Raw genomic sequence first — 144,179 nt, forward strand, 5'->3', positions numbered from 1 at the left:
GAAAGAAATCCGAGCCTTGCTCTGGCGTTCTGATGCTGCATCTTTGTAAACAGTGTGGCAAGGGGCTTTGCAAGATTTATAGGAAACGGCATTGGCAGAGAAAACGTTAGCTCCTGCTCCGGCCCCATAAAGCTATGCTATTGGCTTTGTAAAGCTCTCCAAAAAATGAGATGGAAAACAAACTGAAATCAACACCATTCAGTTCACTGCTAGCCAGGGGCCTCTAAAGTTTATCAACGGGGGTTCACCTGCTTCCCAAAAGAAAAGAGTTTTGTCCCTGAAATAAAAGGCTTGTAAAATCTCTCCCCTACAAGATGGTAGTGACATGAGGATTTTCAAATCAGGGCAAAATGATAGGAAAGAAATGGTCATTTTCTGCATGTCAGAAGGTGAATTTGATACCAATGCCTGTTAGGCAGAGACAGCCACACAAGTAAGCATATGCAAGGAAGCTCTTCACATATGGCTTGGGTTACCTAGAACCAAGTCATTAATTGGGGGTGGCCAGGCTAATTATGAGATTGGAAAGGGAAGAAATGCGTAGGAGCAACATTCCTTGCGAGTAGGGTTTTGTGTAACAGAATATAAAGTCTTTATTGCAGACTTTATGACAGGGAAGGGAATGATTAATTATCAAACAACATCTCCCCCATCCTGAAATAAAAATTTCCAAATGTCTATCTCACAGGTCTTGCTCCTAGAGCCGCCTTTCTCTTCAGCCCAACATGAAACAGTTTGCAGGTTAACGTGCCCATTAAGCCTCCGCCAGGCCAGGCCCTCCTCAGCATTCCCTGCTGTAGGAGTTGTAAATAAGGAGCTGTGCATGGGATTTTGCTGAATAAAAGAGAGTATGTACTTCTAAAGTCACAACCAGCCTTCCCCTCTCCCCATCAACCTCTTTAATTTAAAGTTGATGGCTTGTTTCTTCACCCTGTCAAGTTTCAAATACGTTTCCTTTTCCTCTAACCGTGATAGGGAAATGTCAAGTTCTCTGCAGAGGAGGAAGAAGTGCTTCAATCATGCATCTGAATGTACTTGCACAAAAGAGCCCCAGTGCTGATTTGCCAAACTGCTTTGAGGGGTAAACTTTGGCCCTCACCACCCTGAAGACCAAAGCAGGCACACATAAATGCCACGACAGCTCCTGGCATGGCCCTGGTCGGGCCACACATTCATGCCGAGAGTGTGGAATTTCACTGTCACATAAAACCACAGCTGGGTCAAGAGGCAGATACACTAATCGAGGAACAGAGCAGGAGCTTTCAATGTCTCCTCTCCAGCTTCAAAGATAGGGGAGATGAAGCAGTCCTTCTGGCAGGCTTCAATGGAATGAAATGTCCAAGCAAAGTAACTTCAGTCCACCAGTGAATCTGCCGGCAGATCCACAAAGCGATAAATAATAAACAAATATGTACTGAATACCTATTCTGTGCAAGGCACTAAGATAAGAACTTGTTAGGAGCATAGAGAAATGGAGCAGAGTTCTGCTCTCAATGGGGGTGAAAGCCCAGACACTGCTGATTAGCCATACATGACAGCATATGGATGTCCCGTGAGTGACAGTTGTCTCTCCAATAGCCAATACCCCTTCTCCCGGCTAAGAGAACGTTGATTTTGTTCAAGCACCAAGTGGCTATGCGTTTTCCTAAGGGGCTGAGCTGCTTCACAGCTCTAGGGGATGAATTTATTTATTTTTAATTATTATTTTTTAAGACAGTCTCGCTCTGTCACTCAGGCTGGAGTGCAATGATGCCATCTCGGCTCACTGCAATCTTCACCTCCCAGATTCAAGCAATTATCGTGCCTCAGCCTCCTGAGTAGCTGGGATTATAGGCGTGTGCCACCACATCTAGCTAATTTTTGTATTTTTAGTAAAGACGGGGTTTTGCCATGTTGGCTATGCTGGTCTCAAACTCTGACCTCAAGTGATCTGCCTGCCTGGGCCTCCCAAAGTGCTGGGATTACCAGGCGTGAGCCATCACACCCGGCCAGGGATGAATCTTGATTGCTCAAAACCAATGGTTCTTTTTTTTTTTTTTTTTTTTTTTTTTGAGACAGAGTCTTGCTCTGTCGCCCAGGCTGGAGTACAGTGGAGCGATCTCGGCTCACTGCAAGCTCCGCCTCCAGTTCTAAATTCTGCCTGCACATTATAATCACCTGGAGGGTAGTTTAAAACTTCCATAACTGGGCCCCATCTCTAGACTCTGATTTAGTGGGTCAGACATGAAATCCAAAATCCAATCGTTTTCAAACTTCTCTCGGTGATTGTAATGTACTGCTAATTCTGGGAATCAATGGTCTAAGTCAGCATTTCATTCCCTTCTCAGTGATTGGCTTAGGGTCGGTCATGTGATTCAGTTCAGGTCAAAGATATGTGGAGGTGTCGGGAGACTTCCAGGAACATTTTCTATAGGTTTAAAAAGACGAAAGGAAGGTGTATGTGCTGTTTCCTTTTCCAAGCTTTGGATGCTGTTTTTAAAGGAGGAAGGTTTGAACAGGTGCAAGCAATGTGTGATGGTGAAAGAAAAAGTCAACAAGGGCTAATACCCAGAGGAAGGCAGAAGAGAAAGATGGAAGGAAATGGGTCCATGATGACACTGCTGGACCAATGAAGTAACTAGAACTGCAACCTCCCTGCCTCTAGACCAGTGGACTTAAAACTTGGTCGCATACTGTAAACACCTGGAGTGTTTTTTAAAATATGGATGCATGGATCTCACCCCTAGAGGATCTCATTTCATTGGTAAGTGATGAGGTGTGATCATCAGGTTTTAAAAATACTCCCAGGTGGTTATGTTGTGCAGCCGAGTTTGAGAACCACCGCTCTAGATGTCTTGTTGAGTGAGACAATAAATTTCCCATTGTGTAAGCCAGTGGTTCATAAAGTGTGTTCCCCCTGACCAACAGCATTAGCCTTACCTAGGAACTTGTTCGAAATACAAATTTTTGGGCTTTACCCCTGTGGGGACTAATCAGAAAATTGGGGAGTTGGGAGCAGCAATTTGTGGTTTCACAAGCCCTCCTCGTATTTTAATGCATGCTACAGCTTAAAAACTACTGGTTGATACTTGGCTTCTTGTGTTCTGTTACTTGCAGTCCAAAGCATCCTAACTGATACAGAAACTCGGAGGGAAAAAGAATGACCTCAGCTGACAGGATTTGGATGGATGAGGTGGAAGGGAGCAAAGCATGCAAACCTCTCATATAGAATAGAATTTTTACAGTATATGTAGGAAGTGAGAGGAGTGGAGGGGGGCAGTGGGATGCCAATCTAGTGGCAGCAGAAGAAGTTTCTAAAGAGTTGAGAAAACTAAATCTAAAAACACAGATTAGAGCTATATTCATTAGGACCTTGAGTGAGAGGTTAAAGATATTAATAATACATTATCCTGTAAGTAATGGCAAGCCACTAAAGCATTTGGAAGAGAACAGTTTTAAGGGGGAAAAGAGCAAAAGTGATATTTTAGATGATTAAACTGGATGTGTAAATTGGGTAGATTGAGGGGAAAGGAGAAGGAAGGTGCAAGGAGACAAATTTGGAGACTGCACATACATTCTGGTATCCTTCCTCAGCATCTGAAATATTCTCTGTGATGCTAAGGAATAGGAAGCTTCATCAAGTAGACACTGGGCTAACCCTGCTTGGAAGTGGGACTCAGAAAAGCTGCTTCAACCTCCACTCTCCCAGGTGCCTGAGGTTCCACCCAGTGTCTCTTCACTGGAGTGTTAGTTTCCAGCAATGCAAAGCCTCATCAATTCCCTTATGGTGATGAGGACGAGGTAAGTCATTCTCTAGGAAATAAAGAGAGGAGGAATCAGGTTCATGGTCCAGGGAGATCCTGCCTGCTCTGAGTGCTGTTTCCCAAGCTGAACCAGAAATAACTACAATAGTGTAGAATTCTCTGCCTGCTCACAGGTTGTGATTTTTGTGCTGGCAGTCACACAGCCTGAAGTGCCAGGCATCACAAAACAAAACTTACAGCTTTTCTCTTGGCTGATATCACATCAGTGATATGAAATCTCTCCCACTGCCATCATTAGAACCAGCTGGCTGGTTGTCACTCTCAAGAATGGCTTAAAATCATCCCGGTTTTGAGAAATTCCATTTACCAGGAAGACTTCCATGTTGGATGCAAAATTAAAATCATGTAAGATGACATATGTTTGAAATACACTTCAGATAAAGATTTGTCTTTTGAGTTACATTTTCCTCAATATTTTATCATAAAAATTGTCAAACAGAAAAGTTGAAAGAATTGTACAGTGAACAAGAACATTTTCCTATATTGCTTTACCATATATCTGTCCAACTACCCAGCTCTATCCACGCTGTAGTCCATTTAATTTATTTGATATATTCAAAGTTGCAAACATCAGTATACTTCACTCCTAAACACATCAATATGCATATTTAAACTAGAGTTCAATATTGTTCCTTTTTTAGGTTAAATTTACACTGAATAAAATGTGCAAATCTTAACTGTACCATTCTATGAGTTTCCAGTCACCTTAGGCTTATATTTATATTTTAATAAAACTCACATTAATTAATTGGCATTTCCTAAGTGTGTGTCTCGCCGCAGTGTTTTTATCAGCTGTGTAACAAGAAATAAGCAGACACAGTGGGACGTGTTAAAAACATCTTATCGTTTTCACATAATAAAACATGGATAGTTTTTCATCTGATGTTCATGAGATAATAAATATTGTCTGGTGTTAGAAGCCAATAGCAATTAAAACGTTAATTGAAAATGTCCTCCCATCCTTCTTGTAATGTCTGGAAAGGTTTAACTGGTGGGTTTCTTGAAATAACAGGATGACCTGTTTAAAAAAGAAAAACTTTATTTGCAAATAGCCTCTGTGTGAATCAGGGTTTTCTTACGATTGTATAACCTAAACCAAACACATCAGGTGCTGAGGCTGATGTGAGACACCAGCTGCCACCATAACCCCTGATTTCCAGTGTTTTGTTTATAAAGAAAGCCTCTTTACACACACTGATTGACTAATCGGTTACCAGGATAAATGTAAACTTTCAAAAGAGAACATTTAAAATAAATGCTTGCCTACCGGTGCTTTAGATAAAATAAGACTTCACTAGAAAAAAAATTCCATGGTTAAAAAAAAAAGTTTGAAAACCACTGAATCTTATCCATCTCCCTCAGCCTATTGGTGAGAAAACTGAAGCATGAGGACGAGAACTCTTGGCTCTTTTGGTTCTAGTCCCTTTCCACTATATACTATAGTGATTAAATTAATCAGTAAGGATTTATTGTACATAATTATGTGCCCAGCAGTGTGTTTGATTCTATGGGATTTAGAAAAGTAGGCTAAAATATGGTGCCCGTCTCATTCCAGACAACTAGCCCCAGAGATGAGTTTCTGATCCTGATGAAGAAGAGAGATATGGGTAAAACAATGCAGGGATGGCATGAGTTCTAAACTGCACAGATTACAGAAGCATGACTTGACTCCAGAGGAGGAGGGAACTGGAATCGCTGGGTAAATTAAGTTTGTGTAAGGAAAGGAGAGGTTGGGAACAGCACTCAATAGGGCAGTCTAGGATGTGTTTTGTGTACAAAGATGTATAGATTCACTTGTACAACACATATTCTACAGTGCCTTTGGGAGTTGTCTAAGCCGATTGCTCATTTCATTTACTGTGGGAAAACTCTAAGTCCTCCACATTTCCATTGACCTGATCTCCAGACCTTGGGATTTGCCTTCTAGTTTGAAGTAATGCCAACTCTAAATAAAGTCAAACCTACAGGGGTCCCATTATCGCTAATCTAGAAAGGATTGGAGATTCTTTCTTTCCTTTCTTCCTTCCTTCCTTCTTTCCTTTCACTTGCAATGGAGAGCATGAGGATAGGAACAAGATAAAAGCAACACGGTATTTTCTAAAAACAAACAAACAAAAAAAAAAAAAAACTTGCAGCAAAATGGTAAGAAATGAAACCACTACCAAGATCATGTCCAATCCAGACTGAGGAGGGCAGCAGGGGGATTCAATTAACTTTGCGCAAAAGTCCTCCATCAAGCCTTCTGCCTTCTGAAGTGATAAGCATTACCCATGTTACAAAGATTATTTAATTTTCTAAGATCTTGGTCTTTGGCATTGTTCAGATCTGGTTCCACTAATACTGGAAGCTCTAAGCCTCCTGGTTCACTGCTTTGAAAATCTAAAACATATGACAAAGAAATTCTAGTGAACTCAACAAGAAATCTTGCTTATTCAAAATTACCAATCAATTCAAATGTCCTGCTGTATAAGTGGAGTGCCACATGTTCAAAGCCTGTAAAATTTAGATGTTGTTTACCCAAGCAGCTTGCTAGGATGGCAGGCCAGGCATGAAAAATGTCGGCACTCATTCCTGTAACTGTACACTGCTCTCACTCCCAACCTGGAACCGGCTATTGATATTCAATAGTACCCCCAGGGCCCCAGGAAAGTTCTTAAATAACCCTGCTTGTTGTAAGCACTCAGAGCTACCTTTTGGAGACCATTGCCTGTAGCTGTGCAGCCTCAAGAATACTAACTAGGTCGTTCACAAAACACAAATGCTCTCAAATAATCTGAGCATTCCCAAAAGTCATCCTGCTGTCCTGAACTTTTACTTTTTTGGGTCAGAAAGTCAGGCTATGCCTGCACATGTCTGCCCTCTAAAAAGCACCATGCTTATACTACATTTCTTACATCTACATGCCAAACCAAGTCATTGCCTGATTTTTTATTTCTGCATCTTCTAAATGTCTCTGAGCAATATTCACCCAAACTCAACATCCTGCAGAGGCAAATATCTAAGTAAATATTATCGTGGGATAATGTATTCATGAAGAGCAAGGGGAGTCTTTTATTGTTGAGAATGGGTAGGTTCATGGGAAATTTACTACCTTTTCTTCCACAATCAAGGAAGACTTAGTAAGGAAGTTAGGTACACAAAAAGAAAATGTGTTTCAATTTGGGGCAAAATGAATCTTAATTCTACATAAGAAAGTAACCATCTTGCAGTGAGCCAAGATCACGCCACTGCACTCCAGCCCGGCGACACAGCGAGACTCCATCTCAAAAAAAAAAAAAAAGAAAAAAAAGAAAGTAACCATCAGAGTCAGAGTCAGATATCACTCCTTGGTGGCTTCACCATACAGGGACATCTCAAAGGTCTCCTAGCAGCAAGCAAGGAGTTCCAGGATGGTAGGAAGGTGACTACATGTGAGGTCATAGTTTAGCCAAATTTCTTCAGCACTAAGTTTATTCTTTGCCAGTTCAGAGGAGCCTCCTCCTAATACCACTTTTGGGGCCAATGGATCCTGTTGTACATGCTGCTGAAAGGAAGTGAGAAACTAAAGGCATCAGAATGCAATATAGTTCCTTATGAGTTCTAGAGAGGAGCCTGGGTCCCTAGAATCTGCCTGGCCTGACAAATTGAATTAACCAGCTTCCTGGAAGCAGCAAGTGACCCATTCCATTAAGCAGGTAGACATTTTATTGTCATCTTTGACTGATGAGCTATTCATGGAATTCCTCTTCTCTTTGAGATTTCACTCACTTAAATTCCTATTATGCATCATGTATGCAGCCCACATGAAGATAACCTGGCTTGATTCTCCTTGATGGAGCAAGCTAATGCCTCCTGAAATTGATTATATTGGTGTTACGACTTTAAGTGAGGGTTGAGCTTAGGATATCGATCTCAGTTTGCAAAGTGTTTCTTTAATCACTTGATTGGTTATTCTTTGAGGTATTTAAACTGGCTTCCTGCCCCTAGGCTGAATATCCAGATCCCAGGTTCATTTCTAAGATGATTAGGGCCAGAGGTAGTTAAATTAGTAGTCCAAGGGCTACAGACCCAATTCTCAAAAATAGATCAAGATGCTCTGTAGACATTGTGAGGGGAAAGTGAAAGAGGATGAGAAAGAGAACAGACATTTTTGGGCAAATAGCCCTTCATCCACAACAGATGAGATGCCTCTTTCCAAAACACTCAGGAGGCATCCTGCCAACAGAGTGTTCAATAGTAAACAGCCACTCCATCAACAAGGAATTAGAGCAGCTTCAGGAGGAGGCAGATCCACAGACAAGGGTATATCCAGAAAGCCCAGGCTTACAGCGGGGAGCCCCCTAGGCCAGGTCCAAGAATCTGATATGGGACTGGTCCCTGCAGATGGGTCAGGAGAGCAGCACCAGAAAAACCACATCTTTTGGGCCCACAGACCTCTTCATAAGTCATTCCCAACCACCTGAGGAGCAGCACGCTGGCCAGCTCTGATGGAGTTCACAAGTTCACTCCACTGACAAAGCCTGAACCTCTGAGTCCAGCCCACAGTCATGTTTCACTCAGGCTTTCAAGGAGCTGGTGTTCATTGAACATTTCCACAGCTGAGAAAGGTCCCAAGTCCTCAGAGCTGTTGTTGTTGTTTGTGTGTTTAATCTCTCAGGGACTCCAAGAAGAGTAATGTTACAAAGAACTCCAGCTCCAGAGGCAGGAGAAACCTGAGTTCTAATCCCAACTTTGCCACTTATTAGCTGTTTTACCTTGAACAAGTTGCCTCACCTTTTAAAATATCAATTCCTCATCTGCAAAATAGTGCCTACCTTGTGGCCATTGTAAACTTTTGAGCAGTAGATTCGATAATGCTGGCAAAGCCCATGCATGGGACAGTGCTTGTCACACAGTAAGAGCTCAGGGCACCATGGTTATTATTGTCCCCTGTAGCCACACAGTTTTCTCAGCACCGAAGTCACACACAGAAACACACACACATACATACACTCAGTCTCCCTCCACTGTCCTCTAACCTCTGTTCTCTGAAAAGTACAAATTCTGGCCAAGCACGGTGGCTCACACATGTAGTCCCAGCACTTTGGGAGGCCGAGGCAGGTGGATCACCTAAGGTCAGAGGTTTGAGACCAGCCTGGCCAACAGGGAAAAACCAGTCTCTACAAAAATACAAAAATTAGTCAGGCATGGTGGTGGGTGCCTATAGTCCCAGCTACTCCAAATGCTGAGGCAGAAGAATTGCTTGAACCCAGGAGGCGGAGGTTGCAGTGAGCTAAGTTCGTGCCACTGCTCTCCAGCCTGGGCGACAGAATGAGACTCCATCGCACGCACACACAGACACACACACACACACACACAAAGTACAAACTCTTGCAATATAAGATATTTTAAACCTAGGAAGGCTCAAAAATATTTAATGAGTGCTCTCTATATGCAACGTACTGAGCTAGACACCATGTCAGGCGCTTTAAAGGTGGATGCAAATTTGTGTTAAAGAATTGGGAAATGGAGGTAGATAGAAAACTTAAGTCACAAAGGCCTCTCTTTTTCTTTTTCAAACAGTTCCTGAAATTCTATCTTCTTTATAGAAATTTTGTTAAATAAGAAGGGGAGGGAGTGCTGTTGGAAATCTTCCATGAGCCATTTCCTTAGTGGAGATACCCAGACTAAGGCATTAGGCCATATGATGAGTGAGGACAGGAGTGAAAATAGTACCTGAAGCTCCCAACAAAAATGTAGGAACACTGATGGTTATTTGTGATTTAACTGTGCATTGACAAATCTTAATATCACTCTGCCTAATACCTAACCTAGCCTTATATATGGCATCAGAATTTCCCTCTTTGAAGGCATCACTATCGAGTTCTGGCTTTTTCTGGGGATATGTCATCTCTAGGACCCAGCTGAAGGCCAAGTAGACAGAAAGGAGAATAAACCCACAAGGTATTTACACCCTTCCCTTAATCCCAAAGCAATATATATGAATATTATACCTATAAAAACAGACTTTCATATACACCACACAAATATATCATGCCCTTACTCTTGGCAAGCACCCAACGAGCCCCAGCTGCAGACTTAAGTGAAATCTCTTAGCAGCCACTTGTGGTGGCCATGAAATATGATCAGGCTGGAGTCATATTTCTGATACCTGTTCAACTTTGAAAACAAAGTCTGGAGAAACAGCTGAATTTATCCTCAGGTTGCCCATTCAAAAAGTGGGGAAAGCTCAAGGATTTTCTCTGTTGGCAGAGATTTGTAAACTGGTTCAACCAAAGTTAAACTGGGGAGAATATATGTCTCATGGAAGGCAATAAGGGAACTTTAAACACATGACAACCGTGCTTAAGTTGGTGCAGACATTCTACAGAAAAGGACAAGCCAGCCTCTGCCAAGCCCTGAGACTCCTGAAATGATTAGGGGAGCACAGAAAATTCAGCCCAACTGTGGACAGGGTGAATTTCCACAAATCTATAACTCCATCTGCTTACTCTGCTCCACGAAGGCACTGCACTGTTTTCAATTCCAATTCAATGTGTATGTGTTTAGTCACTAATGTGTGTCTAAGGATGGCATTTGTTTGAAATGTCAGAAGTGGTGAGGGGAGGGCAGGGAAAGACTCCAGAGAAGTGTAAGTCATAACTCCCGCCTCTACTATCTGTAGATAGCAAAATGTACACACCTATACCCACACACCCACAACACACACACACACACACCCAACATACACACACAAAGAGAGGAATCAGAATGGATTAGACAAATCTCCATGGAGAACAGTGATATGGTTTTGCTGTGTCCCCACCCAAATCTCATCTTGAAGTGTAGTTCCCATAATCCCCATGTGTCATGGGAGAGCCCTAGTGGGAGGTAATTGAATCATGGGGGCGGTTACCTCCATGCTCTTCTTGTGGTCGTGAGTGAGTTCTCACAAGATCTGACAGTTTTATAAAGGGCTTTTCCCCAACTTCGCTCTGCACTTCTTGCTGCCACCATGAGAAGAAGGACGTGTTTGCTTCCCTCTTTCACCATGATTGTAAGTTTCCTGAGGCCTCCCTAGCCATGCTGAACTGTGAGTCAGTTAAACCTCTTTCTTTTATAAACTACTTAGTCTTGGGTATGTCCTTATTAGCAGCATGAGAACGCACTAACACAAATGGGGATGTGAACTTGGACTTAGTGTTCATTCATTCATTTACTCGTTCACCAAATAGTCACACCCTATGTACCACAATGTTCCAGGCACTGGAAATGTGGTAAGCAAAACAAGGCACAGTACTTGTTCTCATGGTGCTTTCTAAGAGATGACCAGACTTCCATCACATCTCTTTGTAGAGCCAATAGTGGCAGTTTCCACATCCTTGCTTTCACCCTTCTTGTAGTCCATCCAGTTAGTCATCCATTTCCATTGTTCCTGGTGCTTCTCCAAGAATCTTCCTAAAGGCTCCCATTTATTGATGGCTTATCATGTGTGAGACACTGCTAGAAACTTTACATGCATTCTTGCATTGAATCCTTGAACCAATTGTTGTTGTTGTAGTTGTTGTTGTTTGTTTTTTGTTTTTTTCAGACGGAGTCTTACTCTATCACTCGTTTGGAGTGCAGCGGCGCAATCTCGGCTCACTGCAACCTCTGCCTCCCAGGTTCAAGCGATTCTCCTGCCTCAGCCTCCCGGGTAGATGGGACTACAGGCACGTGCTACCATGCCCAGCTAATTTTTGTATTTTTAGTAGAGATGGGGTTTCACCGTGTTGGCCAGGATGGTCTCGATCTCTTGACCTCATGATCTGCCCACCTCGGTCTCCCGAAGTGCTGGGATTACAGGCATGAGCCACCACGCCTGGTCTGAACCAATGTTATATAGTCAATGTGCTTATCCTCACTTTCAGCTTAGGGTTCAGGCCCAGAGAGGTTTAAATTTGACCCAAGTCACACAGTTTAGAAGAATTCAGATGCAAGCCTCTCAGATTCTAAAGCAACCTACTCTATGAAGTATTCCTTAAAGATCTAGTTGTACAGCTTAAGGACCTCATGGAACAAATATGTTGTTATCACCTTCCTCAGAATAAAGCGGAAATGGTGCAGGTGGATATAAGGTTTTAAAAGCTTCGTTTTAACCACAATGTGATACTACCTTACTCCTGCAAGAATGGCCACAATCAAAGCATCAAAAGACCGTAGATGTTGCCATGGATGCAGCGAACAGGGAACACTTCTACACTGCTGGTGGGAATGTAAACTAGTACAGCCACTATGGAAAACAGTGTGGGGATTCCTTAAAGAACTAAAAATAGAACTACCATTTGATCCAGCAATCCCACTGCTAGGTATCTACCCAGAGGAAAAGAAGTCATTATTCGAAAAAGATACTTGCACATGCTGTTTATAGCAGCACAATTCACAATTGCAAAATCATGGAACCAATCCAAATGCCCATCAATCAATAAAAGGATAAAGAAACTGTGATATATATATATATATATATATATATATATATATATATATATATATAATGGAATACTACTCAGCCATAAAAAGGAATGAATTAACAGCACTTCCAGTGACCTAGATGAGATTAGAGACTATTATTCTAAGTGAAGTAACTCAGGAATGGAAAACTAAACACCATATGTTCTCACTGATATGTGGGAGCTAAGCTATGAGGATACAAAGGCAAAAGAATGATACAATGGGGCAAGGGATAAAAGGCTACAGATATAGTGCAGTATATACTGCTCAGGTGATGGGTGCACCAGGATCTCATAAATCACCACTAAAGAACTTACTCATGTAACCAAATACCACCTGTACCCCAATAACTAATGGAAAAATAAAATAAAAAAGCTTCCTTTTGTGGCTGTCAAAAAGTAGTTAACCCAGCCAAATGAAAATTATACCTTTATTTCTCCTTGGCCAATAAATGAACAACAAATATTTGTTCTTAACACCAAAACTTTAAACAAATAAATTCTTGATTTAACCTTATATCATCTTTTCACTTGTGCTCTGAAACATCAACTTCCTCCTTCCCAAGTCTCCCTGAAAAGGCTGATTTCCAGGTCCTCTTTCTCTTCCTTTCTACTAAATGTTCAACCTCAAGGGCCATCTTCAATAGCATTTGGCAGGCAATGTTCCTGTGAGCCTCAGAAACCCTCCTGCAGAATTGCTGCTCAACCTTCACTCCTCAAGGTGATCCCGCAAAGGAGGGGAGACCTGCCACAGTGCCCTGACATTTTCCATGACTTCTTTTAAGGAACAGCTGGGCCGTAATAGAAGGTTACTCAGGGATACCCATAGGCTTGACAGGACCCCGTATTTTAAACAGGATGGCTACTAAATCCATCCAACTCTGGAATGTTACTACTCTCTCAGGAACCCAAGAGAAGTTTCTGATGCTGATCTATAAATCTCCCTGGCCTAAAATACCCAAAATTAGTTTCTGCGCTATGGGAACATAAAAATGATATGGCTTTTTTCTTTGACATGTCAGTTAATAAAGAGTGGGAGGTGGGGCCCGGATGCTGCCTGCCAGGTTTCTGAAGGGTCTATTCATTAAAAATGGGAAGCACTTTAATTACCTGTTTGGTTTTTTGTTATATGTGTTATTTTTTTTTTTTAAACAGGTCCTATGGACACTCAGGAAATTATATCATTAATTATGCCTGTCAGGACGCTATGTGGCCTAAAGTAAATGAAAATGTCTTACTTAGTGTTTCTTTTTTCTTTTGTTTCATTTTTAGTTTTTAAAATGTTTTAAAAATATTGTTTTTATGTTTCCACAGACTCTCCTATTACACTGTAAGTACTAAATTAACAAAGAGAGTGGATTTATTATTATTATTATTATTATTTTGGTCATGGATAATTCAACAAAATGACTGTGAAATCTGTGTGTTTGACTTTGAAACTTGTTGTTGGTTTGCTTAACAGAAAATTTACTTTCCCAAAGTACATGTTACTTAACCTAATATTAGTGCTAATTGGCATTCCTAACATACAGTAGTGATAATAGAAGAGAGAAGATGACACAGGAGCCTAAATGGTATAGGGAGAGAGCCACTGGGCTGGGATCACAGATCCCTGAAGGCAGCCCCCACTTAATTGGGGAGACAGGATAATACCTATGGAGTGCCAATCCCCTGATGCTAAGACCCACTGGTTTTTGCAGCCAGGAAAAATTGGTGAGATAACACAGTTTGGTCAGGTCTAAACTGGTAATCAGTGAGTGGGTAATCCTCCCTGGCCAATGCAGAGAACAACATCTTGGCTTTGGGTTATATCCTGCCTAATTGTCCCAGATCTTAGCTCCCATTTGGGCCCTTTGGATTGGGAAGTTAAGGGTATGATTCTCTTGCCTTTGGGAGATAAACCCTATAATACACTTAGAAGAGAGCCTCCATCATGCCCGCAACGGAGGAAGCCCCCAGGGAAGCAGCCATGCAGGTTCTTAGACAACTCAAAGAGGGGATAATCTGACCTCTGATGAGCTAGGGGAGAAGAAAATCTTAGCCAATATGTCCTAAAGCCACCATGGCCCTTCTAAATGCTCTTCAAGCCTCTCACCTCCTCCATGACTCAGTGGGTAGCATCCATGGTCACTGCCGTGCTTACTGGAGGGCTCGGCAGGGCAAAGATTTACAAATATCCCCATCTGTGAGGCTGTTCACGAATAAAGAGGGTGCCCCCTAACACAGTAATGGCTTCAAAGAATGGATGAGACCCTGAAGTACTCTGCAGGTGGGAGTATAAATTAATGCAACCTTCCTGGAACCCTACTTGGCATAATGTATAAAAATGTTCACTCATGCTAAATCAGAAATCTTCCTGCCAGGAATCTACCTTAAGGAAATAATCAGAGATGGGAACACAGATTTATATTCAGGAATGTTTATCCCCACATTATCATAACAAAAAAATAAAGGAAACAAACTAAACATTGACAATAGGAGATTGGTTGAATAGATTCTGAGACAGCTGCATCGTGGAATTGGAAAGGGCTGTTAAAAGTCATGTTTCGAAAAATATTTAATGGCATGAAAAAATATCCATGTTAATAGTGCCTGAGTTATTGGTGTATCATGATTTTTATATAGTCCTGTGTTTTTTCAAGTTTTCCACAATTAGCAAGAATGATTTATATTCAGAGGAAAAAATACATTATTGTAGAACAAAAAGAAAGAAAAAATGCTGTGCCTAATCTTCAACCAAGCAATGATTTGGGCTCCATACTGATCTCAAGGACAGACGGGGGACACTTTTGTATTTGAATGGAAGGTGATCATTCATTCACTTTGGAGAGCTCCACTGACACTGATTGGTGCAGTGTTCTAGCCTCTCTTGCACGCAGACAGTCTCTTCTAGAGGAACCCAGGGAGGCATGCTCTAGATAGTGAACTTTAGATAGTGAATCCTATAGTGAACTCTAGATAAACACTACAACCAAAGTTTGCGCAGAAACCAGTGCCAAGCTGATAAGGTAGCCAAGCTCAGAAGGGCTGGTTTTCCTCTTGAGCTCTTTAAGGGGTGTCTAGCAAAGGTCCCACTAATATTGATGGTGGCCTTAGACTGAAAGGGCAGGACACTAGTCATTAAAACAGAGTCAACTGTCCCACAGCACTTGCCGCCAGTGTAATTGGTGTCTTGCTTTCCCATGCCCTTATTCCAGGAAAACATTATTTGATTGGGTTTGGGGTTTTTGTAAACTTCAGTGACCCTTTTAATGAAGGTCTATAACCTCCATCCCTTTTGTAAGCTCAATATGTATTTGTCAGAGGCCATTTTTTCCCTGCCACCCTCTGGGTTTACATTAGGACTATGTCAGTCACATCACGGGGTGCATGTGGAAGAAGATAAAACTTCCCAAACATAAAAAAGCTCCATCTTTAGCCAAATCCCAGGCACACTTTGCCAAACATTTTCCCCTGAAATTTTCAAGGCCACGTGTTTGAGTGGGAAATTTAATCCACATGTTTCTGATTCATATGTACACTTAATGCATCAAAATATCATCTCTTTGAAGTCCAAATGGCCTTTTTATAGACGTCTTTCTTAGGAATGGAAAGTTGTGCTTGGCCAAGAACTAACAAATTCGAACCCTCCGAAGTCCAAGTTCCTTTCAAAGTTCCCAACTCAGGAGATTGAACAGGCTTTGAAATACACACTACATCTCTCCAGCCACTCCATTGTGACTGTAAATCTTGGGATACTTCATTCCACCATGCCTTTTCGATCTTGATCACCTGTTTCATGGAAGTGTCCAATGAAAGTCAAGTGGTTAAGAGCTACCTGCCAGGGAATTACCACAACATTGCTGTGAGGAAGAGTGGATAGAAAAAGCACTACCCCCAACCCCCTCCACAAACCTGAGAAGGAACTTAAGTGATTGGCCAAGAGTGACAGAGTGATTGGGGGCAGAGTCAGCAGTTCAGCCTCAACTGCAGACAAAGGGTAGGATTCCAGGCTTTCCCTGGGAACCCTCACAGTAAAAGCTCAGAATTAGAAGATTTGGATTCAGAACTTCCACAATTCTATTCCCAAATGTTACATTGCAGACACTGTTCCAAACATCATGCTGAACGGATGGGATTGTAAGCCCATAGAGCCTCTTCAAATCTACTATCTGAAGATTTGAAACATAAATCAAGCTGTCAAAACTAGAAATTGGGGAAGAAAATTAGAAAAGATGGGAGAGAATTACCATCTCATGCAATGTTTCCATTAAGTTAAGTTCCATTTAGTTAAGTCCAGTTCCACCAGATGGGCTTCAAATCACTAATAGTTGGTCGATTGTCTGAGTTAAGTAGAGAGGATCTCCTCTTTGCCTCTGACCTCCTCTCCAGATAGTAGGTGCCCTGAAAGCAGGTCTCCGTCTAATTCATTGTCATACCCTCCACTGTGCGTGAGAGATGGTGGTGGTCAATAAACTTTTATTGAATAAATTGAGTGTGGCTATCTAAATAAAATTTAATGGACTCTCCTATTGTTCTTTCGAACATCTCTTTACCTCTTTTCGCTCACTTGTACTTCCAAAATTTGACTGAAGAAAAACTTTCAGCATCATCTCCCCAGTGTACCAGCCATTAGGCAATATTTAGTAAAAAATAAATCAAATCTGTATCTTAAGCAATTTGCTTGCCTTCTATCATTAATCATTTCAAGTGGGCGGGTGAATGGTCATTTGCAAATGGGCATAAAACACAGGGAATGTGGGCTGAAAATTCCGTTAAACTTGCCTTCTTAAGATAATAACTGAAAATGTTTATCAACTCAAAGATAATGCATCTAAAAATATCCAGTCATGTCTACATTAGGGAGTAAGGAAAATGATGGCTTATTATATTTACCCTTTTTAGGCTTTCTAATGAACTTCAGCAGTCAAAACCATAATGGTCTACACTCGAGCATATAAAATCAACACAGATTTCAAATTGTTTTTAGCCCTGTCAATCCCCAGGGTTAACATAAAATAAATAAGATGCTCCTTACCTTTCAGCTTTCTTGGCTGAATCTACATCTGTGAGTTTTCAGTAAGGCGAAAACTGAAATAAGCTAGCTAGGCCACCATTTCTTTTTCAAATAGTGTATATTGCTATAACTACCATATGTTTTAGAAAACCCAGTTATGTACTACTTCTGTTATCCAGATGGGAAAAGCAAAACAGGTGGACTATTACATAATATGCCAACAAGCTGAATTTAGAATTTGAAGGTCAGCATCTCCTGCCCATGGCTTAAACCTCTGAGTAGTATCATATCCCAAAAGCTCTTCCTTCCTTTTCGTCTCATGGGACTATGAGGGACCTTGGGCCTGATCTGTTTTTGTGGCTTTTCAAAAAATTCTTAGCTGTCAATTCTTTGTATCCTTTAAAATCTTATGCAAATGCCCAATATGTAAAATCCACATAACTGGGGGGACTCTGGTTGAAGATCAATAGTGGGGTGGTGGGAGCCCTCTGTCCATTTGATCCTGAAAGGATTTAATGGTAAACTAGGACTCCTCCAAGCACAGGTTGAAAACCTGTGAAATAGTTCATTTCTCAAAGCCCAAAAAGGTGAAATGACTTGCCTAGGGTCTCTTAGCTAATGACAGAACCAAGCCTAAACCCCAGGTGTCCTAACTCTGTCAAATGCTTTGCCCATTACATTACACTGAAATCAACTAGCAGGGGAAGATTCATTTTCTAAACCAGTAACCCCATCACTATATAATGTATGAGTTCATAGTAAAATGGTGAATATATGGAAAAGAGAACCTTCTTGGATCAAAATAAAGTCATAAATAGAAGGTAGTATAATAGTTTAGATCAGGAATTGGCAAACCTTTTTCCATAAACAGCCAGAGAGTAAACAGTTTATGCTTTGCAGGCCATTTGGTCTCTGTCGCCAGTATTTAACTCTCATTGTAGCCACAGACAAGATATAAACGAATGAGTGTGGCTGTGTTCCAATAAAACTTTATTCATGGACTCTGAAATGTGAATTTCATATAGTTTTCACATGTCACAGAGTATTATTCTTTTTTTGATTTTTCCCCTAAACATTTAAAATTTTAATACACCATTACTAGCTCACAGGCCACAGAAAAACACAGATGGTTGGATTTGGCCCATGGACGGAAGTTTGTCAACCCCAGTTTAAAAGAAAACTTGTTCCACAAAACTTATGCAGAATTGAATAGAATATGCAGGTTCTTTGAGAAATGCTTAGCACATAGTTCTCTGAAGAGCTCAGCCAATGCAGTCACTCCCTGAGCATTAGCATCTGGGTTCCCTTTTATTGAAGTCTTAGAGGGCCAGCAAAACCCCACTGGGGAAAAAAATCATGTTTCTGTTAAGGAATCCAACTGAGGGTCTGTGGCTTGCCATGAAGACAAAAAGGTGAGGGTCTGGACCTTAGGGGCAAGATTCCACAGATCTGATGCTGGTGTCACTTTAAGCAGACCACTGAAAACAGTATCTCATTTCACTTTACATTCGGGGAGATCCTAAGAGTCTGGAAGTCACTTACTTGGTTCTTAAATCAAAATCATTAACTCATTGTCTGGCATACATGTAACCATCATGGTATTACCTAACATGGGCAGATGAGGGAGTGTCCATGTGCTGTATTCCATCTTTGGGAAACTGGATGAGTTTTTCCCATGGAAACAATTTTAAGACTAATTAGTAATGTAACCATTACATTAAACAAGCATAACTCATGGTATTTAGCCATAAAACAATTTGCTCAATGGGGTTTAATTGGTAGATACTCCTGGATGAAAATTTGGGCAGTCCCATGACCTTATGATTACCTTTAGAAAATATGAATGCACTCAATCCATTATCTTCTTTTTTTTCTTTTTTTGTGAAACAGAGTCTCACTCTGTCACCCAGGCTGGAGTGCAGTGGCTCGATCTTGGCTTGCTGCAACCTTCGCTTCCAGGTTCAAACAATTCTCATGCCTCAGCCTCCCAAGTAGCTGGAATTACAGGCATGCACCATCATGCCTGGCTAATTTTTGTATTTTTAGTAGAGATGGGGTTTCACCATATTGGCCAGGCTGGTCTCAAACTCCTGACCTCAAGCAATCCTCCCGTCTCAGCCTCCCAAAGTGCAGGGATTACAGGTGTGAGCCACCGTGCCTGGTTTCAATCCATTATTTTCAATGTCCAATCCCATGTGAACTTCTGTCTTGCTACAAAGTTAAGACTTCTTCCCTCCACCCTTTACCCCTACCTTACCAAGCTAGGACCTGCTATAGTCAAGAAACCTAAGGTTAGGACATGGACTAAAGACAATTTCTTCCCTCTTGTATAGCCCAGTACTTTTCTTCTTCCTTTCTTAGCTTGCTAAATGTGCATCCCAAGCCCTCTGAATTAGAACTCCTGCAGAAGTAAAGGAAGTAGAGCAGGTACATTCCTACTTCATGGATATTATTGTGATACTTCAGCGCTGTCACTCTATGGGCCGAGTAGATGTCTAAGAAAGACACCTGTGTCATGGGCACTCTTCTGGGTTCTTTGGAGATGCTCTACAAACTACAGATCTGCTACCAGAAGAATGCCTTTCTCTTCCAGCTGGCAGCCTGTTCCCTCTTCAGCCCTGAGAACTCCCACTGTACCTCCAGCTTCCCTCTGCAGGGGTCTTTCTATGAGGCCCTGCCAGATAAGGATACCCAGTGCCATCTATCTCTTGCTGCAACACCAGTCATCCACCTGACAGCCCTCGAAGTGCCCGATAAGCCCGCCGCCATGGCCATCTCCCCTTCATGCCTCAGCTCAGAGCAACTAGCCAGTCCATCTCTCACCTTTTGGACTTTCCAGGTGAAGTCAGACATGAGTATTGACTGCATCCCCTAAGCTCAAGAGACACACAGCTCCAAAGTAGTGTCCTGGAAGCCCCTCTCTCGGCTTGAAGTCAATGAGGAAGAACTCCTCTAGGGGGAGCACCCTTGGGTTGGAATCTACTCTCCCCAAAATGCTCCGCACAAATCCTCCTAGGTTTTCCTCTCCTCAATCCTTTTACACTCTCAATATAGGTGAAGGACTAAGGGGTCTAAGTTTTTTTACTACCTGTTTTGTAAATCATGGTGTTATGCTTCAGTTTAGAATGTTATTTCCATTGTCGCTGGGCCTCAACAGAAACTTTCATTTGAACCTCCTGTTACATACAGTCATTCAGGAGGACACTTTACCAAAGTACACATTTGGGGTGAGGAGACAAAGCCACAGCATTAACAGCACCATGCTGCTGAACCTGGCCACTATGGGCAGAACCGTCCCGATGGAAAAGCCACCATAGTGCCAAGGCCCTGCTTCTCCTGTGTCCCTCCAAGGTATCCCAGCTAACCAATGGAACATCCATTAGCCCCTAAGCAAACTGCACGCTTTACAGTATTTGCTCATGCTGTTCCTTCAATCTGCAATGCCCTCCCCTTTTCTTTCTCGTCTCAAAATCTCGGTGATATTTATCCTTCAAGGCTTAGCAGACATGCCACCACTTCCAGGAAGCCTTTCCTTACAGCCCTCAGCTGAATCCTCTACTTCTGTTGTGCTCCCATAGCACAGAGTTTTTACTTCTTTATGGCCCCAATTTCATTGTCTTTAGGAATTATTTTAGCTAATTGTGTACAATTGTATCTTCACAAGATGGTGAGCCCTACAAATGGCAGGGACTTTACCATACCCCTCTTTCAATACTCAGTGTCCCAGCACCGGGCTTCAAGAGGAGAAAAAGGAGGCAGGGAGAAAGGGATCCCAGGTGCCCTGAAGCATGGCAGGAACTGGGCACAGAACAGCCATCCCAACAGCACAGGACATGTGTGCAGTGCAGTAGATGAAGAGTGAAATGGTTCCCGCACTGCAAGAACTCTGCCTAGACTCTGGCCAGAACCCTCAGACCTGGTTTACCAGTTCAGTGTGACCCGCCTTCCTCAGTGTCTTGGTGCTTTTGTGGCTAACACAAGCGCATCACTCTGCCACATGTGCAGAGAGCTGAAAGTGCCAGGCGTTTGCATCCTCTCTTCTCCACCCCATCTCCTGACTGTTAGCCAGTGACTGAGTCAGGAGAGAGCATGAATGCCCAAACCCCTTGCTTCTTGGCAGGACAAATCTAACATGGGATTTCTGCTGCAGAGCTCCCTGTGGGACCAAGATGAATGACTTACCTGGGCCACATGACTCCTAAGTGGCTGAGAGGGGATTCAAACCCAGGCACTCTGTATCACTACCATAGACGGCTTGCAATTTAAGCATTACGACTACTATGTTAGGTTCTATGGACAAACGGGGTGACTTCGCATTATAATAAAGGGAAAAAAGTAGGATGTTTCTGTATTAAGCTATGATATGGAAAATGGGCAGGTTAATTCATCTCCAAATTATTTGCATCACATGAACATATTTTCCTAGTGAAAAAAAAATGAAAAATCAGGAGCTTTGAACCCAGACAGAACTGGCTTTGAATCCCAAGTCTGTTAGAAACCAGCTGCAGGACCCCAGGTAAGTTATTTCACTTCTCTTAGCCTCAATTTGTTCATATACAAAATGGGTATAATATACCTAACTTGCATTGGTACAGAAAGGATTAAATATGGTATGTGCAAAGCCTCTATCACAGAGTCTAGCCAATGGCTAACATTCAATGAATGGCCATTGTAGTAATAGTAGTGGTACTAATATAGAACTGGCCTCAGAAAAAAGGAATTTGTACAACATTGAGGTTTATAAGTATAAGCACAAAACCCCACCATGTATATTGATAATCCTTGAATATAATGGACTATTAGTGGTAAAAATTAGAACTTTGAAGACTGCATCTGGCAGAAAGAATACGTAGACACATATATACTCTGGCTGGCATGTCAGGAAGAAGCTATCTGCCAGTAATCAATAACTGTTGGGAAATGAGAAGAACTATAAACATCACTGTGTGAGAACTAGGGAATGAGCTCTTCCCAAGACAGGTTGCAACTGCACAATTTCAAGCTGACATTTTATTTCACCTAAAAGAAATAATTGTGCTTAATAAGGTAGTTATTGCTAGAGGATCAGGATCTGGAAACCAAACTTCTATCATCTAATGCATAACAATTTTAAGCATTATCTGTTTGGGGTTGAGGAAGTCACAGAGAGCCGGAAAACTACTTTTCCAAATTGTGTTATAACCCCGACAAAGAAATTTAGGTACCGATACCTTAAACTCCATTGAAGTTGAATATCAGATTTATTCTTACAATGGATTTCACATACGTTACTTCCATTTTTTTCCTTTTCTTTTCATGGTTATAGATCAGGTTTATTCATTTTGTTTGTTTTCGTTTTGGTACACAGATTGTAGGAAAACAGCTCTGGCGAGCCCTCACCTTTCTAGAAGTAGCAGAACAAGTTCCTTCTGTCCTGGTAGATTTGATTCATAAAGGCAACCAAATATAGCCAAAACATTTACTCTGCTTTGTATGATCATTTGGTTATCTAAGAGAAGCAAATTAGCCAAGTAAAAGCTAAATCACCACTTACAGTGCTTAACACTGGCTCAGTCTTCGGTCCAGGCTAACTTGATAGACATACTTTACTTCTGTCCTACTGGAAGTCTAAGAATGATTCCAAGTTTGTAAATAAATACAGAAACACAGCCCCACAAGCCCAAAGCCAATCAACATTTTCCCAACCTTAAGTGAGAGGAATAAGCCTAAGGTTCTGGTATTTCTGTAGGCAAGGAAGGATGACGTATAAAGCTGATTTATGGGAAGTAGACTTCCCTTCATTCTTGAGCCTTTGAGTTGGACTTAATTATCTTTAAGGTAGAGAAGAATATGGCCCCGCCCTCATCTTCTACATATGTGTTCCTATCAAGCAGCCATGTGCCATCATAGTAGGTAGAATCGTAATTTGAGAAGTAAATATTTCTGTCCACTCACCTGCTGGGCACCAGGGAAACCAAAAAAATCAATCTCTTGACCGAATTAAACTTGCTTGGATTTTTGTAATTTTTATGGAATTCAGATGCTCTGATCTGTGAATGCTCCAAATTGTTTAGCATAGTGTAAAAAAAAAAGTAAGAAAAACCATCCTTCAGCACTGAGTGAGAGATGATTTACATAGATAATCCCCAGCAGGGAAGAGACTACCACACACAATGAGAGGAATTAGAAGATCCTGGATTAGGTGCCTGCCTTGGCTAATAGATGGATCTTGACTCTAGACATGATTTTTCATCTCTTTTATCCTTGTATGTAAACTAAGAGACATAGACTCACTGGATGAAATCTAGAATTGCTTTTAACTATATGACTGATTTAGGGGAGGAGAGGAGGAAAGACAGCCATGTTATACATGTAGTATAATTACAAATTCCATAATAAATGTAGTCTCATTTGTAAACAGAATTGTTACAAAATAACAGTTAATATCTTCCAAAATGCATAATCCTCACTGTAAAACAATAAATTAATAAAACAATTTATATATTAAATTGGTAATAAGTCTTCAAAAATTCAACTTTTAAACAAATTTGTTCTATTTTTATTTTTAGTTCAACTCATTTGTTTTTATGCTCATTTGGAAAACTCAGGTAATAGTCTTTTATTAACATTATGATTTATTCAGTTTTCCATCATGCAAGACAAATCACCAATTTTTTTAGATAAGGTTTCTGCATATAATAAATAAGATATACATATTAACACAGATCTATTTGTGGATTCACACATCACTCTCTGAATAAGGTGATAAATCTTACCTGCATGCAAAGACACACTTTAATCATTAATTTGGTTTAGAATCCTCATTTGCAAATGATAATAATAATTACATGGCTCTGATTTTAAATACGAGGCATAAAAAAACCTTGCTAGAACTGGAACTGCTTCTTTTAATTTTCCCAAACATATCTAACCAAGCTCATAACCTTAAAATTATTCATTGCTTTTTATCTTATCACAAGGTTCCTGTTGCAGGTTGAATTCCCAAGAAAGCACCCTTAGATTAGCATGAAGAAAGTTTACTAGGAAGTGCTGTTGAGATTAGCACCTGATGAAGGAAAGAAACAGAAGCAAGATTGAGAAGAAGAAGTTGAGCTGATGCAGTCTCAGCAAACACCTTAGCCAACCCCAGAGGGGCCTCTGAATCTGGGTTGATCCTTTCAGAGTTGTCCCAACTTGAGATCAAATAGCTGGAGGAATAAATCCCAAAGGGAAACCTGGATAGCTCATCACAGCATCCACTACAGTTCCAAATGGAGCCAGCTCCAAGTATGCTAACAGCTAACCTTCCAGTTGGCTTGTTAGCAACCAATATTTGTTGAGTACATACCATGTGCTAAGTACCATAGAGACCACCAAATTTTATGTATATCCTTACTATCAAGAAACTTACAGTTTAGTTGAGGAGAGCAGATCAAAAACACATTTAAAAACCACAGAATAAAATTTTAAGATAATAGGCAAAGACAATACCAGAAGAAATAAAGGTAATCAGACAATTTATTATTTTAAAATGTAAAGGAGAGAGAGATAACTTAATTCTATGAAGCTTGGAACAGTAAAACTTGAGTTGTGTCTTTAAGGTTAAAAAATTGTAATGAGTAGGAGCAGGAGGAAAGCAAAGTAGCAGTAAAAGAAAAAAGGACCAGGTGCAAGGCATCTGGAGGTCATCTTCGTAGAACTGACCATAACTTTTTGAAGAGGAGCATATCAGGACTGAGGGTGGGAGAAGGAAGGAAGTGCACAATAAGAAGTGGAGGCCACTCAGGTGAGTCCAAATGTTTTGATAAGCATGAAGGTGGAGGCATTGGGCTCTTCCAGGACTGGCAACAGCAAAGACAGCTTTTGATTTATCAGTTTCCCATCAGGGCAGAGGCAACCTGCTATGGGGCCCGCTGTGGCAGCAACTTGCCTAGCAGGCCAGTTCTGCAGTGTAAATTTTGGAAGCCAAGCCTAGAGACCATTCTTTCTGCATTTCCAATGATCTATGAGCATGTATCTCTTTCTGCTTAAATTAGCTAAAGCAAATTCTGTTATCTGCAGCTAAGAACCCCAACAGATAACATTCACAATTGCATGAGAAGGCATTATTATCCTCATTTTATAGGTTTAAAATAAATCTAAAACTATGAGGTTAAATAACTTGTTAAAGATGTCCTAGTGTGGCAGAGCCCAAACTTGAGGCTAGAACTATCTCACTCTGAAACCAGTGCAATTTCTACAAGATCATAACAGTTTCCCAGAGACAGAGATGGAATGGCCCTCCATATTTATCATCTGAACATGTGGATCTGCAAAATGAATAGTTTCCACAACGGGTCATCAAACATCACACTCGAATTCTGAACTGGAGAATGTAACACTGTGTGTGAATTATTCCAATGAGAGAACACCACCAAAAAGTGAAAAGTTCTCTGAAATCCATGCCAGAGGCAAAAAAGGATGAGTTCTTGAAGCCAAGGGGCCAACCTAGCTCTGCCTAACCCTACTTTCTATAATTGTTTACAAATTTAACAACCAACTTCAATAATAATCTCTATGGCCTCATAAATAAATTCAAGTCCGCAACGTAAAGCAAGTTCCCATCCTTCAGCCCATGTTGTTCCACATATTGAATTTCATGATCTCATGAAGGCTAAGTTCTTCCCCAGGCATCATGGAGGCTATTTAACTACCTCCTGCCTTAGCCCTTTCAACTTCAAGATCAGTTTGATTAGATGGACTCACTAGACAATGGCCAAGATTATACATTTCTAAGACCAACTATTCATGGTTAAAAGTATAATCTATGGCAGGATTAGAAAATAAGTGATACAGTATGACCACTAGCCCCTCTTAAGCCCAAGGAAACATGATCACTACTGGACTTTGGCCTAGAATCGTTCTCAAAACAGAGCCCCAGAGAGCCTCTGTCAATCAGTAGGAGTCAGTACTTGAGTTAAAACCAACCTTCAAACCCTGATCTATAGTCTTCACCTGGGTAAACTAGCAGGAAGACTCATGGCCAGTGAGTCTCACTGCAGCCATTTTGTACCTACCACAACTCGTTTTCTGAAAATCTGCCAGAGAATGACTTAGGCTCCAGGGGAAAGAGAGCTTACCCTCCAACCTCCACACTTCAAACCTGACTTCACACCAGTTTAAAACACTTTATGGAGCCCTTCCATTCATAGAGTGCTCTTTTGGATGTTTCTTTTTGTCCTCAATTCCGTCTTGAGCCCAGCTGACAAATGCTGCATGGACTCTGAGCTGTCTCCCGAGAGGAGCCCCGTACGTTTTAAGCAGTTTTGCTTTGTGACCTGACCTCCAGGCAGGCTGCATACTTCAGAGCACTGACAGCTCAGTCATGTCTTTTGTCCCAGGCACACAGATACAGCAGGCGAGGGAAAGTTCACACTGAACACTCACATTTCAAAACATAAATAAATGGCTCACACCAGAGGCCCAGTGCACTTAAGTTAGGAAGACAAAACCTCCTGAAGAAAAGAGGGACCCAAGGAGACTTTTCAGAGTCCCCTGCAGGACCCTGTGGCTATGATGACTGCACCTGGAGGGCTGGATGAGGCAGATCTACTGCCAGCAGGAGGCCAGATAGGCTTCTCTGAGTAGGGCGTGTGGACATTCCTGCTTTCTGTTCCTTCCTGATCTACCCCCTAAAATATCTTCCTGATATATATTTTCCCCTACTAAGCCCAATTCCTTTCTTGCTTTCTTTCTCTTTCTTTGAGCCCTTTTTTCTCTCTCTAATATGCTTTGTGCTTCTTATTCCTCCTGCCTTTTCTCATATTTCCTGGTTCTGCAGCTCTTATATTTATTCTACTTGGAAACCTTTTATTTTTCTCCCAGTTTTCCAAAGAACTTTCACAGCTGGTCCCATCTGTCTCTTCTAAATGATCCTGTTCCTCTTGAACTAAATTCATTTCCTCTCTGATTCCACCTGCCCTTAGAAGGCTGGACCCTATAATACCACACCCTAAGTCCTATTAACAAATATGGGATTGGAAATGGGGGCAGACAGGGGCCCTGAATTCTACCACTCTTTAAACACCAGCCACAGATAACAGATTCACTAATGTGTTGCCGCCCTTTATCCTTTTCCTACAGTTATCTGAGTTTTTTTATTTTACATTTTGATATTTAACTCATTTTAAACTTTCATAATTTTATAATACCGGTAATGCATGCTCATTGTAGCAAAATTGATAACAATAGATAAGTAGAAAGATGAAAATAAAAAGCCTTCTGCAATTTTGCCCTTCAGAGACTACTCCTGTGTTTCATGATTGTCTTGATGAACACTGTTTTAAAGATTCAAAGATGAATGAAAAAGACATTGTCCTTGCTCCTTCAGAGCCTATATCCAGTGAGGAAGAAAATTAAACAAGCAAATACAAGACAGCATATTTAGAAAAGAACAGGAATCCATGGGAGTGAGGGCAAATGAGTCACACTTTGCAAAAGCCTTCTGGAGAACATGTCATCCTGAAAAATGAGCAGAAATTGACCACGCACGAAATACAGAAAGGGAACAGCCCATGGTAAGTCCATAAAAGTAAAGTGAGACTGGCACATTCAGAGAACCAAAGGGAGTTCAATATGGCTCAAAGTAAGGGCAATGGCAGTAAACAGGCCTGGAGGGGTAAGGAGGAGCCAGAAGGCACATGGCCTTGTAAGCCACAGGAAGATGTCTTCATAAGTGCAATGGGAACATTGAAGGTTATTAAGGAAGGGAATGACATGATCCGATTTACACTTTTAATAGAACTATAAGCCTAAAAGATAGAACTATACTATGGAATAGGTGCCACCCTTATAATCAGAACAGAAAGAAAGAAAAGAAAAGGGAGGGAAGAAGGAAGGAAGGAAGGAAGATTGGGAGGGAGGGAAGCAAGGGAGGAAAGAAGGAAGGAATGAGGGAGGGAAGGAAGGAAGGAAGTTAGTTTGGGAGGGAGGGAAGCAAGGGGGAAGGAAGAGGGGAAGGAAGGAAGGAGTGAGGAAAAGAGGGAAGGAAAGAAGGAAGGAAGGAAGGAAAAGAAAGACAGCAGGAGAAGGGAAGGGAGGGGAATTCAGGAAACATTGGTAGTAAGTAGTGAGGGCCAGGTTATGATCTCAGACAGACAGCTCTACTATAGCCTGTCTTATGATGTCTTTTACATTCTTTATTGAGTCCCAACCATTTCAGGTGATCAATCAGGAAACTTGGACATATATGTTTTGTATGTGATGTATCCATTTTCCTTATTATGAAGGAACTGTCCCTTTGCCTTGGACTTGAGGAGGGGTTGATTTCCCTGGTTGGGGAACTAGGAGAGCTGGAACCGTGCTAAGTGTGAGGAAAGGCTTTTTAAGGCACCCTCCACAAGCATTCTCTATACCCAGGATAGGAAATATCAGCATGAGATTATCCAGGTTGCTGTTTTGACTGTCTCAAAATATCAAATGACTATTTAACCTTATGCTTTCATTTCTTTGTGTAGCTGTTATCACAGCATGTTTTGAAATATTATTAATGTTGAAAGTTGGTCCAGATCCTAAAAGAGCTTATAATTTCCCCACTCTTGACTATGCTTTTTCTATTACTCACTGACACGAGGACAATTTGCTCATTAAAGCAATACAGTCAACATAATTGTATTGGACTTGAGCCTTAAGATTAGACAAGTATTTTTAAAGCTTTTTTTATGGCAACTCAGAAAAAGGGGTATATTTCTTTCTTTCTTTCTTTTTTAACATTGTTGGGTAACCATTACCCAATCATCCGTTTTTTATTCCATACATTTCCAGGACATTTTCCAGGGGAAACTGAAAGGAAGTAGTAAGAGGAAGAAAAGTGTAATACACTGGACACAAAGAAAGCTCCTAAAAGGAGTATATTTCATACTAAGATCAACAAACATAAGTATCTATAAATGAAACAAAGGTTTGAAGAAACAACAGTCACCACTACAGCGTGTGACATTCCGTTTTCTTTTCCATTTCATTCAATTCTATTATATTTCTATTTATTCTATCATATTTTACTCTGAATTGATACAATCACTTTGGGAAATTCTTTTCCAGCATCTACTAAAGCTGAACATACCACATCCTATGACCCAGCAATTTCACTCTTAGGTACATACTCAAGAGAAATAAGTGCATGTGTCCACCACTGGACTTTAGAATGTTTACGGAAGCAATATGAACAGAAGCAATGTTCATGAGGCCAAATATTGGAAACTATCCAAAGGCTCATCAACAGTAGAATAGATAAATAAATGTTGGTATGTTCACACAGTGGAGTGCTACAATTGTTTGCAATAATATGGATGAATCCCATGCATCATGTCAGACACAAAGGAGTTCATACTGTATGATTCTATTTATATAAAGTTCAAAAGCAGCCAAAACTAATCTATCCTGTTAGAAGTCAGGCCAGTGAGTTATTTTGGGAGAGATAGTGATTTAAAGGAGTCATGAGGGGGCTTCTAGGGAAGTGGTGTTTCTTGATCTGGATGCTGGTTACAGGGATGTGTTCAATTCATGAAAATGCATCAAATTGCATGTGCACTTTTCTGTATGTATGTTATACTTCAATAAAATGTTAAGAAAAAATATTGGTCACAAGCCAAGTTAGATTCTTCTACTTACTAATCACTTGCAACCTGCAATTTGAAATATACTACATTAGACACTAAAAATACCAAAGGAAGACACACTATGACATATCAAAATATTTTAATTTTATTTACAACAATAAGATGGAAAGCTCAAGTCTTATTTAGAAGCCATTAGATATTACCAAAATTAAAAGAATCCAGAACAAAAAAAATGAAACAGCTAAAAACAAGTATATACTGTCCCTTCTCATTTGATTTTTAATAACTTTACAGCTGCTTTCAATTCAATTTTTATTGAATCTTTCATTTTAATCTATATTTGTTGCCAATCACTTTGTTAAGAAATGCACAATTTTGAATATGCTTACCCAGCTTTTTCCATAGTATTCAAGCCACTGGTCTCTTCTCATTGGAATAGCCAGGAGCAGCTTACTGGTAAAGAAAATACCCCCTAAAGTTCCCCTTTTTCAGCTGTGTTTTTAAAACTGGCCTTTCCCATTAGAACCTGTTTTTCCCCTTGGGGCTTCCATCTATCACAGGTGTTCTCAAAATCTCCAACCTGCTCCAGCCCATGCTGGAAGTGAGAAGACATATTACCCAATCATGGTTAATTGCAATCAACATTCACACATTCATAAATGAGTGCGGTGCTTGGTATTTTAAAGAGACTCGGATGTATTTCTAGTCATAATCATTATCTTTCTCAAGCAAAGTGTAGTTTACAAGCCACACTGCATAGGATTTTTGTTTTTCAAACAGCAGATTGTTGCACACATATATAGGGCTTTTGGCTGACATCTTTATTCCATGATTCCATGAGAGTTTTCTTGAAATTCCACAAAGTGGTCAGATCTCCAAGTGAAGGCAGTCCAGCTATCTTGGGAAAGTGTTTCCCACTTTAGCTGGCCTTTAAGTGTCAATCCACCAGGGGCCACAGATGCCATTGTTTGGCTGGAGTCCTCCCCAGTGCATCACTGTGGAACAGATAAAGGTCTTTGGGGCTTTACAATCTCTTCTGAAACCTAGATTGCATCAGTTTCCAAGAATGTCTGACTTTGCCTGGCTGTCCAAAATATCTGCCCAAGTCCCCCTTCCTCTTCATATCTGCCTAAACACAAGGGCAAGAGACATGTTGAGCAAGTGAAGCCAAGAGTCAGTGCAATGCTCTGAGTGCAAACTCAGAATCAACAGTGAAAATGACATGAAACAAACTCAACCTGCTTTCTCCAAAAGCAGAATTTAAAATTTCTGTCCTCTAAAAGTACATTTAAAAAATGAAATCTTTCCATATGGCTTTATTTTCTTCTATATAAAATAGTTAGACTAAATTCTGCTTTAAAAAATATAGCTCTATGAACACTGTGCTGACATATACACTAAAGTCATCTGGAAAAAATACAAGCTACTATAACGAACGCCAAATGCCAAAAGTAGCCAGTCTCATTCTATTGAAACAAATAGAATGAAGGGGAAATGTATTTAGTTGACAGAGTGAATAGAGAAAATTGATCTCTTATTGTCAAATATACTGTACCTGACATGAGGGTTGGGAAGTTCTGAAATGTATTTTACACACAAACTTAACTTTGAACCTTCATATGAACCTATTTCAAAAGTGTCTTACAGCCAAGATAAAATTATTCACACTGGACTAAGTGTTTACATTAGACATTCCTCTTTAATTCTTGAGAGAGAAAAAAGCCGTCTTTTGGTGGAGAAGCAAATTTTTACACAAAGTTTTGAATCTCAAATGGAGAAAATCAGCATATTCCAGAAAGAGACCATTTAGCACCTAATGTTCAAAAGACTGTTTGACCCGTTCTTTATGAGTGCACAGTTGTATCAGAGCCCAGACACTTAAGATTATAACAAACTTTTAATAGAACCACATTTCCTTTTGGAATACAATACAGCTGCAAACAAAAAAAGTCATATTTCCTCCAGTTATGTGTCAAATGGTTGTATCCTCACTCCAGTAAGAGAGTCTAGTGGAATCCAGACACCACCAGAAAAGGGAGCAGAGATAGAAGGAAGGTAATCGAACCCTGCTCTTCCATTTACCATAGAACAAATCCAAAAAGAAAGAAAAGGAAAAGGATTTCTAAGACCAAAAGTCATATTTTCAAACATACAGGTTTGTTTCTTTTTTAATGTGTCTTTGTTTTTCTTTTTGGCTAAGAAACAGGGCCTTATTTTTGCCGTGACACAGAAAGCATTTCACAGAGAACCCGAATTGTACATGGTTTTTAAAAAAACACTTCATGGGTTCATGAGAATAATCCTCACCCTCTCAGCTCTTTCAGATAGCAGACTAATTCCATTACCTTCCATTTGCCACCAAATTCTGCCTCTTTCCATTGCCACTATTTTTCTACCTTGTTTTGTCTTTCCCTTCAGTAAACTCAACACCCTGGTAATTCAATCTGCTGTTCAATGTCATGGTTGAATCAAATCACTGTCACTCAAAATAGGGTATGGTTGAGTAATAGGGTCACTCAAAATAGGGTATGGTTGAGTAATCAGGGCAAATATCCCCAAATCTGGAATTTCTGGGTTTTCAGCCACTGAATGACTAAGTGGCTTTAGACTAGATCTTTCCTCCACCTCATGAGAACAGGTCAAATCCTGTCTGTGCTGACTGGGACTGGGTAGAGCCGAACACCTCAAGAGAGAACTCTACCTGCAACTGGGCTCTCCATGGGCTCCCTGGAAAATGGGGACAGCAGCACTGACCTCAGAAGATGGAGAAGGGAATTAGCAAATAATGGGAAAGCTTAATACAATGTCACTTTCACACCAGGGTGGAAATTGTAAAAGACCAAAAGGGAGCCCTGTTTAAAGATGTCTTTACTCAAGCAGTATAAATAATCAGGTTTCTCAGAGAAAATCATTTCCATTCTCACCACTAGTTCTACTTAAACAAGTTTGAAGGCCAATAAAAACACAGTGCTGGTTTACAGGGGTTAGGAGAAATGTAAGAAGATGGTGGATCTTGCCTGAGTTCAGAAGTTTAAAGAGAAAATCCTAAGAATGGGAAATGACAAATTGTATTGATACTAATTTTTTTAAATAATTCAAGACACGAACCAGGACCATGCACATTATACAAACGTTATTAGACAAAGTGTAGAAACCATTCTATGGACAGAGGAAACACCTGGAGGAGCAGGCTTGCTTATGAATTGGAAGTTAACAAATATATGAACACACAAAGATTACAGTCAACTAACCTGGGGGACATTTGCTGTGCACTGTGAGAGGAGTGTTGAAAGGAACCCAGAGGAGTCAAAACTGGTGTTGAAAAACCATCTGACAGGATCCAGAGTTGAGACACCCTGATCAGAGATCAGAGACCTTTGCCTCACAAACTCATTCCAAAGGGGACACGGAGCAAGCAGATAGCTCTTAGCTAAGTTCTATCACAAAGTAGGCACTCCATAAATCTTTGTAGAATTGAATTGTTGAAATAAAACCATATTCATATGGAAGAACTAGGACTTTTCAAATTAGAAGAGCTGCCTTTATGAGTTACACTGCTCAAATAGAGTGGTTTGGGAAAGAAGGGGCTGTGGAACTAAATAGTCTCTTTTGCAACTGATAGTAAAATTAGAGGGAAAGCAAATGGCAAGACAGCAGGCAATCAAAATCAAATGGATGTGGACCATTTAAGTAATTGGGCCAAGGGATAGTAAATGCAGTTCAATTTAAGATAATGTTCAATAAATTGCTTTAAGAAATAACCTAGGGAATACAGGTTAAATGGAACAACCATGTAGGAGATTGATCTGCAAGTCACAATAAAGAAAATCATTGAAGCTAACCACCAGAGCATTACCAACATCAGTAAAAAGGCCATGGCTACCCTAACAGTAAAAATGCAAATAGACCCACTCAGACCGCAGAGCAGCTGTCCTCATTCATGTGCTGCTTTCTGCTCTTCCTGTGCTAGTGAGAACTTAACCATTTTCCAAACAGCTCTCCAAACTTAATCTATTTCAAGATTATTACAGGCTTCCCCTAATTTCTCTCCAAATTTCCTTTCTCGCTTGAAAAAGTTGACAGTTATATTCACAGATAAAATGGACATGTTACAAATGTTACTACCCATTTGTCAGATTCTTTGGTGGACCACCAGGGATTGTACCTGTGGAATCAGTGTTCACAGCTGGAGGGCTTTCCCCTAAAGAAGGCAGGATATGGCACAAAGACAATGCCAGCCCTACAGGTAAAACTAAAACGTAACTAAACTCACACTACTACCCCAGGAACAGAAACAGTTGGAAATGACTTGATTGGCATTTGTCCATTTGAATTTAAAACAGATTCCTTTCGTTATGAACAAAAAACATTGGGATACTAGTTAATTTCCGTGGACATTTACTGAGCCATGTGCCAAGTACTGCACTGAGTTCTGGGAATTTCGCAGGGAATAAGTTCCACTCCCTGCCCTCTGGAAGCCCACAGTTAATGAGAAAGACTACTACAACACAGGGTACAGGGCAAGAACCACTTCTGTTCTGTGTAAGGTTATCACACACGTTCTCTGGACACCTGGTCAGGACATAAATTTGGAACAAGTTTTTAAAACCCCAGAAAATTTTTAAAAACAAAATGTTTTATTAGTGTCTTTAAGTCCCATCTAAAGAAAAGACAGGGTGATGAACTCCAATCATTTTGCTAAACAAAAGTGGTCTGTTCTTGCCAGTAAGACGGCAGCTTAAGCAATAGTATTCCAGCCAACTTCCTTTCTCAGCTCAATCTGTCTCTTTTTGCCCCAGCCTTGGAGAAGTTTACTCATCCAAATTCCTAAATTTACCCACCCTGAATTCCTAAAAGGAACAGGGTTAAGCCAAACAAGCTAATGAGGTGTCTGAATTTCAATGGTTCAAGGACAAACACTTTAAGGAGAGGCAGCATGGTCATTGGAGTTGGGAGATGTGGAAATGTGGGTTTGGATCCTGCTCTGCACTTGATCAGCTGGTACATAGACTCTCTGGCCCTCAACCTCCTCATCCACATAATAGGAATAATAATGCTTGACTGTTGGGTGGTTCATTATACAAAATTGGGTAATAGATGCAACACAGTGCCTAGCATATAATCATCATGAACATTAAGACCCACTCCATGTCACTACTCCTGTCAGATGCTGGGAGAAATTACCTTCCTACATTCCATTCTTCTACTTAGCATGGGTCTGATGTGTGTGACAATGGAAATGGCCTCAGTTTGACACTGAACTCCAAGAGATACCTAAGTTGGTATCTTTTGAGTAAAAACGTGAAGGGTCTAGCTGGGTGTGGTGGTGGGCACCTGTAATTCGAGCTACTTGGGAGGCTGAGGCAGGAGAATTGCTTGAACCCAGGGGGCAGAGGCTGCAGTGAGCCAAGATCACACCACTGCACTCCAGCCTGGGCAACAAGAGCGAAACTCCATTCAAACAAACAAACAAACAAAAAAAACACAGTAACCAGCAGGGTGTGGTGGCTCACGCCTGTAATCCCAGCACTTTGGGCGGCCAAGGCAGGTAGATCATCTGAGGTCAGGAGTTCAAGGCCAGCCTGGCCAACATAGTGAAACCTTGTCCCTACCAAAAATACAAAAATTAGCCAGGCGTAATGGCGGGCGCCTGTAGTCCCAGCTACTCGGGAGGCTGAGGCAGGAGAATTGCTTGAACCCAGGAGGTGAAGTTTGCAGTGAGCCACGATCACGCCACTACACACTCCAGCCTGAGCAACAGAGTAAGTCTGCATCTCAAAAAAAAAAAAAAAAAAAAAAACTGAAAAAGGTCTGTGATGAAGAAGCTACCTCTCCTTCCATTAAATACTTTGAGTCACTCTTCTCAAAACAGTCTTAGAATGGAAACTCTTGGTGTTTTATACTTGGTTTTGTCCAATATGAATGATATCCTAGCCACAGTGATAGAACTGGAAATGGTGGAATTTGGCCACAGGGTAGAAATGAAGCGGGAAAAGGGAAAGGACAATACTATGATCATTCTTATTATACAGAAGGAATTTTACAGGAGAAAGGATGAATAACTAGCCAAAGACATACAGCATTTCAGAAGTAAAGCTGAAGTGTAATGTGCTTCAATTTCCAGCACTGTCTCTATTTTGTCTGAACCGGGCTTACATTTTTCAACATCAGAGCCTTAACACCTAGTGTCTAGCAACACCCGGGGCCTGCCACTCCCAGCAATACCTAGCAGCACTTAACTATGACAGGTATTCAATAAGTGCTTGTACATGAATAATCTTAAAAAGGTCAGGAGATCGAGACCACGGTGAAACCCCGTCTCTACTAAAAATACAAAAAATTAGTTGGGCGCGGTGGCGGGTGCCTGTAGTCCCAGCTACTCAGGAGGCTGAGGCAGGAGAATGGAGTGAACCCGGGAGGCGGAGCTTGCAGCAAGCCAAGATCACGCCACTGCACTCCAGCCTGGGCGACAGAGAGAGATTCCGTCTCAAAAAAAAAAAAAAAATGAAAGAAAGAAAAGTCAAATTAAAATTATGCGGTAGCTCAGAATCCATCCTTTAACCAAAACCTAATAAAATATTTACACCAAAAGGGAGATATCGTGTTTCAAAGTAGGAAAAGATTAGATGTTTTGTTCCAAACTAGTAAGAAACATTCAAGTAAGTTCCTCTACTCCTACCCAAACATTATCTTACAATATTTTTTTCCTGATCATGTTTTTTCCCTGGGACAATTTGCTATCCATTCTCAAAAGCAACTCTCCAAATAAAATAGATTTCATCATGACTCAAACTTACAACATTTTTTTTAGTAAAAGAACACCAGATAAACACTAGGAGAGCTAATACTTTGTTGCCAAAAAACCAAACAGATGTGATCCCTACCACTTCCTACCTTTCCAAACGACATGATTAATGGAGAATTATAGGAATATTCTAATTCTTGTTGAAAAGCTTGATCGATTTATTGGTGCTTGCAGCCAAACAATAACCAGGTCCATGTTTCAAATCGCTGTAGATGACCAGAATCTGGGGCTCATCATGACTCTATACTTTGCTATAAGACTGGTGCCAAGAAAATTTCTTTCCAGCTCAGTAATCCTTCTTCCTTTCTGGATAAATTCTACATAGCTTTCCCTTTGCTCCTGCCTTGGGGTAAGATTTCTTGCAGCAGCCATGTAAAATGACTTCTGTCTTTGGAAGATTTCTTAGAAAACACATTGTCTCTGATCCCCACCCTTTGAAAATTTCCACTGTTTACCCAAACAATACCTTCCACAGAATTCTCAGCGTAGCATCAATGCCCTCAGGAAGGTCTTGCAGATCCTTTTGTCGCTAGACTAGGTTAGGTTCTCCTGCCCTGTGTTCTTACAGTACTTTGTTTCCCCAATACAACATCTTCACACTTTGTTTTAAATTTCTATTTAATTGTCTATCTTTCCAACTGGACTATAAGACTATGAGGTAAACAGCAGGCCCTCGGTACCTGGTGATTGTTAAATAAATGATGACTTCCAAATTTTATCAGGCCTTATAGTTCCAATCTCATTCCTTCTCATGAAAGAAAGTGCAGAAGCCCCAGAATATGGCCACACAGCTAGAAATGTTTCCAGCTTCTCTTGCAGCTAGGCTCTGGCCAATTGGATGTGAGTTGAAGACATATTTGCAACTTCCAGGTCGTGTCATTAAAAAGGAAGCTTCCTCTCCACTTGCTGTTTCCCCCTTCCTAAAGCCTGCAAAGTAAACAAAATAGTGAGCCAGCTTCAACAAGGGAGATAAGGACAACAACCTAAGGCATGGCAGAACCACAAAACAAAAGAAATCTAGTTCCTGGGTAAACTTAGAGAGCAGAGCCACCTCTCCACTCTGGACTGCTCATCTGTCTATAGACTGTTACATCAGAAACACCTTTGTCACTGGGCACAGTGGCTCACGCCTATAATCCCAGCACTTTGGGAAGCCAAGCCTGGCAGATCACTTGAGCCCAGAAGTTGGAGAAGAGGCTGACCAACATGACAAAACCCTGTCTCTACAAAAAATACAAAAATTTGCTGGGTGTATTGTACATGCCTGTAGTCCCAGCTACTCAGGAGACTGAGGTGGGAGGATGGCTTTAGCCCAGGAAGTGGAGGTTGCAGTGAGCCAAGATGGCATCACTGCACTCCAGCTTTGGTGACAGAATGAGACATGAGATCCTGTCTCAAAAAAAAAAACAAAAACAAAAAAGAAAAAACACACATTTGTCTCTCGTTTATGCCTCTGAGTTTGGGGTCCTCTCTCACCATTTTTTTTAAGTATGAACTTAAACCCTACCTAACAACTTACATCAATTATAAATTCCTCTAACTTAACTTTGCCTACAGAGGGGACATTTTTAAGTTTCCTATTCAAGTGTCCAAGCATTTATCATTACTACCACAATGTATGTAGGAAACTTACACTTACAATTCAAATAGCTACTATCCAGCAGCAATAATGTAGTAGAATATAACCATGTTTACCAGCTGCACTGGAGTAAATGGTTCGTTTTACTTAACTAATGGCTGCTGTTTTAATTTGGAATTGTATAAAAAAATTTGGGCTACATAGTGCAAACTGGCAAAGTGACAAATTGTTCTTCTCAACATCATTTTGGAGCATGAAGAGTCCTTACTGTAAATAGCATATTCAACTAGGTCTAAACATTGTGCAATATCAGTTGTCCATCCCTAAGAACTTGTGAGGCTACAACTAGAAGCAGTACAATTTATTTTCATGGGGTACTTACAGGATCAGTCTTAGGCCTTCACACATTTCATACAAGTCACATCTTGTATATTTGAGTGTTTTAGAAAGTCAATATTTTGCTGTTAAAAATAATTAACCTCAGGGGACATTACAGACTTGGTCCTTCTCATTCATTTTCATAGTACTGAAACTCTGAAGCCAGAGAGAATACTCGTAACAGCTGGCAAGGATTGTCTCAGCTTTTAAAGCCACATTTAGCCTGTCATTGGCTATGAATTGGACTCAACCTTTACCATGACTAGTTTTCTGTAGATGCAGTGATTTGTAGAGTTTTCTAGGTGGCCCAGATGGGCCAGGTGAAAATAAACCAAATTCCCTTCCAAACATAAAAGCTGCTACCTATAAGCCCGTAGAAGAGACAGAGAGCCTCTCTTCTACGAATAAGCTTTTCTTGCTTTTCACCCATTTTATGCATCCAGTTAGACCCAGAATGGATACCATGTTTCCATTAAGACTCACCTACATGAATAACTACATCACTTCCTTTGGGATGACATTCGAAAGCAATTTCATCTTCCCAGTGAGGCCTACTTTGCCCACACTATTTAAAATTCCAAGTCTCCCTGATATTTCCTATTCCTGTAGCATTATCTAATATACTCTACATTTCACTGATTTCTCCTGTCTATTACCTGTCTCCCCTACCAGAATGTAAGTTTCCTGAGGGAAGGGCAATGTGTCTTTTTTGATTAGTGTTATATTCCCAGTGCCTAGAACAGTACCTGACACATGGGGAGGAGAGGATTTCAGGAAATACTTGTTGAGTCAATGAATGAAAGGAGGCCCTTTTTAAAACCTTTACTGAGTACCTTAGCAATACTTATGCTGACTCTGGTGCTTGCTCCCACATTCTGATGATGCCAGCCATGGGAGCTCTCAGCAAAAAAGTACCTCACTTGTTTTGGGTTTTTTCGTTTTGCTTCATTCATAAGCAAAGGTCAAGGAATTTGTATGTAAGATGTCACTGCAGGCAATGGGAAGTCTCAACCCAAATGCCTTTAAACCAAAAAAAATTTGCTTTCCTATCATGGTTAAATAGTTTTGGCTTCGTGATGGGTTGAATTTTGTCCCCAAAATACATTTGTTGAAGTCCTAACTTTTAATACTTCATAAGGTGACCTTTTCTGGAAGTGAGGTCTCCATGGAGGTAATCAAGGTAAAATGAAGTCATTAGGGTGGACCCTAATTCAATCTGATTGGTGTCCTTATAAAAAGTGGAAGCATGAGGCCAGGCACGGTGGCTCACGTCTGTAATCCTAACATTTTGGGAGGCCAAGGCAGGTGGATTGCTGAGCTCAGGAGATCGAGACCAGCCTGGAAAACACAGTGAAACCCCGTCTCTAGTAAAATACAAAATAAATTAGCTGGGCCTGGTGGCATGCGCCTGTAATCCCAGCTACTCAGGAGGCTGTGGCATGAGAATCACTTGAACCCAGGAGGCAGAGGTTGCAGTGAGCCGAGATCGTGCCACTGCACTGCAGCCTGGGTGACAGAGCAAGACTCTGTCTCTAAAAAAAAAAAAAAAAAGTGGAAACATGGATACAGAGACAGACAGACACAGAGGGAAGACAACTTGAAGACACACCAGCAGAAGACAGCATATGATTAGAAAGATGCATCTACAAGCCAAGAAACTCCACGCATCACCAGCAAGCACCAGAAGCTGGAAGAGGCAGGAAGGTCTCTCCTAGGCCACCAGAGAGAGTATGGTCCTGACAACCCCCTGCCTCCATAACTGTAAGACAATAAATGCCTATTGTTTTAAACTACCTAGTGTTGGGTACTGTGTTACAAAAGCCCTGGGAAACAAAGCTCAAATTCTATGATTGGGACCATTTCTGTATCTCCAGTTTTGGCTACGAGTCAGCAGGCTCACGTGGTGCTTCTAATGTGCTTCCAAGATGGCCACTAGCAATTTCCAAGGCTCCATGCATCTTCATATCTAATGGGGAAGACAGAGATGACTTTTGCAAGACCACTTAAAGTCTGGGATTTGAGCGTCGTTCCTGATAGAGACTGATTTGAGTCACATGCCCAAATAACAAATCAATGGCGGTGTTCAAGGGGATGGACTGAGCTGATTGCTTTAAGCCAATCAAGGTCAGCCCCTTGGGATGGGGGAGGAGTCAAGTACTGCAGCAGTAGCTGCTGGTGCCCACACACATCCTGGCTGCACTCAACTTGCTCACCCAAGCAACATGTTTGGCCCATGCACAGGACAAGCTAGAAGTTCCAGAGCCAAGACCCTCTGAGGCAGCCCTCAACTAATGCTTAACAGGCAGATAAATATCTCAGCAATCTCACTCTTCAGCTGGGATAACTCTGAGGTGTGTTCTACAGAGTATTCCAGAGTTTCCCCAGGGGTTCTGAGTTCCAGTTGCTCATAGAGGTTTGTTAACACACTAAGTCTGTTCAGACTGCTAGATCAAAATATCAAAGACTGGGTGGATTCTAAACAATAGAAATTTATTTTTCAAAGTTCTAGAGTCTGAGAAGACCAAGGCACGGGTGGATCCAGTGTCTGGTGAGGACCTGCTTCCTCATAGACAGCCATCCTCTTGCTGTGTCCTCACATGGTGGAATGAGCAAGAGAGCTCTCTGGGGCCTCTTTTATAAGGGCACTAACCCCATTTGTTAGGACTCCACCATCATGACCTAGTCACCTCCCAAAGGCCTACCTCTTAACACCAACCCCTTGGGAGTTAGGATTTTGATGTATGAATTTTGGAAGTACACAAATATTCAGACCATAGCACACACTCTTTATTGACTTTCTCCTCTCCTTATCTCACTTCCCTAATCCCCACCAGTAATTCTGCCGAATAAACTACTTTTACTTGAATCCATGTGTTAGATTTGCTTCCAGAAGTATCCAGATCAGGACAAGACCTAGTAAGTTGCAGGGAAGGAAATTCAGAGTTCTGTTAGGAAAGAGAAAGGGTAAAACTAGAAAGTACTGTAAAGTCAACCAATGAGTGTCCACTACAGTCAATTACGGTTCCCTCTTTCTCAGTTGGATAAGCCAATCATGTTTTTTTCCTATAGCGTTGTTAAACCAACAGGAACACAGAATTGCCTAACAAGCCAGGAAGCATACACATTGAGTTTCATTTCTGCTGCTCCTTCTCCTACCTGCTGTGTTTCCATTTGCAGGTTATTTATCTTCACTATATCTCAAGTTCCTACTTAAGGAATAATGGGAATGATGATCCTTGTTCCTAAAATGTATGACCCCAGGAGAGCAGAGCATGGCAAAAAGCAAGTCCACCTTAAACTTCTTTCCAAGTGAGACTGTTGCTGAAAGTATTAGAAGGGCATAACACCATCATTCCCCAGCACTTGGTTGCAGAGGACAGCATTAGAGGTTAGGGAAGACTGGAACAAAGATCCAAGTGAGTATTCTCCACTCTCTTAAAAAAAAGCTCCTCTTATTTTAATAAACTAACTAAAAAATATAATCTTTAACTATTCTGGAGGAGTTCAGAAATGGTTCCCTTCATGACGTCAGTCTTGCTGAGCCCCCAGCCCAAGTGGCCTATGTTAAGCTTTTTCTGAACATTATGCCATTGTCCTTGGATGGCAGAAAAATAATCCTTGGGAAAATCCACCCTGTATCTCCAGCAAGCAGAGGCAATGCTTTGCAAATGTTGCCGGACGCATCCTTCCATTTCTGCTTTGTTCTCTGAGTATAAGCAGATGTTAGGCATTCTTCTCATTATCTCAGGATACTGTATAATATTATTATGGTGTCAGGCTGTTAAAGGCAGCAAACGCTATACAACAACAGCCTTAATTGAGGCTTAGAGCTGAACTGTAAGTATGTAACCTTACTTCAGGGTGTTTGCAAATGCTTTCTGGAAACAGTTAAAAAAGATGTTTTCAATTGTTCAACCAGCGGCTCGCCCTGCCAAGATCAAGTAAAAGCTTCTTAAGATATGGGCACAATAAACATATTTCTTAAGATTTCAATATTTTTTTCAGCCAGAAGCATAGCAAATCTGTGAGCCAGAAAGCCTCATGCATGCCACTTCCTGGACTATTCCAGGAGAAAACTAGTGAAATGCTGCAAAAGTTGCACTCAGATCTACCGTGATCTCACAGCCACAGAATTCCACTCTATCTTTGAAGTTACTTTACTATGATAATAATTATTTGTCCATGAGTCTGGACTTGGCCACTAGCCTATCCCCAAGGATGCGGCTTTGGGTGCATGCAACAACAGCTGATTCTCAGCAAGGAAGCTCCCAACATAGAAGGCTGTCCATCAATCTTAGCAGAGACGTTTGTCACTGTACACATGAAGTTACTGGTCTTGTGCTCCTGCAGTGGATTACAACTCTCAAACGTTTGGTGGAGGCACAATATGATTCTGATGTACATGATAAAAAACAGAAAAACCTGGGTCATTTAAGATTGGTTCCAGGCATGAACTGTTAAATGGCAGTTTGGTTCTCCTTTACTGGATGGAGTAAAAGAAAACAGAAACTGAACACTTTGAAAAGAACATTCAGAACAGAATCCAAAGTGTAGAGGCATGTTATGCAGGCCACTTTTTCCAAAGTCTGCTCCCAAAGAATTGACTTCAGTGGGTTTTGGGGCTTTTTAATGACTCGTTAGCATGTGTATAAGAAAGCGGCAAGCTTAACATGTTCATTTTGTTGCTTGTTGGTGACAATGATCAACAGTTGGATGGGAAAATCTGGATTAATGAAGGAATTGTAAAATCTCAGTAAAACAGATCCTAGAATTCAGAATTTAGGATTCATTCTATCATTGTTGTCTTTCCAAGGAACTTAACAATGAAAAAATCTAGAGGCTGTGTTTAAGCAATATATTACATTATAATTCCATACGCTTTAGCAGGGGAAAAGGAAGAGGTAAAGGCTAAATATAAGTTATTATCTTATATTTGCTCAGTAGGATTTATAAACAACAATTTTTGCCATGGAAATATTCTTTACCTAATAAAACTGCATTTATTTGAAAAATAAATCCATAACAAATGTTGTAAGTTCAGTTAGGTTTATTCCCCAACTTTATCCTCATACCCAATAATAAGTCTGATTTAATAACATGTTTACTGTATTAAATAAATGAGATTTAGCCATTACGGTTTCCCTTTATCTTCATTTCTCCTGACCAAACTGATGCATATACACAGGATTTTTATGTCAAAGTACCTTTAGCAGGTAACAGGAGATACCTAGGACTTGATGCAGCCCACATTTTTTTTCTCCATTACATCCTCTCCTGCCCTGCTAATATTATTTATATTTCTGAATTTGCTTTTTAAAATTTTACTTGAGGCAAAAGCTCAACTTGGGACCAAATCTCCAAAAGAAGACCAAAATGGCAAAGATGCTATGGCTGTGTAATAGAGTGATTATAAATATGGTCAGCTCTGGATTCATGAACTTGGCTCTGTCACTTACTAACTGTGATATTATGCAAGTTATTTAGCTTCTCTGAGCCTTGGTATTCATATCTACTAAATACGGGTCATACGATCTACTTCACTGAGTTATTGAAGGGCTAGAGAGAGATCACTTGTGTATACACTGGCCACAAAACTGGCAACATAGCATTTTATTTAACGTGCTTACAGTGCTTCCTAGTTGCCAAGCACTATTATTAAGTGAGCTCAAAACTGGGATTTGAATCTCAGGTAGTTTGGCTCCAGAGCCTAGAACCTAAACCACTATGCTGAAAATCTTGAATGCACACTCAAATGGAGAATCACAAGTAGTGAAAGTTATTGTTACAATTGAAGTTGTATCACTTAGCTATTGCTATGTAACAAAACATCCCAAAGCATAGTGGCTTAAAACAACAACAATTTACTATTTCTCATTAGTCTGTGGGTCAGCTGGGTAATTCTGCTGATGTGGGCCATGCTCAACTCCACCATGTCTTGGCTCACTTTTGTGTCTGGGGTCAGCTGGCAGGGTGGCTGGAGGCTGACTCTTCTTGGATGGCCTCAAAGAACCTGAATCTTTTCTATGGGTCTTTCAGAACAGTCTTTTAGCAGCTAGGCTGGTCATGTTTTTTAGGTTATGGCAAAGAAGCAATGGTGGCAAAAGACTGAATCCAGAGTGCATGATTTGCACCACTTTTGTTAACATCCCACTTAGTGCAGGGAGCCCCTCACCAATGCTATCTTGTTGTTTAAGAGGACTGATCCAATTCAGTGACTGTCTGAATTAGAAAATACTATTTAAGGAATAATTTTATAGGAATATATACTAAGGTGTAGCAAAATATGGACCTGATACCTACTTTAAATGTAATTTGTAATTAGTCTATTGTTTATATGCAACAAGATTAAACTGATGTCACTGGAAGAGTCCTTTAAAAGTTTATTCTTTCAAATAATCTCAATGTCTCTCCCTGGGATCCATTTTTATACAGCATTTGCATAGAGTTCTGAGTGTCATGGTTATAGTTTGGTTGTTTGACATTTTTGTCTGTATGTTTTGATAAGAAAGCAAAAGCAAACATAAGCCCAGCTCATGTCTATTATCCTGAATTCCTTTTCAGTGGGATCTGAATTGAAGAGATTTTACCTTAGTAAAAGGTATTTGACAATAATGCAGAGATGTAGTTCTGAATAAAGGAAAAACAAAGAAAGTAGTGAGAAGGGAGGAGAAAAGCAGGGAAAGGAAATGGAGAAAGAAAAAGATTAAGTAATTCAATACTGAGTGTTCAGAGCTTTCCACTGGAGTTGAGTCACCCATTCCAGGAAAATAAAACTTCTAACTCCAAATATATAGGAAACATTTTAGTCATTAATTTATATTCAAGTAACATTTATTGAGAACCTAATATTCACCAAGTATTGTGCTAAGCACTGAAACAAAAACCAAGAGCAGGATTATCAGGCCCCTTGCCCTCCAAGAGCCCTCACCAGTGGGGAATATAAACACATAAAGCAGTAATGACGATCTGCAATAAGTTAGGTTACGCTGGCTGCTATAACAAACCAACCCCAATCAGATCTCAGTGACTTAATGTAATTAATGTTGATTTCTAGTGTATGTAACAAAATGATGCAGGTGTTTCTGATCAGTTGGTAGGTTTTTGCCAAAAGGTTATCCAAGGACCTAGGTTCATTGTGTCTTGTGGCTTCAACATCTTCTGCACTTGGTTTCCAAAGTTACATTAAGAACACAACCAATATCAGGGATGGAAGAAGGATTATTACCACAGATTCTACAAACATCAAAAAACACAAAATGACGTAAAAATTTTGAATAGCCTTGTAGCTATTAAGTAAATTAAATCTGTTATTTAAACCCTTCTCACAAACAAAACTCCAGGCCCAGAGGGTTTCACTGGTGAATTCTATCAAATATTTATGGAATAAATAATTCCAGTCTCACACAAACTCTTTTAGAAAATAGCGGGGAAGGGAATACTTCCCACCTCATTTTATGAGACCAGCCTAACCTTAATACCAAAACTAAATAAAGACATTATAAAAAAAGAAAATTAAAAAATTTCATCAGGCATTATATCTATTCCAGCCAGCTGGAAGAAAAGTGCATATATAGTTTTATGTGAGAGGTTTTCTTATGGGCCAGGCTGTATGTGGGATACACTACATCCACTCATATTCCTTTCGACAGAACTCTAGCAAAAGAGGTAGGGAAAGTTAGTCTAGCTGTGTGCCCTCAAGAAGAAAAGAAACAAGATCTGGTGAAGCTAACAATATAATGTGATAAATACTGTAAGAATAATGTATACAGAATGCAGCTCTAGCATAAAGAAAAGACTGTGACTGGAGGAATGAATGAATGAATGAATGAATGAATGAATCAGCAGTCAACTACTGATTCAAACCCCCTTAAAATTGCCTCTACCTAGCTCCAGATGAGATAGTAACCATACCAGTAGAAATACTGATTTACAAATCACTAATGGGCTGTTTCAGTGTTAACTTGTGGCTAAAACATTGGGTGTGCATTTGCTTTCTGTGGGACTTGGCAGCCAGCCTGGCCTAGAATTAAATGTCACAGTTCCAGTTCCATGTTCAGTTAGTGGTATTCTTCTGTAGTCATGTTACCTACCAGCCCCCAAATTTGGCTTCCTTTTTGTTTCTTGGAGAGGGTTGGAACAGGAGGAAGTGGGGATCTCCAGAAATACATTCTAGTTGAATTTTATAACAAACACTGTGTGGTCTCCTTGTATATATAAAAAGTTGGTAGAATTTGTATTAAAAGCTAGGAAACTGTCTCATTTAAATGTATGCCACATGCCTCCCTGCTTATTAATTCTCTTCTATTGTCTGTAAATCTGTTTTCCCTTATTTCCATTCTCTGTGCTACTATTTTTCTTGCCTCAGTTCCTGACCTATCACCATATATTCTGTTGCCCTCTACTGAACAGAAGGGAAGAAATGCCTGCTAGCAGTTTCTAAGCATGGCTCAATCCAGATTGTCATTCTCTGAAAATCAGAATTATTGTTTCCTCCAAACACCAGCAGCATTGTGTCAAAAGAAAGTATATGATCATGGTAAAGAAACCTGGCTATTTAAATAAAATGAAGTACAATGACATCTGCCATGTCCTCACAGCTCCTTTATAATTTCCTCAGTCACCTGATTGCATCTGCAAGCATAATGAGTTAGAAGTTTTACCAGTTTTCCCCCTTCACCACCACTGCCACTTCCACCCTAAACATCTCTCAGTCACAGCTTCCCTGAGATCTTGCAAACATTCCCACTATACAAGCAGAACTAAGCACCTTGAAAGGTCAAGGCTGGTGGCAGAAGAATAACCTTCCAGCTGCCCCTTATGTTTTTTCCTGGTGGTGAGTCTACCATGCTTCATGAGAAGCCTTGTGTTGAAAATCAATAGTTTAGTTTTAAACTTGTATTTTGTTGCTCCACGGAGCAAGAGGTAGGGAAAGTTAGTCTAGCTGTGTGCCCTCAAGAAGAAAAGACATGAGATCTGGTGAAGCTCCATGCAGCAACAAAATACAAGTTTAAAACTAAACTGTTGATTTTGAACACAGGGCATTCAAATATTAGGTTCTTCTATTCAGCTAAAATGTAAGTTCCTTGGGGGCAAGTCATGTCTACTGCTGATTTCACATTTCTATAGCCCTCCTTGCTGCCTTGCACATAATAGGTACTCAATAAATATATGTTGGTTTGACTTAGTTGAAATAAGAATATAGTCACTAGTTATAAGGCAAACATTCCTGAGAAAGAAAATGCTATATACCTTTCACATCATTGAATACCTGCATGTGAATGGTGTTTCTTGTTATGATGTTTGGATTAGGACTAACAGAGAGAAGACCAAGAAGAAAATGCAATACTGAGAAGGGGTGGTAGGGAAAAAGGGAACCCTTCCCCAAGTGGGGGAAATGGAAAGTTGAAGAAGGTTGGGAGTGTTCTTTGCACTGATTGTAGGACTATCAGAGTTCAGAGAACAAATTGCTCCTCAACAGCTAGAATGGCCAGAAAAGGCTTTGTGGAAGGAGGAAAATGGAAGCTGAACCTTGAGGAAATGTGATCTGATTAGGTGGAAAAGTCAAAGAGAGTTTGCTGTTGTTGGGGGAACAGCATAGCCAAGCAAGACAAGGAAGAATGGTGGATGGAGTTCTGATAAATCAAGATCTTGAAGAGAATGGAGTTGGCTTAGGCCAAAAATGTTGAAAAATTTTGGGAAATACGGTGGGACAGAGATCATGAGATCTATTTATGGGGAGCTTTGAAAGCCAGACATGGGAATAGGAAGACATTATAGATTTTCATGTTGTGGAAAGCCCTAATGAAAGTGTTATTTGGGGAATATTCCCAGACATGAGGAACTGCAACTTCACCTCTAATATTGCTCACATTTTCATATGCAGTTTTCTTGTGAGAGCAAGTGTAGTTTGATCTGTCAGGGTTCTGATCTTTGTAAGCTCAACCTGAGCCAGAGACCGTATTGACCTTTCTCTCCTCTTGACCTCCAGACTAACCTATTCCACACAGTCCAATGTAATTTTTAGAGCACTCCACAGCTTAACCTACATATTCATTATTTGTGCAGGATTTTTTTTTCTCATTTTACAGTACCTGGGCAAATTGAAGTCCAGGTTAAAAATTCTCATGCAGCTATGAGAAGATTCCTTAGCTATTAACACACTAGTGCTGTCCAAAAAATGTGCCAGCCACTGGGATAAAAGGACAGCTACCCAGAAGAAGGTTAATCACAAAGAAGTGACATCTGGGACTTCAGAAGCTAGATCCTCAGAAGCTTTACCATTCTACCCAGGCCTCTTAGAACATCTGCTCTGGGAACTCACCCATCATGCCCTGAGGAAGCCCAAGTCAAAGGGCCCATTTGGAGAGGAACCAAGGACCGTGAACAGCCCCAGCCGAGCACCAACCTGCCAGCCATGTCAGAGAGCAATTTTGGAAGCATATTCTCCAGTCTCAGTTGGGCCAACCTAGCTGACACTATGTGATGAGCAGAGACAAGCTTTCCTCACCAAGCTCAACCCAGACAATAGGCTTATGAGTAAAAATAAGTGATTGTTGTTTTAAGTCACCAAGTCCTGTGGTAGTTTGATATATAGCAACACATAACCATAATATATGTGTGAAATCAACTTTGTCTACCCTCACACAATTTATACACAAACCACTAACTATCCCGAAATTTCTGCTAGTGTGCTTATTCTGGGTGGATGTGCTTGCATGCGTGCATGTGTGTGTGTGTGTGTGCATGGTGCCATAGGTTGCCACCGTATATCAGGTAAGATCGGCAAGCCCTTTGCAGACTTCCCTAAAGAGCCCATATGTCGCAGTCTCACAGTGAATCTTGGGATTCACTGTATGCCAATTTATTAATCAGATAACAATCAGTGCCTCAGTTTGACACCTAAATGTCTTATTCCTGTTAAAAAGCTATGTTTCTTTTAAAAAATGAAGCCAATGAGAGCTTCAGGCATGATGGCAATCTTTAGAGAAGATATGTTTATTTTACTTGGGAAATCTTAAGTCTCAGGGCATGAACAGCTTTCTTTTGGATCCATACTTAAAGCTGAGTCTAGACCCTGGAGTTTAGACCACATAACCATCACCGGTCAACAAAAAACTGACCTCTTTTATCTTATATACAGGTAAGGGCTGAGATTCCCTCATGGGAGGAGTCAGGGCAGGAATATGGGGCCACAAAGGTGACAGGTAAGTTTGTGGCTATTTCTCCCTTAGACCAGTGCTTTGGAAACTTTAATGTGCATACAAATCACCTGAGAATGTTGTTAAAATACATATTCTTATTCAGTTGGTCAGAGATGGAGCCTGAGCTTTTATATTTCTAACCAAATCTTGGGTGGTGGCCAATGCCACTGGTCTGTGGGCGACACTTTAAATAGTAAGATTTTGACCATCACCACTAATAGCAGGCCTTCAGTGCCTCTTACATGTAACTCCCTCTAAAAACTGAGCCTGGAAAATTAGTCTCACCACCCCATCACCACCTTTTCTACCACCATCCTTTCAACTATCACTACCATCCCCATGACTACCACTGTCATTGCCACCTATATCCACACCATCATCAACACCTCTACCACCAACTTCAACACCATCATCAACACCACCAGACCACTACCATCTCTAAACTCAAAAGTGTCCATTGTAGACCATCAGAATTACTTAAGCAATAGATTTGTTACTTTTTCAAATAGACTCTTTCTTGGCATTCAAGAGATGATTCAACCAATGGATGTGGACACTGAAATCAAAGACTTTGATCTCCAATCAAACAATAATGATTATAATAACTGAAGGTTGGTAGTTTATCAAGCAGTCATAATACTAGGGAGCACCAGCTCCTTCTGAAATATGGAGGCCCATTTGATCAAAACAGCTGAAGCACAGAATAGGATCCAAGAGCAAGACAAATCCTAATGAAAATACCCAGGCTACCAGGAGACATTTGCCAAAATAGCTGCCTTTACATATGCACATTTGGACCTGAAGAAGAGTTTATATACTTAGAAGCATTAAAAAAAAAAGTAAGTAGGTGGGCTTAGCTTACAGCTGAAACAGGTAACTCCTCTGTTACCTAAAATTAGAAACAGAAAACTGGAATTTCTTTCTAATCATTCTTTCTTCTCTAAAAAGATCTGTGGGATAAGCTGCCAAATGTGCTTAACCTCTGTGTCCACCAAACTTGAATCCCTGGTGAATATAATTTTTATTCGAGAAACAAGAAATCCACCCAACCAGTAGCAGCATAAAGTTCAAAAACATCTGCACTGCTAGGTAAAGATGATCTGTATATATAATGTGGGTAGCGGTGATTTCCTTTATTAAGCTTCTGAAACGGGAGAGGCTGGGAAGGCAGCATCTCAGCCTGTAGATGTGAACCTTCTGGGGTTTCAGAAGTGATTACAACGAAGTTCTCTAATTGCTTGTGTGTTGTATTAAGTAGATCCCATTTGAGTCTAAAATCACATGCAATGTTTAAATGTTATTTCTGTAAACTATACAAAACTATAATTTTCCAGTGAAGAAAAAAGAAGCTGTCAAATAAGAAGAGATATGAAATGAGATCGTTCCCCTTCTTTGTGAGACAGATGTTATTTTTGGCTCTTCTGTGTAATGCATTCCATATTATAGTCTCTTTTTAACCAAACACTAGGACTAGTACATGCTTGCACACAGTGCACCAAAGCCATTCTCAGGAAAACTTCTTTTTATTAACACTGATAACTTTTTCAGTCCCCAGTGCAAAAACCTCAAGTTGTAGGCTACAAACAGTACCCATGATGCCAAGGCAGGATTTTTTTTTTCATCCAGCAAATATATTCCTGCCATCAAAATAAAGTTGTACATTCTCCCTCAGAACCTGCCCCGAGGTTTGGCAAATGATTCTTTTCTCTTATCTATCTTGTAAAGCTCTTGTCCTTTTATGCTGATAGATTTTTGTAAGATTTGAGTTTTCTTTTCTTTATCAGCCTCTGCAAAAAAATGTAAAAGAGAAGAGAGTAAAGATGGCACAAACTTACACAGAAAAAAAATAGACTCCATCCCACCAACTGGCTATTCAACTTGTATTTATCTCCAAAAAGTTTGATGCTGAGTGAATATCAGCTGCAACTAATTAGCTCCAGGACAAAAAAAAATCCATATTGAACTGGGATGACAAGAATGCAACCAGAAATGAATAAAATGTCCTGGTTGGAAGCAGACGGAAGTTTTGCCAACCAGTATGTGCAGAGGGAGAAACAAACGGTTATTATTAGGCTGATTTAATTTTCAGTTCTTCCTCATGATGGAGAAGCTGATATTCATTTAAATAAATTGACTCAGCTAACTGCTAAAGCTTTCTGGATTTGCCAAGTTATTTCTTCTATTTTGTATTTTTTGAAGATGGTGTCTTGCCCTTCCATAGCCTGGGGCCATTGCAGGCTAAGATAAAAAGCTAGCAGCTGTTCCTTGAAGAGAGGAAAGCCTGAACACGTGGACTGCATCACTGCTGTCCATAAAGTTTGACACTCTTCACTGTGGCTGACACAAGGTGTGAGGAAGGAGTTACAGTGGCAGCACTTGGGATTTAGTGAAGCCACAGGCGTCCCTGTTTCAAAGAACATGTGAGAGTCAGGAGATTTCTGAGACCACACTTGAATTGCTCTTTACCGCAAAGCACAAGTGGTGGTGGTGAGGACCCAACAGGCAGACATTCTCTCCCAAATCCACTGGGAGCATAATCAGAAAGGAATGGGAATGAACTAGCCAAGAGGTTCACTACTATTTCCCTTCAGTCTCCCCCACATTAGGGTCCAAGTCCCACCCATCTCAGTACAGGCTGGTTACCACGGAGCAGGGTGGAGTGGGGTGCCAAGCTCCTCCTCATTCCCTCCAGTACAGCCCTGCCAGGAGGGGAGCCCTTGGGCTTGCTATGGTCTTGGAAAGGCTCTGCTACTGCAAGCAGGCCAGTCTTTCTCGCTGTGGGTCAGGCCCTGCCTATATTCCTTCAGCCCATTTGAAGGTCATTTGAAGCTTCATTGGACAGTTCCCAGACAGGCCCAAGCCTTCCTTCCTCAAGCCCCTGCATTTCTCTCGGTGTAAGGTTTTTCTCTGGACTCAGGAGCACACTTGGCTTTCACAACCAGTGAGGCATGGAGGCTGGTGAATGAATACCTTGGTGTTCTTATTCCTTGGTGGAAAAACTCAATCCTTTGTGTGTTCCACCCAAACTCTCAGAAGGCCTGCAAGAAGACTAACTGCATAGGTGGTAACGCACCATTAATGTTCCTTTTATTTGCATTTCTCCCTTCTTTGTCTCCTCCCACTCCCTATCCTCTTGGGATCACCTCCCAAATAAATTAATGACACCCAAGTCCTTGTCTCAGAGTTGCTTCACAGGGGAATCTAAAGTAAAACACCTGCTCTAAGCAATTCTCTGTTACATAAAGTTACTCAGGATGAGAATCTGGTATCCAGATCACGCCCAACCACATAGTAAAATGTTCCCAGAGTATCCGCAGTATAGTGGCCTACTGAGGTCTAAGAGATCATCTGTAACCATAGTGCTGATTTCCAAAGATTGGAAACATGTATTTATTAAACAAATATTTATCAAAGGCATTGTAATTTGGCCTAAACCATTTTGCACACACAACTATTATGTCCTTTTTGGTAGTTCTCAGTAGCAGGCTGTAGTTAGAAGGGGAAGGTTAGTTGTTCCCCCAACTTCTCTGCCTCCAGACTGCTTATTACCTAGCCTCTTAGTGAAGCCTTATTTGGTTAAGCCACTGCATTTGTGCTTCTACTACATACTAAAATACAATCCCCAATACTGCACTGGGTATCAGTGATTTCCCCCTAGGAGAACAGACCTCCTGAGAAAAGCACTTCGGTATCAGGTTAGGAGCATTCCTACATCGCATTGTTTTATTCACAAACACTACAAAAAATAAAATTATACAAAAGCCTCCTGACTAGTAGGACTGTTCCAAAGATGGAGGTGAGAAAGGTCCCTGTTTAAATTTAGTGCAAAGATTTAAAGTAGTTGAGGACAGTGAAATTGATTATTTCTCAGGCTCCTTTAAGACCCAGGAATTCTACATTCAAATCATTTTACCTAATTAGTTACCAGAACCTTGGAGATACAAGGTCATGAGACTATTAATTCAGATGGGGGAGAAAGTGGTTAGAATTTAAGGTTCCATCCTACATCAGCGGGATCAAAGTGGGAAGTACTAGGTACTTCAGTGGTACTAAAAGGGCTGGGAATGTGACCACATATGCAACAGTGACCTTCGCAAATGTTCCTAGGGCCTATTGTTTTGTAGAGCAAAAAGTGGAGGTGAAACACAACATACCTAGGAAAAAAATAAAAGAAGAGTGCCCACCTCCCCTCAGCATGTATGGCCACCCTGGCAGGGCCTCTCAGACTGAAGCAATGCACACTCCTCCTTCGGGCCTCCCCCACAAAAGAAATGGGGAACTTTGGGAGGCTGAGGCTGGCAGATCATGAAGTCAGGAGATTGAGACCATCTTGGCTAACACGATAAAACCCCGCCTCTATTAAAAATACAAAAAATTATCCAGGTGTGGTGGCACATGCCTGTAGTCCCAGCTACTCAGGAGGCTGAGGCAGGAGAAGAGCTTGAACCTGAGAGGTGGAGGTTGCAGTGAGCTGAGATCATGCCACTGCACTCCAGCCTGGGTGACAGAGCAAGACTCTGTCCCAAAAAAAAAAAAAAAGAAATGGGAAAGTCCATGGAATTCTTCTGTGTTTATAAGTACTGGATTTTTGACAGTAGGTTCAGAAAGGGTCCAGATTGCTGAGATTTGTACACAATCTCTAGTGTGTACAGTTCCACAGGCTGCATTCACATTTCCTAACGTGGCATGTGTAGCGTTTAATAGAATAAACCAATAAATGCCACCTGCTACAAGTATATGAAATATGTTAAGTACAAGAGGCAGGGACTCTGAGCAGAGATGTAAAGGATGTCCACTGGGTTTCAGCATTAGTAACTGAGGTTGATGGGGTGGGGTTGGAAGGAGGAAGGATGGACACAGAGGGAAAGGCCTGGAATACAAACCAGAATGCAAAGGCCTTTGCAAAAAAAAAAAAAAAAAAAAAAAAAACAGCTCTTGGTTTTACAGAGTAATTCCACTGTTACTTATTTTTAAATTTCTGCATTATTAATTCTTGCTTTTATCTTTATTAATTCCATCACCCCACATTCTTTTAGTTTATTTTTCTCAGATGTATTCCAGTGTCTTGATTTCAAAGATTAGTTCATTTATTTTTTGTCATCCTTGTTTTTCCTAATAAATATAATTATGATAATAAATATTTCTCCAAGTACTGTCCTGGCCATATCATTGGTTCTAACAGGGTGTACTTTCTAAATTGTTTTTTATTTCCTCTTTAACACAAGTATTACAAAAAAGTGATTTTTTTTTAATTTCGAAGAGTATAGTTTTTTGTTTTTGCTGTTTTTCTTATTTCTAATTTTAATTAATCATGAGCAGTGAATGCTGCCTACATGATTTCTTTTTTTAAATTTGTTAATATTTTATAATATACGATTGATTATTTTCTGAATGTTTAATGTGCTTTTGAAAAAAAAATGGATGCTGTTTGTTGACTACGTATGTATGTCAAATTTATCCATTGTGTATTCAAATCCCACACATCTGTATTTATCTTTAGCGTACTTGATTTATTAATTTTTAAAACATGTATGTTAAAGTTCATTGTGACAGTGAAGCGGCCCATTTATCCTTATATTTTCTATTTGGTTTTGCTGTCTATATTTAGAAGCTATGTTGTCAGAGTAATGAAGGCTCGTTTGATTGACATAACCTTCTATCACCCTGAAACATTTTTCTTTGGCCTTCTTAATAATATCTGCCTTGAATTTCCTTTTGTCTGATAGTAGTATTGCCAAATTTATTCTATTTTGGTTAGCATTTTCCTTTTATATATTTTTCCATTCCTTTCATTTCAACGTCTGTATGGCTTCAGCCTACTTGGAGACAGCAGGACATGCTGTTCGGGGCAGTGTGACCCCTAGCCTGTCTACTGTGATTTGGGTGAGGAACAGAATGTGCTATTCCTCAAAGCAGGCATTCAGTCAGTCTCCTGATGTTGGGCTCATTGTTTCACCTGGTGTCACAGTCACCAAAGGCCCCATCTAGCCTCTGCTCACTGACTGTTCCTGCCTAAAAGCAGACACATTGGTTGCTGATTGCTGGGCAAGAAAGAAATAGAGGAGAGGGAGGGTACAGATGGTCAGTGAACCTAGATTCTTCTACTGCAGAACACCAACTAATCACCCAGTCAGTTGCTCCAGGGGACTTCTTGCCAGACCTCTGGGAGCCACAGATCTCTGAACTAGAAGCATCCTTAGAGCCCTGCCCACTTTTGTAGATGTTCTCTCCTGTATGAGTATTGGGTTGTGATTTCCTTCTTCAATCTGATCCCAACTATTTTCCAGCTTTCTGAAATTCATCAAATTTTTGGCCAACTGAGACTCCTTTATTGCTTTCCAACATGATTTTAAACACAGTATTTTCCCAATTTCTAGGGATTTGGGGTGAGAGGGAGAGGTTGTAAGGCTACCTATAATACTTGTTTTGTCTTCTCAATAATTTCTTTAGGCCAGATTACCAAAAATGAGATTCTGGGGCAAAGCATATAAACATTTTCAGAGATCTTGATACATATTGCCATATTCCTTTCTACAGGATTATAATAATTTACACCACTATCAGCAGTTCCCTCATTAGAAATTTTGATCATTGTTTAGAACAGAAAGAGAAGTTATATTTCAAGTAGACTAATGGTAAAAGGTTTTTCTGAACAGTTTTATAAAGGTATAATCGACATATAACAAACTGTACCTATTTAAAGTATATGACTTGATAAGTTTTGACATATGTTTACACCTGTGAAATCCTCAGCACAACCAAGAGAGTTAACATATTCAATAATCCTACAAGTTTCCTTACATCCTTTTACAGTTCCTCCCTCCCACCCCTGCCTGCCTCACTCTGTCAATTTCTAGGTAACCATTGATTTAATTTGTGTCACTGTTGAATAATTTGTACTTCCTAGAATTTTATATAAATTAAATAATACAGTATATACACTATTTTTCTGGTCTTTCACTCAGCATGATTGTTTTGAAATTTATCCATGTTGTTGCATGTATCAATTGTTATTCCTGCTTATTGATGAGTAGTATTTTATTGTAAGGATATACCACAGTCTATCTACTAACTCTTCTTTCTCTGACTTAGGTTCATTTCTTTTTTATTTAAAAATTTTTATTGTGGTAAAAAACACATAAAATTCACCATCTTAAACATTTTTAAGTGTACAGCTCAGTATTCTTAAGTATATTTATATTGTTGTGAAATAGATCTCCAGAACTTCATCTTGCAAATGTGAAATTCTAAACCCATTAAACAACAATCTCCCTTTTGTTTCTGACCCTGGTGACCATGATTTTACCTTCTGTTTTTATAATTTGACCTAAATAGTGCCTCATATAAGTAGAATCATACAATATTTGTCCTTTTATGACTGGCTTATTTCACTTGGCACAATGTCCTCAAGGTTCATCCATGTTGCAGCATGTGACAGGATTTCCTTCCTTTTTAAGGCTGAATAATATTCTAATGTATGTGTATGCCACATTCTGTTTATCTATTCATTTATCAATGGCTATTTAGGTTTCTTCATCTCTTGGCTATTGTGAATAATGTTGCTATAAACATGGCTGTGCAAATATCTCTTCAAGACTCTACTGTCAACTCTTGAATATATTCCCAGAAGTGGAATTGATGGATCATATGGTAATTACATTTTTAATTTTTTGAGGAACCTCTATACCATTTTCCATAGTAGTTGCACCATTTTACAATCCCAAAAACAAGGCACAAGTGTTCCAATTTCTCCATATCCTCACCAACGCTTGTTAGTTTCTGGTTTTTTTGATAGTAGTCATATTCAGTGTGAGACAATATCTCACTATGGCTTATTTCTCTGATGATTAGCGATGTTGAGCATCTTTTCATATGCTCGTTGGCTATTTGTATCATCTTTTGAGAAATCTCTCTCCAAGTTCTTTGCCCAGAATGGGTAATTTCTTTTTAAGAATTTCAAACTTACAGAAAACTTGCCAGAATGGACAAAAAACTCCCATATATCCTTTACTCAGATTGACTCACTATCCACATTTTGCTTGATTTGTTTTGTAATTTGTGAGCTCTCTTTACATATATATTTTCCTTAACTCTCTGAGAGTAAGTTTCATGTACCCTTAAGTTTCAATCTCAAACACTCCAGCAATATCTTCTAAGATCATTCTCCTATGCAACTATTATACAGCCATCATCTTGGATTAATTATTTTTTATGATTCCATTTGATCTTCTTCATTGGATTTTTTAGCTATAAATCTTTGGTTTATTATTTTAGTGGTTGCTTTGATATAGTATACTTCTTTATCATAATCTACCTTCAAGTGATATTATACCATCTTAAGTATTGTATAAGAACCTTAACAATGACATATTTCCATGTTTCACTTTTGGCCTTTGAGCTACTGCTGTCACGTTACCTTTACATATTTTACGTGTAATGGCATTATTATTTTTCACAGTCAATTTTCTTTTGAAAAGATTAACAATAAAGGATAAATTCTTCCATATATATTCATGTAATTACCATTGGTGCTCTTCATTCCTTGGTGTAGATCCATCTGGTATCACTTTCTCTCTGTCTGAAGGACTTTAACATTTCTTGTTGTGAAGTTCTGCTGGTAATGAATGCTTTCAGCTTCTGTCTGAAGATGTCTATTTGTTTTTATTTTCTGCCGAGACCAGCTCGGTCAGGGAGACCCTAACCCAGTGGCGCTAGAGGAATTAAAGACACACACACAGAAATATAGAGGTGTGGAGTGGGAAATCAGGGGTCTCAGAACCTTCAGAGCTGAGAGCCTTGAACAGAGATTTACCCACATATTTACTGACAGCAAGCCAGTGATAAGCATTGTTTCTATAGATTATAGATTAACTAAAAGTATTCCTTATGGGAAACAAAGGGATGAGCCTAAATAAAGGGATGGGCTTGGCTAGTTATCTGCAGCAGGAGTATGTCCTTAAGACACAGATTGCTCATGCTATTGTTTGTGGTTTAAGAATGCCTTTAAGTGGTTTTTCTGCCCTGGGTGGGCCAGGTGTTCCTTGCCCTCATTCTGGTAAACCCACAGCTTTCCAGTGTGGGCCTCACAGCCATCACGAACATGTCACAGTGCTGCAGAGATTTTGTTTATGGCCAGTTTTGGGGCCAGTTTATGGCCAGATTTGGGAGGCCTATTCCCAACAATCTTCAAAGGGCATTTTTACTAGGTATAGAATTCAAGGTTGACAGCTTTTTTCTCAGTACTTTAAAGATGTTCCACTGTCTTCTCACTTGCATTGTTTCTGACTAGAAATCAGCTGTTATTCTTCTTCGTTCCTCTGTATTTAAGCCTCTTTTCTCTGGCTGCTTTTATGATTTTTCTCTTTATCGATGATTTTTGACAATTCTGATGTGCCTTTGTGTATTTTTTTTTCAAATTTATTCTCTTGTAGTTCTGGAGGCTAGAACTACCAACATCAAGGGTGCTGGTGGGGCTAGGCTCCCACTGAAACCTCTAGGGTATGATCCTTCCTTGCCTCATCCAGCTTCTGGTGGCCCTTGGTATTCCTTGACTTTCGGCAGCATAACTCCAACTTCTGCCACACTGCCATTTTCCCATCTGTGTCTGTGACTTCACATGGTATTCTCCTCTCTTTATGTTTCCCTTCTCTCTCATAAGGACACCAGTCATTTTGGATTAAGGACTCACTTTACTCCAGGTTGGCCTCATCTTAATTTATGTTAGTTATATCTGCAAAGACCCTATTTCCAAATAAGGTTACACTCACAAGGGCCACAGGTTAGGGCTTCAACATATCTTTTTGTGAGACACATTTCAACCCATAATATCTAAGAATACATTACTATACATCACAAAAGGGAGTTTTGTGGGTGTGATTAGGTTAAGGATCTTGAGATGAGAAGAGTATCCAGCCTTATATAGTGAACCCAGTGTAATCACAAGGGTCCTTGTAAGAGGGTGGCAAAAGGTCAGAGTCTGAAAAGGACATGTGACAGTGGGAAAAGAAATTAGAGCAATGCAGACACAAGCCAAGGACTGCATGCAGCCTTGAAAGGCTAGGACAGGCAAAGGACAGATTCTCCTCTAGAGCCTGTAAAAGGAATGTAGCTATGCTGAACTTACATATTGACTTTAGCTTGTAAGAACCATATCAGACTTCTGAACTCCAGAACTATATAATAATAAATTTGTATAGCCACTACATGTAGTTGTTTTAAGCCACTACATTTTTGGTATAGCAACAAAAGGAAACTAATACATGTGGGTTTATAGTTTGTATCAAATATGGAAATTTTTCAGCCATTATTTCTTCAAATATTTTTTGTTCTTCTCTCTTTTGTCCTCTAATAATACTCCAATTACATATATATGAGGCCTCCAAGTTGTCCCATAGCTCACTGATCCTCTGCTTATTTTTTAAAATTCTTTTTTCTCTGTGTGTTTCATTTTTGGTAGTTTCTATTGCTATGTCTTCAAATTCACTAATCTTTTCTTCTGCAATGTCTAATTTACCATTAATCTCATGTAACATATTTTTCACCTTTGACATTATAGCTTTCACCTCCAGAAGCTTGATGTGAACTTTTTTTCTCTTTTTAATATCTTCCATGTCTCTACTTTATTTTTTGAACATGTGGAATATAGTTATAATGAATGTCCTTGTTTACTAATTCTAACATCTGTATAAATTATAGGTTGACTTTAATTTTTTTCCTCATTGTAGGTTGTATTTTCCTGCTTTTTTGCATGCCTGCTAATTTTTTATTGGACTGTAATCATTATAAACTGCACCATGTTTGTTACTGGACATTTTCATATTCCTATAAATATTTTAAGCTTTATTCTGAGATACAATTAAATTACAAAGATACAGTTTGGTCCTTTTTGTTCCTGCTTTCAAGTCTTGTTAGGCAGGACTAGAGCAGTGTTTAGCCTAGGGCTATTTCCCTCCACTGAGACAAGACTTTTCTAAGTATTTTACCCATTGCTTCACGAATTGTGAGGTTTTCCAGTCTGACTGGTGGGAACAGGCACTATTCCAGGCCCAGTGTGAGTACCAGATGTCATTCTTTCTAACTCTTTTGGGTGGTTCTTTCCCTAGCCTCTGTTAGTTTCCTCATATGCATGGGCTAATGTCCACTGTCTTGAAAACTGTTACAGTCATGAGTGCTTAATGATAATGGGAATACCTTCTGAGAAGTGCATCATCAGGTGATTTCATCATTGTGCAAACATCATAGTGTACTTACACAAACCTAGACAATATAGCCTACTACATCCCTACTCTATGTGGTATAACCTATTGCTCCTAGGCTACAAACCTGTACAGTATGTCGCTGTACTGAATACTGTAGGCAATTGTAACACAATGGTAAGTATTTATGTATCTAAACATATCTAACATAGAAAAGGTACTATAAAAATACCTTATAAAAGATAAAAAATGGCAAACCTGTTAGGACACTTACCATGAATGGAAATTGCATGGCGAGAAGTTGCTCTGGTTTAGTCAGTGAGTGGTGAGTAAACATGAAGGCCTCAGACACTACTGTACACTACCATCAACTTTAGAAACACTGTGCACTGAGGCTACACTAAGTTAATTTTTTAAATAGTTTTCATTTTTAACCATAAATTAACCTTGGCTTATTGTAACTTTATTTTATAAACTTTTAAATTTTTTTAACTTCTTTTGTATTAACACGTAGCTTAAAACACAAACATTGTGCCAGGCACGGTGGCTCATGCCTGTAATCCCAGCATTCTGGGAGGTCAAGGTGGGCAGATCACCTGAGTTCGGGAGTTTGAGACCAGCCTGACCAACATGGAGAAATCCCGTCTCCACTAAAAATACAAAATTAGCTGAGCGTGGTGGCGCATGCCTGTAATCCCAGCTACTCGGGAGGCTGAGGCAGGAGAATCACTTGAACCTGGGAGGCAGAGGTTGCAGTGAGCCAAGATCGTGCCACTGCACTCCAGCCTGGGTGATAAGAGTGAAATTGCATCTCAAAACAATAAAAAAGACCACAAACATTGTATAGCTATACCAAAATATTTTCTTTCTTTATATTCTTATTTTATAAGCTTTACTTATTTTAAAATTTTTGTATTGCTTTTACTTTTTAAATTTTTTGTTAAAAACTAAGACACAAACACACATTAGCCTAGGCCTACACAGGGTCAGGATTATCAATACAACAGTCTTCAATCTCCACATCTTGTCCCACTGGAAAGTCTTCAAAGACAATTAACATGCATGGAACTGTCATGTCCTATGATAACAATGCCTTCTTCTGGAACACCTTCTGAAGGACCAGCTGTTTTACAGTTAACTTTTTTTTTATAAGTAGAAGGAGTACACTCTAAAACAATGATAATGAGTATACTACAATAAACCAGTAACAGTTTATTATCAAGTATTATGTATTCTACATAATTTTATATGCTAGACTTTCATGCAACTGGTAGTGCAGTAAGTTTGTTTACACCAGCATCAACACAAACCTGTGAGTAATGCATTGCACTATGACATTATGAATGATGTCACCAAGCCATCAGAATTTTTCAGCTCCATTACATTCTATGAGACCACCGTCGTATATGTGGTCCATCATTGACTGAAATGTCATTATGTGGCTCACGACTGTATTTTATATATTATGTGTTTGTTTTAGGTAGAAGGGTAAATCTAGTCTCTTTTTATACCATCTTGACCGAGTAAAGCTAAACTTTTTTAATGTGAGAAGCTTTTTTTCCAAATAACTCCACTATTTAACACAGATAAAAAGCAAAGCTTCTGTGATTGAGAGTAAGGGAAGGGACTGCTAGCTTGAGGAGACCTGCCTATGTAGCTGTTTCTTTGATGCACTCAGTAGTTCCTAAGGATTCTCCCCTGATCCTTAGAGATTCACAGGGCCCAATTTGAAAACCACTATACCTAGTCAAATCCCTCCTTTTTGATATTTGATGAAACTGAGAACCAGAGTGGTTATGTAACTTGTCCAAGGTCACAGAGCTAAAACCTAGATTGTAAGATGAAAGGGAGTAATGACTGCACACAAGTAAAGACCTCAAGAATGGCAGCAATTATTACTAGGTCTGTCCTTGTATTTCAAATTTCCAAAAGTCTGTGGTAGTAACAGGAGAAGAGGGAAAGACTGTGTTTTTATAGAAAGGATCTGGCAATAAAGGCCTCAGTTACACCTTCCCTTATAAGCCAAGGTCATTTCCTGAGGCCCCATCTCCCGAGGAAGGTCCTCATGTTCCCAGCTCAGTTCCCGGGCCAAACTTATATAAGTGCCTCAGGGCTGAAGACTAAAACCCAGGTCCCTGAATCACAGGCAAGTGTCTAATCCACTACACCCCATCACCTCCCTTCATTGGTAAAATTCAAAAATCCAGTGAAACATTATTCTTTACTAACCATCAAATATTTTAAAAAGATTCACTGGAACCGTGTGTTTGAAATTTTGGCAAAATTTCCTGGGAGCACAGAAAGAGGTCTCAATCTCTCACTAAAACAGCACAGATTCCACATTGCTTGGAACTTCATGTAGTGGAGTGTGGTGTGGTAGTGTTTAGGAAGCAAGCTAGAAAGAAGAGATTGATCAAATAGGAGTCTAGGCTCCCACTGAAAACCACAAAACAGGAAGGACGTGGGTGCCAAGAGCATCTAACTCAGATGCTGACATACTGGATGAGTCTGGATTTGCCACTCAAAGAATCTCAAACTCCTTGATTTAAGCAGTATTCATAGAACTTGTTCCTGCTTGCTTTCTAGAGAATCTGAGAGCTATAACCATATTTAAAAACAATTTGTAAATTACTAAGAGCTCCTTGGAGATAGGATGACATATAAATATATGGTATTACTGTTATGTTAACCACACTTAAGTATGGTTAACCATAGTTAAGTATGCTAACCATACTTAAATATTTACAATATTACTTTAAAAGAGATTATCTGCAAAATTCTTAGTGTCTTCTCCAATCAATTTTCCAAACTATACAGTAGTTAATTACTCTGTGGTCTTGGTATATTTCAATCTACTACAGTCCAAAACTTGGAATACATTTAGAACTCTTTTCATATCAGTGAGAACTGAAAGAATTTCAACATAACATTGCTATTCCTACACCATCACATCACAGCATGTCCTCAGAGGCAACACCAATAAGGAGAATTAAGTATATTTCCTGAGGATTCAGTCTTGTCACTTTGCCTAATTCTGGAAAAAAAAATTACCAATTAGTTTGATTCATGTTTTTGATCCAATTGTTTTATATATATATATATACATACACACACACACACACGAACATATTTGCAAGTTCAGCCCTCAAAAGATGGTTCATTTTGTCTAAAGCTACCCTTTCCGATTAGGACAGCAAAATGTCATCAGACGGGTGGTAGCTTCGTGATTTGAACTGCAAGGCTGCTGTGCATGGCTGTAGAGGTAGAAATGAGTCCTTGAAAATTGTGCTGTGTACCCCCTGCTCCACAATACATGGTTGCCTTTATTCTACTTCAATACTAGAAGAAAACAATGAATCAGGAAAGGGAATATAGAAATTGAGCACATACGGGAATATAAAGAAGCCAGACAACAGAATGTCTCCAAAATATATGTCTATACAGAAACATATCTGTTATATACTCTAAATTTGTGTATCTACATACCAAATAGATTACATTTACCTATATAAACATATTACATTTACCCATATTAATAATATATATTTAACACATACACATTGTATGGGTAAATTTATAGAACCCCTAGTACTAGTCATATAACAGACAATCCATAAATATTTCAAATACGTGAATGAAAATATACATACTCTCATAGCTGCACGTTGTGGCAATTAAACTAAGATGAACTGCTGCTAATTTTCATCAGGATGAACATGGACTTTTGTTAATTTTCATCCAGTCAGAAATGCCCGGCAGGTTCAGAAGACTCCAGAAGAACCCATAACCTAGAGTCATATGTATAGGTGTGAACAAAGTGCTTTCTAACCAGGACAAATCAACTGAATTCCCTATAACATGTACCTGAAACTATTTAATTCTAAAAAGTCTGTTCCTGAAACTCAAAGACAATTGTCTTGCTTTGTCCCTATTGTTACAGGTAAGGTCACGTTCTAAGAATCGTCATTATGGAATGGAGGAATGAATTATTGGTCTAAGAATCAGAAGGAAGAACTGCTTTTCCCACCCAGCTTTGGAACTAACAAGCTGATGACATTTAGTACTGTCCCTTCTCTGCAGACTTTAACTGCTTAATCTGTAAACTACATAGTTGGATTTAACAATCCACAAGGTCCCTTCAAGCTATGCAGAAATTTATGTATTGTATAATAAATAAAATATTATTATTTATTTAGATTTGACCCTGTCAAATCAGTAAGGTTAATAAAATTAAAAATTATGACCAAAAGAAAATATGTTAAAAATAAGTGCTAACATACTTGCCAATTAAATTTTATATTTAGTTCTGAGCAATCAGGGAAAAGTGAGAAATGTAAGTTTCACTACTTGCATTTTTGGAAAGGGAGAAGCTTTCCTTTTTCTTGACGAATGACCTTCTGTGGTACTAATCCCTGCCCTAATTGAGAAGATAAACTGTGACCTCAGCTTCACAGGATCATTCCCAGGCAAGAAACCCCTTCTCATACTACTAGGTAAAGACTAAACATTCAGATGGCGCCATTTTTCGTAGGTAGTGAAATGTCATCGTAAGGTCACTGGGTACCACACAATTGAGGAAATCAGAACCCAGAGACATTAAGTAATATTTCAGAGGCCACCCAGGTAGCCATGAACGGCGGAGAGATTAAATACTCAAGAGTTCCTGACCTGGAGGTCAGCGCCTGGTTTTAGGTAACACGCCCCCTGGACAGACGCGGCCCTCTGTGCATGTGCGCAGAGCTGAGTGTCCTTGGAATGTGACACGAGCTGCAGAAAGCGCAAAAGAAGCTGAAAGGCAGCGATGCCCCGGGGTCTTCTGGGGCATGTGGGTGTTCCTTTCACTCCGCCCCGTTCCTTTCACCACAGCTCAGTTTGAATTTGATGAATTAAGTGTGAAGTTTCCTTCCTCTTCAGCGTGAAGCGCTCTTCCCGGTGGGGCGCCCGCGGTCCGGAAGCATCAGCGCGTCTACAAGATGGCGCTGGGTGTTGTGAGAGAGTCGCACTGGAGACGTTGAGCTAAGAAACCACAGCAGGTTAAGGGCTGGGAAAACATCTGGCTCCAATGGAGACAGCGATGGCCTCCCGCGAGCCCAGACACAACACAGGGCTGTCAGCTCCCCTCTGAAGGCCTCCTATCGCCCCCAGGAGGAGCCTCCAGGGACTGAGGTCACCAAAACAGTGACTCCAGAGAACAAATATTAAGAATACATTTTGACAGCAATTTGTAGGAACAGGTCCCTCATTTCCTGGTCTGAGCAGAGTCTTGAGGCTCTTTGCTGCAAGAATGAATTCGGGGGCCCTCCCTCTCTGATGTCCTGAGGGGGAGTGTGGGGAAGTCTGAGAAAGGTGATGGAACACAGCTTCCAGAGAAAATCTGGGAATAGTGCACCACCCTGAAGAGCGATTTTTGTTTTAAAAACACAAAATAACTTGCCAATCAGTGCTCCCTACCCCCACCCAAGTCTTTTCCCCATTCACCAGCATGAACAAGACTTCCAATAAGCATCCAAAAATCATCACTTTACTTCTGCAATATCTGCACAGGGTTCTCGAAATGAAAGAATCCTGAGCTGGGCATGGTGGCTCACGTCTATAATCCCAACTACTCCAAGGCTGAGGCAGGAGTATGGCCTGAACCCCACAGTGCAAGACTAGCCTGGGCAACATAGCAAGACCCTCCCCCATCTCAAAAAAAAAAAAAAAAAAGAAATCTTAAGAACCATTTATGCACTTTGGGAGCCCAAGGCTGGCAGATCACTTGAGATCAGGAGTTCAAGACCAGCCTGGCCAATATGGTGAAACACCGTCTCTACTAAAAATATAAAAATTAGCCAGGTGTGTCGGTGTGCACCCATAATCCCAGCTACTTGGGAGGCTGAGGCAGGAGAATCGCTTGAACCCAGGAGGTGGAGGTTGCAGTGAGCAGAGGCTGTGCCACTGCATTCCAGCCTGGGTGACAGAGCAAGACTCCATTTCAAAATAACAAAGAACCATTTATGGCCAGTAGAGTAGCAAAATGATTATGCCACAGCTAGTTAGTGGAAACTCTGGGAATAGGCCTTAGCTAACCCAGCTCCTAATTGGGGCTCTTTCCTTTTATTCATCTTTTTTCAACAAACATTTATTGCGTTCCTACAAAGGCAAGAGAAAACATGGCCAACCATGCACTGGCTCTGAAAACTTTTGGCTCAGAAGTGACACATATCCTTTCTGCTCACATTTTATTAGACAACCAAGCAAGTCATTGTCCATGCCCAATTTCAACAGGCAGGGATAAATTAGCTTCCCATGGAAAAGGCGGAGTATTTGTGAACAGTAAGACAGTCCTCCACAAAAGCCCAGGGTCCAGGACAAGGGTTGGTTTCACCTAGATTAGCTAAGAAGTTAGGAGCTCAGCAGACGAATCAGCCAATAAAAGGAGGCAACCACAGTTCCTCATTCCTCAACCAAAACTAGAGACATCTGAGAGACATGGACACTGATGAGGAGCATAGGCTAGAAGCACTATTTGGAAGTTCTTTGGCGGAGAGAAGTGTTTTTTCCATCTCTGGGAAGTCAAGGACATGTATTCATGAGCTCCTTTTAACAAATGACCTAAAATTTTCCATATACACACAAATATTTGACCAGGTGGGTCTCAGGTCCTGAAGATGAAACACATCACCAAGATGGCGTCTGCTCTTGGCTCCTTCCAGCATTCCAGACTTTTTAAAATAAAAATCTGGTTGTGTTTTCCACCCTTCTTCCACCTTCCCATGTACAACTTTCCATTGCTTAAAATGCATCAATGGCTTTCTGTTGTTTTTACTCTGAAGCTTAAAATCCTAACGGCTCCAGCCTCTCTCTGTTCCATGTACACAGTCCTGCTTTTAGTTCTTTAGGATCTCCATGCTTCTTCCTACCCACAGAGCCATTCCGCATGCTATTCCTCCTGTGTAGAATGCTTTTCCCTATCCCCTTCATCCAGGTAATTCCTTATCTCTTTAGATCTTGGCTTACTGCTATTGCCTTAAGAAAGTCTTCCCTGACCTCACCAAGTCAATCCCTCTGGATTATTCATGCAACAAGTATTTATTGAATACCTACTAAGTTCCAGGCATTGACCTAGTTGCTAGGAATGTAAAGGCAATGAGACAATTGACATGCCAGGGAGGGACAAAAAATAAACAATAAAAATACCTCTGTCAGGTATGACAGGTGCTATGAACAAGAAATGAACAGAGTAAAGGGTGAAAGGGCCAAGCACTGTTTTAGATAAAGTGGTCAAAGTTAAGTGGTCTCTGAAGCTCCTCTGAAGAGAGGACCACTTAACTGCACCCTAAATGCAGAGAAGAACAAAGCTCTGCTACCTGGAAGAAAAATGTTCCTGATAGAGGGAATGACAATTGCCAATGCCCTGAAGACAGGGTGTTGGAAGAATAGCCAATGTATTATGACTTATTTCAGTACTTTGTAGCTTATCATAGCACTATCACTATATGATTTAAAGATTAATTTGTGTTACTTGATTAGTGTTCATTGCTCCTCTAGACTGTTACTTCAAAAGGCATAAAGGCAGGAGCTGTATCCATTTTTTGCTCATCATTGAACATTGAATCTCCTATGTTGTGCCTGGCATCTAGCACACAGTAGGTCCTTGATAAACATTTGTAGAATGGTGAAGAAATGATGGCTAATGATGAATGATAAAGCATATGCCCAAATGACTACAATCTTAGGTGTTTTCTCTGCCTCACTCATGTACATTCAGAACTCTCCTCTAAATGCCAAGAGCTGTTTTCCTGAAAATCTTGGCCTGAATACTTTTTACTGAGAAGATAACATGCCTGGCCAATGAATTCTAGAAAGTCAATGCCCCCAAAAAACAGCCTGCTACCAGTGACAGACAGGGAGTCAGAGGATAAATATACCCCAGCTTCCTTGTCCCTTAAACGGGATAACTCTAAGGCAGTGGTTTCTCAATCCTTCACAAATGATTCCCCCAGGGGACATTTGACAATGTTTAGAGAATTTTTAGATTGTCACAACAGGTGGGAGGAGGGCTGGGGAGGAGATGCAACTTGCATCTAACGGGTACAGTTCAGGATGCTACTAACCATCTAACAGCACAAAGGACAATCCCCTAAACCAAGAATTATCCAGCCCCAGATATCAACAGTGCCGAGTTTGTGAAACCCTGCTCTAAGGTATCTGTTCTACATGGTCTCCCCGAGTACCCTAGCAGAACCAAGGTCCAGTTGCCCATGGTGGTGACTGGTTTGATAACACATCATTTATTGGCTTCCTCCCTCCTCTTCCCTGCCTCACTTCCCAGGTGGTGTTTCCTGGGATCACCTACCAAATAAATGACTTGCCCTCAATTCCTCATTTCAGATTCTGCTTCGAGGGAAATCCAAACCACAAAATATCCCTCAAATCTTATATTTCTCAGCAACTAGTCTCTCCAACTCTTGGCCTGGCTAAGTAATAAAGCCATGGGACTGGCCTAGGAGACCCCAAGGAGTAAGCAGCTAACACTGGCATCTGAAACTGGCACCACGTGAGCTGCAGCTCTTAAGGAAAGGCTGTGCCATCTGACAAAGTGTCCGGTTTGGGGAAAAGAAGCTTACTTCCCACTGGCACCCTCGGAGAGTCATTCAATTTGGAATAGAGACAGGAGAAAGAATGGTGAGGCTGGAAATGGAAAACCTGTTCAAATCCCACCTCTGTTGCTAACTGGATCCTTTTTCCTCGCCAAGTCTCTAATTTGTTGTATACTCCATTTTCCCATATTTCAAATGAGTTTGTTCAGTTAGAAGATCGCTGAGGACTCTTGGAGCCCTATCATTCTAGAATTATAAGAAGAAAACACTCACCTTCCATGTCCCTTCCACCGTAACCCAAGCATTGTCTTCTTTGTTCAGAGGCCTCTTCTCCTGGGGCCACCTGGGACCCCTCCACCCCAAGCTGACGCACCTCCCACCATAGCACTTCATGGCAGATCTTCCTTCTCTGTCTGCCTCTGTTAGCACTTACATGATCCACAAGCTTGCAGCTCAGTTCAACTCTTAAAAATCATCACATCTCTGGGCTTTCATTTCCTAGAGACAAAGGCACGAAGAAGTTGGCTGTCTTTCTCAAGATTGCAAAGTTGCAAAACCCAGCTCCAAGTCCATGACCTTCCCACCACCAAACCCCACACTTGAACAAGTGGACAAATACACCTCAGCAGTCACTGGCTATATACTTGGTATGGATTTCAAGTGCAAAGGAAAAGGAACAAATTTAACTCTTTATCCTATTTAACAAAAATAATTAAGAAATGGAATGTTCTGATTGAAAATTACCACGCATATGATGTATGGATGATCAATTTTTGAAGAATTGGAAACAATTAGAAATTAGAAAACAGAAGCTCACATCCTTTGAAACCCATAGTGCAGGTAGGTGAATGCTTTCTTCATGGTGCCTAAGACATTTTGGAATGGCAAAGATAACAGGAATGGCTGGCATTGCTTTATCTCCATGTCATTTGCAGTTTCGGTTTATTTCCAAAGGTTTCTGTAGCAATCAAAAGAACTAGGCAATAATTTGAGTGAGACTGAAACATCAGTCAAGGGTGTGGAATTTGGGAAAGTAAATTACTGCTGTGCCTCTTCCTGATAAGAAAATAAGGATGATTGTTTGCCTTTTATTTATTTTTGACAAAACAGAGTTATTTAATAAGTGAAAATATATCAAAGGTAAAAATAGTTTTATAAAGAAGTTCTGAATATTTTATTATTAAAGTAACATAAACTCATTTAGAAATTAAACAGTAAGTAAAACAAATAGCATGAAAATAAAATTATAATTGCCTTTAATTTCACACTTAGAGACCACCATTATTTGTTTCATGTATTTCTAATATTTTCAGCCTTTTTTTTTTTTTTTTTGAGACAGAGTCTGGCTCTGTTGCCAGGCTGGAGTTTAGTGGCATGATCTCGTCTCACTGCAACCTCCACCTCCCAGGTTCAAGCAATTCTCCTGCCTCAGCCTCCTAAGCAGTTGGGACTATAGGCACACACCATCACTCCCAGCTAATTTCTGTATTCTCAGTAGAGATGGGGTTTCACCATGTTGGCCAGGATGGTCTCCATCTCTTGACGTTGTGATCCGCCCATCTCGGCCTCCCAAAGTGCTAGGATTACAAGCATGAGCCCAGACATTTTTAACAAAAATAAAATTCATATTGTCTAATATGCATACAATTCTTATATCTTTCCATTTCACTTTTCACTGTGTCATGAACATTTAAGCATGGGTTCTGATTTTTTAACAATTGTATAATATTCCATTTATCTATCAGTCAATGAAAAACAGATTTAACCAAGCCCTCATTGCTGGGTACTTAGGTTGAATCCAATTTCTATCTCCCACAGAAATCTCTGAATCTCCACCAGACTTCAAGAAACAAAATCACTGGGTCGAAGGATATAAACATTATTTAAGGTTTAGAGAAGGTTTTAAAGCAATAAAGGCAAGGAAATATTTAGTACTTTTTTCATTTATTCCTAACTTGCCTAACAAAGGTTAATGACCCCAGCCTTATCCACAGATTTGACTATAATTTTTCATTTTCACCTTGAGATTTTATTTTGGAATTGTTATCTCTTTGGACCCTGGCTCTTTGGGCGGAGTCTAGCATCAAAATTTTTAGAGAAGGATGTTTTCTGGGGTACTGGAAATATTCTACTTCTTTATCTGGATGGGGGTTACATAGATATATTCAGTTTGTGAAGATTCATGGAACCATACATTTATGATTTATGCACTTTTCTGTATGTTTGTTTCACTTAATAAAAATTATGCTTACAAAAATAGTGCCTCATTAAATCATGAAATGTTAATTTCCTCAAGTGAGCCCTAAACAGCCATGAAATCCTTGTGGTCTTGGAGATCAAATAATATGAGTATTTGAAACCACTCGATGTTTTTTAGATACAAATAATTATTATCATCATCACCTGAATGAAGTCATTCTTGCTAAACATATGAATACGGTAACACTCTCAGAAGGCATTTTTATTTTACAATCCAATTAATTCTGAAATTGGTGAGTTGACAGGTGTGGAGAGGGAGCCTTTGGATAGGCAGTTTTTTCCCATGCATACTCCCTCTGATTCCCTCACCTAGGGAGTAAGGTACATGTAGCATGGGTAGTCAGGCCACTCAGACTCTAGTTTTAGAATCTAGAATTCCCAATTACAGATTACCCAGGACACACAGTTCAGCAAGTTCATCAATATCCAGGCTCAGTCTCTCATCTAAGAAATGTTGCTTGGTTCTCTCTGGGCAAGGCCAACACATACAGCTGGGAGGGCTGTTCGCTGCACAAGGACACCTGGCTAAGATATCTTAGGGGGATGATGTCTAGGGCTCACCAAGTCATACATCCTGGCTGGGGATTAATCCACTCAGAAGAAGGGGGGCCTCTTAAAAATATAGACAAAGATGCCAAATGAGCTCCCATGCTCCATCTCTCCCACTTTTAGGCCAAGCCCCGTGGATTAACTAGGCTGATCCACCATGACAGTGGGCAATTATTCAGGCGAGAAGTCATCATCAGGCAGGGTATGCTCCCACAGCTGCACAACATGGGTTTGACTTTAGTTCTAAAACAGGCCCTGTCAGCCCTGTGCTCTGGATGAAATCCCCAGAAACTCCTGGGCTCCTGACACCTGTGATGGCTCATTCATGTGTTAACTTGGCTGAGCTATGGTGCCCAATTATTTGGTCAACCACTAATCTAAATGTTGCTGTGAAGATATTTGGTGGACATAACTAACATTTACAATCAATAGACTACAAGTAAAATAGATTACCCTCCATTATGATTGGACCTCATCTAATAAGTTGAAGGACTTAAGAGCAAAGACTCAAGTTTCTCAAAGAAGAAATTCTGACTCAAAACTGCAACATGGAAACCCTGCCTGAGATTCCAGCCTGCTGGCCTGCCCTACAGGTTTCAAACTTGCCAGCCACCACGATATCATGAGCCAATTCCTTAATAAATCTCTTCTGTCTCTCTCTCTCTCTTTTTTTTTTTTTTTTTTTTTTTTTGAGACAGAGGAGTCTCGCTCTTGTCGCCCAGGCTGGAGTGCAGTGGCGTGATCTCGGTTCACTGCAACCTCTACCTCCCAGGTTCAAGTGATTCTCCTGCCTCAGCCTCCTGAGTAGCTGGGATTACAGGCACCCGCCACCATGCCCAGCTAATTTTTGTACTTTTAGTAGAGGCAGGTTTTTGCCATGTTGGCCAGCCTGGTCTCAAACTCTTGACCTCAGGTGATCCGCCTGCCTCAGCCTCCCAAAGTGATGGGATTATAGGCGTAAGCCACCGTGTCCAGCCTCTCTCCTCTCTCTCTGTGTGTGCGTGTGTAGGTGTACATGGAGAGATACATACATATCCCATTATGTATAAATATTATACCCCATAGATGTATATATACATAGATGTCTTCTGGATTCTATTCTCTGGAGAACTCTGACAAATGCAGCATCTGAGAACTGCAGCCCCTACAGTAGAACAGAACCTGATGAGAAGCTTCTTGATTCTCATGAGGCCTTGCACTGGAAGAAGCTTCCAGGAACACAATGGTTCAAGCCAATCCCAAAGAGCAGAAACCTACAAATGCAGAAATCCCATTTAGCCCTCATTTTAGAAGTCTTTGTAAAGCTTCTACTTACAAATACATGCTCATAGCAGACAATTTTAAGAAAATAACTAAACAGGATAAGATTTCAGGTATCAGGATCTGAAAGTGACTTCAAGACAAGTTTTCATCATTTAGGATGGGCTTTTCCATGCATAATTTCACTTGATCTGGCAGTATCTCTCATGGAATCCAATTCTCATTAAATTCTGGACACGTGAAATAAATGGAATAAAACATGGGGAGAAGCACGTTGTGTTCGGCCACTGAAGCCCACATGACTGCAGAGGAGTTTCTCTAGGTCCCTTGGGCATTGTGCTTTTTAAATAAACTATGTTATTCAGCTGATATTAAAAGCAAAGTGAATGTCTAAAAGTAGTTCAAACAAGGACATCTCTCCTGGATTTTCATGAGCAGGCCCCAAGTCTGAAATGGCATATAATGTCTACTAAAAAAAAAAAAAAAACAAATCTACTTAGAAATTGCAATCAATCATTTTCTTTCCTCCCCTCCCTATTTTCCTTTATCTGTCTTGTAGATTAATCTGAAGAACTTGGCCCAATCGCCTCTTTTCCTGTGTGCACACACCCTTTAGACACCTACAAGCAGATCACTATCACCCTGGGAATGATCAAGGACTGAATGCCATTTTCCCCTTCACCAGCTTTGCACTTTCTCATTTGGAAGCCTCTGGCTGTCAGTCTGTCTACATCTTGCTCGTGTTTTTTTTGTTTGTTTGTTTTGTTTTTTGGCACTATTTCCTTTCAGGTCTACCTTTCTTCTATCAGAATTCCTCTGACAAGGACATAGTTACCTTCTAGCTTTTTCCACCTTCAGCAGGTAGTGTTCACTGGAAGGGAAAATTCTTTTTTTCTTTATTATACTTTAAGTTTTAGGGTACATGTGCACAATGTGCAGGTTAGTTACATATGTATACATGTGCCATGTTGGTGTGCTGCACCCAGTAACTCGTCATTTAACATTAGGTATATCTTCTAATGCTATCCCTCCCCCTTCCCCCCACACCACAACAGGCCCCGGTGTGTGATGTTCCCCTTCCTGTGTCCATGTGTTCTCATTGTTCAATTCCCACCTATGAGTGAGAACATGTGGTGTTTGGTTTTTTGTCCTTGCTATAGTTTGCTGAGAATGATGGTTTCCAGCTTCATCCATGTCCCTACAAAGGACATGAACTCATCATTTTTTATGACTGCATAGTATTCCATGGTGTATATGTGCCACCTTTTCTTAATCCAGTCTATCATTGTTGGACATTTGGCTTGGTTCCAAGTCTTTGCTATTGTGAATAGTGCCGCAATAAACATACATTTGCATGTGTCTTTATAGCAGCATGATTTATAATCTTTTGGGTATATACCCAGTAATGGGATGGCTGGGTCAAATGGTATTTCTAGTTCTAGATCCCTGAGGAATCGCCACACTGACTTCCACAATGGTTGAACTAGTTTACAGTCCCACCAACAGTGTAAAAGTGTTCCTATTTCTCCACATCCTCTCCAGCACCTGTTGCTTCCTGACTTTTTAATGATCGCCATTCTAACTGGTGTGAGGTGGTATCTCATTGTGGTTTTGATTTGCATTTCTCTGATGGCCAGTGATTATGAGCATTTTTTCACGTGTCTTTTGGCTGCATAAATGTCTTCTTTTGAGAAGTGTCTGTTCATATCTGGAAGGGAAAATTCTTAAGAAGTCTTGGTAGAGTAGCCCCCAGTCATCCCCTATGTGTGCCAAGGATGATGAAAATAAGGGGGAGTGGGGGAAGAGAAAGAAGAGGTGGAGAAAGTTGAGATGAAGCAAAGATACTTGCAAATTTCTTGCAGATAGGATCTGAGTCTTGCTCATCTTCAAATCCTTACCTCTTAACACCTATGTGCCTAGCACATAGCAAGTGCTTACTCAATGCCTGGAGAATTAAATAATAGAAAAAAGAATGAACAGACATGGAAAAGATCAAAGTCTGTAGGGAGGAAGGCAGAGAGGGAAAGAAAAGAAAGGAAAGAAAGGAAGGGAGGAAGGGAGGGACGGAGGGAGGGAAAGAAGGAAGAAAATAGGTGACGATTTCTGGCAGTAAAAGAAAACTAAATAAGGCTGAGCATGGTGGCTCACGCCTGTAATCCCAACACTTTGGGAGGCCAACGTGGGTGGATCCCTTGAGCCCAGGGGTTCAAGACCAGCCTGGGCATTATGGTGAAACCCTGTCTCTACAAAAATTAGGTGGGCGTGGTGGCACACGTCCGTAGTCCCAGCTACTCAGGAGGCTGAGGTGGGAAGATAGCTTGAACCTGGAAGGCAAAGGTTGCAGTGAGCCAAGATTGTGCCACTGTACTCCAGCCTGGGCAACAGAGCCAGAACCTGTCTCAAAAAATAATAATAAAGTAAAAATAAAATAAAGAAAACTAAATAAAGCACTGTTTCTTGAATGATTGGTGGTTTGAATCTCAATTTTGGAACTCACTAGCTGGGTCACCTTGGGCAAGTTTGTTAAGCTTTCTAAGCCCCAGTTTCCTGATTAGTATAATGAGGATTATTATAGCACCTACCTCATTGGGTTGTCATGAGGATTAAATGTAGTAATACATGTAAATAATACCCCATAAATGTGAATTATTTTACTTTCTTTATCATCATCATATCATCATGGCAGAGTGAGGACACCATCTCGTAATGTTACTACCACCTACTGATCTTTAAACTGGGTCTCTTGTTCTAGAAATATCTTGATTTAGTAACCAGTGAAATATTAAGAAGACTATTTTGAGGATGTTTGTTGGCCGTTACTCAGGAGGTGATTTAACATGTTAATTTTGTGTTCTGACAGTGCTTAAGGACATGGTGGAGTACATTCAGAACTGTTACATTTTTATATTTTCATCAATGAATTTAACATTTCTTCTGAACGTTCAAAGCATCAGCTAAGAGTGTGAAGGAAGTGCATCTTTCATCACTGTATTAATCACACTATAGTGAATTATCACTCCCTGGGTTAACAGTGGAATGTTCCCTTACATCCCGCAATATTTCCAACAGCCCAAACCCACACAAGTTTGGCAGAAACCCAGGGCCTACGGGTGCTCACTCACCTGACGAGCAATCACACTTCATTTGCAACAAGGAGGAATTCCCTTTCTGATGACAGATGCACTTTAGGGACACACCTGCTGGGCTGGGTACTGTCTCATGACCACTCAGGGGAACTGACCCAACAAGCTTTCCAAACAGGCAGGTAAACATCAATCCCAGCCTATCCATCCACAGCCTCAAGAAAATGAATGCAGAGAACTCAGGGAGTTTTCCAGGGATGACAAGTGATAGGAAAGATTAGAAGGTGTAAGGGTCTATATCTTAATCCCATGTTCATTCACTGTTTTCCCTCCCACTCACCCAACAGTAAATTGAATACTTGCTTAAAAAGAATACGGGCTGAATCACCATCTAGTCATACATTTGTTTTACAAAATTACTACCCTCAGGCTATAATTTTTCATAGGTCTCTGCCCCTCCTCTTGCTTCTCCTATCTCATGGAGCTAATCTAAACATATAACCTTTCACCCAGACCAGATTCAGCCATATGATTATTATTTTCTTTAAAGTAAAAGAAGTGACCACCTGTGTCGTGGTACACAAGGTTTACAGATTACAGAAAACACACTGCTATTAGTGTCAGTTTTTAAAAAAAACCTTCTTCCTAAATCTGTGGTTCTCATTATCCAAGAGTCTCTTTCTTTAAAACTCCAGGAATGAAGCTGTGAACGACAGCAGCTCATCTCAGTTGCACATAATAATTAAAATGACAGCATTTATATTTGACAAGTTAAATTCCTAAACAAGGAACTCTAGTTTCATTTACAAGAGGCTTCTTTTTTTTTAAGCTACCCAATAAAGAGCACCATAACAAGAGAGAATTGCCCTTGGATGTAGACGGACAAGAAAAGAGCTTAAAGAGAAAGTCAGGTCCTCCAGAGGATATGCTGCTCACCTGAGGCCAAAACTTGGTCATTTAACCAGGAACTCGCCAGCTGGGAGTACCCCTGAAATGCCCCTTTCATCCAAGCTGGACAAGCTTGGATTCAGAGTCATGGCACTACAGGCCGAGTCCCCAGACCTGTGAGTGCTGGGTGAACCTGAGCAGCTCATTCAAGCTTGCTGTGGCCTTGTTCTCTCTATGAAACAGACAGGCTGCCCACCTCATGGCACTGTTAGGGGAACCAAATGATTTCATGTGTGAGAATACCTAGTAAACTGGCAAATAAGATAATTTTCAAGTAGAGCAATCAGAGAAGGCATCATGGCCAGGAGAGGCTTCAGGCCAAAGGGGCAGGGTCTCACTAGGTAAAGAGCAAGAGAACAATATGGCAGGTAGAGACCATCACAAGAGCAAAGCCAATCAGGTGCAAGGAGTGAATGAGACTGGTGGGGGAAAACTGAAGGGCAGCGTGCTTGAGTCATGAGAAATCGGCCTTTGGTCCTTCAGTTTGGATATCCACAAGGATCTTGGGATTAACATTTTAAAAGTAGTATTTTCCATAATAGTTTGATAAAATCTTAAACTATACAAAATGCCAGTTTTCCATAAGACATGCACATTCTTGCCCACTTTTATTGACAAACAATTCTCCCAATAACTATGCACCCTCTAGATGGTCCCTCATATCACTAAGCCAGAGGTCCTCAACATGTGGTCCCTAGACCTGTAGCATCAGTATCACCTGGTGTGGCAGGCACAATAATGACTCTTGCCAAAAGATATCCTCATCCTAATCCCTGGAATTTGTGAATATATGGTTACATGACAAGGAAGAATTAAGTTTGCAGATGAAATTAAGTCTATTAGTCATTTTGCTTTAAAATAAAGATATTATTCTGTATTATCCAGGTGAGCCCAGTGTAAAGACAAGGATTCTTAAATGAGGAAGAGGGAGGCAGACAATCTGAACCAGAGAGATGGCATCTGAAAAAGACTCCGTCAGCCTTTGCTGGCTTTGAAGATGAAAAGGAGCCATGAGCCAAGGAATTCAGGCAGCCTCTAGAAGCCAGCAAATGCAAGGAAATGGATTCTCCCCTAGAGCCTCCAGAAAGGAATTCTGTTCAGCCAACACCTTGATTTTAGCCCAGTGAGACCCATTTTGGACTTCTGCCCTCCTCCGGAACTGTAAAATAATAAATTTGTGTTGTTTTAAACCACAGAGTTTGTGGTAATTTGTTTCAGCAGTAATTGAAAACTAACATACCTGGAAATCTGCTAAAAAGGTAAGTTCTCTGGCTGCACCCCAGACCCACTGAATCAGAAAATCTGAGGGTGGAGCGCAGCAGTCTGTCTTGAAACAAGCCCGCGAGGTGATTCTTATGCCTGCAAAAGTTTGAGAACCATTCACTAGACTAAGCAATCACAGTTATTCCCCTGAAGCAAACACATTCAGACACAGATGGCCAAGAAAACTCAACACTGACAGTTAATGACTTGATTAACCATGATAAAATCTACCAGGCCCATGTCCTGCCTTGACAAGCACACAGTAGGAAACCAACCAAGTCACTGGTGATTCAGACTTCTCTGGGCTTAGGGTCCTCACTGAGAACATCAGTGGTGAGTATGCCCTAGTCCCAAAACCTATTCTGGGAGCTCCTTTTTGAACTCCTATCTGATTCCAGCTAGACTTTTGGCAATGGGAGTCATTTGCCTCTTTCTCACTAAACTTGAGTAGCAGGAGAAATGTGAGTAGGTGAGGGTCCAAGTAAATCAGAGATTTCTGATGGCCCATTCCAGAAAGGAGAGGCAGAGTTGACTTTATAGACTCAGACATGGAGGGGTAAGAGTTCTCATAGACCATAAACTGGTTCCCCTAGCTTGCCTTTGGTTCCTGCTCGCCCCCACCACTGCAGCATTGCCACCAAGTGGTGAGTCAGTCTCAGCTTGAGTCTCTCCAAGAATGAGGACCTCACTACCTCCAGTGGTAAACTGTTCCATTTTGAGAGGGTCCAATTATTAGACCTGAGGTCCCTTCATTGGGCAGCTGGTTTTCTTTGGTGCTCGTGCTTGATTTCCTTCTGGCCTCCGCTGACTTCTCTGAAGTCTCAGGTGCACACTCACATGCAAGACTGAAATACGACAAGGTTGCAGCCTTTACTACCACTACATGCACGCACTTGTTTTCTCAGCACTATTAGCCTCCACTGACCTCAAAGGGAAGCATGTGTATAAGCTGGGCAGGAGGTAGGCATGGGCCGTGTTAAAGGCAAAGTGCTTTAAAAGCCTTTGATGAAAGGCATTAAGGCTTGAAAGGGTTGTTTCTGAAATACTACACCTCCCTTTTAAGAACTCTTAAGATCTGGAGGGTGATACTCTCTCACCCCGGAAGAATTCAAGCATGAATGTTCTTAGAGTGTCCAATTAGGAATCCAATTCCATCTCCCCAGATGCTCATTTCCACCAAAATTACCTAGTTGAATCAGCATTTTTGTTTTTTTCAAGGAACAGACCAAGCTATGCTAAACAATTTCTCAGAGTTAAATAACCATTGGTAGTATTGACAAGTAAGATATAAAGCCCAATAGCTCCACTTAATACACATAGCTATAAGTAGAAAGAAAGCTCCAAGGCACTCTTTTAGTACTCAATAATTTAGTAATCCAATTGTTTTGTGCATCTACTATGTGCCAGGCACTAAGCTAAATACCAGAGAGCATGATGAAGAACTGGAAAGACATAGTAGCTACCCTCCTGGGGCCTACAGATTTCTTTTAAACATCAGCTTGCCTGTATTTATAGGGTCTTGTGGCTTCAAACATTTATAAAATAATTTAGGGAAATTTGTTTGTTGGATTGGAATGCACCTGGATCCCTAATTCAGATGGCTAAGTGTGTTATGTATTTTTAGACAATGAAGCTGGAAATCCAAGACAAAATATTCCCTGGATTTTCAGACATTGCATGTTAAACACATAAAATAATCTTATTCTTATTCATTGATATATTGGTTTTTTTAATGGAAACAACTGAACTGGTTTGCAAGAAGGGATTCTTTAATAGAATGCATGGGGTGGGGGTTATTCTTTCTTACTCTATGTCTTGATGTTTATTTCATCCAGAGTTCAAACTTGGTGGCCAGTGTCACTTGGTTAGCAGCAGTGATTTGTGAGCCCACAGTATTCCCTGTAACCTCCATGAACCATGAGAAACTGGCTCCCTCATTCCACTTATTAGCAAAAAAGCATGAACTACCCACTGCTGTCATAACATGAGCCCTCATCAACACCTGAATAGTTTAGATTTTACCAAAAATTCAAGACCTTTATATATCTTCAACAAGAAAATGAAGAAAAGTTATAACTTGCATCATGTTATACCCTAAAGTGGAATCTAGGCTAAGAGAAATAATGGCTGAACCCCTCAATAAAACTGTCATATAATGAAGACACTCAATAGCCCCGTGGGGAAGCCCACATGGAGAGACGCCCACATGGAGAGGAAGGAACTTACCAGCTCTTGCCAGCCCCACCTTGCCAGCCATGTGAGTAAGCCACTTTGGCAGCAGATCCTACAGCTTCAGTCAAGCCTTCAGATGAGACCTCAGATATTGTGGAGCAAAGACAAGCAACCCAAATGTCCCTTCTCTGAATTCCTGACCCACAGACACTACGAGATAATTAGTGATCATTGTTGTCTTAAGCAACTAAGGTTTAAAGTAATTTGTTAACATCATAATTACCACATACATATTACCACATACATCTATGTGAAAACAACTCTTTTTTAAGAAAAAAATGATGAGATTCCAGATAGTGGTTACCTCCATCGAGGAGGCAAAAGGATAAGATGATACAAGTAATTATTAAGTAATTGGTAAAGATCTATTTTTGGTATGTTCACTAAGATAGATAGATAGATAGACAGACAGATAGACAGATAGACTGACCAACCTTGCATGTTCCACTGATGATAGTGTGTCTAGAGCCAAGGGTTGTATTTAATGTAATTGGATTGTGTTAATCCAATTCTAAGCACATGACGTCAAATAAATAGGGAGTTAGTTATTACCTGGTAAAATTTGAACATGTCCCCACTCTTTACCCTGCATGTCTACTCCTAAGTGTAAACCTTAGAGAAGTTCTTGCACCAGAAGACAGGTACACTATTACAGAAGTATTTTTTTGGAGTAAAAAACTGGAAATACACCAAATATCCAGCAATTATAAAATGAATAAATGCATTGTGGTTATTCAAACAGTAAAACATTATACAGCAATGCATGCTAATGATTAACATCATGGATAACTCTCCACTGAACGTCATGGACAAATATCTAGAGGTATGCAGCCCAACAGAACTTTCCACAATGATAGAAATGTTCTAGAGTATGAAATTGACCAAAAGAAGCAAGATAAGAAGCGATTCCATTTCTGTGAAGTTAAATACAGACAAAACTAAACAACAGATTGATTAGAGATGCAGACATGGTGTTAAAACTATTGTGAAAAGCAAATATATATATATGCAAAATTCATACTAGTGGCTAGAGGAGGCAAGAGGATTTAATAGGACCAGGGCACACACAGGGATGTTCAATATTATTGGAAATATTGTCATTCTTCAGCAGGGTGGGGGTAGATACATGGATGTTCATACTTTTATTCTTAAACTGTACACCGATGTTGTCCACACTCTTTAATATGCACAATAAAGTATAAAACATTATGAGTACAAACCAACAAAAAGAAAACATCACCATTAAATGAAAGAATTTCTTGTCCTCTCAATGTCCCCAGAATCAGGTCTACAAGAAAACTCCCCATCCTAGGTTTCATCTTTCCCTACTCTGTATACAAAAACACATATTGACTAAATATTCTGTAGCTTTACGATAGCAACACCATTCTAAACCTTCACACCAGCAGTTCTCCAACTCAGACTTGTGGACTGTTTGTCAATTCACTATTTAATACCACATGGTGCCGTGAACACGGTGTCGAATTGAGCAGCATCATCCATGATTCTGGGGGCTGCTGAATCACTCCCTAGGCAAATCATTTCATCCTCTTTTCTCAGCTACTTCAGAAGAACCACTGGGGTTAACCACAGTTGCTCCATTTTTTAATGACTTTATGTTGGACTTTTTCATTTGGTTTCTTTTGAAGCAAAGCTTCCACTGCTTTAAAAAGAAAAAAAAAAACACTTCAAAAACCTCTGGGCCAGATCATGACTAAGAATTTTCTTTCTGTAACATTTTAGAATTCTGTGTTTTGTGAAAGCTATGTTGCTGGGCCCGGAATATTATTAGATAGGTCCATTAAAAAGGACTTCAAACTAGATCACAAACTTGGCATCTTATAGGAAAAGTCTGAAAGTTTATTACCAAGAATGACAGATTATTCTAGAAGTCCTCTAGCAAAATGACTCAGACTTTCCTTCTTTGCTCCTACTTTAGAACCCACCTGGTCCATGATCTACATACTACTCTTACTCTTAGGAATCTGATAATAAATCTGGCTAACACATTTAATCACTATTAAAGAGAAATTGTGGGAGAGGGGCTGTGGTCAGGGGCATTTGCTGCAAGGGGCAGAATCAGAAGGTAAGTTTCACAAGAGCTCCTGGTGGCCCACAGCTCCCTCCTCTGACCCTGCTAGTCCTCCTGTGTGTCTAACACTCAGGGGAGGGTTGCCCAGACCTCTCGGCCATGCTGTCCCCAGGGTCTTTCTCCTCTGTCCTCCACTCTTCCTGCTTGGGTTTCTCTTGCACTCTGCTTGATCGATTATATGTCAAGTGTTCTAGATCAAACATCATCATGAAATCCCTATCTCCTGAGCATGAAGAATTCTAGGCACCAGGTAGGGTTGCCTGCATGGCACAACATTCTGTCTTTCTGTATATAAAGTCACCCTTGCCTGTGGCCGCTGAACCCATTACACTCAGAACTGCCTGACAGGACAGATTGAGAGATCCATCCTCTGGCCAAGATCTCAATGTTACTGTCTTAAAGAATTAGTCATTCAATCTTCATCACACTTTAGGGCAAAAGAAGCCCCACTTTGGGCTTTGCTCCCTGCCTCAACTCATTCTAATTTTCAAATAAAACATGTCAATTGCTGCTCTGAAGAATAATAGAAGAAAATAGTAATTTTAAAAATATATGTAGGCTTGATCAAACTGATCATACTAATGAGAAACTTAAGATTCAAAATCACGAAGAGTTCTGCAAGGTGCCATTCTGATGTGCACTCATGATGAGTGCACTACTGAAATTAAAGCTGTCATTCTTTTGTATCTTTTCCCTCCCGTACTTCATCTAGGGGATCTGAACTCCCAAGAGAATCACACAGCCACATGTCAATTTCAAGCTATTCATACTGAGTTTGAAATGAGAATATTTTTAAAGTATTGCCAGTAAAGGTAAGTAATATTCTTGGGGGATAAAATCACCAAAGGAGGATGCAAACTGTTTTTGCATCAGCCAGCCCAGAAATAAGCAGTTTCTTCAAATCACACAAATAATTTCACTCCATTTGTTTCTATTGCAAAAAGCTGAATTTTTTTTTTTTTTTTTTTTTTTTTTTTTTATGGGATGGCTACTAAACATACTGGCTTGTCCCACCCATTGTCTGGAAAATAATTCTTCCAAATTATTAAAAACTAATTGAGTGGAAGAGGCTCAAAGCAATCCTCTCTCTCTAACAGAAGTTATACTCAGGCCCTAAACTCCAGGATGCATGAACTCAGTGGCCAAAGAATTCAAGCTAATCCATCCCATTCTTGGCAGCTGTGTCTGGTGATCCAGATGCACATGCTCAGATTCGAAGGAAACGGGCACCATCCCATTAGAGAGCTGGGTCTATACAGAGTGGAAGCCTTCCATTTATCATGTTATCTTTTTTAAAAAAGAAAAAAAAGCAACAAGCAGCTTTCGAAGGTTCTAATTATATGGAGAACTTCAGCCCGTTCTCCTTCACCCGGCATTTCACACTCTTAAAGCAGACCTTAGACAGCCATCCAGCCTGATCTCCCACTGCCCTCGAGGCATTTTGCCAGGACTAAGCTGTTTTTAACCTCTAACTCCAAGTGCAACTTGTGCACAACACTGACCCTGAGAACCCTCAGAAATCCTCAAATTTAAGATTACCCAAGATGACTTTATCCATATAAACCCAAAGGGCAGAGAAGAAGAAGAACCATCCCTCTCATCTCCCAATATCTTCAGAATCCAAGGTTAGACCCGTCTTGATTTGCAGATGTTCAATGAGTAGCCCAGTCTCATACATCTCCTTGATGGCTTTCAAATTTGTTGCTTCATATGCCAAACAATGAATAATCTATATCCACTTAATGAGTAGACAATGATTGTTACCTAATTTTTTTCTTTGCTATTTTAATCAGAAGCAGGGATTATTAAAAATGATTTCGGACTTGGATGAGATTCTCAAGATTCAAGTTCTCCAATACCCAGCAAGGATATATGCCAAAGACATATCCAAATATATAAAATATAGATGGATATCAATATATTTATCAATAGATATTAATAGAAAGTTGCTATCTCTGTTCTTAGAAAATTACTAATTTTTATATTAAAATAACTTTTCTCTTAATAAAACATTAGTCCTAGGGGATAGTAACTGTTGACGTATTTGACAAAATACTAAGTTTGGAATTCCTATATCTGTCTTCAAAATTATTTGAAAATGCACTCACCTATGAAATTCAAAGCCTAGGAACCACTGACTGGAGATGGGAGACCTCACCAACTTCAGCACCGCATGACGTCCTCTCTTACCCTTTCTATTCATTCATTCATACCTTTCTTTTTATAAACCATCATTTATGCAAGCACTGATTCAGTGCCTGGCACTATGCCAGGGATTGGAATTACAGGCATGGAATACAGTCTTGGTCCTCAGGGAGTCTACAGTCTGGGAAGAGGTAGACAGGCCAATAGTTACATTACAAAAAGTCATTGTTTTTATGTTCTAATCATGATAGATTCTAGAAAAGGAACATCTGCTCCTCCAGAACTCAACCTCTCATCCTTTTAAAGGGCTCTTTCTATATACAAGGCATTTCTCACATTTTTTATATTCTAGAAGCCTAAAAAAAGTAGATTTGGCCTTGGCCTCTCTCCACCTCTGAGAGGTTCTCTTTGGAGGCTCAATAAACAAGTGTTCCAGGCTCATTTTGACCTTTCAGTTATTTCCTTCAGACCCAGTTAACATTCAAGAAACCAGAACATGTCTTCCTTGGTGTCCCACGATTCACCCTGGCATATGTTAATTTTAATTGTGGTACATGGCTCCTAAAATATTTCTCTTATTATAAAACACATCATCTTTCCAGAAGGAGATTCCAATCAAGATACAGAGGAAAACAATTACAGGGTTATTTAAACAAGAAATACATGGCAGGTCATAATCACAAATTAAGGTCATAAAAAGAATCATAAAATTTAATGAAGACAAAAGGGAAAAATGATAAAAGCTCTTCTTGTCCACAGAGGAGGTACAAAGTTCTTCCACTTCAATTTCCAACTCACAGCCCACACCCTGTGGCTGGTGAAATTTGTTTGTGACACTTCACTTTGACACTTTATAGCCCGTGAGGAGTAGTGCAGTGACATATTGGTAAGCTCGCTCTCAGAATTAAAAAGAAAGCTCTGATTTGTGGTGTTTACTGATTTCCAAGGGGACAAACACTCTCACAATGAGCAATTTCAAATGACCAACAGTTTAACAACCAACTCACAAAATTTCTGAATATGTAACTACCAGTTCTCATGAGCCCACGGGAGGTAGCTCCTGCACACCAGTGGATGACTGGAATTTGAGAGGCGACCACTCCCATCCTAGATCTCCATTAGGAAGTAAGTAAGGAGCAAGGCTTTTTAATGGGGCTAGGTAACTCCTTGAATTAGATGAAGGAAGCTAGCACATTAGTGGTGGTGTATCTATTCATTATTGTGATGAATCTAGTCAAAGGCTTTGGGGCTAGGGTCAAGGAAAGATTGACGGTTCAAGGAGGAAATGGGGGAGGAGAGGATTGTCCAGACATTGGTGGGTATAGAGGGGCTAATTACAGCAAGTTGAGGGCGCAAAAGGGCATGTGGGGGGGCCTTAGGGAAGAGAGAAGGGGAGGGCCTGAGGGGAGAGCTGAGAGAAAGATGGCACCCAGAGAGGAGGCAAGTACAAAATTGGCCCATTTCCCAACCGTACATTCAACTGCTACATGTTTGCAGAACTGAGTCCCCTGAAAAGTTCCACTTGATTTCCAAGGAAAATTGCCATAAATATTTTGTTTTCTGTCCTGTGGTTTGTCCCCCCCAGGAACGTGATCACGGGAATGTGAACTCAAGTTGATAGCTCCTTGATACACATATGGAACAGCTTTGGGATGGGAAAAGACTTTTTAAAACTGAAAAACAAATCCCTGAAGAGCAACTTGGCTTTTGGTTAATGGATCTGATGATTTAAGGGGAATGAGAAGCGTGGCAAAAGGAGGTTTTTGAAAAACTAAGTGGCTCTTTCTTTAGGGCAGGGCTTTATCATTCTGTAGCCAGAGCACACACCCCGCATCCCCCTTCTTTCCCTAGGCTCCAGGAGCTGGGCTCTGCTTCCCCAAAGGCCCTCTTCAGAAAAAGCTAGACTCCTGATTTCTTCCCAAGTGACTGTGTCCAAAATATGCATACATATCTCTTGTTTTTTTAAAGAGATTTACTGAATAAGAACAGAAGCATTGCTAAAAACAGGCACCAAGAAGGTTGCAGTTACAGAAAATATTTTTTAATTACTGAAATATGATATGAATTTGTTATATATTTATAATTATAGAAATATGATACATATTATATATGAATTTCTGTAATTAAAAATATATAAACAGAAAGAGATTTATTTTTTAAAAATTAGCCCTAGGAACCCTCATGTTTGCTCTTACGGCCTTCAACTGATTAGATGAGGTCCACCCACATTATCAAGAGTAATCTCCTTTATTTAAAGTGAAGTGATTGTATACATTAAGCACATCTACAAAAATACCTTCACAGCAACATCTGGACTGGTGTTTGACCTAACAACTGGAACTGGCACCATAGCCAGGATGAGACATAAAATTAGCCATTCCAGGTAGAACCCTAGCTCACCCTCTCAGACCTAAGGCTGAAATTTCTTCTCCAACACTTCTCTAGTCTTCCCTTGGGTCCTACCCCAGAGTCTGCAGTTAGTCGTCTGATCATTACCACTTTGGCCCACATCAAGTCTGTTCCCTGTGGCTTCTGGGAACCCACTACTACCCTTGGGTTACCTTCTTTCTGGTGGGTTCTATTGTGAACAATGGCTCTAGCCTCTTTTGAGTCTCAGTCTCTTCCATCTTTTGTCCTGAATTAACATTTGGGTCCACAGGGCCAAACACCATTACCAGAGTGCCCATCTATATCAAGTCAGCTCCCTGTAAGAACCCACGAGTATATGCTGCCTCCTTCAAAGGAAAGGTGTCTGTTACAGGTCAGTTGTGGACTCTGGTCTGTGTCGTCCTTGCTCTGGGATCCAAAGATGTCTGCCACCTCTGGGATCTTACCAATCACAGTGGCAGAGGGAACATGGGAAGCCCTGTACCAGCTCTTAAAGCGTCCACCTAAGGGTGATGCACTTCCACTCACATTGTACTGGCCAGAACATGCCACACGGCCATACAGACCACAGGGGAGCTGGCAGCCACCACCCGACCGTGTGCCTGGAAGTAGATCTGGAATATTTGGTGACCAGCACTGACTGTCACCACACGTTCTCTCAGCTCACCTGCACAGCTGAGGGGCATGCCTCAAGCCCAGTGAGCTGTCAGTCCCTCTCGAATCAGACCCCCAGCCCCCTTTTCCCACCTCCCAGGTCCTTGTGGGTCTCCATCAGGCACACTCACAACCTTCCTTCTCTGTTCCTTTCTGTTTCTTTGCCTTTCCCACCCTGCCCACACTCAGAAATGACCTTCCAAAATTGATGCTGGAATTTTATCATGGAAACACGCATTGCACAGTGTTAATTTTTTTTCTAGATTTTATTTTCTCTAAGTAATAACATTAATCTTTTAATTTAAAATTCAATTTTTTCAATAGACTAAATTTGCTTCAGTCCACTAAAGAGAAAAAGGATGATTTCCACACAGGTTTCCTGATCCATTACCCTGACTCCATGCTGCAAACCCATGCAAGACCAGGCCCTACCTGCCCTCTACTTACCATGCTCCTGTGTTTCTAAAAATATATAATAACAAGAGAGAATTCTTATGCGATAACATGTAAACAAAACAATTTCTGTAATACAGAATAATCCCAAATTTTTGAAAAATACATATTCATATGTGCAACTTTTAATGGGTCTAAAACATACTTTAAAATATTAGAAGATTGTTTCTGGAATGTGGAAGGAGAATTGACTGATATTTTCTTATGTTTTCAAAATAGAACTGTATGTATACCTTCTAATTAGGAAAACTTTTTTTTTTTTTTTGAGACTTTTTGAGACAGAATCTCACTCTGTCTCCCAGGCTGGAGTGCAGTAGTGCAATCTCAACTCATTGCAACCTCTGCCTTCCGCGTTCAAGCAGTTCTTCTGCCTCAGCCTCCTGAGTAGCTGGGATTACAGGCACATGCCACCATGCCCGGCTAAGGAAAACTATTTTTTTAAAGGTTCTAAAGTCCCCATGGATGGAGACTTTTCACTCTCTCATTACCTTTTAATCACTTTTATAGACAAGAATCTTTCCTTACATGTCATTACACTCTTTTTTTGTGGTCACATAAATCTGTTTCACCCTTTTAGGGTAACTGAGGGGAGAAAAATGTCAGGGGTTAGGGATGGGCTAAGAGATGCAGAGTGTTCACTTAGATTACGGGAACAAGCCTGGAAAATTAGCCAGGCTCATTGCCTCCATTCCCGTTTCCTCCTTTGGTTGCACAGAATCCACCCAGAGGAAGTTTTCTGCCCTTCTCCTCCCTGGGGGAGCATCATCGTGCCTCTCCAAGCTTCGGTGGCACTGGGAGGTGGGGGCAGGCTGGAATGGAATAGACACAGCACAAACAATAAGCCCACTTGAGAGAAGACACCTCCTCAGCGCCCGGGCGCTATCGCAGGTCAGCCACCCAAGGTCCCACCAGGGCTCCTGCATGTTCACAACTCTTGATTTATCCTGTCGGATGCAAGGCCTCAGGCTCAGTGGGGAGTGTGGCTAGTGAGACTGTACAGGGAGAGAACCCATCAGAGGTTTACCAAGGTCAGAAGGTACACTGGATATTAGTACAGCTACTATATGCTCCAGGATGTTTTTTTTCTAAACTTAGCTAACAGCATAAACCCTCAGATTCCTCTCACTTTCTATAACCCCAGAGAAGGAGCACGAGGAAAAACAACTAACACAAAAAAATGGAGGACACACCAGCTTATAATGAATAATAAAAGCTAACACTTATTGAGCACTTAGTGTGTGTCAAACCCGTTCTACACATTATCCCAATACATCCCCCAGCAACCCTATGCAGCAAGGGTTATTATAACACGCATTTCTCAGATGAGGAAATGAACATGCTGCAAGCTCAAGTGCGATAGGAAAGTGTAGTGGTTGTGGTTAAGCCATGGACACAGAAGCCAGACTGCAGGAAGGAATCTGAATACGGGTTCTGCCATTTATTAGGGTCCGGCTTTTGCATGTTATGTAATCTCCTCTGCCTCAGTTTCTTTTTCAGTAAATGGAGGCAATACTCTACCTTCCTTAGAGTTGATTTTGAGGACTAGACAAGTTGTTCTATGTAAAGGGGTTTGCAAACCTGTCAAGTGTTAGTTCTTATTAAGTCATTTGCCCGAGGTCACAGTCAGGAAGTGGCGGTGCTAAGATTAGAAGGTCCACGGTCTAGCTCCAGAGTCCCCACACACTTCAAATCTACTTTCCTCTGGACGGTGTGGCTGGTCTTGCTCCTGAAGAGCAATCTCCTTTGGCTGGCCCTTGTTACATGACTCAAAGGCACCCTACTTGGAATGGAAGGGTGCCATTGGGCAGTCATTGAAGCAACGATATATTTTCAGCAATTCTGCTTTCAAAGTGCAATCTAAAATAGACAGGTAGCAAAGTTTTAAGTCTCTGGTGTATCACCCATGCACAGGAAGATGAGGGAACTGTCCATGCGGGGAAGGAAAGAAACACAGAATCAAACTGTGCTCACCCCCTCTCAAGCCAACCACACTCCTTGCCAGGAGCTGACTCCCCACTCCTGGGACCACTCTTTGCTTGGTTTGGCTTGAGTGTCCAGCTACAGGCACACGTCAATGGGTACAGCCTGGCCACCCCCATAACCTTGACATTGGCCTGTCAAGCAGCCTCAAGCAGCTACAAACATGTTAAATTCACAGACACCCAAGGTTTCAGGCCTCGCCTTGGATTTTGATGTATGTCCAAATTGGAAGCTTAGCTTAAGAAAAAAAAGTCAACCCTTCCTGCTGACACCCAGCTGAATAAAGGAAGTGCAGGGCCTGTGAGCACTAGCCCAGACATGAACTTCCTTTCCTTTGCTCAGCCTGGTCCTAAACTCAGAGACCTAATTACTGCCGTTCATATTCCAAGGGCCTTAACTTCAATGCTGCCTCAAGCAGCAGATGGAGCCAAACTATCTTCTCTGTGTGGTTTAATAAACCCCAAGGTGCAGTGGCGGAATTGGAGATTAAATCCTTAATCCCTCAGCTGCCAGCTGGCTGACTTGGGCAAGGAGGTTCAGTTTCTTCCTCTGTAAAATGGGGATAACACCCACCTCATAGTATTGCTGGGAAGAGTAAACCAGGACTTGGTATAGGTGAAAAGCCTCTCAGAATTTTCTAGTACAGTCTCTATCGAAATAAGTTTTTGAATTAATCATGTTTCTTATTATCTATATTTTGTGATGCTTTGGTATCTTGGGGACCTTGCTGGCTGAGGAGAGACTGCTCCTCCCAGGATTAGCTAATTCCTACAGATACCAAACAACTTGCCTTTGAGCACATGTTTCTTGTGCAAACCAAGAAATCCAAAGCCCATATTCCCATTCATCTACTTTATCCAACTCTCACACACCAAGCCAATCTTTCACTGCCCTAAATCACCCCAGGGCCAGGTACCAGATAACTGGAGACCACCAAAATTATAGCTCAGAACCAGCCAAACCTAATTACTCTGCCTTGCCTGCCTTGCCTGCAGAAACCATGATAAAGGCTGTGTTCATGCTTTCTGCCTCCTGACCGACCCTAGTGCTTCCCCAGGTGGCTCTGTATGGCAGATTGTGTCCCCTCCTCCTGGAAACTGAAAATAATAAACTCTTCTTTCAATGGCATTGACCCCTCCGTGTGGTCACTCAGTCACCTCTATAAATTAAATCCCCGTACAATTGAAACACCCTTGCTATCTGAACTCTATCAAAACACAGGAAACAACTTTAGAAAATTTGCTGTTCAAACCAGGATCTAAATGATCTAAAAACAAGCAAAGGATTGTTGTATTCATATTCTGATTCCTTAATACCCTCAGGATCAAAGATGCTGTTGGTCACCAACAGCTGTTTCAGCAAAGAAGTGGCACAAACTGGGTCAGACAACAGAGCTAGAAATGTGTGAAGCTCCACGCTAGATGCCTGCCCAAGGTATATAAGCCCCACTTTGTCTTCAAAAAACATATAAACTGCTTGTGCAAATGACATTCAAATTCCCCAAATATGTATATGTATTATATTAAATATAATAGTACATGAAAAATACCAAATGCATGTTATACACTATTAAAGTTCAGAGTAGAAAGAATGTACAAATAATGCAAATAAAAGTCAATGGAGGGGCAAGAATAACAGTTAAAAGGAAATGAGAATTTTCTAGGGCCAAGCCCAACTCTGATGGTCACATCAACCAGGAAGCAATCCCTTGAGACTCTCTCTCAAAATTTACTCCCTCCACACATGGGAAAACCCTCCATGGGGCAGTTAGTGGCATTCAGCCCCTTTGTCTCTCAGGCTGCTATTCCCTCCTTCTTGGAAGTGCTCTCTGGCCTGAGTACCAGCCCCTTAATGGAGGTTTTTCCTTCAATGGGTCACCATGCTCAAAGCTACAGTTCCATGAGGCTTGGAGTATGTCTTCATTCCACTGTCAGTCTACTTCAATCCATCATCTAATAGCTGCCTGAGGACCTAGCTGACACACTCCTGAGGAAATATGTTCTGAGTATGCCATACCAGGGCTAGAGGCTGGACTGTGTGACCATGCCTTGTCATTGATCATTAGTACATGTTCAGAAATGCCGCCAAGGAAATGGCTCCAGAAGTCAGCCACACCAACCAGAACAGGGCCGAACAGGCAATGCTCTGAAACTGGCTTCTGTACTGGGCCGCAGATGGGATTCTCATTGAACACACAGGATGTGATTGGCTTTTCCTTAGGAACTGAAAAGTTATCCAAAAGATTCTCCATTTCCCATTAGATCCTAAAAATGTTTCCAATTTTTTTTAATCACTTACTTGACACTTGGATTTGTTCGATGCTTGTTTAGTTGTCCAGTACAAGGTTCAGGGCAGGAACGTCTGCATGGATGGGAACCTCCTCACAGACAGCGCATACTTCATCTGTTACTCCCAGGGCAGCATGTAATGGAATGAGTGTGAGCTGAAGAATCAGAACTACTTGGTTGGTGGCTGATTCTGTTTCTCACCAGCGGTGTGACATTGAGAAAGTCACCTCAACACCTCTGAGCTTCTTTCTCTGTCAGTAAAATGGGAATCATGCCTATTTGTTGTTGAGGATTAAATAACATGAGTAAAATCCTCAGTACAGTGCCAGGCACATCACAGGTGTCCGAAAATACTTTTCTATCATTGTACTAACAAACCTTTTAAGTGCCTAATCTAAAAAGAAATGTAATAATATGGCCCTTGACCTCAAAGAAATGGTAAACTGCTAGTATTAAGAGACAGGGTAATGACTATGTGGAAGTATGTTTTTCAGGATAGATTGGGTTATACCACAGTAATAAAAAATCTCAACAGCTTAAAACAATAAAGATTTGTTTCTTGCTCATATTATATGTCCATCATGCACAGGTCAGGGATTCTGCTCAACTTCATCCACATTTGGAGATACAGGCTAACGGAGACTCCATTACATAGAATTTAGCTGATTATCTTGGAAGACGGAGAAGAGATGGAGAATTGCACTCCCACTTATAAGTATGCTTCAGCACAACAACTCCACTCATATTTTGCTGGCCAGATAGAGCCACATGGCTATACGTAATTTCAAAGAGACAAAAAAGTATAATCTTCCTGCATACCAAAAAGTAGAGTGAAACCAGAGATTGATGAAAGTACTTATGATAAAAATACTTAAGGAGGTACAAAATGTGTAATAAGATCATAAAGAAGGGAAAGCCTAAGGTTGCCTCGAATGTCCAGAAGAACCTCTTTCAGGAAAGTAACTCTTGTGATAAAATTTTAAAAATGAATAGTAACTTGTCAGGCAAAGGAACAGGAAGGTGTCCCAGGCAGAGGGGCTCTCACATGTGCAAAAGCTTGCACTCCTGAGAAATTATAGCACTGTCTGTGAACAAGTTATTGAGTGCTAATCAGTGTTAATAAGAAAAGAAAATAGATCAGGTGAGCAGGGAAGAGGTAGAAAATGAGGTTGGACCAGTGCTAGATCATGTCATGATAAAGAGTTCAGCTTTTATTATGCAAGTGATGAGGGAGGGGGAGTAAAAGCATTGAAAGTTCCCAAGTAAGAAAGCGACAGGGTCAGATTTATTTGGTCATCTATTTAGTCAACAAATATTTATTGAGGGCCTACTGATATGGTTTGGCTGTGTCACCACCCAAATCTCATCTTGAATTGTAATAATCCTCATGTGTCAAGGGTGGGGCCAGGTAGAGATAATTGAATCATGGGGGCAGTTTCCCCCCATACTTTTCTCGTGGTAGTGAATAAATCTCACAAGATTCAATGGCTTTATAAATGGGAGTTCCCCTGCACAAGCTCTCTTGCCTGCCTCCATGTAAGAAATGACTTTGCTCCTCATTCACCTTCCACCATGATTGTGAGGCCTCCCTAGCCATGTGGAATTGTGAGTCAATCAAACCTCTTTCCTTTATATATCACCCAGTCTTGGGTTATGTCTTTATTAGCATGTGAGAACAGGCTAATACACCTACTAAGAGCAAAGCACTGTTTTAGGAGTTGGAGATATATTAGTGAACAAAGACAAAGTTCCTGCCCTCATGGAGTTCAAATACTAGTGTCAGGAAAGGCACTGTGGCAAAGTATGGAGAATGGGTTAGAAGAGATTGGTTGAGAGGAGAAGCAAAGAAATTAGGAAAGAAATTATTACAATTGTATAGATGAGTAATAATACAGAACTAAACCACACAGTGAGAATGAAGAGGAAGGGACAGATAAAAGAGGCATTTGAAAAAAATCAACAGAACTTGGAGAGAATTCAATATGAGAGTAAAGAAGTAAGAGAAGTTGAGAATGAGTCCTTGTTTTTCTGCCACTCACTGAGACTGAGAACTCAGAAGGAAGAAGGGGGTAGGTAGAAATGATGCATTTTGTCATTGATGTACTGAGTTGGAGGTGGCGTTTTTCCCACAGGAATTTTGATATATCTGGAATTTAAGAGCTGGTTATACATGGAAAAAATAAACTTGGGAATAAACCGAGGGAGCAGAAACCATGGGGGAGATTCTAGGTTGATGGCAAGTATATGTCTCCTCTCCCTCCCAAGACCACACCAGCATACTATTAGGGTATTTAATAAGATGTGAACACAAAACCACAAAAAGCAGATAGCAGTGAACAACACATTCAGAAGAAAGTGGCTGAGGGAAAACTGATTTTTAAATGAAAAGGCTTAATATAAAGTGCTTGCAGAAAAGCTGACTTGGCCCCCCAAAGAAACACTCAAGAAAGTAAAATGCTCTTAGAACTTAAAAATGATAACTAATAAAATGATCAATAGAAAAGCAGTACAGTGATGTTGAAGAAATCTTCTAGAAAGTGTAGCAAAAGTCAGATGGAAAACAAGAATGGAAAAGTTAAAGACTTGGACAATCAATCCTGGAGATCCAACTGCAGGCTAATAGGAATTCTAGAAACAAAACAGGGTAAGAGGATGAAGGAAATTATCAAGAAATAATACCCCCCCAAAATGTCCCAGAATTGCAGAACCGGTTTCCGGATTGAGAAAACCCTCCAAGTATGTACCCAGTGACCAAATCCAGACCTGTATCTAAGCATGTAACAGCGAAATTTCAAAACACCTGTGTTGGGTTAAACACACAACCACAATCTCTCGGCGGGGGACAATGCACATCATATACAAAGGAATGAAAATAATAATGATATCAGAAGGTAGACTATAGACCTAAATATAAAAGTAATAAAATAAGGATTCCAGAGGAAAATATACAATATCTTTGTGACCTTGACATAAGCAAAGATTTCTTAAACAGAGCACCGAATGCACTCACGATCATAAAAATGAATAAACTGGATTTAGGTAAAATTAAATTCACCACTAACAAAGTGAATAAGCAAATCATAGCCTATGAGAGGATAGTCTCCACACATATATCAAAATGACTTGTGTCCAGAATATATATGAAGAGTTCTTTCAAATTAATAAGAAAAACAAGTCAATTTTTTAGTGGGCAAAAGACTGGAATAGGCACTTCACAAAAGAGGATAACTTCCCAGCAAACATATAAAAAGTGTTTAACATGATCATGCATTAGGAAAATGCAAATGACAACTTAAACGAGACATCACTACTCACCCACAAGAATGGCTAAAATTAAACAGGCTGGCAATACCACATGTTGGGAGGAAATGGAGCAACTGGAACTCTAATGCATTGTGAAAAGTGACTCATCTACTTTGAGAAACTGTCCAACTCTCTGATAGTGTCTCTGACTCTAGTATTCAGCAATTACACTCCCAAGTGCTTACTTGAGAGAAATTAGTATGTGTGTCTTCCAAAAAACATGTACAAGGGTGTTCATAGCTGCTGTATTCATAGTAGCCAAAACCAGGAAACAACCCAAATGTCCATCAACAGAAGAATGGATAAACTCTAGAATTGTACATGGTATAAGAACAAATGAACAGCTAATACACACAATGATATGAATGAATCTCATAGATAAGTTATGGAGCAGAAGAAGCCAGGCACAAAAGAGTGTAGCTCCATATTTGAAGTTCAAGAACAGGCAAAGCTAATCTGTAGTGATAGAAGTCAGATAAGTGGTTATCTCTAGGATGGGGGTGGGGTGGTATTGACAGGAAACAGGCACAAAGTAACCTTCTGGGTTGCTGATCTGAAGGGGGTTATATGGGCAAATACATCTGTAAAAATCCATCAACTTATAATTTAATACTAATTGCTTTACATTTTGACATTTTAAAAAATATATGCCTTTTTTGAAAAAGAAAAATAAGAAATAAACAAAGAGCTGCATTAGACTTCTTAAGTGCCACACTGGAACCAAAAACACCATGAAGGAATGCCTGGAAAATTCCAACAAAAAATGGCTTTGATTCTAGAATTTCAGACCCATCCAAACTTCCAATCAATTATGAAAGCAAATCATCCTACCCAAAGGGGAGGAAAGTCTCTTTGAAAGCATTTCTCCTAGCCTGCTCAGAGAAGATGCTCATTTTCAGGTGAGCAAGGACTCAAAGAATTTTAACTCCCATGCATCTTTTCATTAGGAGCTTTCAGACAGTATTCTTCACCAAACATAGGAATACCCTTGCCAGTGGATTCTGAGAACAAGGGATCTGGCCAGAGTAGGAGAAGGGAGGGCTATGGTGAAAGGGACTGAGGAAAAGGAAAGGGGAAGAATGGAAATATAACTATATATGAGCAACCATTTAGAAAAAACTACTGATAGGTTTGTGACAGATATTATGCAGCATTCCAAAAAAAAAGAAACAGTAACTACCTTGAAGAACCCACAAGAATTAGAAGTGATTATTGATGGACTCCAGGAGACATAAAAAAGATACTAGAAAGTAAATATTATCATAGTCCTCTACTTGAATTTAAAGTGAATAGTATGAATATAGTTGTGATATTATAAATGCTGATAGTTGGTTTAACAAAAAATATAAGCATCTTGGGGTATCAGGGAGGGAAGTGCTGGGAGATCCAAGACAGCGAAATCCTCATCTACATTAGAGGAATTTTGTTAATTTCAGAAGTTGTCTGAAATTGATAAATAAAAAACTTGCAGTAGAAAATATTACATAAATAAAGAGACAAACTGTCAAAAGAAACAACCAGAATAATTAAGAAATCATTGTCTCCACTGAGTGAGAATGGACACAGGATAGGAGTAATTGGTGTAGGAGACTGGTTTTCACATTTTAAGTCTTTCAGGACTATTTTTAATAGAATTTTTAAGAAACAGGAAAAAATATAGACAAGATTATACAGAGAGGGGAAGAATGAGAAGAGAAGAGAAGAGAAGAAGGATAATAAGAATTCTGAGGAACATCAACATTTAAAAGGGAAATGAAGAAAAGCCTGCGAAGAAGACTGCAAAGGTAATACCAAAGCGGTAGGAGGAGAAGCAAAGGAGAGCATTGCATGGAAACCAGGGAGGGGGCATTTACTGAGTTCTTGTCTGCAGTGGACTCAAATGTGGGTGGAGACTTTAATTATAATTGAATTATAACACAAGCTTATATCCATTTATCCTTTACACAGGTAGGCCAAGACCTAAAGGTGCTTCTGGAATTATTCGATATTGGGTGGCAGGTAAGTACACACCTGGTCCTTGGAAAGTGGCTTGAGCCAACAAGGTCTCAGAAATTACTCACTGCATCATCTGTTCACTGACCATCTGCACTACATCTGCCTTGCCTCTCCTACCCTGTAGGCAGTGACCTTGGGCTCCTGTTTCAAGGGTACAATTCTGGGACTCTCCTTCCTGGCTTTCTGTGGCTTCCATTCAGATATCCTAATGCTTACTTCATCCTGAGCCTCTGGCCTTTCTTTGCCCCTTGGACTAGATCTGACTTTCTCTAGGTGATCGTCCAGTTGCCCTCCACCTGGTCCTAGGGTTGCTAAGGTGTACTGCTCCCACCACCTGTCATAAGTGACAGGAATAGTTCACGAAGCATATGTGGCTTCACCTTTCCTGAGAGAATACCAGCCCAACACTTGTAGGGCTTGTCAATGAGCAGTCTCTAATTAAACTGCTTTACAGCTAGTTTAACATGGCCATGGGTATGTTTATAAATACATTAATTGTCTAGTTAGAAATAAAAACCCTTAGTTCTTCAGAATAGGAAGGAAGGTTATGAGAGAGTCCATGACAGTACTTCCAGGCTGTTACTGAATGAGCCAGAAAGTTCTGGAAGTACAGAAAGAGTGGTCACTGAAGGAAAATGCCATTACATAGCACTTACAAAATGAAGAACATGACCATATGGATGGTCCAGATGATTTGAACAGACATGTAATTATCTTGGAGAAGCAGATAGTACTGGGAGAGTCATTGATGATTGAGGGAATCTGTTTAAATGTAGGTACATTGGGATTGTATTATAATCATAATATTTGTTGAGTGCTTGCTATGTGTTGGGTTATAAATCCTTTACCTATATTAGCTTACTTAATCCCTACAAAAACCCTGAAAGATCAGCAGTACTATTATTGTTCTTATTTTACAGATGAGGAAACTGGAGCAAGGAGAGGATTTTGCTCCAAAGTCTAATGGCTAACTGAGCTGAGGTTTGAACCCAGGCAATAGTCACCAGAGCTGCACTCACAAACTCAAACTGTAGTGTGAGGAAGGTGGGTCACATGCTTTGGAAGTATTTCAGGCTGGGAATTCTTCCAGTTTCTGGAAGAAAGATATGATAAAGCCCATAACAGAGGATATGGGAGCCAACCAAGGAAGTGAACCCATACACATGTTCCCAGCTTCTACAGAGGGCCAAATCCTGATAGGAAATTCTTTACATATGTGTGTGTGTGTGTGTGTGTGTAATTTTAAGTTCTGGGATACATGTGCAGTATGTGCAGTTTTGTTACATAGGTAAACATGTGCCATGGTGGTTTGCTGCACCACTGATAGGAAATTAGGTAGCCACACACACAAGTATAGACAAGGCTACTGAGTAAGACTTATGAAAATCTAGCTCTTAGCACAACTGTAAGCACAGAATGAATTTAGTAAACTTTTCCACATCTCTGCAGACAAAGCCCTGGTTTTTAGTACAGACATCCTGAAAGGTTACTTATCCTGATGCCGGGTGTAGCCTTGAGAAGTCCAGTGATTCAATGTTCAGGAAGAAAATGTGGGAAACGTATCTCAACAAATTGAGCCTGCCATTTAGGAGGCTTTGCATCTATTTTTAAGGAAAATTATTCATAACTACTCAAACCCAAGTATGCAAGTCTGTAGCTAAAGAATTCCAAGGGCAAAGTGTTTTCCAGGTGAAGCCAAATGTAGCCTTTAGATAATTCAGAGTAGCAATATCACAGAAAAAGAACTTCCAGCTTTGTTGCTATTGTTTAGTGTCAGCATGAGAGTTTTCATCCTGAATTGCTCTTAAATCCTGATTCATTTGAAAATTAATCCAAATGTCTTCCCACCAGCTCTTCTCCCTTCTGGTAAATTTTATTAAGCAATAAATTCACATCAAACATTATTTATTAGGAAACATCAGAGGAAACCATTCAAATTTTACTATACAGTAGATACACCAAAGAAGTCAGCATTCCTCCTTCATATTTTTTTATGAGGAGGGCCACTGAGATCTTTTCTCCTCAAGGCATGACTCCTCAGGAAAGGGTCTTGGCACCAATGTGCAGGAGGATGCTTGCAGAGCTGGGACTTTGGCATTTTAAAAGCCATGTGGCTCTAGGCATGCTCCAAGTGTTCCTAGCTCAAGTCTTATAGTTAAGTCCAGATTTCACAGCCGAAAGCACTGAGCTGCAAGCTTCCTTGCCAAAGGCCCAAAGCAGTAAGCAGAAGGTGCTTCCTGGCCCTGACTCAACTGGTGCAGAAGGACACCCTATTGATGGTGATGCAGCAGCAGCTCTGAGCCTTCTCTGAGTGCTCCGGAAAGCATTATCCTGCCCAAAGGGGAGGAAAGTCTCTTTGAAAGCATTTCTGCTCAGAGATGAAGACAAAAACCATAATGCGAAGGACCAATATCCCAAACATCACTGACATTACCTGGGTGTTCTGCTTGCAAAAACATTTTGCTAATAAAAAGAAAACGTGATCCCATCACTAACTGTCCCTAAAGCAAGTCATCTGCCTTTTCATGGTCTCAAGGGGCTCATCTGTAAAATGAAGAGTTGAACTAAATGATGGTTGAGGTTCCATACTGTCTAGTAATAAAAACTGTCAAAAGTGGTCACATACTGTCAATTTCATATGGCTTGATGCACACACATGCACACTCACTGTGCGTACACCCTCACAAACATTTATTCATTCGATAAGTATTGTCTACTATAAGCCAAGCATTCTTCTAGGCACTGAAGATATAGCAGCAAACAAAGCAAAGCCCTGCTCACTTGGAGCTTACGTTCTAGGAGTGGTAAAAGCAAAAATATAAGCAAATTAACTAATATATCCAAGGGGGTGGAAGGAGAAAGGGAGAGAGTAAGAGAGAGAGACACCAAGTGGGGAGAGTAGAAGGAGATAGAAAGATCACCAGGGCCTGGCAAAGCCTTGCTTTTACTCTGAGTGAGATGGGAAGGCATTGGAGGGTTCTGAGCAACGCAATAGGACACACATGCTTACAAGATGATTCTCACTGCTCTGTGGCAGACAGACTTGTAGGGACAAGAGTAGAAACAGGGAGACCAGTCGGGAGGCCGTTGCAATCATCCAGATGAGGGATGATGGTGGCTTGGACCTGGTGGCAACGGTGGAGCTGAAAGTCTTGGCTGTTCTGTATTCTGAAGGCAAAGTCAATAGGATTTGCTACTGGACAGCATGTGGAGTGTGAGTGAAAGATGACGCCAAGATTTTTCACTGGAATAAGTGGAATAATGAAGTTCCCATTTACTGATCTGGTAAAGACTACGGAAGGAACATATTTGGAGCTGGGGGGAGATAGGAATCTGGATTTTAAGTATGAAACGTTTGAACTGACTTTTAGATATCTTATGCAAGTGTGGTGTTAATACCACAGGCATCCAGAATCTTCTTTGGATAAAAATTTTAAATATAATCCCCGGTAAAAACACTCATATCTTTTATTTGGGAACTCCCCAGAGAGTACCTGTGACATGTGGTATGGTGGTAAACATTTAACAACATGTTCTCCGAGGAGGAAAAAAAAATCCTGAATTAGTAGCATTTGCTGATTTCCGTGCTGTCAATACTCCCACCACGGCTAACTTCAGGCTACTAGTGTGAAGTCACTGAGGGAAGAGGTGCTGTCCCAAACCAGCTTGAGCAGCAGTTCCAGCACACCACAGCAACCTCTCCCCAAGCCCCCCACCTTCCCCTCCAAAGACAGAGAAAGAGGGGGAATCAGGAACAATCCTAGAAGACTGGCGGGGGGGGGGTGTGACAACCTTAGTTGTTATCCTTTAAACACCTTTGCAGGATTTGAAAAAACGGGTTGTATGAGAAAGCCTGAGCCGTTTCTATTATAAACAGCTGCCTATTGTAACAACTAGATCCAGGATCTGACATTAATTATTGCCAATATAAAACAAATTTACTCTCAAATTTCAGTGGGGATAGAGCAGGACATGTGAGGATGGGATCTCTAGCCCTCCTGATGGTCCTCCAAGTCACTTTTGAAAAAAAGGAAAACCTCTGTATTTCTGTCGGGTTTCTGAGCCCCATATTCCTTTCTAAATTCGTCAGGGAATATTTGAATCACTTGCAAATTTGGAGTAAGAAAAGCAATGTTTGCTTTAGACTTTAACATGCCCCTGGAGAGAACTATCTTCTCAGGTCAAAGAATGACATTAGGTTTGCATTAGCAAACTCTGTTGTCCAGTCAGCAAATTAAGAATTCTTAGGAAAGGATCTATTTCCTCCTCCACACTGGAACAAGGGTTCTTAATCCTTTCTGCATTTTAGAATTAGATCACAAAGTTCTTTAAGATATTCATACTGGGGCCCCACACCCAGCGACTCAGGTTCTGAAGTGAGACCTGGGCGTGGGTATGTTTGAAATGCTCCCCTGCTGATTCTAATGCGTAGCCAGGGTTGAGAACCACTGCACCAGAAATTCGAATAATGTGGTTAGAATCAACCCAATCACTTTGTGGTTGTTAAAGGAACACTCAAATACACAGAAAGTGGCTCAGTGAAGAAGAAATAGCACAGGGCTAAAAATGAACAAGTCCAGGGTTCTAGTCCTACTTCTGCCATGTGGCATACATCGTCAGAAAAGCTATTGAACAATCTGGATGTCAGAGGGTTAGAACAGATGGCCTCTGGGCTCATTCATCCCCCTGACATTCTCTATCCACTAAAATAGGGGAGCTGTGTCATAGGATTTTCACTTTGGCACCCAGTAAGGAAGCTACCTGTAGGGCCTGAGGGTGTGTTTTCATAAGAATGGCAGCATGGCTGTTGTTGCTTGCAACTAACCAAACGGCTGGTAAATATCTTGATAAGGAATGCCTAAGCAAAACAAGGCTGGGCCAAATGATTTGCCCAAAATAAAGCCTCTGTGTGGGATGGTCAGGTTGATAGGCAGTGCCAGCCTTTCCCAGCTCTCACAGCTGACTTCAGCGTCCTGATTCTCTCACCTCACAATAATGCAGCAGAACAAATGTTCTTTAAAACCCTGAAATTTCTCATGGTTCCTGACAAAACAATAAAGCAATCAAAGGTCAATTAAGAAATGTATTCTAAAATCAGCTGGGCGTGGTGGCTCACGCCTGTAATCCCAGCACTTTGGGAGGCCGAGGCAGGTGGATCACTTGAGGTCAGGGTTCCAGGCCAGGCTGACCAACACAACGAAACCCCATCTCTACTAAAAATCCAAAAATTAGCTGAGCGTAATGGTACATGCCTGTAATCCCATCTACTCAGGAGGCTGAGGCACAAGAATCACTTGAACCTGGGAGGCAGAGGTTGCAGTAAGCTGAGATCACGCCACTGTACTCCAGTTTGGGCAACAGAGTGAGACTCTGTCTCAAAAAAAAAAAAAAAAAAAGTATTTTAAAATCAAATAATGTTTAACTGCCTGATCTTTTGAGTTATTAACAGTAAGGGTACCTACCAAGAAGACTGACAATTAGTGGTCAGCGGCATCAAAACTCTCATTATAAGTCTATATTTTCTTCCTGTCCTGGCCCTCAATCCCGAACAACCCCCTCCTCTCCCTCTGCCCCCCAACCCCACTCCCTACTCACACAATGACACCAGATCAGGGATCCAAAGGAACAGAGAGAACACAATGGAAAACAATGCATCGTAGATGGAGAATGGATGGCGTGGGCTGGCGGTCCAAGGAAAAAAAAAAAAAAGCCCAGAAAATGTCTGTCCTTGCAAAGAGAACACGTTTACAGAAAAATCTTCCCAAAGAGCAAAGCCCAGACAAGGGTTCATCCTGATGCACCTCAAGGGGCAAGGCCGCTAAAGGAGTCAGAACAGGCTCCGGAGGCAATCGCAGTCTCCGTGGATTGCACGAGAGACACTTCCAGCCCATCTCCCATCTCCAAGTGTGCCTCTGGGGGAAGCTGGAGAGGAAGAAATGTGGAACTGCCAGTGACAGCAGAGGCTTTTGATTAAGGAAAACAAATGAAGTGGAAGCTTTGTCTTTCAAATTCCCCAAAACAGTTTTCCGAAAGAATAATGTACATTAAAAAAAAAATGGAGTAGAAATGTTCAGTGCTTCAGCCTGGAAGGCCAGATGGGGAAGGCAAATAAATCAATGCTTTCAACAAGAAGGGCAGTGCTGCCAAGCTAGACAGGGAACGGGATTCTCTGTTATCCTTATCTCTTCTCATCCAATGACACAAGTTACGAACTGTATGGAAATAGATGGTAGAATGAATCAATTACATCCACTTGTTAACCCTTTTCCAAATACGTACCATAGCTGGTTTAGCAAATCTGGTCTCTTGCCTGTGCTGGTCCCATCTGATAAGTGCCTTCTTATTCCTCAGGGTCCAGCTTAAACGCCCCCTCCTCCGTGAGGCCTCCCTGGACTCCCCCAGGTAGTGCCTACAGCCCCTTCCCCTTTGTTCCCATGGCCTTCATGCATACTCTCCAAAGACTTAGTGTCATATTGTCATCTAGTTATGCATCTGTCTCAAGTAAACTGGAACTCCTGGAAGGTAAAAGCCAGATCTTGCTCATTTTCTCATCTATAGCACCTAAAAAAATGCCTACAAGGAAACAGGTGGATGGACAGATGCACAGATGCCAGGGGAGCCAGAGGGGCCACAGTTCTGAAAAGGCATCTTTGTCAACAGGAGAGCTGCCCACCCATGAGACAGACTCCTATAGGCAGAGTCATCCTTTCTGGAAGTTTGGAAGGGCTGTCAGCAAGATCTCTGCCAGTCTCCTCTGTGTCTCTATTTATACCTTGGGGCCAGGAGACAGGAGGAGGCTATCTGCACTCAAGGATAATGGTCAGCAAATAATACGCCCTCCATTTATTCTTGGCAAAGATCCCCAGAGGTTAGGTTTCCTCTAGAAAGTAGCCACTGACAGAGGGAAATTCCACTTTTTAAATTCTGTTATTTTCAAAGGAATTGACAGAAGCTTTAAATATCTTCTTGGTAGTCTTTAAGTCACCAAAACTCACCCGTAAGCAAAAAGACTACAGGCACTGCAAAAGCTGCTGACTCAAAAAATTGCAGGAGGTTAATAGAAAGGAAACACCAAAACAAAAAGAAAAACTGAAGGGGTACCAGAGCACGGATTTTTGTTTTTTAATCAGGAGAGAGGATGTAAAATCATCAGCCTTTTCAAGTATTTTATTTTTTGCAGGGATTTTGCTCACTCCTTTTTGTGTTTTTTAAATTTTTAACTTTTCTAGGTATATAGTAGGTGTATATTTATGGTGTACATGAGATGTTTTGATACAGAACTGCAATGTCTAATAATCACATCATGAAAGATGAGGTATCCATTCCCTTAAGTCTTTATCCTTTGTGTTACAAACAATCCAATTATACTCTTTTATTTTTAAATGTACAATTAAATTTTTGACCAGTCACCCTGTGGTGCTATCTAATACTAGGCCTTATTCATTCAATTTTTTTGTACCCATTAACCATCCTCCCCACCCTCCCAACTACCCTGCCCAGCCTCTGGTAACCATCCTTCTACTCTCTATCTCCATGGGTTCAATTTTGATTTTTAGATGCCACAAATAAGTGAGAACACACGACATTTGTCTTTCTGTGCCTGGCTTTTTCACTTAATATAATGATCTCCACTTCCATCCATGTTGTTGCAAATGACTGAATATCCTTCTTTTATTATAGCTGAATGTATTCCATTGTGCGTAAGTATATTTTCTTTATCCATTCACCTGTGGATGGACACTTAGGTTGCTTCCAAATCTTGGCTATTATGAACAGTGTTGCAACAAACATGGGAGTGCAAATCTCTCTTCAATATATTGATTTCTTTTGGGTATATAGACAGCAGTAGGTTTGCTGGATCGTATGGCAGCTGTTTTTAGTTTTTTGAGGAATCTCCAAACTGTTCTCCATAGTGGTTGTACTAATTCACATTCCCACCAACAGTGTATGAGAGTTCCCTTCTCTCCACATCCTCACCAGCATTTGTTATTTCCTGCCTTTTGGTAAAAGCCGTTTTAAATGGGGTGAGATGATATCTCATTGTAGTTTTTATTGGCATTTCTCTGATGATCAGTGATGTTCAGCACCTTTTCATATGCCTGTTTGCTATTTGCATGTCTTTTGAGAAATGTCTATTCAAATCTTTTGCCAATTTTTAAATCAGATTATTAAGATTTTTTCCTACAGAGTTGTTTGAGCTCCTTATATATCCTGGTTACTAATCCTTGTCTGATGGGTAGTTTGCAAACATTTTCTCCCATTCTGTGGGTTGTCTCCTCACTTTGTTGATTGTTTTCTTTGAAGTGCAGGGGTTTTTTTTTAACATGATATGATCCCTTTTATCCATTTTTGCTTTGGTTCCCTATGCTTTTGGGATATTGCTCAAGAAATCTTTGCCCAGACCAATGTCCTGGTGAGTTTCCCCAATATTTTCTTGTAGTAGTTTCATAGTTTGAGGTCTTAGATTTAATTATTTAATCCATTTTGATTTTTTTGTATATGGTGAGAGATAGGGGTTTAGTTTCATTCTTCTGCGTATGGATATTCCATTTTCCCAGCGCTATTTATTGAAGAAACTGTCTTTTCCCCAGTGTATGTTCTTGGCACCTTTGTGAAAAATGAGTTCACTGTAGGTGTGTGATTTGTTTCAATGTTCTCTATTCTGTTTCTTTGGTCTATGTGTCTCTTTTTATGCCTGTACCATGCTGTTTTGGTTACTATAGCTCTGTTCAAGTATTTTAATTCTGTAATGGGGCAAGTAAAAAAACGTTTAGCAAAATACTTGGACTTATATTTAATGGATCTAAATACACACACACACACACACACACACACAGTATAAAGCAGCTATTAACCTAAATTGCTAAAACCTCAATATGCTCCCTTTTGGGAAAAGAAGCAAAAGCTTCAATAATTAAGAGCACACGTCAGACAGACCTGAATTGATTTGCACTACACAGCCTACTAACTGTGAGACCTTGAGCAAGTTACTTAGCCTCTCTGAGCTTCAGTTTCTTTAGTGATAAAAGGGGTTGTTGTGAGGCTTACTGAGGTGCTGCATGTAAAAGATCAGCACAGTGCCAGGCATAGAGAAAACATTTAGTGGTGTCAGTGGTAGAAGTCTTCAAATTCATTATCATCATCAACACCATAACAAGAAAACAAATGGATATCAGGAATTTAGGAAGAAAGGAAAAAGTCCCAGTTGCATGAAGAATCTTCTTTCTTCTATAGCTTCATCTTCTGTTTATCAGAAGGTGTGTGTCAAACCCATTCTACACATTATCCCAATACATCCCTCAGGAACCCTATGCAGCAAGGGTTATTATAACACGCATTTCTCAGATGAGGAAATGAACATGCTGCAAGCTCAAGTGCGATAGGAAAGTGTAGTGGTTGTGGTTAAGCCATGGACGCAGAAGCCAGACTGCAGGAAGGAATCTGAATACGGGTTCTGCCATTTATTAGGGTCCGGCTTTTGCATGTTATGTAATCTCCTCTGCCTCAGTTTCTTTTTCAGTAAATAGAGGCAATACTCTACCTTCCTTAGAGTTGATTTTGAGGACTAGACAAGTTGTTCTATGTAAAGGGGCTTGCAAACCTGTCAAGTGTTAGTTCTTATTAAGTCATTTGCCCGAGGTCACAGTCAGGAAGTGGCGGTGCTAAGATTAGAAGGTCCACGGTCTAGCTCCAGAGTCCCCACACACTTCAAATCTACTTTCCTCTCGACGGTGTGGCTGGTCTTGCTCCTGAAGAGCAGTCTCCTTTGCTCTTTCTATAGGATCCTCAATAATAAAGATCCAAGTATGGTCATGGAATTTACCAGAAAGGGTAACACATTTGATCAAGCTTTTCAACCAAATGGTTGAAACAGGAAAGGTTTCTCTTTCAAGTATCAATTACCAGTAAAAACCCCACACTCTAGTAGGAGCTCAGTTCTGCAAGGTTAAATTGTTCATTGGCTTCAGGAGGCCTGAGGGACTGCCTAATCACAAGTTTCTCTCTGGAAGTCACATCAGAAAGTTCCCACTTGTTATGTCTCCTACAGTCTGGAGGGACAGAATACACACCCCAAAAGGAGACCTTTTATGGCATTAAAAATGAAGTGCCAGCCTCAATCATGAGCCCCAGTTCATGGACTTTAATAGAATCCCTTACAGTACTCTGCCACCAGAGGAAACATCCTCTTCAATTTTGTTATAGGTTTTCAAGGGCTAAAAATCACACATTTAAACAGTGTATTGTGTGTGTGTGTATGTGTATGCAGACACACACGGCAAAAGTGGGTATGAGGATTATAAGCCATGACCCACACCTGGCTCTGCCTGTCAGGTCAAGGATACTCCCAACTTGCCCAAGTCAGTTCATCTATGCCAGGGAAAAAAACTAACAACAAGAATGAAACCCAGCCAACTTACAAGTATCAGTACCAATCATCAAGAAGATGCAAATAAATCAAATGGCACATTTCTACAACCTTTCTTTTTATCTGACTTTAAAATGAATAATATAGGTTGACATGGGCTCAGATGTTTTTGTTCTTCCCTCTCACAGTTAATCAATTTTTAGCATTTTGGGGGGTGGGGGGGTAAATTACAATTACTATATAATTGCATTTCATAAGCACAGATCAACTGATGATAGCTGAATTATACTTGATAAGAAAAAGAAGCCATTCTCAGGTGAAAAACATGTTGGATAAAAAGAGTGGATAATGATAGATAATTGGGAGTTGGCTTCTGTCTCCATATTGCATGTGTGAATGTATATATACATATAAACATGTTTATGTAGTAAAGGAACTCCAATATTGTGTGTGTCTAGGTATAACATTCATGTGTTAATATGAGAGTGGTCTGTAATGTCTATGTATAAGGAGGTTATGTTAGTCTGTTTGTGTTGCTACATAAATATCTGAAGCTGGGTAATTCATAAAGGAAAGTAGTTTATTTGGCTCACAGTTCTGCAGGCTGTACAAGCATGGCACTCCTATCTGCTTGGCTTCTGGTAAGGCCTCAGGAAGCTCACAATCATAGAAGCAGCCCAAGGGGAAGCCAGCATATCACATGGCGGGAGAGGGAGGAAAAGAGAGAGGGAGGAGGTGCCAGGCTCTTCTAAGCAACCAGATCTCATGTGAACTCAGAGAGCTCACTCATTACCTTGAGGATAGCACCAAGCCATTCATGGGGGATCCTCCCATAACACTCAGACACCTCCCACCAGGCCCCATCTCCAATACTGGAAGTCACATTTCAACATAAGATTTGAAGGGAACAAAACATCCAAACCATATCAGATGTATCCTTGTGGACCTGTGCATGTACGTGGGCATGGTACAGTTCATGTGTGTGAACAGTATACACATGTACTCCTGGGAAGCTTCATCCTCACAAAAGAATTTGTCTCATGAGCCCTGTGTGCTGACATATAGCCTTGTTTTAAGAAAAATGTTTTCCATTTATATGGTTTATTATCCCCTTGTTTCCTTTCTCAAGTAAAGAAATGCTAAACTTTCAGCTCCTTCCCCACTACCCCCCCAGCCAGATCACCTGCCATTGCTGGGAAAGGCCAGTCCTTCTGACTCTTGCAGGACCATGACTCAAACCATCCTACTCTGGAGACATCCAAAGGCACCCCTGTCCTAGGCCTGCATGACTGTCTCTATGGATCCAAGTCCTTTCTCCTGAGGGCCTTTCTCTGCCCTAGTAGAGGGGAGATTTTGGTGGGAAGTCTCATGCAGGCAGCCTCCATGGGACATGTGACATCTGGATCCAATAATGCCTTGTAATAAAGTATCTCCTGCAGCCAGGGATCAAGTCACAGCCCCTGTATTCATGGTGGAGGTCATCTGTCTCCCTACATTACAGAGTCTCTTAAGAGGGTATGGATTTAAGGTCTGACGTTTCTATAAACATGGCCCTGCTGCCCTTGAGAAAATGTGGGGAATTCTGCATCTGGTGAGGGATTTGTGTCCTCTATATGCCCACTCTCCTGAAGCCAGGTGTGCAGTTGGCGTTGCCCTGATTCTCCATCTCTCCTTAGCCTGCTGAAGCTCTCCTGAGCATGGGGCAGAATGTTCTCTCCACCCTCCACTTCCTTGGTTTATTGAGAGACAAAGGGAAGAATGACTTTCCTATTGACAGCACCACCACCTCTTTCCCAGCCACGCTCTGAGTAAATGTCAGCAGGGTATGCTCTAGTCATACCTGAGGTGGTTGTTCTTAAATGTCTCCACTGTTCCAGCTACACTCCTGAATTTCTTCTAGGGCCCTCCCTCACACACTCAATCTCCCAACTTCAGCCCAGAGACACTCCCCATGCTCAGTGGAGCCCCATCATCTCGAATTCTCCTGAAACCTTCTCTACTCTCACCACACACATGCCAGTCTTTTGAGTCCTATGTCCCTAGAGGTGATGGGCAGTGATGTGTGGCTCAGTTAATGTAATTATCACCTGATGTATTTGCTAGCTAAAAGGTTATCCTTTATCAAGAATAAAACCCATACAAGGTAAAATTAGAGGTAAGGTTCTAAGAATTCAGTGTAGACCAAAAAGGAGTCATTATAGGGTACAGTAATATTTCGGTCCTCTTATGCTATCCTGTGCAAATGGTCACCAACTCCCTCCCCAACAAAGCAGGGGGAATAGATGACCACAGGGACATGCTTCTCCGAAAAGGTTAAGTGTTCCTGATCCTCACCCCAACCCCTGACCCTGCTCAAAACCACATGCGGAGCCTCTCTAACTCCCACATGGAGGGTGGCCTTCCTCACCCAGTGGTCGGGGAGTCCAGCAGACAAACAGCACTCCAGGGGCCAGCAAGCCTCATGTGCTTCCCCCAGGACACCACCAAGGAGCCGGAGTCCAGGAACTTGGAGGCCAAGCAATCAAAAACACTTTTGGCAGCAATACAAGGGCGATCGGAAAGCTAACTTAGATCCCGCCTGGCTGAATTGGGTCTGGAAGGAGCAGAGAACAAGAAAATTTTGTAGTGAATTGTCAGAAGGCAGCAAAGACCTGAAGCCTTGGTCTTAATCATGTTCCATGTAAAGAAGTTCTGGCATGGTGCCTGCATGAGACCTGCCAAATCTTGAGTAATGGGAACAACAAGGGAGGAAAGAGAGGGAGGGCTGAAATCAACTGATGGGGAGAGGGAAGTCAGACAGTGTCTAGGTGGTGCCAAACATCTGGGTAAACTGCAAAATATTTAAGCCAATAGCTAGCCATTTTGTCTGTAGAATAGAAAATGTCTAGGTCACATCATTGTGATTTTATTTTGTTCTTCAGTGTTTGTGCAGATGTTTGAACTTTCCTTGAGGGCATAACCAGGTTTGTTTATTTTCAGGTGTCTCCATCTTCCAGCACTTAGTACATCTCGGGTCCCTAGTAGGTACTCTATATATGTTTAAGGAAGGAAGAGAGGGAGGGGGAAAGCCACATACAGATTATGGCAAACTTTTATATGATGGCCAAATAATTTATTGTCTAAACTGAGACAACCTTGAGAGTCAAAGGGAGTGCTGATATTGGCCCAGGAAAACCAGGCCAAATGGTCACCCTTCTTAATGGCCAGTTATGTATGAAGGAAGGAGATATTAGAAAGGAAGTTTCCTTGTTATTTTCTAAACACTGTAAGTTAGATAAGCTTAGAGTGCACATGGAACAGCAGGAAGGTCAATGCAGCTGGAGCAGAGAGAAGAAGTTAGAGAGTGGGAAAATGAAGTAGGAAGGGTCAACAGGAACTTGGACTTCATTCTAGGTGTGATGCGGAGCCATTGGGGTGTGGGGGTTACCTGGGTGAGTGACAAATCTGATTTATATTTTAAAAGATCTGTCCGGGCCGTGCGTGGTGGCTCACACCTGTAATCCCAGCACTTTGGAAGTCCAAGGTGCATGGATCACCTGAGGTCAGAAGTTCGAGATCAGCCTGACCAACATGAAACCCTGTCTCTATTAAAAATACAAAAAAAATTAGCTGGGCATGGTGGTGCACACCTGTAATCCCAGCTACTTGGGAGGCTGAGGCAGGAGAATCGCTTGAACCCGGGAGGCAGAGGTTGCAGTGAGCTGAGATCATCCCATTGCACCCTAGCCTGGGCAACAAGAGTGAAACTCTGTCTCAAAGAAAAAAGAAAAATGTCTGGCTGCAGTGTGGAGAATGAGTTGTAGGGACAAGGGTAGCATCAAACCATGTGGTTGTCCAAGTGAGAGAGGATGGTGACTTGGGCTGGTGGGTAGCAGGGAGAGTGTTGCAGAGGAGGTGGAAGGAAGAGGATGGTTTCGCAATAATTGGTCTAGGTTGAGTTGCAGGTCTTTGTGGATGCAATGGACATAGGTGGCAAGATAAAGAGAGGCACTGAGGATGAGTCCTAGGTTTAGAGCCTGAGCCACCAGCCGGGTAGAAGGTGGTATCTCTTATCTACCTGGGAAAACCATGGGAGGTTGATAATCTGGGGAGGCCTTTACTGACCTTCCTCTAAAAATGAATTGTAGAGTTGTAACACTATCTACAAGAGCTCTGCAGAATCACACCTTGTGCCACGGGTCAATCCATGTCCAAAGGAAAGTCCCTGAAAGCCAGGACAGAGACCAGAGTCACAGCTTGACTCTCATAGCCCAGATATACTGCTTGCTGATGGCTCCACTCTGTTGTTTCTCCAAACCTTGGATCCCAAACCCTGTCTCATATCTAAAGACTAGGACTCCTCTTTTGCTCCACCTTCCTATATTCTGGACTTTTGGCTACCAGTCTCTGGCCATACTCTGCCTCTGTCCCTTGCCTGACATGGGCCTTCATCTACTGCAGGCCTATGGAATCAAAGAAACCCAACCTTCACAAGTCTACCAGCTCCTTCCTGTTTACATTTTTCTCCACCTTCCCAATGTGCAGCTTTTAACCTGCCTTAGACCCTCTCTCGACCTTTCTTAGGCTAGTTTGAGTCTAGAATTTTTTCTCATGGAACTCCTGTCCCAAGGTTCTGTTGGAAGTTTGGTGAGCAGCCACACTGGTGACTGTTTTCTCTGCCAAACACATTCTCTTGGTTCCTCTGCTGCTCCTAAAGCTATTATACAGAGACCTAGCCAGGCCCTTTAAATTGTCTTTGCTCAGTTGGGAAAAGAATTAACATACCTGGTAGCAACTTCTAATGCAACTGCTGAATGCACAGACATCCCTTCTGGGTCTGGTCTGAACCATTATCATCTCTCACCTGTACCTGTAACAAGGTCTGGTTATATGTGTCTATAAGAAGAGATAACTGTCCTTACCACCCTACAGTTATTATCCATGGCTAATCCTGTTCAAATAGAAGTCTGATCACATCACACCTCTGCTCAAAATCCTGCAATTTCCCTTCCGTTTATCTCAAGGTAAAAGCCAAAATCCTTACAATGGACCAGAAGTTCCTTTACAATTAGAGGTTGTTACTTGGTCTGTTCATGCTGATATAACAAAATATCTGAGACTGGGTAATTTATGAACAACAGAAATGTATTTCTCACAGCTCTGGAGGCTGGGAAGTCCAAGATCAAGACACCGGCAAGTTTGATGTCTGGTGCGGGTCTGGTCTCTCTTTCAGGATGGTGCCTTGAGTGCTGCATCCTCTGGAGGGGACAGATGTTGCATTCACACATGGCAGAAGAGACAGAAAAGTACAGAAAGGGGGCAATCCCACTCCCTCAAGCCATTTTATCAGGCATGAATCCCATTCATGAGAGCAGAGCCTTCATAGCCTAATTACCTCCTACAGGCCTCACCTCTTAATACTGTTACGTTGGGGATTAAGTTTCAGTATGAATTTTACAGGAGACACAAGCATTCAAATCATATCAAAGATGTACCCAATTGTTTCTTTTTTATTTATTTATTTTTTTGAGACAGGGTCTCACTCTGTTGCCCAGGCTCGAGTGCAGTGGCATGAGCATGGCTCACTGCAGCCTCCAACTCCCAGGCTCGAGTAGCTCCTCAGCCTCCCAAGTAGCTGAGACTACAGCTAATTTTTTATTTTTTGTAGATACAGGAGTCTGTGTTACCCTGGCTTGTCTCAAACTCCTGGACTCAAGCAATCTTCCCACCTTGGCCTCCCAAAGCGCTGGGATTACAGGCGTGAGCCACTGTGCCCAGCCCGTTTCTCAAACATGCCAGCCATGCTCCCACCTCAGGGCCTTTCCACTGGCTGTTCTTCTGCCTGAAATAGTCTTCAGATAACATATGGCTCACTTGCTCTACTCCTTCAAATCTGCCCATAAGGCCTATGCAGGCCACTCCATTTACAACTTCAACCTCCATCTAGCCATCCAATCTCCTGAACCTTGCCCTTTCATTTTCAAAATGACATTCTAACTACTATATCATTTACTCATCTAGTATGCTATTTCTTTATTTCTGCCTCCTCCAATAGAATTTAGGTTCCAAGAAAGCAGGAATTTTTGTCTGTCTTGTTTTTTGATGACTCCTCAATGCCCGGAACAGTGTCTGACACATACTATTATTGAATGGATCAATTAATAAGAAATTCATTACTAGTTAAGAGTCTAGTCTGTGGTCTTAGTGCTAGGTTTGAATTTCAGCTTCACCTTTTACTAGTTATGTGACTTAGAGCAAGTTTATTAACTTTTTATACCTCATTTTATACCTCATTTCTATCTGTAAAAAGAGAAAAAAAATTGCAACACTTCACAGGATTGTAGATGAGAAAATGCATGGAATGTGTTTAGCACAGTAGTTGGAATACAGAAAGTATTGTGTGGATGGCATCTATTACCTTCAACCTTGGTGGATGAATTAGACTTTGGAATAATCAAAAAGCCACCTGGACCAAAAACTGGTAAATAAAGTGGTTGCAATATGGATGGTTCTCTTTTGTGGTTCATAGACCAGCTTTACAAAAACAATTCTGGAAAGAAAAAAAAATAGCTACATTTATGTTTTAATCAATTCCAACATGGCCACCTGGAAGGGCAACACCCACTTGGCTGCCTAAATTGACATATATGTTAGGCCAATGGAGTCCCAATAGTAGAGATAAAAAGCCCTTGGAAGTTCTCTGCTGGACCTCCTGTTTTACCAACTCACTTTATGTTGCTTTTCTGCCAAGAAGAACCAAGTATTCTCTGAGTATCTGGGTCAAGAGCCTCTGGAGACAGTGCCGAAGAGGCTTTATGGAGAGGATGTCTCAGAAAGTGATACCCTGAACGAGACCATGCAGTAACCTGAGTGTCATGAAGGTCTAGAAACCCAACCTGGGGAGTAGCAATCAGACACGGGACAGCTTATTTGCAGAACAGACTTTCTGGGGCCCAGAGGAGGAGGAAGGGCAGATTCACCCTGGATGGGCTGACCACCAGCCACTGCATTAGACCTCTGCAGCCTTAATTCCTCTCCCCTCTCCTTTGGCACCTCAGGGAAGACAGCATGAGCATAAAGGAAGGCCGAGAGTGACACATTCTACCCTACCACGCTGAAAAGATACAAAGCGCAGGATTCTTCCATTCTAGTTGTGCCCACTGTCCTTCTCCAGGGCCAAGCATATTCTTCAAACTGTATTAGAGGATCAAAGAGGGACTTGGAGACTGTCCTTCCTCATTTTAGAGAGGAGGGAGCTGAAGCCCAGAAAGAAGGGCGTAGGGTGGCCCACCCATATCCCCTCAACTCACCCAGAGGCCTCCTGCAGACAGTTATACCCACCAACGACCTCCTGCACCTCTCTGCCTGAGGGTGCCCTCTGGCCCCGCAAGCATGTTCAGCCTGCAGGTAGAACAGGCCAGATGTGTCTGGGAGTTCATACCCCAGAAGTGACCCTCAATCTACCAGGGAGATAATTTAAGATCCATTCCACAGAGTTTCTTAGAGGGTCCCCAGCAGGACTGAGTCCCAGTTGTCAGCACAAGCAAATCTGCACAGTTACATCCCCTTCATCAGCCTTCCTCCCTTCCCTTGCCCTCCTCCCCACTCCTTTGCCAGTCTATCATTTGGCTATTGCCACAACATGCTATATAACCAGGGGTATGCTGGAGCCAGCAGAGACCACACCCAAGAGTCAATTGTTTAAAAAGCCAATTTTATGAGTCTGTTAAGCACTGCTCCTATTAAAAATTAAATTCTATAACTTACGAATTATAGTTAAAACAGAGATACTCAAACTTATCACATCCTAATTATATTTTTCTGTTGTTTATGCTTTTGATGTTATTTACATGTCTTGTGTTATGTAGGTCGAGCATCCCTAATCTGAAAATCCAAAATCCAAAATGTGCCAAGGTTCAAAACTTTTTGGAACTGGGAAGAGATGCTCCTCAGTATACAGCATTTCCATCATATACAACTCCACATTCTGTGACATCACATCGGTAGCCAGAAGTCAGCTATAGTGGGAGTATTATCACCATTTACACCATAGAAATCAGTGTCAGGGCTTGAGTTACTGCCGTGTTAGACTTAAAGTGACGGACACAATATTAGTAACATAGATTAAACTTTGTGTCATGTTTATAGCCCTTACATTATAAATACCACAATGCAATAGGGAAATATTTTTTTCAGTTTGTAAAAACTGTTATCTGATTCTGCAAAGAAGTCACTCATATGATTGACAAATGAGTGAAGTTTACAACATATATCTTAGTTGTTTCATTTTCATCATACTTGTTAACAAAAATAGCAATGAACATTTATGTCAGCCAGGAGGTTCGGCTGATTTGGGCCAGGCTTGGCTGATCTCTGCTGGACTGGCCATGCATCTGTGCTCAGCTGGTGGGTCTGTGCCAGCAGGGTCAGCTGGGAGTAAGAACGTCTAGAACGGGCTCGCCCAAGTTGACTGGTTCCCCTCTAGGTGGCCTCTCACATCCACTTGTCTCCCATCTCCCTCCATCAGGCCAGCCTGGGCATATTGTCAGGGAACTCTCTAAGTACCAAGAGAGGAATCAAAAACATACAAGTGCCAGCAGCTACTCCCTCCATTTGGTGCAACAAGGAAGTTGTAAAAACAATAAGATAATATCTGCCACTTGTTGAGGACTTACTACATACCAAGCACAGTGCTAAGCAGTTTAAACATTTAACAGGAGATTAATTTGGAAATTTTCTGACCTAGTTCAGGCACCAAATTTTAAAATAATAGGGAGAAATACCTTCATATTCCAAAGAGAACTGCTAAACTGGAGGCTGTAATCATTTTTGTTTCCTTGAACCCTTTTGGCAATTTAGTGAAGACTGAGGACCTCTTCTCAGGATAATTATTTTTAATGCACACAACAAAACATATAGGATTATAAAGGACACTAAATATGTTGAAGATAATTATTAAAATAATTTAGAGTAATGTTGCAATATCATAATATGCAGACTTATTGGCACAATAAATAATAAATAAATGAGATCTAAAGAAGAATCTCACAACTACCATAATGTTAAAGTTATCATGAGCATAAATAGTTTCTGCAACAAGTATAAGTGATATGAAAACATGTGTGACTTCTGTTGTTGACAAAGTCACAGGCACTGCTAATACCATGGTTTGTTCCCTACATTCATAATTAAAGGAAATGGTAAGATTCAGTTAGAAGTTAGAAAAAGTAAACATGTAATTTATTTCCCATTCAAGCTCGCAGATCCCCTGAATTTTATTCAAGGGGGTCTGTAAACACCAGACAGATTAAGGACCCTTATGCTAGAATATCAAGGTGAGGCTTGCTAACAGGTGACTCAAAACTGGTTCAAGAGATCCTTAGTATTTTCCTTCTCTTCCTAAACAATTCAGTCCTAACATCATTAGCTGGGGTAGAGCAAGTTTAGTTCTGCAGTGGGGATGGAGGAATCCACAGGGCCTCAGGGTGGGGCATCGGAGTTCATGCAGAGTGAAGAAGGTGGCCCTGTGGAAGAGGTGGTGGCACCAGATACATACAAGGGCATTGATGATATCAGTATCTTAGGAATAATAGAAGCCAGGTTTCTCACTGTTGGAAAAGAGAATTACAAATACAGAAAGGGGTGATATATCATAATTTGTGATCCTAATGTCTTTTTTTTTTTTTTTTTTTGAGACGGAGTTTCGCTCTTGTTGCCCAGGCCGGAGTGCTATGGCAAGATCTCGACTCACCACAACCTCTGCCTCTCGGGTTCAAGCAATTCTCCTGTCTCAACCTCCTGAGTAGCTGGGATTACAAGCACACGCCACCATGCCTGACTAATTTTGTATTTTTAGTAGAGGTAGGGTTTCTCCACGCTGGTCAGGCTGGTCTCAAAATTCTGACCTCAGGTAATCCACCTGCCTTGGCCTCCCAGAGTGCTGGGATTACAGACGTAAGCCATACTGCACCTGGTTCCTAATGTCTTAAAATGGAGTCACTCCTGTCAAGTAACATTGAGCTAACAGTAAAGCTGCCCCTCTCAAAGTGATAAACATATATGTAATAGACTGAAGTGATAACACCTGCTGCTGCACAATACCACCCAAGACCTGCAGCAAACAAATAGGAAGTGAAAGGTGGCTGAGATATGAGAACCGACCCATCTGGAAGGATCATAAAAGCAGCCAGGACCCAGCTTTCTTCAAGACACTCTTGGAGGCTCTTCCTGTGAGAACACTGAGGCCTTCTCCCAACTGGAAGCTGCCAACAGAGGCTCCGCAATAGGGGTGATAGGGTAGAGAGAGAGAAAAGTAACAAAACCACACCCATGTCCCTCTCCAACCCCCACCCATCCCACCTTGCTCTCCCCCTACACCATGACTAGCATCCAAAAGGACCTCCAGACCCACTTGACTTGTCAGTGTGGTGGTCTCCCAAGCCATCGCTTTTCTTCACCACCCCCATTTTACTACTGCCTGTGTGAATATTAACCACATGATTGATGGGCCTCACAGTGTACCATGAATTTGAGCTACATAATTGGCTACTGTGTCACTGTGAAACTTCACTGGCTTCTATGAGAGTTAACACACCTAAGCAGCACCAACCTAATTAACGTAACAGGGAAAAGGCTCAATGAGCCCTGGTGTTGGATTAGAACTGGAGACTTGTGTGAACTCAAGGTTTTCGATAGAGAAGTTAACACATGTGTATGTACACACGTACACATGTACACACACACACACACACATACATCCCCTAGCTCTGACCATTGAATGAGCCCAAGAGCAGCAACAGCTCACTAGCAACAAGCACAGCTAGCACTCAGATATTGGCTCCTAAATACTGTTTTCTACTAAAACAGACCGGGGCTCCTTGAAGAAATGGCTGATTCAAGGGCTGGAGTACAGAAAGTACAGATGAGCTTAGAGCCTCTTATTGTGCCAGAAAGCCAGGAAATGCTCATAAAATAATGGGGTTCATATTCACATGAAAGGAATACAGAAGCCAGCTTGAACGGGATCCTACTGGCCAAACCAGTGACAAATTTGAGCATCAAAATAATAGGAATTTAAATTCATTCAGTATAATAGGAAAACATGAGTCTGAACAGATAAATAGATAAGTTGAATGTTTGATAAGGAATGAGATGTTTATAGAGTTTCAAAATACCTCCCCATGAAATACATATCAATTACACAGGGAAAGAGTAGCTTTACAGTGAGAAAACCTAGAAGATACCAGCTTAATCAAGTAATCAAAGCTAACACCACCAGCAGTGGCATAAAGAGACATTTGTACCACTTGATAGGATGCAATGAAAAGAACATTACCTAACCTCTGTGATAATCACTGCCAAAAATGCATAATCTGAACATAACCATGAGGAAACATCAGACAAATCTAAACTGAGGGATGTGCTACAAAATAATCGGCCTGTAAACTTCAAAGAGTCAAGGTGCTAAAAATCAAAGAATGTTTCAGACTGAAGGATACCTAACAGACATGACATCTAAATACAGCAGGTGATTCTGGAATATATCCTTTGTGCTCCAAGGATGTTATTAGGATAATTTTGCAAAACTTGAATGGGGTAGTAAGGATGAGATGATAGCAAGGTGTCAATGTTAGTTTCCTGATTTTGATGGTTATATTGTGGTTACATAGGAAATATCCTACACTCCCTACAGTGTTCTAGGGTGATAGAATACAGGTTAGAAATTTACTCTCAGAAGGTACAGGGGGAAACAGTTCTTTGTACTGTTCTTCCATTTTTTTTTTTAAGTTTGGGATTGTTTCAAAGGCTGGTTCTGTGACCTATGGTCTATCACTTAACTTTTAGACAATAAATAAGGGGAAAAACTTGAGGGAAGATGGGGGAATAAAGATTTCTCCAAAGAGAATTGTGAGCTGGTATTTAGAGAATCCTGCTCATTTCAGTTGAGAGTAGGGACCTACGTCCCCACCTGCACACAAGCCTAGAGAATGGGTGTATCTGCCTGAAAGAGAGAGTGACATTTTGCCCCCAAGCTCGATGCCTGTGAAGGAGCAGAAACTCATAGAACCACTTAGCACTGCAACCAGAGCAGGGCATGTAAAGCTTTGAGCACGGCCTGCCTTCCAGAGTGGGGTGAACAGAGATACAAAATACCTCCAAGAACAGTGGGCACCGTGAAAGGCAGCTATATTTGAGTCACCTTGACAGGATTCAATCCCAAAGAATTTTCTGGTGGGCAAAGTAACCCCAGCAGCAAAAAGCTTGGGGTGCAGGGTTGGGGGATCAGAAGCATGGAGAAGAGAATTATAAGTGGTCAGCAGGAGACTACACCCCGCCCACCCAAGTCAGGGAACAGGGCAGTGGGCAGTGCCTGACATTCCTTTCAGGAATGGCGTATCTTCTAAGAACCTATGAAAGTGCCCCAAGAGAAAGAAAGCCAGCGTTTGGCTGATACCCAGGGGGTACCAGCACCAGAGAACAAATGCTCTAACATCAGACTAAAACCACGGAGAACCAACGGCAGCAGCGCAATCATGGGCAGAAGAGGAATAAAGGAGCAAGGAAGAGAAAGCTTAGAACAACAAAGCATGCTCTACCCTCACCCATAGCAAGTCCCAAGCCTGGATCAGACCTGAAAGTTTTGAGTTGGAAGAAAACTCCAAATTTTAATTCATATCAGAGTTTTTTAAAACCTTAAAGCATAACTACAATGGCTGAAAGTCACCAGATACCTGTGGACTACGCCAGGGACAGGAAAAGAGCCTGTTTAAAAAGTCATGCTGGAGAAGAAGAATGTGACTTTCTGCTTCTCCCTACCCGCTCCAGCTCATTCGATGCCCTGGTTGCACATGCATTATCCTGTTTATTCCTCACAACACCCTAGAAATTTGGCCCCCACCATGAGTCTGAATGAAAGAGATCCCAGTGCAAGGCTATCAGTCCCCAGTCACAGCACCCAGGGTGCTGGCCTTCCAGAACAAAGCATTGCTCCTCCCCCAGCTTCACTTGGGTGGTAAGCAAGTGGAGGCCCACAGGAAAGCCACTAGGTGGGCAGCAGAAACCGACAGAAGGTAATGCAAAGCACAGTTGCAGGGAATTTGTTTTGCTTGTGGTGGCTTCATGGGAAAACCACAGCTACAGGGAGGATTAGCAATCAGGGGTGGGTGGTTCTTCCGTGCAGAGGCATTGGCAGAGAACACATTGGGAAAGCGAAAAGCCCAACAAAGAAAATGCTCACACCAGGATGTTCAAAAACTAAGATTCTGTTTGTGCACCCATTGCAGTGGTCCTTAACCTTGGCTGCACACACCTAGGACTTTTTAAAAATCCCGATGTGTGGGCCCCAACCTCAGTGATTGCAGGCACGGGGATTTTTTTTTCCAAGTTCCCTAGATGACTCTAAAGTGTAGCCCAGGTAGAGAACCCTAGCTTCATTCAAGGAACTTTGTTCCCTATCAGTTTGGTGACAAACAAACAACAACAAAAAAAAGATAAAAATGTTCTGTCTCAATTACAAATATCAACTCCAGAATAGTTTTGGCTGAGCATGAGCCTCAACCCTGAAAAGTAACTAGTATGAAATTAAAACACACTAATGAATATTCAAGCATAGCCTCATTTGCTAGATACAAGTATAGCTATACAGATAGAGATAGATATAGAGGTAATAATATATCCATACACCTTGTGCTAGTGGTAAGATACGTATTTAAAAGTGTTTTTCCTGCAGTGGAGATGATCACCAGTTCATCTTATCCACACTTACTTACCTGGTCCTCCTTGCAAAGAAACACACATTAGGTATTTAAGAAGTCACAGAAAAGAGCAAAGCCATACGACTCACCAGAAGATTGAAACAGCAAGGGCGGGGCAGGGGGGCGTGGAGGGGGTTGTTTCATGTAAACTATTCTTGAGCCAAATGAATCCCCACACTAACAGCATTTCCATCCACTCATTGACAATACTGTTTCAATAAATGCAGAAAGCAAGCAAGCAGACAAGGATTCTTCCATTTACAAGACTTTTACATTATGTAACTCCGATGTCACTTTCAACTTTCATCCCTGTTTTCGGATTATTTTTAATATTTTCCCATTACTCACATGAAAAGGAAAAGATCTGATCCCTCTGCTTGGAAGTCAGGGTCCTTCATAATCTGTTTCCATCCTAACTTTCTACCTTTATTTCCCTCTCTCCATCCCTCTCCAGAACAAATTATCTTTCACTAAGCTAGGAAGTCCACTTGCTATCCCAAAACTTTCTAAAGCCACCTTTTTTTCTTCCATATCTTTTTTCTGCATCAAAAAGTATTCATTCAGGCTAGGTGCTGTGGCTCACGCCTGTAATCCCAGCACTTTAGGAGGCCGAGGTGGGTGGATCATGGGGTCAAGAGATTGAGACCATCCTGGCCAACATGGTGAAACTCCCTCTCTACTAAAAATACAAAAATTAGCTGGGTGTGGTGGCATGTGCCTGTAGTTCCAGCTACCTGGGGGCTGAGGCAGGAGAATTGATTGAACCCAGGAGGTAGAGGTTGCAGTGAGCCAAGATTATGCCACTGCACTCCAACCTGGTGACAGAGTGACACTCCATCTCAAAAAAAAAAAAAGTATTCATTCAAGAAGTATTTATTGGCTATTTTTCCTAGTTAAGACAATAATTAGTATTTAGTCCTCAATTAAAACAATAATATATTTAAATAAACACAGATACATATAATTGTCTTTTCTACAAATAAAAAGAAAATGCCACCCATATCATCAAATACTGTGATAGACCAATGACACCAATGGCTCCAATCTTTTATCCCTCTCTGGATCCTCAGGCAGCTTTACTTATCAAAAGGTAGAATATCTATCCCCATTCTTTGACTCTCAGTTTCCAACTTGCTTTGACCAGTGGGCAGGTTCAACAGAAGCCAAAGCTTAAAAGGAAGCATTCTAGTGTTTCTACTTTTGCTCATCTGTGATTGCTGCATGAACATGTCCAAGCTATCCCACTGGAGGCTGAGAAACACATGGCCCAGTGACTCTGCCCCACTCAACAGCCTATCAACTGCCAGACTCATTTGAAGCCAGAAGAACCTCCCAGTTGAGTCTGTCCTAATTCAGTCAACCCTGGCAACTATCAGGCATACTAATGGGTCCAACCAAGACCAGAAGAACTTCCTAGACAGGCCAACCTACACTGCCGTCCTGAGACCATGGCCTTAGTAAATACTCATTGCTTTCAGCCACTGTGTTTCTGGGTGGTTTGTTACACAGTATTATTGTGGTAATAGATAAATGATACAAGTGCTAAAATAACTGGACAGCAATAATTTAGATGAGGTAAAAACAACTGGACAAAGACTAGACTACAAGGTCTAGTAGTAGGACAGAATTATGTTGGGTGATTCACAACTGTGTCCCCTTTGCACAGCACAGGGACAGTCACAGGTGCTCAATAACATACGCTGCTGGATGAAGGAAACATCTGGTCATGACAGATCCTGGGCTGTAAGAGTCCTCGGAATGGATCATGAAATCATTAACTTCCAAACTTTTACAAATATAACTGACCGACTGCTATCATTTACTTACCTTCTTTCTTTTCCAAGTCAAAATCCTTAGCCAGTACACATAAACCACACAAGGAAAAAAATATTTCTGTAAATGGCTTCTTCAAACACTCAGATGGCTCTTTGCCCCCTCACAGAAAGTCATTTCTCTGCAGCTGCCAGGCTACTTCTGCAAGAGCTCAAGCCTAGCCAGTTACAGTAGCTGGTGTAAAAGCTAATCTTAGAAAACACACATCATTTCTCCAACCCGGTAATTAAGACCAGAAATCTGTAACTGAGACATTCATAAAACTGGGGTTTCCAAGTGCCAGCTTTCCCTTAGAGTTCTCCAGAATGGGTCAGACTGGGAGAAGCCTGCCCAAAACAATCTGATGGGCAGGAGAATGGGTTCTGGATGGGCAAGGGCCCGTGGGAACAGGCCCAATCCAGTACCTTTCAAAGCCTCCTCTCCTTCTAGATTCATGCCTCAGTACTTCTCTGTCCACCTTTGATCACTATTCAAGTGCCAGAGCTAACCAACCATTAACAAATCTACAATAAAAGAACAAATTTCTATGGGCAAGATTAGTAATGTGTTGGTATTTTGGAGCTCTGCCTTTATTAATGTCTCCACTGGCCAGTTGTAAACAAGAAGCCTTTTAACTTATCAGAAGGACATTTCTATTTCACCCATTTTATCTTTCACAGAAGGGACCAGTTTCAACCAACTTTTTCCAGTCCTGACACTTGGATTCAAGTCAGAGACAGTTATTAAACTCATTTAGACAGTGCTTATTACTGAGTCCTGATTTATTCAAGTGCTTATTTACCGGGAAGGTACAGCCTCTCCTTTTCAAAATGCAAACTTTACTTCCGACTCCAGGCCTTGCAATTTATCTGGACGAAGTGCTGATATTGGCAGGGTACCTTTGAATACACTTTAGGAGTCTGTTTCTTTGATATAGCCAGGAGGGTAAAACTGCCATATCCACAGATGTCTTCAATTGCTGGGATATTCTCTTCCCACTGTGGAGACTTTTTCAATCTGTTTAATACTAGGGAGGAGTCAGGTTGCTATTTTGGGTTTAACTATGAAATATTTATTGGGCTCTAATTTACCAAGAGTTATTTGAAACTCTGGAGCCTTAGAAATTCAATTTTTTTTTTAAATAAAAATGAGCCTAGAAACTGCTCAAGTAATGGTAGGAGAAAGAGGAAGGGCCAGTCTGATTTGAAAAGGATTGGCAGACCAAGAGACAGGAAGGACAGGCTTTGAGTGTTGCAAATGCTTCTGTGGGTACAGAATGAGAATGCTACACAATACCTTACAGATCTTGTATTGCAAACTTTGCATTTTATATGAGGAAACTGAGGTCCAGAGAGTGTAAGTGACCTACCTGAGATCAAACAGCTAGTCAATAGCAGAATCAGAATTGATTTCTCTTTTCAATCTTTTTAGTTACAGGAAATGACCATGAACGCCATCTGTAATGACAGGGCAGTATAAAGAGCTTGGTGCTATAGCTACACATACATCAGAGGGAAGGGTCTCAGATCTTCCTGCCTCCACTCTGGGCCCAAGCTCAGCACATTCACATCAGTAACATTTCCCATTGTACATTAGCTTTCAAAAGTGGAGAATCTATTGTTTAGAGAAAGGTTTCTAAACCTCAGAACTATTGACATTTTGGTGCAGGAAGTTCTTTGTTGGGGGATTCTTTTTTCACAGAATTCTTGGTTCCTACCCATTAGGTGCCAGTGGCATCTAGTTGGTTCTCCGGACATTGCCAAATATCCCCTGGGTTGCAAAATCAGCCTAGTTTAGAACCATTGATTTAAGACAAAGTTCACCTGATATCCACTCAACACTCTACATAAGCATCATTGAGTTGTATGATTATTTGTCATAATGGTGAGAAAGGTGGAAGACCTGGAGATTTAAAGAGAAATAATTGATATCTGTTTAATTCATCATTGTATTCTCTTGCACCTAGCACATTCATTAGTACAAAAAAAGTTGCCCTCCATCTTCTTAGAAATTAACATAATTAAAACATAATTTATTACTAATAAGTGTTAATTTATTAATCCATAAAACTTTGAATGCTTTGGGTTTGCAATCAAATAACTTCCCTTCATGTTTATTCTAGTGTACAGTGGGTATTCTTTTCCTAATGATCATTGTGGTTCTTCTTTTAAAAATTCACAGCCTGAAGAGTGCACAAAGGACACAAATGTAGAATAAAAACAACTCCACCAAATAAAAAAGTTAATTTAAAAAAAAAACCTCATTCACATTTGATGCTTTACCAAATTTAAATTCATCCTGATGAATGTACAAACATCCCAAGGTGGATTCGCCTGGATTAGCACAATCAGATTGCTTTCCTAGCACCCAGCAGTGGCTAGTGGAGAAGAAACTGTTTCAATGGGGTAGAGAGGAGCAATAGGCCCTCGGCACTCAGCAGTCCCAATTTCATTTCATGGCAAACTCTCATTCTGAAGCAATTCCAAAGGTCTAGGGAATGTAGCAATTTGTAATTTTGTTAAGGTACCAGGTTCCATCCTTCTCTACTCGCTGAAGATGTGTACAAAGTAGCTCTGACAAATGATTTGTTGTTGTTGTTGTTGTCTTTGGGACAGAGTATTGCCCAGGCTAGAGTGCAATGGTGCTATTTCAGCTCACTGCAACCTCTGCCTCCCAGGTTCAAGTGATTCTCGTGCCTCAAGCCTCCCGAGTAGCTGGGATTACAGGCACGCACCATAATGCCCAGCTAATTTTTGTATTTTTAGTAGAGACAGGGTTTCACCATGTTTGCCAGGCTGGTCTCAACCTCCTGGCCTCAAGTGATCTGCCCACCTTGGCCTCCCAAAGTGCTAGGATTACAGGTGTGAACCACCACGCCTGGCCTGACAAATGATTTTTAAAAATTTGTTTCTGTGTAAAAAATAGCCATCAAATGAGGGATAAAACTTCAGGGGAAGTTGGAAAGGTAGTTAACTGCAGTTAATGAGCAAAGTGAGGGTAAGCACAGAAGCATTCAACTCAGTGGAAATGTGAATTAGGAGGAAACCAAGAACTCATGCATACATTCTCTTATTCTTTATTCTCAAGTCTTGGAGGGGTCAGAAAGATCTGAAGTATAGTCTTCTGGGATGTCAAAGTTCTATTGTAAACTCTTACTTATCCAGAAACATATCAGGAAGGGGTCTGCTGAGTGAGGGTCTAGAGCAAGGGAATTTTGAGCAGCCTGAGGCTACAGGCTTGGGGAGGAAAGTGGGAAGAGGTGGAAGCCAGGGAGGTTTCAGGGCTGCCTTCCCAGGTGGCTCTTATTTAACTTCAGAGTGGGCTCCTGCCACACTGAGCTCACTCTGGGGTGGTAGGTATAAAAGAGCAGCCTAGGGTCAGGGTTGGACCTCAGGTCCTCTGCCTCCTCTCAGACCTGTCGGAGTACCTTGGCTATAGAAGGATGCTAAAATGTCAGGAAAACAGATCAGGCCTGGAGAGGCGCAGGCAGTGCCCTTCCAGGGGAATGCAGGAGGCTGAAAGATGCCTATTCTCCTGCAGAGTCACTGGCTGGAGGAATGGGTGTGTTTTCCAAGACTCACCAAGCTGCTCTCATTGTCTTCCCTGCTAGAGCCACCATCAACGCCCAAAGAACCCAGACCCAGTAATGCCTTCGGCTATGCAGTTTCCTGTCACATGGCCCTTCCCTAAAACCTGACTGAAAAGACCAGCTGTATATCTTATTTCAAAGGGTGCCTGGGGGGTGGATCGCCTGCTTGGCTGCACTCCCAGCAGCCCCAAATCTCTGACTAACCATGACTCTGACTAGCCAGCAGGAAGGTACTCACACTTGGTTCTACAACCATCCACAAAGCTGGAGAGAATCCTACAACTATCCTTCTTCAGAAAGAGTCATTGTCCCATTATGTGCCAGGTGCTTTACACAGCTTTATACTTTGTAACAACCCTCCTCATAATAACATAGAAAAGTGCATATTTACAAATGAGGAAACTAGGGTTTGGAGAAGTTAAGTAATTTGCCCAATGTTGCACAATCTGTAAGTGATCTGGCTGGAAGAGAATCCTGTGTTCTGTCTACGACAGCAAGGGATATCCAAAACCCAGGAAAGATACAATATTTAGGCCAAGTCCAAACAAGAGGCTCCTCTCCTGTCTGAGTTGTTACTTCGTCCGACCTGGCAAGCTTTGCCAAGGCTGTATCTCTTCATCCGCCTGCCATATTGACACTCGGGATTCTGTGGCATCCTGAGAGCATCCCTGCAAGTGCCTATGGGCACTCCTGGCCCTGAATCTGAACTTCCTGCTACACCCAGCCTAGGACCTTCAGAGATTCAGTGCAGCTAATCTCTCGAAGAAGTCAGTCCCCACATCCCAACCAAAGACCTCAGGTACAGAGACAGCGGGACACTTCTTGGAGTTGGAGACAAATGGTTAGTCTTGGTCTGACTACAGGTCCAGAGCTTCATTGACTAGTTTCCTGGGGCAATTACAACAAATTCACGAATTTAGTGGCTTACATCAACACAAATGTATCATCTCACAATTCTGTAGGTTAGAAGTCTGACACGGTTCCTGTTGGGCTAGAATCAAGGGGTCAGCAGGGGGGCGTTCCTTGCTGGAGGCTCTAGTAGAGAATCCATTTCCTTGCCTTTCCAGCTCCTAGAAGCCACCTGCATTCCTTCCTTCTTGACCCCCTCCCTCCATCTCCAGAGGCAGCCACAGCAGGTTGAACCTTGCAGGCATCGCTCTTTGTCCGTAGTCCCATCTTCCTCCCACTCTCTTCTGCCTCCTTTTCCACTTTTCAGAACCCTTGTGATTCACTGGGGTCCTCGCAGATAATCCAGCATGAACAACCCATTTCAAGGTCCTTAACTTAATCCACCTGCAAAGCTCCTTTTGCCATGACAAGTAACATAATCAGAGGTTCTAGGAATTAAGATGTGAACATCTTTGGAAGGGGTTGGGGTGCACACCCCATAAGGCCAAAAACTTTCCTCAGATCATTCTCGCACACAGAAACACCGGTATTTTCCAACTCTGGCCTGGAGCTGTCTTGGACTGTGAACAAGCCGAGGACAGCGCCGCCCCTGTCTTCTTAACAAGTGTCTGACACATGGCAAGCAGTCAGTGGGAACTGACAAATGAATATGTGGCCAAGAAATGGGCCTCTCCCAACTGCCTTGAACTCAGTGACCTGAGATTACTCACATCTCCCTTCTGCCTGATGGTTTACTGGCAAACATAACCCTCCTGGTCGCTAGTTCCCACTCTTCATACCCACCCTCAGCATAGAGCATGAGCTGACTTTACCTACCACATTGTTCCTCGGCCTTCAGCAGGTGGTGATGAGTTTGCAAGTATGGAGCTATTGCCATGGAAGACTCTGGAAAAGCCCTCAGGATGTGACTGTGCTGACCAACCCCCTCATGCCAGGGGTTGAAATCTACAGAAGTATTAGGTTGGTGCAAAAGTAATTGAGGTTTTTGCAATTGAAAGTAGATTTCCTTTGCAAAAACTGCAATTACTCTTGCACCAACCTAATATCCCTACTCTGTGAAGCATTTGGGTGACACTACATGTGGACGCTCTTAGAGTAAAACTCAGACTGTTAAAAATACAAAATAACTCTTGCCAATGATTTTGTAAAGGGAGGTATATGATGCCCCTCAACATCTGGCTCCTGCCCACCTCTCTAGCGTCTGCTGCAGCACATGCCCCTGCCGTCTGGTTTTAAGGAACAATGACATCACACCCTCACCTTCAACATTTGGTACAACCCTCTGCGGAGTTTACCCCAATTTTGAGATGAGCAAACTTAGAGTAGATAAAGAACTTGCCCAACATCACAGAGCTCATACACAGGACAGCCAAGTTTTAACCCAGCCTCTTAAAAATGAAGTACTTTCTTCCTCACTACACAGCCTCCCAAACAGTGCAATGACACAGTCCCAGGACCTTACCAGGTCACCAGAAGTGTCTACTAAACACAGGGCTGCCTGGGCCCAGCCAATGGGACGTTAATTCTGGGCAGCCCTTTCCCTCCTATTTCCCATTCTTTCTACGAACTTTTGGATCAAAAACTCTGATGAAAGTTATCATTTCTAAGACAGATTTCCCTCTAGGTTTGCATGTATAGTAGAAGGGATTTAGGTTAGACAAGTGGAGAACTTGCCCACACATTAAGGATTGGCTTAAATAATTGGATTAAATTTCCCAAACATAAGAAGAATGAGACACTGGAGCAGGGTTATTGAATTGTCTTTCCTTAGAATGTTTCACAATGCAGGCTGCAGACCCAGTAATTAACTAATGCTATTCACAGCCTTCTCCAGAAATTAAAAAAAAAAAAAAAAAAAAGACACGGTCTTACTCTGTCGCCCAGGCTGTAGTGCGGTGGTGCCATCACAACTCACTGCAGCCTCCACCTCCCAGACTCAAGCAAACCTCTCGCCTCAGCCTCTCAAGTAGCTGGTAGTACAGGTGTGCACCATCACACCTGGCAATTTTTAATTTATTTTTATTTTTATTTTTTGTATAGACAGGGTCTTTCCATATTGCCCATGATGGTCTCAAGCTCCTGGGCTCAGACAATCCTCCTGCCTTAACCTCCCAAAGTGCTGGAATGACACACCGTGCCCAGCCAGCCTGTGACTTTTGCAATGATAGCACCATCATAGCACTTTGCAGAGCTGCAAGCCCCAGGTACTTGGAATGGAGGAGAGCAGAGGGAGTTCACAGCTGCCACCTTTCAGAGGGAACCTTTCAGAGGGAACTTTCACTCTGGATTTGGCTCTCAAACTTTTATAGGCATCAGAGTCATCACAGATTGCTGGCCCCAGCCCGAGTTTCTGATCCAGTAGGTCTGGGGTAGGATCTGAGAATTTGCATTTCTAACAAGTTCCCATGTAATGCTGATGCTGCTGGTCTAAACTTTAGTGGCCTCAGTCCCATCTAAACACTAGGATTTAGAAGGGATCTGGGTTTCCTCCCTTCCCATAGCCTGTGAACTGCCCCCAGGGTTGCAGGACAGCCACGTGTTTTTAGAACTTTGTCTCAAGATCTTGCTGGGGCTGTGATCTTTCACAAAAGAGGAGTTAGCCCTCTCTCCCCACCACAGTTGAGATTAGGTCTTTTCTTTTCTCTGAAAAGACACTAATCCTAAGCATTCGCCAAGGATGGGAGCTGTCTGCTTACCGAGCTGCCACTGGCTTGGCACCGATGTTTGCTTAACCTCTGCTCAGCCGTCTTCTGAGGATTTTCTTGTCCCGCCCTTGGTGGGGCTCATGTTTTTCAAGTTCAGTCCTGAGAAGCCTCTTATTTACCAGTGTGAGGAATCTGGGTTTTCTTCCTGCACGTGCTCCTTCTGGATCCCCTACTTTGGCTGTTTGCCATCCCACAGCCTGGCCAGACTAGGGGATGCGGACGGCCCAAACCATCTGCCCCAGGAGGGAGGGGTAGTTTATCACTGACTGTTGGCACATGGTGATAATAAAAAGCAGTTTGTTTTACTTTATTTTATTAGCATTTTTAAATGTAGCCTGCACCTGGGGCAGACAGCTCCTCCCCACCCCCACCTTGGTTTTCCAAGGCCATACAAGGTTGCTATTCTACAGGCCTTTAAGTTAAGTACCATTCCCAAAAGGGGCATAGCCACAGGGTCTCCTGGGAGCAGGATTCAGAGTCTAGAGACCACCCCCCAGTTGTCCTAAGAGACTTTGGGCTGCAGAAGGCTTCCTCCCACCACCTGCCCCCCGCCTCCCCGTCTCCAAGCCCCAGTATCAGTCTCCTGTGTGCTCACTGTTCCCTTCTCCACCCATTAATCAAAACCTGCTCAGCCTCCTGCCTCAGCAGATCAATGATCTGTCAGAATCATTCTCCTTAAGGTCTTCATGGAAGAGCAAGACTTCTCCCAGACCTTGCTGCACCTAAAAAATCAGGGCTCCTAGATTGTCTGTTTGCAAAAGATCATATTGCTAGTGGTGGCAATGAAGCCATTTCAGGCCCCAAAAGCGGTCAATTTGGAACAGGTAGCTTCTGACCCCTCAGATCCCCCTGTGTAGGTGAACCCTGAATATTCTATGACATCAGCCTTCTTTTAATAACCAAACAAAATGACCCAAGCCCCTGTATTAGGTCATTCTTGCATTGCTATAAATACCTGAGAGTCAGTAATTTATAAAGAAAAGTTTCAGGCTCACAGTGCTGCAAGCTGTACAGGAAGCATGGTGCCAGCATCTGCTTGGCTTCTAGGGAGCACTCAGGGAGCTTTTACTCATGGCAGAATGCAAAGTGGGAGCTTGCACATCACATGGTGAAACCAGGAGCAAGACAGAGAGGGGTGGGGGCAGGTGTCACACACTATTAAATGGCCAGATCTGTGAACTCAGAGCCAGAGCTCACTTATCACCAAGGGGATGGCCCAAGCCATTCATGAGGGATCCACCCCCATGATCCCAACACCTTCCACCAGGCCCCACCTCCAACATTAGGGATTACATTCAACATGAGATTAGGGTGGGGACATCCAAACCATAAAAACCCCTATCCCATGGGAGTACAGTGCCCTCCTGGAGACTCCTGAGGGAAGGCAAGAGTGGGGAGACATATGGTCTCCTGGGACAGGGAATCTCTTAAAATTGAGTATTAGTTATCAGTGTTCTTCAAGTTGCTATTGTGGCCTTATCTCTTCCAACCTCTTTAGCTGGCTCTTTCCCTTACTCATCTTCTCCCAGTTCTCCAGCCTCTGAATCTCTGTTTCTCCCTTCCATCCCCAAACTGCTGAGGGAAAATGGAAATCTTCTGTTACTTTATTATACAAAGACGTTTAAGTCTGAACTCTCCTCTCTCCAGAGGCTTCAGGGCCTCTTTTACTCATCTGCTTAATAGGTTTTCCTTAACAAAGAACTAACATCCTTGGCATGAATTCCATGCTTCCAGTGCACAGTGGAACTGCAACAGTCATTTTTGGTTTGAAATAGCAATTTTTCCTTCCTTGCTACCTAGGCAATTTCCTCTTCTGCCTATAAGCCTTACTTTGATGCCTAAACCATAAGAAACTTCTCTTAGGGCCAGTTCATTTTTCTCAATTATTTATGCATATATATGTATTTTTTCCATAATGTTGTAAAACCACTTCGAACATTACTGAAAAACAAAAAACATGATTCCATCACTCTAACAACCACTTGCATTTTCAAATGCTCCATTCTAGTCTCTGTCCACCCACACATATATTTTAAGGCATCTATGTTTTCCTCTTCTGCTTTTTGATTTTACATGACACGACAAACAACTTCCCATGTCTTCATTGCTATTGCTTTAATCGCTGTATAACATTCCATTGAATTATTGTCCCATAGTTTAGCTACCCATTCTCCATCACAAAAGCAGGGATCTTTGTCTCTCTTATTCAGTGATGTACCCCAAACAGTGGGATACAGTGCCTGGCATATAATAGGACTTCAAAAAATATTTGTTAAATTGACTGAATGAATGAGGCACTTAGATTGTTTCTAATTTCTCATTGCTATAGACAAGATGCAATACACATTTTTAAGCATATAACTTTTTTGGCTTTTTTCCCTGATATAAATTTCCAGGACTAGATTAATAAAAACAGCAGCAGCAGCAATGATGGTGATAGCTAACATATATGAGCAGATACAACATGCCAGGCTCTGTGATGAGCACTCTACAACCATTATATCTTTGACTCTTCACAGCATCCCTATGAGAAAAGTACTAATTATCCCCATTTTACAGGTGAAGAAACAAAGAACTGGTTATTTGCCCAAGGTCACACAGTTTGTACAGGGCAGAGATGGCATTTGAATTAAGGCTTATACCAGTCCAGATTCTAAGTTCTTTTTTTTTTTTTTTTTTTTTTGAGATGGAATCTCGCTCTGTCGCCCAGGCTGGAATGCAATGGCGTGACCTCAGCTCACTGCAACCTCTGTTCCCGGGTTCAAGTGATTCTCCCACCTCAGCCCCCCAAGTAGCTGGGATTACAGGTGCATGCCACCACACCCAGCTAATTTTTTGTATTTTTCGTAGAAATGGGGTTTCACCATGTTAGCCAGGATGGTCTCAATCTCCTGACCTTGTGATCCGCCCACCTCAGCCTCCCAAAGTGCTGGGATTACAGGCATGAGCCACCATGCCTGGCCTCTGGCTCTAAAATATTAATGGCTCCTGTTGTCCTCAAAGGAGCTCAATCTAGTACAAGCAAGCGAATCACTTGATACCCAAATTCTGATGGCCATCAGTGTAGGGACACAACCTGAGCACAGGCTGATGGCAGAGATAGCCTCAAACTCAGCTCCTGCCATAGACAAAGCTCAGCCTGCCTCGTGTTGGCCTCCCAAGCCCCAGAAAGACACTCTTTCTGAGAAACAAAACCAGGCTTCCATGATCTGACCTAAAGTGCTCATCCTTGAAGAGATTACCTTTACACATGATATAGCAACCATTTACTTATTCACTGCAATAGAGGGCATCTAAATATTTCTCATTCTTGGCCTTTAATCAATGGTTTTGTATTTATATTTGAGATGATCTCAAAACTTATAAGAATAAAATAAAACCATGTTGCAAAGTGCAGAGCAAAAAAGAGCTTGAAAATAGTCTAAGACCTTCCTCAGTCCTCCTTCCTTCCTCCCTCTCTTCATCCTACAACGAATATATCCAGACTTTGGGGTGGGGTACCAATTGCATAAGACCCCAGGGTATCTGTGCATGCACATCAGAAGTAAAGTACTCCAGGAATTCCTAAAAATTACCTCCCTAGCATCTCATTTGTGACCACGGACACAAATAATGAGAATGGAAAACATCCTTGGCCAGGGAAGTCAGCTGTTTCTGTTCCCTGATTTTGAATCTGTGAGCAAAGCTTTGCTGTCTCGTCTGGAATCAGAAAGGTCAGTTTAAGGTTAAGCCCAAGTGAACGGTCCATCATGAAGTAAACACAGCACAACCCAGGGCTATGTGCAATGTTATTCTTTCACCTTCTTCCTGGAATTTCAGAGGTTGTACAAATGGAACACTAAAGTGAACAAAATAATGTAACAGTGCAAAACAATGTCAGTGGAGAAATGTTTACTTGAGGATTCAAAAAAGAAACAAAACATACTTTAACTATGAATGTGCCTATCTCTCCTCCCAGCTCCCTAAGTCCCTCTTTCCTCAAAAGAAAAAATTATCCTTTCTTTTTTTCTACCAGACTGTGTTGTTTCCAAAACCCTTTCTTTCTCCCTCTCTCTCCTAAATACACAAAGAGAAAGAAACAGGACAGTAGAAGTGGATGGGAAAGCTGAAAACTCAGCAAACCCAGTGGTTTTCAAACTTTTTTAAACCAAAAAATATGATTATGGACAAAACTTATTTGTAAGCTGAATTAGACAGCTATAGCTGTGTAACAAAACACAACAGCTTATGGCAGCATGTGTTCTTGTGCTAACAGATCAACAGGTTGACTATAAGCGGATCTAGGCTGGACTCGGCTCTGTTTCAGGCTACAGGTTGGGTTTAGGTCTGTTCTACACCCCTCTTCTTCTCCTTGGACCAGTGGCTCCCTGCAGCATATTCTCACAGCAAACAGAAGAGTACAAGAGGTAAGCCAAACCATGCAAGTACATTTAAAGCCTCTATTCACATCACATCCCCCCACATTTCATTGGCCAAAGTTAGTCATATAGCCAAGCCCAAAGTCAGTAGAACAGGGGAGTTATGGTCCGCTCCAAGAGGAAGAAGGAAGGGAGCAATTTTTATTGCTGACCAATAATCCAATCTCTCATAGAAGCCAAATATATAACACAGAATAAGTGGCTTTTTGCTAGTTGAATGAGGGATGAAGGCCCTCTAGACACATGCTCTTCCCCATCCCCAAATTCCCAATGAGTCCTCTGGCAATCCGGCAATCCCCCAAGGCATCAAAGAACACAGCATGAAATGCAAGGCAACCCTCCCATTTTACAGATAAGAAAACTGAGGTGCAAATCATCCTAATAACTCATCTACTATCTGAAAAGTACCAGGTGTGGGGCTACAAGTAAGGAGATCCTTTCTATGCTTTTCCGAATGTAATGACAACTGGTCATTTTCCAGTCTCTAGTCATAGTTACAGGGATTATAATGGATAAAGAGTTTACAGTTTGTGTAAATTGCTTGCAGCTGGAGAAAAATGTTCACAAACCAGGTAGCATAGTAAATAAAGAAAAGGAGGAAGTGAAGAATACCATTCTGACTACTGACCGAATCTCAAACTATTCATTTCACAGTAAGTAAGTGAGAACTAACTACTTCAGTCCCTGCCACCCAACCATGATTCCATGTAAGTTACAGCAGTGACCGACAAAATAGGAGAGAACACAGTTGAGTTAAATTCTAAGTGTATATCTGATGAGGAAAATCGTCAAATGAAAGAGTGAGGATGGGATTGATTGTATTTCTATCTGTGGATAAATGAAGGCTTTAGAAGCCAGAGAACCAGGAAAAGGGCAGAAACTGTTGCAAAGTGGCACTTTGTCAGCACTAGAGGCACTAGGGGAGCTCCCTGGTCTAAGGAGTTCAGCCACCAGGGAGACCTGAGAAGTCCAGCTGGATTATGTAGCAGGCAGATGTTAGAAACAGAGAGTAGGGTCAACACCTTGAAAGACAGCCACTTCAAGAGACACTAGAGTGAGACTAGGGAAATACTGGGGTCCCAAAGACGGCTAAATGTTTCAGCCTTACTCAGCCCATGATTCCAAAGTCAAGGATTGGTAGTACAGAGGGTCCCTTTCAGTGGTTAGAGGTTAGAAGGGAGACCAACGCACTCCAGCATCTGGGGATGAGATGAAATGGCGAGGCTATTCCCTGACTTGAGAGTGCCAAGGCCTTCCTTGTCCAGTTCCCTGGCATGGCCCTCAGCTCAGCTCTTGTACCCCTTGCCTCTCCAGGCTTGAAATGTCAGAGCAAGTAGACTGCACAGGCCACTACAGGTGCTGAAGCTTTTAACCCATCCAATCCACATGGGGACCCCTCGGCAGTGACTTGTGCTGTGCCACCAGAACTAAGCAGGAACCACATTTCCCAAAGTTCCTTCCTCTATGGTTCCAGATTAAAGCTGGCAACAAAAGAAATCTGTGAGAGGATTGGAAGGCAGAAGGGAAGCAGTAGCCATTCCACTCAGGAGGTTTAATTAGGGACCCGGCGCAGCAGCAGCTCACACATATCTCAGACCTGCTGCCTCACCTTGATGGAGCAGGGCTCCAGTACCTCTGGCTCCCTGGGTCTCCTCCAGCCCAGAGTCCTGACCCAGGTGCATGTCCAGGCCTGAGATGAGAGGCATTGGCTTTTCCTGCAGGTCACTGTGTTACCACTGCAGGTGGTGAGAGTCAGAGACATGGTCCAGTTTGTTCTTGCTCTCCCCCTTCCATCCACTTTCTGTCCCATCTGTAAGCCCTGCTGACCCGAAGAAACGTCAAGCCCAACACCAGATACAGAGGCAACAGCCTTGCCTAGACTTTTTAACTAGTTTTCATAATGGGTAAGTTTAATCCCTATGATTAATCCCTTATTCCATGTCATACAGAGTAGCTCTGATTTCCTTATCAAATGCTAACTGATACAACCAGCTACTCCCATGGCCTTAGCAAATGCAAAGACCCTCTGTCAATGCTTCCCATGTGGTTCCTCTGATCAGAATACTGATGCTTCCTCCAGCTTTCTGCTTTCTTGACTGAACTTTTACCACTAAACCACTGCCACCATCACCACCACCACCACAACTACCACCACCACCAAATCATTATCATCATTACTACAACCACCTCCACTGTCATGTTCACCACCATCAAACCACCATCATTAACACCATCATTGCCATCATCACTACCATTACTGCTATCACCAGTATCATCAACACCACCATCACAGTCACCATTACTGCTATCACCAGTATCATCAACACCACCATCACAGTCACCATTACAACTACCACCACCATCATCACCACCACCCCTATCACTATAGCCATCACCTGCCACGAAAATCAGCACTACCACCACATCAACACCCTCACCGCAACACCACCATTACCATTATCATCATTCTCGTTATCACCATCACTCCACCACCGTCATTCTCACCAGGCCACCACTACCACACCATCACCCCTCCTTTACCTCTTTTCATCTTCACAGCAGTCTCATCCAGGTCAGATTATTCCTAGTTTACAAATGAGGAGATGTTAAGTAACTTGTCAGCAATCAAGGAGAGAGTTAAACCCAGGTCCAACCTCAAATTCCCTATTATTTCACTACACTACACAGCCTCCAAAACTATGTTTGACAGAGCAAAGGGCAGTCAATGGTTAATGGAAAAAAGGACTTAAAGCAGCAGAATTGTGCTGATCAAGAAAGGAAGGGCAGAGGAATAGTAGCTAGAAGGCATAAGGCAGGCAAAGAAGGGATGGATTCAGACAAGATCCCCCAGAGCAGAGGGGCAGAAGGGGGTTCCACGTGGGTGGCAGTACTGACCCAAAGCCTGTGTCTAGGATTCAGAGAGGAAGTGGCCTTGCTCCTGCAGACCTCAAGGCAAGCCCCAGAGGAAAGCTCACCCACTGCATGAAGGGCAGAAATCAGAGTCCGAGGGGCCAGTGAGTTAAAAGGGGCGAGTCAGAAACGACCCAGGGAAGCACCTACAATGCCACTGAATGCCTTAGCCAGGGTGGTTCTCAGTCCTGGCTGCGCAATAGAAGCAGCTGGGGAGTTAAAAAATGTACTAATACCCAAGCCCCACACTCAACATTTCTATTATTTTTGAAATGCTTCTCAATTCATTCTAATGTGCAGGAAGGGTTGAGAAGCAATGCATTAACCCAACAACACTCTGGAATCATGCTTTCCTTCCACCTGAGCCCTCAGAATTCCCTCACACTCTAGTACAAACTAGCTGGGCTCTTAAACCAAGTGTCTCCAGGTGCTAGACAGTGGTAAAATAGAAGAGAGAAACGGATCCTTCCTAGGATAGGGAAAAGATGAGTCTAATTTTAGATCAAGGAATCTACCCTTTTATTCTGGGGTCACAAAACTAGGTAATTAATCCATAAGTTGAAACAATAAGAAAAAGAAGGTAAGCTGAAGGAGACCCTCACTGTTTGGTAAGCGGCTATTCCTCTCCCCAGCCTGGAGGTGAATTTGCCTTATTATCTACTGTATTCATATACTTAATAGAACAAGATAAATTATAAACAACAAGAGCCACTGTTAGCATTTGCTGAACACTTATTGTGTGCCGGGCACTGGGTTAAATCTTTTAATTCTCAAGGTAACCCTATGTGGTGGATGCTAAGATATTCCTCATTACACAGATGAAGAAACAAAAGCCCAGGGAAGCTGAAGAACTTGCCCAAGCTCACATCAGCAGCAGAGCTGGGATATGCACAGGTATATGCCTCCAGGGTCCACACTTCCAACTCCACACCACACAGCATCCCAATCGCCATGGGTTCTGGGATAAGTATTACTGTCCCCATTTTACAGGTGAGGAGACTGAGGCTGCTGCATCTTACTAGCACAGGCTGGATTTGGAACCTCCATAAGTAGAATATACCAGAAGAGCTGAGCAGCAGTTTGACCTACAGGCAGAGAAGTTTCTAAATGCCCAGTTCTTCCCCTATACCACCCCACACTTTATGCTCAGAGGCTACACAGGAATCACATGGCATGACCTTTCAAAATAACTGCATTTTTAAAAATCAACTCAAGACCCAAACCAGTATTGGTATGTGAGCCGAATCTGAAAATGACACGTAAATAGATGGAAAGGGCAAATCCAACCGCGCTGTACGTTGAGCAAAACATCTCAAATTATTTGTTTCAAATATTTTGCAATTGGCAAGACCCAAACCACACTTTTCCAAGCATTCCCTTCTCCACCCCACCCCACACTACCCAGTTTTACATTGTAAGCCCATGTGTATTTCCCAAAAAAATGTAATCCATATGTCTCTGAGCTGTTTACACTTAACTCATCAAATTGTTGTTTGCTAAGAGTTGTCTGCTGCCCATGAAGCCTTCTGAGACTGTCTGTGAGGCCTTCAAAAGCCCCTTTCTGCTTCTTTTCTTAGAAACAGGAAGCTACATTTAGCCAAGGGCAAATGAAATTGAACATGTTGGCACTGGGAGGGAAGAGGTTCCAGGGCCAAAAAGTTTGTTCTTGTTCTCAACATGGCAGAATATCAAGGAAGGTCTCTCTGAGGCAGTATTTCAAAGCCCAGAAAACCTGCTCTCGGTGGAATACCAAGCTCAAGATTGAGTTCAGTTTTGTTTTCAGCCCTGTTCACCGTCCCTCTATATGCCATGGTCCCTACAATGGTTCAAGAATGTCGCAGGGAGCAAGCAACAAATCCGTGACCTGCTGGTGAGACCGATGATATCAACTGCTGTGGTAGAAGTAATACTGGCTTTCCACCTCAGCAGCTAAAGGTCTTGCAAGTTCTGCTTTTCTATCTGCCTTTTAAAAAAGCATGCACGTATATAGACAACAAACCAAACACTTTTCAAAACAAACCATTCCATCTGATACAGTTTAACTCATCCATGTTTTTTGGCTTTAGCAAAAGGTTTTAGTTTAGTTTTATTTTTTTTAATTGCTTAAGTTCAGCTAACTTATATCCCTTGGGAAAACTGATCTATGTAAATGTGATTTAACTAAAGGGGTTTGAGCCACTCACATGTGTTTTACATTTTCTAATCATCCTGAGCTCTGTACGTGGTGAGCAGACTGAAAAATGATGGTGGTCTCATTTCAACATCAATTTTTATCCATTCTATCTCCCAAGAATGCCAAATGATGGCTGGAGAGTCTCTCACTTCCTGTTTCCAGACAATCAGAAGCTGGTATTTATGAAAACTTGGAAGTTTGTGAAGTCGATTGCATGGCTAGAAGATCCAAAGGAAGATGGCAATTCTTTAAGATATCTACATTCATTAAATTGGCTAAAACTTTAGAAAAGATTCCTTTTAAATATTATATTTCCCTGATTAAATTAAGTTCAACAAACATTTAATATGCCTACTGCATTAGGCATTGTTGCATAACAAATTACCACAACCTTACCGGCTTAAAATAATATACATTTGTTATCTCAGTTTCCACAAGTCAGGAGTCCAGGCATGGCTGAAGCAGGTCCTCTGCTCAGCTGTTCATATGTTACAGTTAAGGTGTTCGTCTGGAGGCTTGACCATGGAAAAAATCCACTTCCAAGCTCATTTGGATTGTTGGTAGAATTCATTTCCTTGTGGCTATGTGGCTGAACCACCTGTTTTCTTGCTATCCAGTGGCTGGGAACTGCTGCCAACTCCTAGAGGCCACCCTCAGGTCCTTGCCACATGGGCCCCTCCATAGGCCCCCTTAAAACACAGCTGCTTACTGCTTCAAAGCCAGCAGTGGACTGTCCTCCTTCAGGAAGGGCCCAGTCCTCTTTTAAGGGCCTTCCCCTGATTAAGGTAGGGCCATCCAGTATAATCTCCTTTGTGAGTAACTCAGTATCAACTCATCTGGGACCTTAATTATATCTGCAGAATTCCTTCACCTTAGCCATATAATGTAATCTAATCAGAGAGTGACAGCCATCATATTCACAGGTCCCATTCATATTTGAGAAGAAGAGATTTTCTAGGATATGGATGCCAGAGGGGTTGGGGATCTTGGGAGTGATCTCAGAATTCTGCATACCATAACTTCTATGTGCCAGGACATGGCAATACATTAGTTATGAATCCTACCTACAAGAAACTCCCAGGCTTTAAGTCAGGAGTGGTAATTTGTGCCTGTAGTCCCAGCTACTCCAGAGACTGAGGCAGGAGGATTTCTTGAGCCTGAGAAATCGAGACTGCAGTGAGCTATGATCGTACCATTGCACTGCAGCCTGGGTGACAGAGTGACACCCTGTCTCAAATTTTAAAAAAAAGAAAAGAAATGAAAAAGAGAGAAAGAGAGAAGGAGGGAAGGAAGGAAGGGAGGGAGGGAGGGAGAGAGGGAGGAAGTAGGGAAGGAAGGAGGAAAGGAAAGAAAAAGAAAGAAAGCAAGCTCACTCACAGCCTAACAAGGGCAGTGGATATGCAATAATAACTATTCCATGAGATATGTTCTATAATAGAGGCACATTTAACGTTCAGAAATAGCACAAAAGTAGTAACATAAACACTGAGCTTTGTGACATAAATAGGAGTTCACCAGGGAGGCAAGCATGAGGAAGATGGAGGGTGGGTTAAGTAGGATTGGCTCAAAACAGGTATAGTGTGATTAACAAATTACTAGTAATTTGATTTTGCTAAGATTTCAGCAAATGTGCTGAGCATTTTTATTTGCTGTATCTTGACTTGTCTTCTTTTTTAAAACAAAGAAAGAAAAGATTTCTAGTTGTCCTAAAGACTGGTCGATGGACCTCACGTATGTGTGTGAAAATGTTGTCCATGACTCATCCCCTTACAACATGATGACAACACTGAGGGGAAAGATGCATAGTCAGTTAATGCTCCAGGCCTATGAGAAAATGTACTCCCAGTTTCCTTCTGAATGTGTGGACCTTTTACAATGAGAAGCTTCCCTTGAAATAATGTTTCATTCCAGAATGGTAGAAATGAGTCCATACCTACAGACATAACAACAGCAAAAGCTACAGCTGTTGCAGAATTCCTGAGCATGAAGAACAGCAACCAAAGTTGGTTGAAGACAGGGAAATCACAGTGCCTGTGGTGACACATGCTGAGAGCTGCACCCCACCGGGTGGTGCTTTTGTAACTCGCAACAAGATTCACTTTTGAAGCTTGAAGTCTTCTGACTCTTCTACCACAATATGTAAATACAGGCCAGAAAGAAAATGCCTCTAAAAATTACAGTAGCCTTCATGTCAACTCCAAAATACCTCTTTAGCCATGAGGAAGATGACAACATTGCAAATGAAAATGCAACCATCTTGCATGCGGTTCAGCTCTGAGTGTTCCACTCCCACTGCCAACAGTCTGATATGGGATTGTTTCTGGTTACTCAGAGTTAGTTAACCTCCCTGTGGCCTTCCTGACAAGCCATATGGATAGGAACTACAAAGTACTGGGAGACCCGGATTCCAGTCTCAGTTCAATTCGTTCTTTCATTTATCCAGAATTGTTGGAGGACAAGTGAGTTTTCCACTTATTGGATAAATAAGTTTTCCAAACAACTGAAAATTTTGGCTAGCCACAAGATTTTTGCACTTTTATTGCTTAAATAGGGGAAATTCTCCTAAGATATGGAATATATTAAGAGCATGGGCCCTGGACCCTGGATGCCTGGGTTTGAATCTCAGCTCCAACACATGCTTGCAGTGTGATGTTGGGCAAAGGATTGAACTTCTCTCTGCTTCCGGGGATAACGATAGTCCCTGCTTCAGAAAGTAGAAAGAGTAAATAAATTAACCATACAAAACAGAACAGTACCTAGCACATAAAAATTGTTTCAGTAAGTATTATTGTTATTACTATAAACAGAATGACTAATAGAAAACAGGAGGCTTTTCTTCTCAGAGTCATCATTATAACCACTAAGCAAAATATTGCATGTGTATATATGCATATTGTTTACATATATAATATATATGTATAAGTATACAAATATTTTATGTATTTATGTATACACATACTTTATACAACCACACATTCACTAAATATATACACATACATATATATGTATGCATCTATACATGCATATATAAATATATATATATATACACACACATACACACACACACACACACTCTCTAGACGTAAATATATAAAATCATGCCCTCATAAC

General features: G+C 41.3%; 3 long non-coding RNA genes across 4 annotated transcripts in view; 1 reads left to right on the forward strand and 2 right to left on the reverse strand.

Annotated features, from left to right (window-relative positions):
- Window positions 1-4,557: 4,557 nt before the first annotated feature.
- LOC107974764 (uncharacterized) lies at window positions 4,558-65,145 on the reverse strand. Of its 2 annotated transcripts, XR_008548239.1 has the most exons (3): window positions 64,630-65,145; window positions 37,307-37,553; window positions 4,558-4,821 (listed from the first exon to the last, which is right to left on the reverse strand). It is a non-coding gene; the product is annotated as an uncharacterized LOC107974764 (long non-coding RNA). The 2 variants fall into 2 exon arrangements; XR_001717757.2 differs by lacking the exon at window positions 4,558-4,821 and having other exon boundaries at window positions 36,761-37,553.
- A 32,116-nt stretch (window positions 65,146-97,261) lies between these two features.
- Window positions 97,262-101,073, forward strand: LOC107974680 (uncharacterized). The gene is made up of 4 exons (XR_001717599.3): window positions 97,262-97,357; window positions 98,091-98,242; window positions 98,406-98,456; window positions 99,374-101,073. It is a non-coding gene; the product is annotated as an uncharacterized LOC107974680 (long non-coding RNA).
- A 41,597-nt stretch (window positions 101,074-142,670) lies between these two features.
- The window catches only part of LOC101059243 (uncharacterized), a 4,950-nt gene continuing 3,441 nt past the window's right edge, over window positions 142,671-144,179 (reverse strand). The window contains exon 2 of the long non-coding RNA XR_002943923.3: window positions 142,671-143,772. This is a non-coding gene — a long non-coding RNA (uncharacterized LOC101059243). The remainder of the gene's footprint in view (window positions 143,773-144,179) is intronic.

This window comes from Pan troglodytes, chromosome 4, assembly GCF_028858775.2.
Source record: "Pan troglodytes isolate AG18354 chromosome 4, NHGRI_mPanTro3-v2.0_pri, whole genome shotgun sequence".
NCBI lineage: Eukaryota > Metazoa > Chordata > Mammalia > Primates > Hominidae > Pan > Pan troglodytes.